General features: G+C 42.3%; 1 protein-coding gene across 1 annotated transcript; it reads right to left on the bottom strand.

Moving 5' to 3' along the window:
• Window positions 1–37,525: 37,525 nt before the first annotated feature.
• On the bottom strand, window positions 37,526–143,064 carry TBX15 (T-box transcription factor 15). The gene is made up of 8 exons (XM_004263252.3): window positions 142,359–143,064; window positions 80,112–80,325; window positions 74,804–74,905; window positions 73,077–73,248; window positions 71,795–71,962; window positions 62,873–62,937; window positions 49,350–49,447; window positions 37,526–40,028 (listed from the first exon to the last, which is right to left on the bottom strand). Exons 1-8 carry the CDS (start codon window positions 142,561–142,563, stop codon window positions 39,244–39,246), a joined length of 1,809 nt encoding a protein of 602 aa, XP_004263300.1. The 5' UTR covers window positions 142,564–143,064; the 3' UTR covers window positions 37,526–39,243.
• Between the last annotated feature and the right edge of the window lie 1,115 nt (window positions 143,065–144,179).

Genomic DNA, 144,179 nt, shown 5'->3' with positions numbered 1-144,179 from the left:
TAGCATCCTTTTAGGAATTTTAAATCAGTTCTTGAAATAAAAGTACACAATATATAGACAAGTATGGATTCCTCAATAGATGTTTGACCTTTCATTTCTCCAGTATCCCACCCGCATCAAATAAAGAAAAATACTTTTTAAAATTTACGAATATTTCATTGTTGTAAAGTTAAAGCCATAAAAATAATCAAATGGCCTACTATCATACCGTTAGAAGAAAAAAAGAAAGGTGTTCATGAGAGTTCCATATTAGAATACAAGTTTTCCTTAGGCACCTGTTTATGTATGCTATTCTGCTCTTTACAATAAATAATTAAATTTAAAAGACTTAATTCCTCACTTTTAAGACCTTATTAGTTTACAAATTACATATTGACCTACGCTAAATTTTATACCGACCCATGCTAATGAATTCAGTACAGAAAACAAAAAACACTGCACTCAAGCAAACTATATATATATATATATATATATATATATATATATAACTTATATGAGAATTGCTACTCCAGCTTTCTTTTGGTTTCCATTTGCATGAAATACCTTTTTCCATCCCCTTACTTTCAGTCTGTATGTGTCTCTAGGTCTGAAGTGGGTCTCTTGTAGACAGCAAATATATGGGTCTTGTTTTTGTATCCATTCAGCCAATCTGTGTCTTTTGGTGGGAGCATTTAGTCCATTTACATTTAAGGTAATTTTCGATATGTGTGTTCCCATTCCCATTTTCTTAATTGTTTGGGGTTTGTTATTGTAGGTCTTTTCCTTCTTTTGTGTTTCTTGCCTAGAGAAGTTCCTTTAGCAGTTGTTGTAGAGCTGGTTTGGTGGTGCTGAACTCTCTCAGCTTTTGCTTGTCTGTAAAGGTTTTAATTTCTCCATCAAATCTGAATGAGATCCTTGCTGGGTAGAGTAATCTTGGTTGCAGGTTTTTCTCCTTCAACACTTTGAATATGTCCTGCCACTCCCTTCTGGCTTGCAGAGTTTCTGCTGAAAGATCAGCTGTTAACCTTATGGGGATTCCCTTGTGTGTTATTTGTTGTTTTTCCCTTGCTGCTTTTAATATGTTTTCTTTGTATTTAATTTTTGACAGTTTGATTAATATGTGTCTTGGCATATTTCTCCTTGGATTTATCCTGTATGGGACTCTCTGTGCTTCCTGGACTTGATTAACTATTTCCTTTCCCATATTAGGGAAGTTTTCAACTATAATCTCTTCAAATATTTTCTCAGTCCCTTTCTTTTTCTCTTCTTCTTCTGGAACCCCTATAATTCGAATGTTGGTGCGTTTAATGTTGTCCCAGAGGTCTCTGAGACTGTCCTCAGTTCTTTTCATTCTTTTTTCTTTATTCTGCTCTGCAGTAGTTATTTCCACTATTTTATCTTCCAGGTCACTTATCCGTTCTTCTGCCTCAGTTATTCTGCTATTGATCCCATCTAGAGTACTTTTAATTTCATTTATTGTGTTGTTCATCGTTGCTTGTTTCATCTTTAGTTCTTCTAGGTCCTTGTTAACTGATTCTTGCATTTTGTCCATTCTATTGTCCATTCTATCTCCAAGATTTCGGATCAACCTTACTATCATTATTCTGAATTCTTTTTCAGGTAGACTGCCTATTTCCTCTTCATTTGTTAGGTCTGGTGGGTTTTTATCTTGCTCCTTCATCTGCTGTGTGTTTTTCTGTCTTTTCATTTTGCTTATCTTACTGTGTTTGTGGTCTCCTTTTTTGCAGGCTGAAGGTTCGTAGTTCCTGTTGTTTTTTGTGTCTGTCCCCAGTGGCTAAGGTTGGTTCAGTGGGTTGTGTCGGCTTCCTGGTGGAGGGGACTAGTGCCTGTGTTCTGGTGGATGAGGCTGGATCTTGTCTTTCTGGTGGGCAGGTCCACGTCTGGTGGTGTGTTTTGGGGTGTCTGTGGACTTATTATGATTTTGGGCAGCCTCTCTGCTAATGGGTGGGGTTGTGTTCCTGTCTTGCTAGTTGTTTGGCATAGGATGTCCAGCACTGTAGCTTGCTGGTCGTTGAGTGAAGCTGGGTGCTGGCGTTGAGATGGAGATCTCTCGGAGATTTTTGCTGTTTGATATTATGTGCAGCTGGGAGGCTTCTTGTGGACCAGTGTCCTGAAGTTGGCTCTCCCACCTCAGAGGCACAGCACTGACTCCTGGCTGCAGCACCAAGAGCCTTTCATCCACAGGGCTCCTTAATTTGGGATGATTCGTTGACTATTCAGGTATTCCACAGATGCAGGGTATATCAAGTTGATTGTGGAGCTTTAATCCGCTGCTTCTGAGGCTGCTGGGAGAGATTTCCCTTTCTCTTCTTTGTTCTCACAGCTCCCAGGGGCTCAGCTTTGGATTTGGCCCCGCCTGTGCGTGTAGGTCGCCGGAGGGCATCTGTTCTTTGCTCAGACAGGAAGCAGATTTCTGAAACTTATTCATCTTGCATAACTGACACTTGGGTAAATAAAATACATTACTGAAATTAATTTATCTTTTAAAAATTTTTATGAAGCTACTAAAATATTTAAATTTACATATGTGGCAGGGATAGATTGGGAGTTTGGGATTGACATGTACACACTGTTATATTTAAAATAGATGATCAATAAGGACCTACTGTAAAAAAAAAATAAAGAAAAGAAAGGAAAAAATTACATATGTGAATCCCATTATCTTTCTATTAGACAATGATTTTTCAGAGCATAGCTATGTTAGTTTCCTAGGGCTGCCATGACAGAGTATCACAATGTGGCTTAAAACAACAGAAATGTATTTTCTCACATTTCCGGAGGCCAGAGGTCTGAAAGCAATGTGACATGAAGCTTGTTTCCTTCTGGAGGGCTCCGAGGGAGAGCCTGTTCCATGACTCTCTTAGCTTTCAGTGGTTGTCAGCACCCTTTGCATTACTTGACTTGTGAATGCATGTCTCCAATCTCTGTCTCCACCGTCAAATGGCCTTCTTCCTAGTGTGTCTCTCTGTCTGTGTCTTTTCTTCTTATAAGGCCACTAGTTGTGTTTAGGACCTACCCTACCCCAGGATGGCTTTATCTTAACTTACTAATTACATTTGCAAGGGCTCTATTTCCAAACAAGGTCACATTCTAAGGTTCCGAGAAGGACATGAATTTTGGAAACTCTATTCAATCCAGTATAATGGCTAAACTCATTCTTTTAAGGAAACAGAAGCTCGTGCCTTCCCTTCATGGAGAACACACATTTTCTCATCACGGAGTAGTGAGGTATACCTGCCATGTCCATCCCCTTCTAAGCTCATGCCGTGGACCCCAAAAGAACTGCTATCTAATGAGAAGCTTGCTGAGATAAAACACACTTAGGACAGGAAATTAGGAGACCTGGGTTCTAGCCCTGGCCCTATCATTAACCATCACAGTGGTCATCAGCAGAAACGCTAAACCACTCTGAGCCTCAGAGTTTCCCCATTTCTGCAATGGAAATACAAGCCCCTACACTTCCAAATTCACAAGATAGCTGTGACGATCACATTGGAAAATTGTGAAAGTGCTTTTAAAAGTACTAGTAACCTACATGCAAATGTAAGCCTTTGTTACAGGCTGCCTACTGTGGTCCCTTCTCTATAACTTTGAGAGAAATAGGAGAATCATTCTGAATGCTGGGGTATCTGGGATATCTCAGCCTCAAGCACAGCTGGAGATGGACTCCTGCAAAATCTTCCCTGCAGAATTGTCCCTTTTGATCCAGTCTTCCTGCTGCAGCTAGAGAGTTACTCATTTTTAAAAATTTTTTTATCATGTTACTTACTCCCTGCTTAAAAGCTTTTACATATATATATATATATATATATATGGGCTCATTATATATATATAATGAACTTGCCTACTTCTGATGCAGAAAGAGAAGGAGTTTTGGATGGTCTTTTGCTAGTCTCTCTCCGATTGAGGCTCTAGGATTGGAGTCAGGCAAAATCAACAGAAGATCTCAGTTGATGAAAGATTTGAAAAATTGTCTGATGTAGGGAGGAGGAAATGGGCACCAAGCTACCTGGAATACACGCAGCCATTGAGACCCAGGATGACTAAGCCAACTGTAAACCAGGCCCAATCATCTGGGCAAAGAGCAGCAACTTCTGCAAGACCAGGTTCCAACGGCACATCAGAGAGAGGAGGCCCAGAGGAAGCCTGAATTAGAAACACTTGCTGTTTCTCATTAGGCCTAAGATAGTTATTTATTTTGTTTTTCCCAGACTGTTTTATTTGGCAGATACTGGGTGAAATGGCATCCTCTTTTCCCAGGGTCCTTGAAGCTGCTTGTTTGTTTTTGCAATTGGCCGTTTTACAAGTAGGGGTCACGGGCACTCACATGGAGACCCGATACCACTGGTGAGCCTGTTACGTTGCTGAAATACAGGGCTTGGGTAGGGTAGGCTGCACAGCAAAAAGGCCTGGTCCCAGGATGGCAACGCATTTCCCACCTACATTCCTGGTGGCTAGTGTTTGCAGCTCTGCCAAGCAGCCTTCCAAAATCGTCCTCCCCCACCGCGCACTGAAAATCTCTAAGTCAACTGTGAATTTGCTATTGATGCCTCCTGCATCTCCAGCAAGTCTCTATCAATACCACCCCCTTCTTAAAAATCCCAGTGCTCCAGAGCCATGCCAATCAGCCTGTTCTGTGAGAAGCTAAGCCTATGCCATCCAAGTAGGGTGACCAGATGTCCCCAGTTTACCTGGGACAGTTCTAGTTTATACTTGTTATGCAGATATAATAGTGCCCTAGCTTTTCTGTCTCAAAACTTTCAAGAGTATGTAGGTTCCCCAAAAAACTGAAAATAGAGCTACCATATGATCCGGCAATCCCACTCCTGGGCTATATCCAGAGAAAACCATGATTCGAAAAGATACATGCACCCCAATGTTCATTGCAGCGCTACTTACAACAGCCAAGACATGGAAGCAACCTAAATGTCCATCAACAGAGGAATGGATAAAGAAGATGTGGTACATATATACAATGGAATATTACTCAGCCATAAAAAAGAACAAAATAATGCCATTTGCAGCAACATGGATGGACCTAGAGATTATCATACTAAGTGAAGTAAGTTAGACAGAGAAAGACAAATATCATACGATATCACTCATATGTGGAATCTAATTTTTTAATGATACAAATGAACTTATTTATAAAACAGAAACAGACTTACAGATATCTAAACAAACTTATGGTTACCAAAGAGGAAACCTGTGGGGGGTGGGGAGGGATAAAGCAGGAGCTTGGGATTAACATACACACACTGCTATATATAAGATAGATAACCAGCAAGGACCTACTGTATAGCACAGGGATCTCTACTCAATATTCTACGATAACATATATGTATAACTGAATCACTTTGCTGTACACTTGAAACTAATACAACATTGTAAATCAACTATACTCAAATAAAATTTTTTAAAATACACAAAATTTTCAAGCATATATTTAATAATTTTTTGTGGAAACAAAAATAAAGATATACCTTTAAATATTGTCAAAAAAATTCAAAATTGTCCTGGTTTGGATGAAAAGTTATAGGGACTTTCCATTTCCAATGTATATTTTCTGAAGAGTGTTCTTTTGAATGATTGTGCCAGGAGATATCTAGAGCAATAAGTTTGGGAAACACCACATGCCTTCTTAGAGAGTCACAGTTTACGTTAGCAAATTAAGGGCTCTGAAAAGTCCCTGAGTAAAGATTTCTGTTTAATTTTGTTTAATCCAATGTTCCCTATACTTATTAAACCACAGCCCAGATTTTTAATAAACACCTATTAATAGTTTCTTGGAAAGCAGTTCGGAAAATGTCTTCTGAAGTGTTAGAGACTCAATGTGCTGCTCCTCTCAGGTACCAAATTTCAGAGCTCCCTCAGAGAGAATCACACAATCATCTGAAGGGTAGATGGCGTCCTTTGCAAATTATCTGTGTTGGTCATAACTATATTTTTTGCACCAAACATCAGACAATGTGATCTGACACATAGTCTAAAAATGAGACAAGAGATTTGAAATCAGCACAGACCTAAACAAACATGAGTCTTCTATATACAGGCCTCCCTCCATTCTCCCTCACAGTTGGCCTCAGGACAGATTTTCAGCTCCTCACCAGAAGCCTGCGGGGCTGGTACCACCAACAGGTCCCAGCTTACCTCTGAAATTCTCCCAGGGCAATAATGAGGCACCATTGCTCCCTCCCACAGTCTTGCCTCCTATACTTCACAGAAATGAGCCACACAGAAGCCAAGTGTGTAGGCGTATGGGATCTCACGGATGGGAGGCTCCCACCATGGGGTCATAACAGCCTCCTCCCTGATTCATGAGATAAAGATATAAATGACCAGAGCTAGCCCACCCGCTCTGTAATTGTTGCCGTGAAAACAAACCAAATTCTACTGTACTTCTGACAAATCTGGGTGTCTAAAAGGGCTAAGCCCTTATCCCATTGTGCAGTGCCCAGTACACAGAAGGCATCTGCAAACATTACAAACTAAAGACACTTAGAGACTAGAGAAGTCAACATCTTTGTTTTTTTAGACATAAATTTAGGATTTTTTTCTGTCGTAATTGTTTATTTCTCTACTCAAAAGATCTATGCTAACAAATTGTTTCTGGCTTTGAAATTTTTTTCCCATTTGTTACAAGCTTGGTCATAGTCCACAGATATCATCTGTAATGTTCCTCTGAAATCGTAAACAATGCCTAGGGGATGTGCCAGTGTCCACCTCTTATAAAATGACTTCTCCCTGACCCTCAGCAGAGAGAGAGACAAAATAGACTCTGAACAATTCTGGGTATAAGTAGTAGATGACATAAAAACTGTAATCCTGAGGTGAGCCTCTGACAATCCATAATCTATTATAATCTGCAGAATTATTTGGTGATATTGACTCTCTTTATCCTGGTTCCCAACACATAGATCCCCTTTGATCTTTGGGGGAATTTTTTCTTCTCACCCAAACTGGACACTAAATCATATACTACTCAGAAGAATTTTATAGAGCTGGACAGTCCTGGCCCTATCAAGTCATGCTGACTGCATCCTGGTCTCCTCAATATTGAGGATTCAACTGGAAGAATGAACCCTGTTATCGGTCAGTTTCCGCTGGAAATTTCCAGGAAGAATATTGGATATAGCTGAACAGTTGAAAAATAAGGCCTGCATGACTTTATTAAAAAAGTAAGGATTGTTTCTCTGTGGAAGGTGAAGGCTCAGGATGGTCTGCACTTGGTTATATAGAAATGATGTCTACATTTCCACTGAAGCCAAAATAAGAGAAAGTTGGAGTAAGAAACAATTTGGTTCTGTGGAAGGGCTCTGGGAGAGACCCTCTGGACATAGGATGCTTCATTCATTCACTTCTTGTTCATCAATCACTTAACAAAAATTTACTATGGGTTGGACACTGCAATCCCCAAGCTTATGGAGACCAGGAAGAACAATTCTGGTTCTTTAGATACACACCGACCAGTTGGGAAGACAGCATGCAAATGAATGATGACCATACGTGAGTTAGTACTAAGAGAGGGGAATGAAGAACCCAGAGGATGGAGCGAGTAATTAACGTTTTGAACAACATCCTAGAGGGGGTATTTCTTCTCATGGACAAAGTGGACCAGGGCATTCCTGTTAACAAGTGTTAAACAGTATAGCATTAGTTAGCACAAAGAACAATGAGGAAGGATGAGAGAGGAGGCTGGTGCTAGATTGCCCAAAGGCACAGGGGTGGATCACTGAGGTCCTCCACTATTCAGCAACTCTAAGATTCATGACTATTTTCCTCCAGGCTGTCACCAGCTTTTCTGCCATGAAATGATAGAGTAGCTCTTGTTAACCATGTCAAAAGCTCAAAGTAGAAGGTCAAACCAAAGACAGAATGAGGACAATGCTGATGGATTTCCCTGCCCAGTTTAAGAGGATCCGTATGCTCACTGGAAACTGCACCAAGGGCCAAGATCATGTGCATATATACCTCATATTGCCTTACAAAGAGGATCAGCTAGGTTTTTCCTGACGAATGGATGTTTGACCCAAGCAAAGATGCCCCCAGCCACAGGAGAAATCATATAGTGATTTGCCTGCTTTAAAGTTTCATAATCATACATTCTACACCCAGGCACCCTTCATGAGGCTGCTTGAATCTAAAGCCTCCACAGAATAATGGTGCCACCCATCTGGTTAAGCAAAGTGGGTGGGAATTTCTGCTAGCCCAAGGTTAGGATTTGCCCCATACTTGAAGAGAGCAGTACTACTCTCAAGAGAGCACGCTGCCCCCAGAATGGAGCCCAAAACTAATTGAGCACGTTTGGCTTTATAGCTCAATGGGGATGGCAGCAGCGCCTGTGATTTTCCATGAGCTAAGCCTTAGAGCAGAGGTCCCTGGGTATGTTCAGAAGAAACCTAGGCATCCAGCACCAGAAATATTGGAGCTGGTAGGGAATTGCTACAGACATCATGCCCACTGGCCCATGCTTTGTCATAACCATTATTGAATCCCTTTGGCCCAGAAGGCTCTCTTTTTGTTGCAAATATAGTGACTTCTCCTAAAGAAAGCCAGAGAGAAGTTCTATAGCATTGAGAGTCCCAGGAGCTGGAGCTTTACTTTCTACTCTACTTCTCTGAACAATTAGTTTTTGGACTTTTTCTTCTAGAAAATTTCCTACAAGCTCAATTCAATTGCCCCTGTCACCTGACAGGGTTAGCTTCATGGGTCCCACACTCAGGAGGGACCACACCTAGTTTAATGCTCTGTTGTGCCATCTTGAAATTATCAGATTTTTAACAAGGAGCCCCTCATTTTCATTTTGCACTGGACCCCGCCTATTATGTAGTGGTCTTGACTGCAACCAACAGAAATAATAATCTTTGGCTTTGGCTAACACCCTTTTACATTTTCAAAGTGTCTTCACATCTCTTATCTCATTTGATCCTCATAATTAAGCAGTCAGAAAAGAAGAGAAAGCGGTAGAGAAGATGTCACCTTGAAGACAGAAGAAATCTGAGTTCAAATCTAGGCTCTGCAGTCATCCTGGGCTAGTGATTTAATTGCTCTGATCCTCAGCTTCCTCTTCTGTAAAACAGCAGTACTACCTACCACATTAAAGCGGATGTGATAATTATGCAAAATATATGTGACAGTGCCTGGCGCATGGTAGACACTGAATAAGTCTCTCCCCTCTTCTCTTCGAACTCTTCTTTCTGTCCCCTGACTCTCCCAATCTGTAAAGTATAAAAATTAAAACTGAGAGGTTGAAATGCCCTGCCAAGTGTGTAATTCTTCATCCTCTGAAAAGTAAAGTCAAGCTAGGATTAAATGTACAATGATTTAATTAGGAGAATGCCTTTGTGAGTGAAATGGAGAAGGAGCCAGAAAAAAGATGGAAGAGCTGTCAGACCAGGAAGCAAGTTTGATTCTGAGTTAAAGGGAGAGCAAGAGAAAGTTGGGTGAAAATTTCCTAGACTCCCGTACCATTTAAGGAAGATGCGGCAAGGCCACTGGGGAGTCCTTGGGCTAGCTAGAGTCAGCTGTCAGCAGAATCCCACATCTCCCAGGAATGGTCTCACCTTAATATCCTGGCCATACCATCCTTGGCTGGAGCAGCTCATGCAAGGCACAACCTCAATACCAAACATACTGTGGATTTCAGGGTGCAGCATTTAGACCCTTGGTCAATTATTCTACCTCTGTCTGGAGGGGTGTGAGATGCATTTTCATGGCCACCACATCAAACTTCACAATGAGTTGATGCCCAAGCCAGATCCACTCTTGACTCTTACCTGCAAGGAATTCAACTACCCCAGCATCCTCCCGGAACGTGAAGGAAATTGTTTTTGAGCCATTGCTTTCTCAAAGAGCAGGACAGCTTTCTGTTAGAATCAGCAATTCTGCCTCTGCTCCTGGACAGAGAGGGTCTGTCTGCTGAGGATGCCTTTGTCCTGTCTCTCTGAGGAAGTGAAACATTACTACAGAACGTTTCTGTGGCCGCTCAACTCAACTATGAGTTTTTGGAGCCCAGGAGAGATTTATGCAGTCATGGAGACATAACTCCATTCAGGGTTATCCAGGGGAAATTGTTCAAAAATTATCTTTTGACTGCAATGGTCCATGAAATAATTTAAAGGAAAGGAATGGGAAAAAAGAAAAAAGAAAGAAGGAAGGAAACAGCAGTGAGGGAAAAGGAAAGCAACTTCTTTCTTACAAAGAACATTCACATATATCACAATGTTGACCCATCACTCTGAGAAGCAGGTGAAGATAGATCGAGTGATATTATTCTCATTTTAAAAATGTGGAAATTGAGATTCAGAAAGGTTAAACCACTGGCCCAAATTTCCATAGCTCGTAAAAGGCAGAGCTGGAACGCCAACCTCTGCCTTCTGCTCTCCTCTGGGAAGACTGGGTCTATACAACACCAATAAAGGCCTTCAAGTGAATCATAGAAAATGTTAGTCATTTCTAACCGTTATTCTAACTGCAAACCGTTATTCTGGCAGTTCAACACCATCCCCCAGTTCCATATACACCCTCTCAAGCTTTCTTAGGGCTCTAGAGCCCAGGACATACAGTCACTGCTACCATTTGTAGGAGGGAGAAGGGAAGACGACAAAAAGCAGAGTCAAAATGAATTAATCAAGAGTAAGCAGATGGTGGGCAGAGGAGAAGAGGAAGAAAGAGAGTAAGTGGTCTAGGCCTAAATAGGCATGAATCCAAATAAAGGAATGTTTTCAAAGTAAATTCACTTTTGCTTTGTTGTTTTCACCTAAGTGAAGTTTTAGTAGAAATTCTTCAAAGATTTGCTTTCAGGAACAAAAATTGTTTATAATATATGTTTCTTGCTCAGTCAACTGTCCCTAATTCAGAGTTTTTAATGCTGAGAACAGGGTCTGAAATTCAGTTTACTTCTCTAGTACACATTGAGAAAGATGATTTAAACTGATTAGTGGGGGGAAATGACAAGAATATGGGGATATTTGATATTAATCCATTTCAATGAAAAATAAAATTTTATTTACCCATTTAGAGCACTGATTTATTTACCAAAAAAGGAATGCACAGATTAAGTTAGGCTTGTTCACTAAAAACAGACATAAAAATAGGTAAGATTTAATCAGGTTGAAAATGATAGAATAAAACCAACTTCTTTTTAAAAATATTGTTGTATTCATTTTTTTTTTTTTTTTTTTTGCGGTACACGGGCCTCTCACTGTTGTGGCCTCTCCCGTTGTGGAGCACAGGCTCCGGTCGTGCAGGCTTAGTGGCCATGGCTCACTCACAGGGCCCAGCCACTCTGTGGCATGTGGGATCTTCCCAGACCGGGGCACAAACCCGTGTCCCCTGCATCGGCAGGCAGACTCTCAACCACTGCGCCACCAGGGAAGCCTGTGTTTTATCCATTCTTAATTCCTAATTCAGTCCAGCTTTCTTATATCCTACTTCCTCTTTACCAACACCACCACAGCTTCACACATACCCTGCTCAGTTAATCTAAATTAAAGAAAGTTTGTTGTGTTTGCATGGTATTGCATGTGTTTGCATGTGTTTCCATCCATGATGCCAACTGAGAAAGTGAAGGCCCATGGCGAAATCTAATACAGGCATTGTGCCTTTATTTCCCCCCGCAAAAATCATAGAACCAAAGCTTCTACCCAATTTGGGAGTCCCCATGACAATATCCTTCAAAAGTACTACTGTCTCCATAGGAACTCTCCAGGGATAAAGACTTCTTAGCAATGCCAGGAATCATGATTTTCTCAAATGAATGACTCCAACATCTAGAAAATCATTTCTTTTACTTTAAGTCAAATCAACTCTTCAATTATTGGAAGATATTTATCCCAGCACCCATTCATCAAGTTATACATAAATAGTTCTGTCAAACTCACATGACATCCATAAAGAGATTGGCCCCATTTCTTTGAAACATGAAACTTGTCCTTATTCTTGAGTGTAATACAGAGATCTGAACTGTTACACCACTGAATCTGTCTTTCGTTTCTTTAAAATGGGGTTACTAATAGTATCTACCACATAGACATGTGTTGAATAGGAAAAGACATGATCCAGACTGAAGTGCTTACCAGCATCTGTGTTCTGTTCATCCTCTTGGGCACACAGCTGGAATATCAGCTCCAGTTTCCCTGGCAGTTAGAGGAGGCATATAACTGAGTTCCAGGCAATGAAAGGTGAGCAGAAGCAACAAGTACCATGTTCAGATCTGTTCTGTTTCCTGCACCAAAATTTCTTGTGTGTGATTTTCCTTCTCTTTTTCCATCTGCTTGTTGAATGGAGAGGATTCCAGGAACCTAGAGGAGGATGGAACCACAAGATAGATAGAGCCTGAGTTTCTGCATGACTGCATCCCTTCACCCCCATCTCTCCCCTGACCCACAAAGGTGTGTCACATAAAGAATAAAATTTTATTATATTGTCACTGAGATGTTAGAGTTGTTTCAGCCATTAGCCTAATACTACTTCTATGTATATCAGACTAATTCATTCATGTAAAAACACAGTGCCAGGTACAGAAAAAGTACTTAATAAATATGAGCTACTATTACCACTAACAGCACCTTTATCACTACTACTGCTGCAGTTACCCCTACTACAGACGTAGTCTGACTGCAATCCAATCAATGTATTATTTCACTTGGTCCAATCACTTCCGCCTGAAATTGAATCTACTAGTTCAGGAGCCACAGCAGACTTTGACTTAAACTGAAATTTCAGTCAACAGCTCTAAGAAGAAAGATCCAGATCTGTTTTCACATGTGCTTCTTTCAACATAGTTCTCCCCCTTTCTGTATTTTCAAGAACTGAAAATTTTCAAATTTTAAAGTAAAAATAAATAGGCACCTTCGATAGTTTTGCTGATTTTCATTATCGGTCCATTTTGAAGATGGGCAATATATTTTTGAATCTTGATAATTTCATTCAGTGTATTATTTTCCTCTTTCAGTTTTTATATGTGCTCTGAGTTTTTCTGACTCATAATCTGTTTTCATCCAAATTGCTGATAAAGATGTCAATGAGGATAAGACCAAGTAGAGAACCCAGGACATAGTCTTACGGGTTCCCTCAAGAATCGAGAGGGGTCTACTCAACAGTACTATCATTCTTTCCAAGTCTCACCATTTTGTGCACAAAATATCTTGAAATCCTTGTCAAATGACACATCAATAGTGTGATTAGCTAATCCACAGCATTCACCTAATCAATTAGTTTAGTGATTTGAGATAAAAGTTAAAATGGGATTGGCTTGGGATGACTTTTTCCTAACAATCTTGGGCTGACTTCTAGTAATCATTGCTGTCTTTTCTAAACACTCTCAAACCATCTGATGATTAATATATTATAGAATTTTGCCTGGGTTTGACACCACGTCTATAGTATTGAAACTCTCTTCCAACTACTCTTTCAAAATAATGACACTTGCCCTTCTCTCCACTTTTTCTAGGACCTCTCTCAATATTTGTGATTTCTTAACCATGACCAACAACAGTTTCCTCATCTCGTCTATAAATTCTTCTGGTACCCAGGGTACGATTCATCTTGATCTAAAGAACTAAACTTACTGACACCTGAAACTCCATTCCCTTAGTCACAGAAAGCACTTGCAGCTACCAAATACTGTAACCACGACTACAAATAATCCCAGAGATAGGTCAGGAAACTCTATCTTACTTCTGGAGTACCTCCAGGATGAGAAACCCGTGTGTCTACTTAGTTATGTGCTCAGAGTCTGCTATGTGCCAGGCATTTAACACACATACTTCATTTGATCCCAACCATCAGAACTGAGGTTCAGAGAAGAAAGCTGACCAAGGTTACGCAACGAGAGTCAGGCTGAGTCAGGAGTCAAACCCAAATCTGTCCAACTCCAAAACGTATGTTTCGCCCACTGAGCCATGCCTACCTTCTCACTAGGACTCTAATTCTGTCTTCCCATCTATCTTGGCCTTCAATTTCCTTTTAATTATATCTGTTCTACACTTTACAGTTAAGATACTTCTCCTTGGTGAAGAAAATGAGGACGTCAGAAACTGAGGTGTTTTCTCCCCTTCACGTCTGCCGTACATTCTAAGTATTCTCCAAATGACTGAGCGTGTTCTAGCAAAAGGAGCTTTATCCTTCTTTTCACAAGCTTCTTATTCTGAACATTTATGTCAACCCCAACCTCACCCCCACCCCATTTTTCACCTAAAATCCCTTTGATTGTGTTGGTAAGACTTGGTTCCTCAGGACAAGCCTTCTGCTCCTTATCAGAAGTTAAAATTTCTTGTATCAGTCCTATTTTTTGAGTCCCATCCTCCCATTCCCTTCTTGCTATGCTGTCCTGATCTTCGACTGGAAAATTCATCTCAGTTTCTTCCCCACCCTCCTTCAAGTGCATTCTATACCCTCATGGACTTATAAGCGAAAAACATAGCCGTCAACTAACTATCCTCTGGTATCAGCCAATGAACACTCTAAGTCTCCCTTTACCTGGAGGCATTTCAGTTTTGGAAGGGACTGATGAAGTGAGGGACAATGATTCCAGGTACAACTTCTAGAGAGAGAATGTGCCTGGGTCCAAATCCTGACTTTACCATCTACTACCTCTGTGATCTTGGCAATTTACTTAACCTCTCTGAGCCTCAGTTTATTCATATGGAGAATGGAGATAATAATTCTGCTAGGATAAATGTTAGCTCTTACTTATCATCGAGTGTATCTTAATGTTGGCATTTTTGCCCTCTAGGTAAATGAAAGAATAAATATTTGAGAGTTGGGAGCCCTGAAGTTTGCCACTAAATTCATACTGTGTGAGTGGTTAGCTCATCTGCTTAGAAATAAGTAGGAACAGAATTTCTGAGTTGTAAATGTCATCACAACCAAACCAGAGGCCTGCAGTTACAGACTCAAATGCCAGTGAAGCAGACCAGAAGAAGACTGTCAAACTGGAGAGCTCATGACCCTTCTGAAGACGGCAGCCCTATCTGGCACCCACATGAAACTGTGGCCTCAGTAGTACCAAATCTTTGCTTTTTCCCCAAAAATACCAGAAATACAGACTCTTCCGTAAAACCTTCTAATTTTTAAATGTTGGCAAATTATTTTTTAAATATTTAGCATCTTACATGTTTACTGACAACATACCAGCAGTTTGAACCTCTGGCCTAAAGACTGAAGTTTGAAGCCCCACTCCCCTAGTTATAGCAAGCACTTGTAGCTATCACATGCTATAACCATGACTACAAATAATCCCAGAGATAGGTCAGGAAACTTTATCTTATTTATGGAGCACCTCCAGACTGGGAAACCTGCGTGTCCACTCAGCTATGTGCTAGAGTCACCCTTTTTTTGCCACAGATATTAATTTACCACAAGACTGCTCTTGTCAGATCCTCCAGAATCTCCAGGTCAAATTCCTGGCCCATCCCAAGATTCCAGGCACTCACCAGTGATCTTATCTATGGTGTCAATTTCTAATGGTGCTGAGATTAAGAACCTGGTGAAACAGTTGCCAGACAAGCTGTTGCTAAAATTGTCTATGTATGGTTAGAGGCAGGGAGAACCCCGCCCCTGTCCTGCGCATCTGTGGAAGAGAGGGGGAGGTTACTGGAGCCAGCACCTAATGTGCTCACAGTCAGGTCTGCTGAAGCCCACAAGATGACCCATTTGGGGAAACCAGGGCTGGTGGCAACTGCTGAGTAAGCCTTGCTCATTGGAGGATTATAAGAGAGCTGGAGAAGCCTTGATAAGTCACTATGAGTCAAGTCTATCTTTGGAATATTCAACAAATTTTCCAGCAGATTCAACCCATAAAGGCTAGAGCCTAAACTTATCCAACTTTTAATGCATACAAGTGGCCAAAATGTATATTTTTAAAAGCTTATTTCAGCATTGTCTGGATTCACAAATAAATAAAATAGAAGCAACCTAAATGTCTATCTGTAGAGAATAGATAAAAATATAGTAAATCATACTACGAAGTAATATAAAGGCAGCTATGGGATAAATGAAATTAATTTTAAAAAACTACCTATAGAATAATACATATGGTACTAACACTTTGGGGTTAAAAATATTAAAAAGAAAAGAAAGGAAGGAAATAAAAACCTATGAGAATATATGTGTAAGTGTGAGTAGATATGTGAGTATGTGGGCTGAAAAGACTTAGGAAAAGACTCTGGTAAGATACATACTAAAGAATCAACAATAGTATGCCAGGAAAAAAATATTTTTATTGAATATATGTTGGCATATTATTTTGTTAAAACAAACAAGAAGTAATTTTATAAATTAAAAAAGTGAATATGTAAAGAAAATATTTAATCCTTATCAGACCAAGTCAACTCATTATTAATTTAGTACCTATTGTGACTCTAACAGGTGCTGCATATCATCAAAAATATAAAAGAAAAACTCCTATCCTCAAGTGTTATAATCCACCAGGAGAATATATATATATATATTTAATACTACTCAAACCCAAATAACTGAGTCCTTCTCATTTCATCAATAAAAGAAAGTTAGTAAAGCTGTCACTGTTTGCAGATGACATGATACTATATATAGAGAATCCTAAAGATGCTACCAGAAAACTACTAGAGCTAATCAATGAATTTGGTAAAGTACCAGGATACAAAATTAATGCACAGAAATCTCTGGCATTCCTATACACTAATGATGAAAAATCTGAAAGTGAAATCAAGAAAACACTCCCATTTACCATTGCAACAAAAAGAATAAAATATCTAGGAATAAAACTACCTAAGGAGAAAAAAGACCTGTATGCAGAAAATTATAAGACACTGATGAAAGAAATTAAAGATGATACAAATAGATGGAGAGATATACCATGTTCTTGGATTGGAAGAATCAACATTGTGAAAATGACTCTACTACCCAAAGCAATCTACAGATTCAATGCAATCCCTATCAAACTACCACTTGGGGCTTCCCTGGTGGCGCAGTGGTTGAGAGTCTGCCTGCCAATGCAGGGGACATGGGTTCGTGCCCTGGTCTGGGAAGATCCCACATGCCACGGAGTGGCTAGGCCCGTGAGCCATGGCCGCTGAGCCTGTGCGTCTGGAGCCTGTGCTCCGCAATGGGAGAGGCCACAACAGTGAGAGGCCCAAGTACCGCCAAAAAACAAAACAAACAAGCATAGTAAAGATGATCCAAAATCTTGGAAACAGAATAGACAAAATGCAATAAACATTTAACACGGACCTAGAAGAACTAAAGATGAAACAAACAATGAACAACACAATAAATGAAACAAAAAATACTCTAGATGGGATCAATAGCAGAATAACTGAGCCAGAAGAACGGATAAGTGACGTGGAAGATAAAATAGTGGAAATAACTACTGCAGAGCAGAATAAAGAAAAAAGAATGAAAAGAAGTGAGGACAGTCTCAGAGACCTCTGGGACAACACTAAACGCACCAACATTCGAATTATAGGGGTTCCAGAAGAAGAAGAGAAAAAGAAAGGGACTGAGAAAATATTTGAAGAGATTATAGTTGAAAACTTCCCTAATATGAGAAAGGAAATAGTTAATCAAGTCCAGGAAGCACAGAGAGTCCCATACAGGATAAATCCAAGGAGAAATACGCCAAGACACATATTAATCAAACTGTCAAAAATTAAACACAAAGAAAACATATTAAAAGCAGCAAGGGAAAAACAACAAATAACACACAAGGGAATCCCCATAAGGTTAACAGCTGATCTTTCAGCAGAAACTCTGCAAGCCAGAAGGGAGTGGCATGACATATTCAAAGTGATGAAGGAGAAAAACCTGCAACCAAGATTACTCTACCTAGCAAGGATCTCATTCAGATTTGATGGAGAAATTAAAACCTTTACAGACAGGCAAAAGCTAAGAGAGTTCAGCACCACCAAACCAGCTCTACAACAACTGCTAAAGGAAGTTCTCTAGGCAAGAAACACAGAGAAGGAAAAGACCTACAATAACGAACCCAAAACAATTAAGAAAATGGGAATAGGAACATACATATCGATAATTACCTTAAATGTAAATGGACTAAATGCTCCCACCAAAAGACACAGATTGGCTGAATGGATACAAAAACAAGACCCATATATTTGATGTCTACAAGAGACCAACTTCAGACCTAGAGACACATACAGACTGAAATTAAGGGGATGGAAAAAAATATTTCACCCAAATGGAAACCAAAAGAAAGCTTGAGTAGCAATTCTCATATCAGACAAAATAGACTTTAAAATAAAGACTATTACAAGAGACAAAGAAGGACATTACATAATGATCAAGGGATCGATCCAAGAAGAAGATATAACAATTGTAAATATTTATGCACCCAACATAGGAGCACCTCAATACATAAGGCAAATACTAACAGCCATAAAAGGGGAAATTGACAGTAACACATTCATAGTAGGGGACTTTAACACCACACTTTCACCAATGGACAGATCATCCAAAATGAAAATAAATAAGGAAACACAAGCTTTAAGTGATACATTAAACAAGATGGACTTAATTGATATTTATAGGACATTCCATCCAAAAACAACAGAATACACATTTTTCTCTAGTGCTCATGGAACATTCTCAAGGATACATCATATTTTGGGTAACAAATCAAGTCTTGGTAAATTTAAGAAAATTGAAATCATATCAACTACCTTTCCTGACCACAAAGCTATGAGACTAGATATCAATTACAGGAAAAGATCTGTAAAAAATACAAACACATGTAGGTTAAACAATACACTACTTAATAACGAAGTGATCACTGAAGAAATCAAAGAGGAAATTAAAAAAATACCTAGAAACAAATAACAGTGGAGACACGACAACCCAAAATCTATGGGATGCAGCAAGCAGTTCTAAGAGGGAAGTTTATAGCAATACAATCCTACCTTAAGAAACAGGAAACATCTCAAATAAGCAATCTAAACTTGCACGTAAAGCAATTAGAGAAAGAAGAACAAAAAAACCCCAAAGTTAGCAGAAGGAAAGAAATCATAAAAATCAGATCAGAAATAAATGAAAAAGAAATGAAGGAAACAATAGCAAATATAAATAAAACTAAAAGCTGGTTATTTGAGAAGATAAACAAAATTGATAAACCATTAGCCAGACTCATCAAGAAAAAAAGGGAGAAGACTCAAATCAGTAGAATTAGAAATGAAAAAGGAGAAGTAACAACTGACACTGCAGAAATACAAAAGATCATGAGAGATTACTACAAGCAACTCTATGCCAATAAAATGGACAACCTGGAAGAAATGGACAAATTCTTAGAAATGCATAACCTGCCAAGACTGAATCAGGAAGAAATAGAAAATATAAACAGACCAATCACAAGCACTGAAATTGAAACTGTGATAAAAATCTTCCAACAAACAAAAGCCCAGGGCCAGATGGCTTCACAGGCGAATTCTATCAAACATTTAGAGAAGAGCTAACACCTATCCTTCTCAAACTCTTCCAACATATAGCAGAGGGAGGAACACTCCCAAACTCATTCTACGAGGCCACCATCACCCTGATACGAAAACCAGACAAGGATGTCACAAAGAAAGAAAACTACAGGCCAATATCACTGACGAACACAGATGCAAAAATCCTCAACAAAATACGAGCAAACAGAATCCAACAGCACATTAAATGGATCATACACCATGATCAAGTGAGGTTTATTCCAGGAATGCAAGGATTCTTCAATATACACAACTTAATCAACGTGATATACCATATTTACAAATTGAAGGAGAAAAACCATATGGTCATCTCAATAGATGCAGAGAAAGCTTTCGACAAAATTCAACACCCATTTATGATAAAAACCCTGCAGAAAGTAGGCATAGAGGGAACTTTCCTCAACATAATAAAGGCCATATATGACAAGCCCACAGCCAACATCATCCTCAATGGTGAAAAACTGAAAGCATTTCCACTAAGATCAGGAACAAGACAAGGTTGCCCACTCTCACCACTCTTATTCAACATAGCTATGGAAGTTTTAGCCACAGCAATCAGAGAAGAAAAGGAAATAAAAGGAATCCAATTCAGAAAAGAAGAAGTAAAGCTGTCACTGTTTGCAGATGACATGATACTCTACATAGAGAATCCTAAAGATGCTACCAGAAAACTAGTAGAGCTAATCAATGAATTTGGTAAAGTAGCAGGATACAAAATTAATATACAGAAATCTCTGGCATTCCTATACACTAGTGATGAAAAATCTGAAAGTGAAATCAAGAAAACACTCCCATTTACCATTGCAACAAAAAGAATAAAATCTCTAGGAATAAACCTACCTAAGGAGAAAAAAGACCTGTATGCAGAAAATTATAAGACTGATGAAAGAAATTAAAGATGATACAAATAGATGGAGAGATATACCGTGTTCTTGGACTGGAAGAATCAACATTGTGAAAATGACTGTACTACCCAAAGCAATCTACAGATTCAATGCAATCCCTATCAAACTACCACTGGCATTTTTCACAGAACTAGAACAAAAAATTTCACAATTTGTATGGAAACACAAAAGACCCCGAAGAGGCAAAGCAATCTTGAGAACGAAAAACGGAGCTGGAGGAATCAGGCTCCCTGACTTCAGACTACACTACAAAGCTACAGTAATCAAGACAGTATGGTAATGGCACAAAAACAGAAAGATCAATGGAACAGGATAGAAAGCCCAGAGATAAACCCACACACATATGGTCACCTTATCTTTGATAAAGGAGGCAGGAATGTACAGTGGAGAAAGGACAGCCTCTTTAATAAGTGGTGCTGGGAAAACTGGACAGGTACATGTAAAAGTATGAGATTAGATCTCTCCCTAACGCCATACACAAAAATAACCTCAAAATGGATTAAAGACCTAAATGTAAGGCCAGAAACTATCAAACTCTTAGAGGAAAACATAGGCAGGACACTCTATGACATAAATAACAGCAAGATCCTTTTTGACCCACCTCCTAGAGAAATGGAAATAAAAACAAAAATAAACAAATGGGACCTAATGAAACTTCAAAGCTTTTACACAGCAAAGGAAACCATAAACAAGATCAAAAGACAACCCTCAGAATGGGAGAAAATATTTGCAAATGAAGCAACCGACAAAGGATTAATCTCCAAAATTTATAAGAAGCTCACGCAGCTTAATAACAAAAAGCAAACAACCCAATCCAAAAATGGGCAGAAGACCTAAATAGACATTTCTCCAAAGAAGATATACAGACTGCCAACAAACACATGAAAGAATGCTCAACATCACTAATCATTAGGGAAATGCAAATCAAAACTACAGTGAGATATCATCTCACACCAGTCAGAATGGGCATCATCAAAAAATCTAGAAACAATAAATGCTGGAGAGGGTGTGGAGAAAAAGGAACCCTCTTGCACTGTTGGTGGGAATGTAAATTGATACAGCCACTGTGGAGAACAGTATGGAGGTTCCTTAAAAAACTACAAATAGAACTACCATATGACCCAGCAATCCCACTACTGGGCATATACCCTTAGAAAACCATAATTCAAAAAGAGTCATATACCAAAATGTTCATTGCAGCTCTATTTACAATAGCCCAGAGATGGAAACAACCTAAGTGCCCATCATCGGATGAATGGATAAAGAAGATGTGGCACATATATACAATGGAATATTGCTCAGCCATAAAAAGAAACAAAATTGAGCTATTTGTAATGAGGTGGATGGACCTAGAGTCTGTCATACAGAGTGAAGTAAGTCAGAAAGAAAAAGAGAAATACCGTATGCTAACACATATATATGGAATTTAAGAAAAAATAAATGTCTTGAAGAACCCCGGGGTAAGACAGGAATAAAGACACAGACCTACTAGAGAATGGACTTGAGGATATGGGGAGGCGAAGGGTAAGCTGTAACAAAGCGAGAGAGAGGCATGGATATATATACACTACCAAACGTAAGGTAGATAGCTAGTGGGAAACAGCTGCATAGTATAGGGAGATCAGCTCAGTGCTTTGCAACTGCCTGGAGGGGTGGGATAGGGAGGGTGGGAGGGAGGGAGATGCAAGAGGGAAGAGATATGGGAACATATGTATATATATAACTGATTCATTTTTTGTAAAGCAGAAACTAACACACCATTGTAAAGCAATTATAAGAAAAAAAAAAAGCAAACAAACTACCACTGGCATTTTTCACAGAACTAGAACAAAAAATTTCACAATTTGGGGCTTCCCTGGTGGCGCAGTGGTTGAGAGTCTGCCTGCCGATGCAGGGGACACGGGTTCGTGCCCCGGTCCGGGAAGATCTCACATGCCACGGAGCGGCTGGGCCCGTGAGCCATGGCCATTGAGCCTGCGCGTCCGGAGCCTGTGCTCCACCACGGGAGAGGCCACCACAGTGAAAGGCCCACATACCGAAAAAAAAAAAAAAAAAAAAAAAAATTTCACAATTTGTATGGAAACACAAAAGACCCCGAAGAGCCAAAGCAATCTTGAAAACGAAAAACGGAGCTGGAGGAATCAGGCTCCCTGACTTCAGACTACACTACAAAGCTACAGTAATTAACACAGTATGGTACTGGCACAAAAACAGAAATATAGATCACTGGAACAGGATAGAAAGCCCAGAGATAAACCCACGCACATATGGTCACCTTACCTTTGATAAAGGAGGCAGGAATGTACAGAAAGCACAGTCTCTTCAATAAGTGCTGCTGGGAAAACTGGACAGGTACATGTAAAAGTATGAGATTAGATCTCTCCCTAACACCATATACAAAAATAACCTCAAAATGGATTAAAGACCTAAATGTAAGGCCAGAAACTATCAAACTCTTAGAGGAAAACATAGGCAGAACACTCTATGACATAAATAACAGCAAGATCCTTTCTGACCCACCTCCTAGAGAAATGGAAATAAAAATAAACAAATAGGACCTAATGAAACTTCAAGCTTTTGCACAGCAAAGGAAACCATAAACAAGACCAAAAGACAACCCTCAGAATGGGAGAAAATATTTGCAAATGAAGCAACTGACAAAGGATTAATCTCCAAAATTTACAAGCAGCTCATGCAGCTCAATAACAAAAAAACAAACAACCCAATCCAAAAATGGGCAGAAGACCTAAATAGACATTTCTCCAAAGAAGATATACAGACTGCCAACAAACACATGAAGGAATGCTCAACATCATTAATCATTAGAGAAATGCAAATCAAAACTACAATGAGATATCTCACACCGGTCAGAATGGCCATCATCAAAATATCTAGAAACAATAAATGCTGGAGAGGGTGTGGAGAAAATGGAACACTCCTGCACTGCTGGTGGGAGTGTGAATTGGTACAGTCACTATGGAGAACAGTATGGAGGTTCCTTAAAAAACTACAAATAGAACTACCATATGACCCAGCAATCCCACTACTGGGCATATACCCTGAGAAAACCATAATTCAAAAAGAGTCATGTACCAAAATGTTCACTGCAGCTCTATTTACAATAGCCCAGAGATGGAAACAACCTAAGTGCCCATCATCGGATGAATGGATAAAGAAGATGTGGCACATATATACAATGGACTATTACTCAGCCATAAAAAGAAACAAAATTGAGCTATTTGTAATGAGGTGGATGGACCTAGAGTCTGTCATACAGAGTGAAGTAAGTCAGAAAGAGAAAGACAAATACCGTATGCTAACACATATATATGGAATCTACGAAAAAAAATGTCATCAAGAACCTAGGGGTAAGACAGGAATAAAGACACAGACCTACTAGAGAATGGACTTGAGGATATGGGGAGGGGGAAGGGTATGCTGTGATAAAGTGAGAGAGTGGCATGGACATATATACACCACCAAACGTAAAATAGATAGCTAGTGGGAAGCAGCCGCATAGTACAGGGAGATCCGGTAGGTGGTCTGTGACCACCTAGAGGGGTGGGATAGGGAGGGTGGGAGGGAGGGAGATGCAAGAGGGAAGAGATATGGGAACATATGTATATGTATAACTGATTCACTTTGTTATAAAGCAGAAACTAACACATCATTTTAAAGCAATTATACTCCAATAAAGATGTAAAAATAATAATAAAAAATAAAAGGAAGTTATCATTATTTCTATTTTATAGATGAAGGAAACTGAGGTTCAGAGAAGCTGAATGACAGCAAGTGAAGTAACTGGGTTCTGGTTCTAAACCCAGGCATCTTCACTACTGAATGTCTAAAGGTGAATGTCTTTGGGGTTTCCTATTTCTTGGAGTGTCGTGACTGTGAAGAAGAAAGGACATTGCAACAAATACTAATTAAGTAACATTTAGAAGGTGCTTGGGCAGAGATGAGATATCCAAGTTTTCCTTTCTGCTCAAGTGAGATTTTTCAGCTTATTGTTGATCTTTCTTTTCACTTATTTCCTTAAGTAGAATCTATTCCAAAGATTGACCAAAACATCATGGATGAGATCCAGCTATCTTCCATGGAGCAACAAAGATGGCAGACACCTTAGAAATCACCTCTGTGACATCTCTATTTTAAGGACAGGATACTAAGGCCCAGAAAGGCCTGAGGACTGTAATACAGCTAACTGGAGGCAGGCATGAACCTACTACCATTTTAGCCCATTCACTTCATGCTAGTCCCCGTGAATATCCCAGCTAGTAAGATATCAATTGGTGGGAGCACCTGCCTGGTAAACTGGGGTACTGAGGGATGCTACTTTGATGTCTCACTAGCTGGCAAGGTTCTCGCTGGTTCAAAGTAACCCAGATCAACTTTAATGGAACAGGCAGTCATGCCATTCTAATCATGTCTTTTTTGAAACAGTTTTTGCTAACACGTTATTTTCTATCAGAAAGACAGATGCACAAACACCAGTACAACTAGCATTTATCAAGTGCCTATGTTATGACCCTCACTGTGAGTAGGACTTTGTTTTGTTTTTGTTTTTGTTTTTGTTTTTAGCTGTATGCGGGCCTCTCACTGTTGTGGCCCCTCCCGTTGTGGAGCACAGGCTCCGGACGCACAGGCTCAGCGGCCATGGCTCACGGGCCCAGCCGCTCCGCGGCATGTGGGATCTTCCCGGACCGGGGCACGAACTCGTGTCCCCTGCATCGGCAGGTGGACTCTCAACCACTGCGCCACCAGGGAAGCCCATGAGTAGGACTTCTGATTGCACTGTGTTTTAATAATCTCAGAGGTAGATGATAATTTCCATTTTACAGAACCGAAGGCTCAAATCCAGGCCTTTTAAAAATACGTCTAGGGCATGTTTCCTGTGTGATGCCTTCCCTGGTGTAGCAGCAAAAGCACTGGATATGGCCCAAAGACTGTAGCTTCTCTAGAAGCAAAAGTGCTAATAAAAATCTCTGCTTCCAGGGGGGAGCCAATTGAAATCAAATAAGGGTAAATTTCATTCTGTCATCTCCTGACCTATAAAAGTGAGTTAGAAGAACAGACTCCTGGAGAGTTGCTGCCTCCGGGCTCTACAAGAGTCTCTACTCATTTCTTATTGTTCCAGATTTCTGGATCTTGTCTTCTGGCCAGCTTCCTGCTCTCCTGTAATCACAGCAGCACTCCATTCTGTGCTTGGACAGTTTGTAAAATCTGTACTCCCTGGGAACAGATGATAGGTCTCAGGCTTCAAAATTCAATAAATCTCATCCTGTGAGTTTCTGGAAGTGAGCATTCAGGAGAGCGGAAGCCAAAAATAGATGCTCTTCATTTAAGTCTAGGGGTTACTCTATCATCCTCCCACTTCCTTCTTAATGTTTCCTGGTTCTGATCAGGTCTACTGCTTAACTCAGTGGAAGAAGAAAGATGGTCTGGGTGCAGCAGGATGTCCCACTGGAGCTTGTGCTCCTGGAGTACAACTCTGCAAAGCAGCATTTTCCCTGAGATAATGAGCTGGAGTGAATTTACCCCCTACTACTGGTTCTTCTTTAATTATTTCTTGAAACAGAAAGGACAATGTCATTCAAAGTATAAAATGCACCTAAAAAAATATTCTTCAGTGAAGCCCAGTGGAATTAAGGTGTGACATCCCCAAGTCACAAAAGAGCTAGTCATGCTAAAGGCCAAGTTAAATAACTCATAATTTTGGATCTCTGGGTCCTGCTAGCACTCGAGTGTGGGCTTAGGAAATGCCTGAACTGAACAGGCAAGACGGCCCCTGTTGAATCTTGCTTGCCTTGGCCCTTGCATGGGTAACTCTTCCGTGATTTGGCTTTCCCCACACATCTCACACCTTCTCACAAGTGACATTTTCACCCAGTGCTTGGCTTTTTTGTGGTGGGTTAAGTGTCTGCATACATTTACGTCATCAATTTCCCAGTGTGAGGATGACGTGGCCATACATGCTGTTGCTCTCCAGACATGCGAGAGGAGTTGAAGTGCTGCTAGGGTTCCTGCAATCTTTCCTGGGATAAATATGGATGAAAAGGATATGGCGTAATGATGTATGCCTTATGTGTCTCTATGATGCTGCTTCCTGTAGCGCCTTCTGATGGCCAGCACTTTTTTTTTTAATCAAACTGAGTTTCCACGTGGTTCCAATGGCACCTGGTTCCTTGGAACTAAATCTTCGACCAAGTGTTGTTATTTCCTAATATTCCAGATTCACATCTGCTGATATGAGATTTCCCTGAATTCCACAGGTATACTGCATCGTGTAGCAGTGGGCTTCTGAACTTCTTTGGAGCATCAATACAGCCACCCTGATTACAATCACTGGTCCTCAGCTTATCCCATGTATGTGTGAAGCAGTCTTGCTTTAATCATCTATCATCACCTCCAGGAAGTCTTCTCTGAACTCTGGATTGAACCAACTACTTCTCTTCTGTGCTCCTGCAGCATCCACGTTTGTCTCTACCATAGCACTTCTACAATACACTACATTAATTGTTTCTGTTTATGGTCTGTCTCCATACTAGAATGTGAACTCCTAAATTGTAAGGACTATATATTACTGACATCTAGCACCATGTCCTGCACAAAATAGATTTTCAGTACATGTTGATGAGCCATTGTTGAAGGTTTAGTTGAATGAGTTTGGGTGAATATTATTTCCAGGCCTGTGAATTAATTCTACTCCAGAAATTCTTTTTTGCCAGTATTACTTTGTCAGGAAATGTTATATATGGCTTGTGTTGACACTCAAATAGAAGGACACACATCCAGCTAAAGTTGTTACCACAGAAAGACTAAGTAGTTTTAACACTCAAAGGGTAACTGTATTTAGCAGGTCTTGTGGAGGCCATGTGGAGGGAGATGACTGACTACCCCCCATGCTTTCACCTTGTTAAGAGACAAGGAATTAGCAGCCACTTTGGATTGGCCTTTAGTTTGGTCTATAACTCAGTATCTTCTGACCGCATCTTCCTTAAATCCTCCCAAAAGACTCTCCTGGGATTCATACACATTATGAAATCCAACTGTCTGATATGACATATGGATGCCTCACCCTCTATATCAGATTTCCATCCACACACCCCACAAGTGTGTTCGTGTTCCTATATTAGATACAGACTGGGAACCCCAGAGATAATCTTCTTTCCCAATTTCAACAACTTCAGCTTGCTTGAGGATAGTTCTGTTCAGCTACATAATAGAGAATGTCCTTGAGTGATTAAGTCTGGAGGAGTCTTGCATCCTGGTGGTTTGAGGGGGAAAAAAAAAAAAAAGTCTTTCCAACTCTGGATCCTCTGGTTTTTGCCCTGATATTTTACTAGGGCCTCAATATTCTCTAATTCTGAATGGTTAAGGAAGACCTTTCCAGGCCATGTTTCAGAAGAATTAACCCATGTTAGAGTAAGGCTTGGAGAGCTTTAAGGAAAAGATGTACGTAAGCCCGTATTACAAAGAAACAAAATCAGCATTTAGGAAAAAGGCTCTACTGATGAAGCATGAAACCCTGCTCAGGCCAACAGACTCTGCAAGTGGGAAATGGATCTTGTGGCAGTTTGCCTACATGTTTCTGGGAACCATTTCTGGATGAAGGGATTGTTGAACCAGTTCTCCTTGGAAAAGAAGACTAATTGGACCAAGACGGTGGTTGGCTTGTTCTACTGGGTGCCTCACTCTCTGAGCTTCCTCTCTGAGGCTCATCACCAGCAACACTCTGAGCCCAAAAGCCTGGGTGTTGTCTCAGGGTCAGGCAAAGCCTAGTTCCAGAAACCCAGCTTGGGAGTCATGGAGAAAGATTTTACTGGGTCTTTGGCTATTGCACAGAACGTTACATGACAAGGCTCTCTGTGCTCCTACTTAGGGGTAGGAAGGGTCATTCCCCAGGCCTGCAGAACTACAGGCTGCAGAGAAAGTGATCCTGATACTCTAGAGCTGGCTTCCATATCTGTGTCTGTTTTGAGATGGTCTCAGCCTATGAATAGTGATGTTACTGGCTAGGAATGCCTGGGGGCGCTCACCTGGGCCCTACTACTGTGACTAACCCCCACAGACTTTTCCCCAGCCAGAACCAATGTTGTGACTGGACCAGCCCTTGTGGTTCTTATTATGATTGCAAGATGCACCTCAGCAACAACCATCAGGAAACTTTGAAAAAAAACAAGTTTTCTTCACAGGTCCTGAAAGGTACACGGCAAGCCCAGGGCCACACAGCCAGGTCATGGAGAGAAAGAGAGAAAGAGAGAGCGTGGACCTGGGGTTCTGCCTTTGTTGGAATTGAGGGTGGGGTGCCTAGTGTTTTGTGGATTCACTAGTTACTGGTGAATTTAAAACATAAGAGCAGGAATTAAGGTACTGGAAGCGAGAAGCACGGTCAGTCAAGCCCTCAGTTATCTAGGTGACTGAGGACTTTCTAAAAAGAGAAATTTATGGATGGGGTGGCCTTTATCTGGTTGTGTAGGTGACAATGCGTTTATTGAAGATGGATGTCTTTGAAGTGGATCCCTTGGGAATCAAAAGCTTAATATCAGGCACTTACATTATAATCAAAAAAGCTAATCCTTATGTACTTACACTACAATGTCATATGTGGCCTCTTTCTGGGTGAAACCAAATAAGAGTCTATTCCTAGGTATCCCATGCTCTTGAATTGGAAGAATTAATATTGTTAAAATGGCCATACTACCCAAAGCAATCTACAGATTTACTGTTATCCCTATCAAATTACCCATGACATTTTTCACAGAACTAGAAGTAATCCTAAAATTTATATGAAACTGTAAAAGACCCAGAATTGCCAAAGAACTCCTGAGAAGAAAAAGCATAGTTGGAGGCATAACACCCCCACAAGACTTCAGACAATACTACAAAGCTATGGTAATCAAAACATCATGGTATTGGCACAAAAACAGACATATGGATTAACAGAACAGGACAGAGAGTCCAGAAATAAACCACACACCTATAGTCAATTAATATTCAACAAAGTAGGTAAGAATATACAATGGGAAAAAGACAGTCTCTTCGGCAAGTGGTGTTGGGAAAGCTGGACAGCTGCATGTAAACCAATGAAGTTAGAACACTCCCTCACACTATACACAAAAATAAACTCAAAATGGCTTAAAGACTTAAATATAAAACATGACACCATAAAATTTCTAGAAGAGAACATAGGCAAAACATTCTCTGACATAAATCATAGAAATGTTTTCTTAGGTCAGTCTCCCAAGGCAAAAGAAAATAAAAAATAAACAAATGGGACCTACTCAAACTTAAAAGCTTTTGCACAGCAAAGGAAATCATAAACAAGATGAAAAGACAACTTACAGAATGGGAGAAAATATTTGCAAATGATGCAACCAACAAGCACTTAATTTCCAAAATATATGAAAAGCTCATACAACTCAATAACTAAAAAACCAAAACCCAATCAAAAAATGGTCAGAAGACCTAAATAGACACTTCTCCAAAGAAAACATACAGATGGCCAATAGGCACATGAAAAGATTCTCAACATTGTTAATTATTAGAGAAATTCAAGTAAAAACTATAGTGAGGTATCTCTTAACACCATTCAGAATGGTCATCACCAAAAAGTCTACAAATAATAAATACTGGAGAGGGTGTGGAGAAAAGGGAACCCTCCTGCACTGTTGGTGGGAATGTACATTGGTGCAGCCATTATGGAGGACAGTAGGGAGGTTCCTTAAACTAAAAAGAGATCTACCATCTACCATATGATCCAGCAATCCCACTTCTGGACATGTATCCAGAAAAGATGAAAACTCTAATTCAAAAAGATACATGCACCCCAATGTTCATAGCAGACTATTTACAGTAGCCAAGACATGGAAGCAACCTAAATGAACGTCCTTCAACAGATGAATGGATAAAGAAGATGTGGGGTGTGTGTGTGTGTGTATATATATATATATACACACACACAGAGATATATGTATATGTATATATATGATGGAATATTATTCAGCCATAAAATGAATGAAATTCTGCCATTTGCAGCAACATGGATGGACCTAGAGATTACCATATTAAGTGAAGTAAGTCAGAAAGAGTGACAAATATCATATGATATCACTTACATGTGGAATCTAAAATATGACACAAATGACCTTATTTACAAAATAGAAACAGACTCGCGGACATAGAAAACAAACTTATGGTTACCAAAGGGGAAAGGCGGTGTTGGGGGGAATAAATGAGGAGTTTGGTATTAGTAGATACAAACTACTAATATGAAATAGATAAACAACAAGGTCCTACTGTATAGCACAGGGAACTGTATTCAATATCTTATAACAAACTATAATAGAAAAGAATCTGAAAAAGAATATATATATACATATATATATATATATACACACACACATATATATATGACTGAATCACTTTGCTGTACACCAGAAAATACATTTTAAATCAACCATACTTCAATTAAAAAAGAAAAAAGAGGCTATTCCTTCTATACTATAAGCTCTCTAGGGCAGAGAACATGACTTATCTATAGCATTCTCAGCATTTTGCTCAAGTAAATAAATATAAAAACAAAGAAATGAAAAAGCCTGCTGTAATTAAGTAACATATTAATTAATAGTGCAGGTTCTGAATGGGACAGCTGGAGTGTGCCCTTGGGCAAGATTCTTAGCTTCTCTGTATATTTTCTCTTACCTACATTATGGGAATAATAATAATAGTATCTATCATGTAAGATTATTGTTCAGAATTAAATAAGATGATGTATGTAAAGCACTTAGCTGGCATGTAATAAGCACTTGATAAATATTTCTTGCTTTATAGTTATTACCACTTAAGAAAATCTCATTCTGCATTTTGTAAATCCTCAAGATGTTTTAGGAGAATGGGAAGGCACTCCTATTGAAAGATATATCTTAATGATGAACTGAACCCTAATGGGGTAAAGTCAACTTCTCCGGGTTGTTTTGCAAAACATTTGAGTAGCTGGGACCAAAAGCTAGCCCTCCCTTTATCTGCTGGGTTTATAGGAAAAGTAGATCTTAGAAAATAAGCCTAGACTGGCTCAGGGGCTTGCAGAGACTCCTAAGTCATACCTAACAAATCTGTTTCCCTTCCTTCCTACGTACTCAACTAGACTATATTTCCCAGGTTCTCCTGCAGTTAGGCGTGGTTAGAGTTCTAACCAAAAAATGGGGAGGAAGTCATGTAACCAATTCCAAGCCAGGCATATAAATATTTCCCATGTTCAAGTTTCCATTCTTCCTCCATCTGCTACCTGAATGGAAAGGTATCAAGCTATGTGTTGAAGATAGTGGAATTTGGAAGGAGCCTGGTTCTCAGAATCACTGCTTGGAGAAGAGCCACCTAACCAGGAAGCCCATGCAGATTGTGAGATGAGTGAGAAATAAACATTAACTTGTTAATATTTGGGGGTTTATCTGTTACATCATCTAGAGACAGCTTAAGGGGGATTTTACCTGCCCATGGGTGAAAGAGGAATGTACAGTGTGGCAAGACAGGGAGCGCTCCAAGATTCCTCTTCATGGCCAGGAACTTCTCCTAGAACGAGAATTGCAGGAGGGTTGCCTTGGCCATCCTTTGGCAGCTCACTTTATCTGTTTTGGCTTTATTGAATAAAAGTACTAAAAAGGACTCAAAATCTCTTTGGTTTTCTGTGCCTATACTGGGCCTGCATTAAAGTTTAATAAAAGCAAAAAGTATGAGTAGGAAGCATCTGAAGTAGGAAATGCCATTAGGTTGACCCATAAAACATGAGTGCTAGGAGCAGTTGTAGGGATGGAAAATTTTCTCTTACCTTCTGGGTTCTTTAGCTGATTTAATAATTAAATTGACACAAGACAGATTAACAGAAGCAAAACAAATTTAATTCTGTCTGTACAGAAGCCCCCAGAGATATGAGACTAAAGGGCAAGTAGGGCAATTGAGGCTTACATGACTTCCTGAGCTAAAGAATGTACTAGGAGCCTGGAGCTTCAAAGGGGAGCAGGGCAAGAACAGCTGAAAGGTAAGAACAGCTGATGTCTGGTAGTTAGAAGTTTGCCCTGCCATGCAGGTAATCAGATAAAACAAGATGTCTCTGATAATGTTTTTGTTTTTTTTTCTTTCTGGTACAGGCCCCCTATTTAACTCATTTAGGTAATTAAGGGAGAGGTAAAAGTTTTTCCCAATCTGCTGGGTCTTGCTTGCCTTCAGCTGAAAATAATCCACACGCCAAAGTGCATGTTTTGGGTTGGCATATTCTGCTCCCCTTCACAGTAGAATAAGCTAAGAAGGAAGACATGATCTATGTTTTCTCAGCCTTAAGCAGCAAGTTTCACCTCTCTCCATCTCGTGTGGTACTGCTTTGCCTGGCCGAAGAAAGCAAAGGGCTCTGTGCAGAGCTGTATACAAGGAGCATGGCACCTGAACCTAACCCTGGGGACCTGGTGGGGTGGGGAGTGTTGGGGGGATGTAACTTGACTCCTCGATCACCCCCTAGTCCCCACTGGTCCTTTCCAGAGTGAAGGTTCCCACTGAGACACTGGATGGAATCCTGAACTGCCCAAGTTAGAGCGTTGGGCTGCACCCCACAGGCTTACAAGGCCTGTGCTTGCCCATCCTTAAGACCGAAGAAAGAGCCCGGAGTCAGCGACAGAGACATCAATGGTTTAACGGATGGGAGAGCTTACCTGTCTGAAGCAAGGTCCTGGCTTGACTGTGTGCGGTAGAGGGTCTGGCGAGTCATGGCGGCAGGCTTCGCTCCCCGGGGGAGGGGAGGGGTACTAGTTATAGGAGGAATTGATGTCAGGTGGGCTCATCGGTTACCAGGGAAACCAGCGGAGGAGCTCGCCCCTTAACAACCCTTTGATAAACATAGTGGAGGGTTCTGATCTAAAGCTAGAACAGTCCTTAGGTGGGGCCTGGGGCGAGTATGTAGGAGGTGTAGCAGGTACTGGTGAGGGGGTGGGGCAGGAGGAGGATGTTCAGAGAGCAAGAGAACAGCCATCTTGAGTGGCCTGACCACACACAGAGCTAGGACATCTCCTATCAGAAAAGGGAGTCCAGGAGTTTCCCTGGTGGCGCAGTGGTTGAGAGTTCGCCTGCCGATGCAGGGGACACGGATTCGTGCCCCGGTCCGGGAAGATCCCACATGCCGCGGAGCGGCTGGGCCCGTGAGCCATGGCCGCTGAGCCTGTGCGTCCGGAGCCTGTGCTCCGCAACGGGAGAGGCCACAGCAGTGAGAGGCCCGCGTACGGCCAAAAAAAAAAGGGGAATCCAGAGTCATCGTGCTAGGAGCAGCAGGGAGAACATACGACTTAAGATTTTTGAGATTTGACTTAAGAGAGCGAACATCCTCTCCCCCAATCCCACTACCATAACTCATTGTCCCATACAGAGAACACCTGTCTTTGCCATGCTACTTCCCACCCTCGCACCTGGATGCCCTCCTTTCTCCTCTGTTTATGCGGTTTCCATGAATTCTGAAAGGACAATTCAAATTCAACCTTCTCCATGAACACCTCTCTTTATTATTGACCTTATAAATCTCATTTTGGGAAAAACACAGTAGTGGAAAGGCGTTGGTTGCAGCTCTTTGTTGCATACAAGCTGTGTTAATTTTGTGCACCTTACTAAACCTCTATAAGTTTCAGTTTCCCTATCTATAAAATAGGGAATGAAATACAAATCCTAGAGGGTAGTTGCAAGGATTATAGGATAACCTTGCATAATATGGAACACGTAATAAAGACTCAATGAAAATTTGCTTCCTTCTAAAGTTCTGCCCCATATATGGTCTCTACCACCAATTTAATGCTTTTCTTATTCACTGTTTCATACACATATATCTTGACTCCTCGACCAGGCTGAAATCTTTTTGAAGGTAGAAATTTTTGCTATCTATTACACAGAATAGTTCTGAGAAAACTGTAGAATACGAAGCCATATTTAGTATTTTCTTATTATTATGAATATGATTATTAATTGGTTGCTTGATCACTTGTTGTAACCTTTTAATAAAGTCAGAGAGAAGGGATGACTCTCATCCTCTACCAAGTCATGAAAATAGAACTTCACTGGGACCATGTAGAAGACAGATTCAGATCTGAAGAGCCCCTAAATGGCCCTGGTCCCAGAAAGTCAGCAGCAGGGCTTTAGTAAATAAGTATCAGTGCTACAAAGCCTTTGGAAAGACAAAAATGCCTGGCTTCAGCTAATGCAAAACTAGCAGAGCACGTCTTCTAGTGAGGATATGGCTGCCCTTGTCATAAGCTGGAGTAAGCAAATTCTAAGATAAGGTCTTCCTTTGCACTAACTCAAATGTCACCCACTTAGAGTAGCCCTCTTAGAAAACCCTGTCTAGATGAGCCTCATTCCCCAATCACTATCATCCTATTATTTTTAATTTCCTCAAAATGATGTTTGCAGTTTGAAATTATATTCTTCATTTTTTTGCTATGTCACTCACACCAGACCATGAGCTCTTTGAAAGCAGGAGCAAGTTTAATTGTTCATTTCTATGTCTTCATGTCAAGGGAGGGCAGTGACTGATAGGCATTAAATAAGTATTTATTGAATTGAATGAATGAAGCCGGTCCCAGTCATGGCCCTCTCAGGAAATCAAATCTCCAGTTGACAATCATAAGCAGAAAAGCTTTGTGAAAATGTGTCTTTGTGACTGGTTTTCCTTGAGAGGACAACTCTCCTTTAGCTTATTGAATGCAAATTGGTACAGCAGAGCTTCTCTGAAATCCTAAGTACCTACCAATGAATCGAATATGTGTCATCAGACAAACAGCTCTGCCCTTCCATCTCAGCCCTCAAAACTTCCACTAATGATACAATATTTCATAGAAGAGGGTATTAGTCTGTAGGCTGCAAGAAGCTTCCGAGTACCTCCAATTTTATTAATTGCCAGGTTTCAATTGAGATGCTATCCTTTTCCCTCCAAAACTTATTTATTGTATCGACTTTTAAAATGTTATTTCATTCTTAACCCGTCATTCCTAACTTCCATAAAAATTCTGAGCATCCTTCAAATCTCAGTCAAGTTCTACCTCCCCAGTGAAAACACTCCCAACTTCACCTTCTTACACTGAATAACTTCTTTGAATTTTCAGAGCGTTTTATATCATTTGCCTCACATGCGCATGACTGCCTAAAAAGTGAACTCTTTTAAGGACAAAACTATGACATGTATTTTTTAAAAACCCCTATTATGTGTAATGGATGCTGCCAAGCTAGTTTCTAAAGTAAATTTTCATTAATCTGTCACAGAACGCTATGTGAAGAACAATAAATCTTTGATAATGTGGGTCCCATTAATTTGGACTGAATTCGGCCACGTAACCATTTTGCACTATCCTTGAAAAGTGGGTTTGGCCAACAAATTCAACAGTAAGAATGACTATGTATTAGGATTCATATTGGGGCCTTGAGGATCAAAGGGGAACAAGACAGCCTTTCCTCAAAAACATGAGCATCTTAACTCAAAGAAGAATAATCTTTCAATAGCCCTTCGTATGCGATCATTGTGCCAATTGAAATAAAATTTCACCATTTCATTAAAGATAATTGGGTAGAGTATATTCTTGACAATTCTTTATCCAGTTTGTGTTAAAATAAATATTTTTATTACTTTCTCAGTTGCAGGTAGAAATGTATGCTACAATTCAAATGTAACCAGCTTAGATTGTTCTAATTCATCCAAATTATAGAAATTACCTATACTTAAAACTCTTAAATGATTATTGCTCTTTAATAGGAAATAATAAATAAAACAAGAAATTATTATTCTTACTGTTAAATGAAAATATGGAGGTTCTGTGTTGAGTTTGCTGCTCAACGTATCATGCTTATCTATTACCTAAAACCTCAAACACTGGTAGACCAGTGAACAATATTTGGTATGCTGCTAAGTCAGTAAGAATAACAATAAGCTTCATATGTAGTTGGTCTCGGTCTACCGTTATGAAGCGAAGTGTTGAATGCAAGGTTTTCAAATAGCAGTGTCGTTTTAAGTTTTGCGATGTCGCCCAGCGAGTTTACAATCCATGAAGATACTCAATCAGCTACTGTCCCGGCTATTTTAGCAACAATCTGATGGCTAATGGAATTAACTGGCATGCCACTCTTTGAAGTTATTCATAAAACCAAAGCAATGACTAATTAAAGTTTTTGCTTTCCCAACCCAAGTATGGTGGTCCAGCAGCCTCACTCTCCCCAAATCAAGCCCTGGTGAAATGGGTCAGTGGGCTTCCAGTGTAACTGTCCACTGGGAAACAGTCTGAGGCAGGTGTAAGAGCAGGAGATTTTAAGTCCTGGCTCTGCTGCTTCCCAGCCACGTTTATGTATAGACAGGTCCCAGGTTTTATAACCCTAGTCTCCCATTTGCAAAACAATATGTCCTGCCTAACCACTGTGAAAATGCTTACAAATGGAATAGCCCTGGGCACTTTATTAGTCTCTTATATAAATCATCATTTGATGCATGACAACTCAAAATCACTCCTCCTGCGCTGGGTGGCACATTCAAGGGGGAGAGTATATGTTTATGATTAAACATCCTAATCTGAGGTCCTAACCCAGCCTCAGAGACACTTTTGCCCCAATCCCTTAGAATTCTTTCTTGATGGTCCGCGGGCGTCCTGAGACTGCTGGGGCTCCAGCAGAAAGGCATAATGTCAAATTACCAGCTCAATCACTTGCTACCTGAGGGCCTTGGTCCATTACTTTACCTTTTTAAAGTTGGTTTCCAAATCTATAAAAAATAAAAATAATACCTACCGCAGAATTGTGGGAGGATTCATGTAAGACACATGGTATGATATCTGGCACTTAGCGACGATGAGGATTGCTATTAGACTCACAGGTTTTTGCAGCTAACATGAAAGTGGGTATCCCACTGGAGTCACACCTGGTTTCAAGTCCTAGTTCCCTCTCTGACTGGCTGTGTGGACCTGGATAATTCACTCAGTCCCTCTGGAGCTTAGTAACTAATCATAACATGAGGACGATAATATATACTTCATGTGTTCTGAATAAAGATCATGTTACATAGTAGAGATGAGAGTGCTGTGCTTATTGTAAAGCACAATGTAAAGGCATCGGCTGCTGCTTGCTTTTTCCATATGAACGAACACACAGAAAACAATTGCAAAGATTTTATTTAGCGGCTTTCTGTGCTTGGCACTTAGAAACAGAGTTCCGTGCATAAGGGCAAATTTTTATACACCTTTTCTTCATACATATTTTACATACCCTTTTTATTGCCCCCTTTTTTAATATTCATAATACTGGATTCCCCACTAGGCACATAAATACATTTATCTACAACACCTCAAAACCAAAACTCTTAATAATATCTGTATTCTTTTACTTGGTATTATTTGCATTTCCACACCACTTAAAAAGTTTAGCTTGTACCAAACTTCACTTGTTTTCTTATCATTAAAGGATTTGAAGGGGAAGGGAAAGATGAAGGAAAAAAATCCAAAACTTCAAAATTGCAATGAACTATTTGATTAAAAAAAAAATGGCGATCTAAGGGCAGGTCGAAGGATGTAGAACACCCATCTGCAATTCTCTGGAACATGACAGGACTCCTCCTGCCACAGGGGTGATGGGCAGGTGATCCAGGTCAGGCGTCTGGACCTGGCATTCGGAAGGCCAGACATCCATTTGTCACCTCTGTTCTTGGTATCATCTGTCGGGATTATAAAACCCTTCCTTCCTCACACTCCTTCTACTTCCTTTCCCCTGCCAGGCTGCATGCTCTGGAATCGGCACTTCCTGTGTGGCGCCCCTCTCTTCTGGATCACAATGGTCAGAACTGTGGCATGAAGACGCATTCCTTGCCCCGGTGCTTCTCACCAGTGCTCTGACCATGCAGTGTCCCAGAGAGGTTTACTCCTCAATGACTTCATGGTTCCTTCCATAACCTGTGGGGGAGAGGGGGAGAAACAAACCCAAACCACATTTCCTCGGTGAATTAAAACTCTCATCGTTGCTCTCACTTCATCATTCAGTCTTGCTCTCCACCTCTCTCTTGGTCTCTGTTCGTTCTTCTTTCTCTCTCTCTCTCTTTCCTCTGCTCTTACTCCCCTTTTCACAGGCACCACTGGGAACATCAATGACCGCACACCAATTGAAGAGAGCCAATGTTCAAAAGCAATCTTTCTCAGGAAGCCCGGTCCAGTTGTAGTACTGATGTCTTTCCACCCTCACTGACCAGAAGGGGTTCCAGGATACACGGTTCATTCCAGAAACAGGGTAAGCTGCAGAGGAGCAACGCTGGCAGCTACTGCTGGCCCAGTCCATCTACTGTTGTACCTAGACACATTTTTGGTGAAAGCACCCATGCTGGGCTTCCCTTCACAGAGTTCACCCAGTTCCGAGTCCGTGTGCATGTATGTTTGTGTATGGATGAGTTTGTGTATGAATATATATGTATGTGTGTATGCATGCATGCACATATGATGTGTGTATGTATGTATGTATAGACCTGTATTCGTGTGTGGGTAATTTTCACGACTGCTACATGCTAGCATCTCCCTTAGCATTATTATAAAATGATTATTCAGTTTCTTCAAAGGCCACTCTGGGGAGACGATGCTTTATAAAACTAAGATTTGGGAAGGCAAGAGAATGGCCACTGAGTCAGAGATGATTCCACCACAAGTATCCTTCAGTGGCTTAAATGTCTCTTGTTCTTGGGTATGTGCTTTCCTCCTCCAGTAAAAAAATAATAATAATAATAATACACAGTTCCTGTTTTTCAAAGGCGTTGGGCTCCCAAAGAGGAGGATCTGCCCATGGAGACTCTGGGGCCTTGGCTGCTGTAGGCTCGGTGGTGCTAGGACTGGCCACTAAACCATGTGAACGGACATCTGGGAGGAGGAGCCTGGGACGGCCCCATACTGCCGGCCATCACAGGTGTTAGTCGCCTGCTGATTATTGGCTGAGGGGCTAATCATGTGCATGCCATGCTCCATCCCTGTAGGCAGGTACTGCCTCTCTCCAAAGGCCCCATTGGAAGGAGAAGAACAGAGTAAAGTGCTTTGAGAGGTGCTCAGTTTTTCTGGGCTTGCAGCTAGCCTTGGGGAAGTGGGGAAATTGTATCCATATAGATTATAAGGGTTGTGGAGAGAGAAGGCATTGTAGGAGCTCTGCTGCATGTGGCTGCCTCCAAACATGTGTGGTGATGAGGAGCTGGACGCTGCATTGCCTGCCTGCATGACATACTGAAACTGGGAAGTGGGGAAGGACCCCAGCTGGCCACCGTAGGCTTCCATCTTGCTGTTGCTAGGCAACGAGGAAGGAGTAGGTATTCCTGAGATCAGGGATGGAGTCCTCTGGGGCATGAAGGTTTCGGAGGGCTGAGGGGCTGAAGCAGTGCCACTCTGGAGCCTGTTGTAGCCACTGTCACTCAGCCCTGGGTAGCTCTGCAAGGCAGCCATGTTGCTTCGGGCACATGGTGGGTAATCAGAGAGGTTTAGGTTACACAGCTGGCTCTCTCGGCAGCCCACGTTGAAAGTGTTGGGGGCCAGATGAAATGTTGGAGGAGAACAGGATGGAGATAAAAGATGAGAAGAAGCTGAAGGGGATGGTGTCCCAGTGCTGGAGGTGGTTGGGGAAGTGCCTGTGCTGCCTCCTGAAAAATAAAACATAAATACCGTTGAGACATGAGAATCACCTGAAGGGCTTGTTAAAACACAGATCGCTGATTCTACCCCAGAGCTTCGAATTCTGTAGGTCTGGGACAGGGCCCGAGAATTTGCAACAAGTTCTCAGATGATACTGAGGCTGCTGGTCCAAGGACCACTCTTTGGCTAGAGGATGTCCAGGTCCCTTTTATCTCCTAAAATACCTGAATTTGTATTTGAGAGAGTTGTTCTTATAACCTGGGGATATTAAAACTGGGTTGGTGGCCGATGCACCAACAGACAAAGGGCCAGTTTAACCCAGTCTACTTCAAATGTGTTCTCAGGTAACTTAAGAAGGTCAAAAATGACCTTCCCAAGCCTCCCCTTTACTGGGCTGGGGAGCAGCAGTGCTGCACCCACTTCCTGTCTCATCTACTGGAAGGTGAAGGCAGTGGTGAGTGTCAGGGTTACTGGACCTTTCATGTGAATTCCAGAATGGGCAGCTACTTTGTCTTCCATAGGGAATCTCCCATGATGGAATTTCTCTATCAGGGCAAGCTCGGGACTTTCCCAGAATCGTTGAGCGCTGTGATTCTCAAGGAGCATCTTATCCTTTAGGTCACCCACAACTCATGCAGGGGGTCCTAGAACATGAGGTGCTATACAAGGGGAAAGGAACTTTTAAGTAGAAGGGAGCAGGAATAAGGTTTTTAACAGTGAGAAAAAATGTGAATAAAATCATCAGGATTCCAGAAATATAGGGATACAAAGAAACCATCCACAGTGTACCAGGGAGGAAGGTCCAGGTGTGCAAGCTGAGAGGCAGATACCTCAAAGAGAAACCCAAAGCTAATTTTTAGCACAGGAAAAAAAAAAAACAAAAAGCCTTAGCCTACCTCCACAGATATTGTAGCAGTTTTGGCTGTAGAAATACAAATTTAGCTCTTGTTAATGGTTTTTTTCAGAGTTAAAGTTTTCACAAAGCCCAACCAATATCATCTCTTGCTTGGTCAAAAGAATTTCCCCAATGAACTTCCAAGGTAGAACTGGATTTAGATATAAACAGCTCCTGATTTCAGAATCATTTCAGGAAATTCTCCTTCTCTGTTTCTTGTTTATATCTTAAATTCCCTTAAGAGAAGTAAAAAGATTTTTATTCCACAAATTGAGATATGGCCAACATTGTAAATACCATTGGAGAAGTAAGCCAGCACTGACCATGGAAGGAAGGGCATCAAGCCTGATTCTAGGTTCACTGGCCTCCAGCCAGCTCCTGACCACAGGCAAGGCAGGCTACGTCTTAAATCTCCTCATCTGTGAAACAAGGGCTCCAACTGATAGGATTCAGTTTCTGTCCTTCTCAGAGTTTATGTCTGAGGATTAATTTCCGCTAAAGTGTGAATGGCCAGTAACAAGTACTTTCCGAGGAATCATTTAAGCACCAGGAAGTTCTTGAAGGGGAAAGCTAAGAAGGATGATGGAAAACACACTTCTTGTTTTTGTACCACTGAACAGCCTAGCCTACGGTGACTTAACGCGAAGCTCAGGGGTTCATTTTCTGCCAGCGTGGGGCTCCTCTCTGAGGCGTCCTACACATTTTCTCCCTCTTCCACCCTAAATGCCAGGCACTTCAGTGAAATAAGTGCTACGGCACAAATAGAGAAACTCAACTCCAGCTGTAAAGAGATTTGTGTTTTATGGGATGTGTATCTAGTCTCCTCTCTTTGAAAGTCCGTCCTTGCCCTCCCAGATCTGATGTTTATGTGGTCCTGGAGGAGACCCCCTGTTCAGCACGCTGTACTGTCCCGTGATAGGTATGCTCCATCAGGCCCGAGCCCTAGCCCTGCAGCAGGAAGTGCAAGATGGAGCAGATGACTTTTTACAACCCTAAATGGTTTTCTCGGATGGCCCAAGATGGAACGAATGGTACTGATTTAAGGCCTCAATTGGTTTCACTAGAAAAAAATAAGACGGGAACTATTAACAAGTTACAGGGATTTCTGCTGAGCAGATGAGAGGCACATGTTAAAAAGTTTGTAGTCAGCTTGCTTTGGCTTTCAAATGACACTCACTGGAAATGAGACTTGGTAGCCTGCTGAGCTTCAGGGGGAGAGAGTGCCCATACGAGCTAGTGTTTGAAGAGGGAGAGCAAGCCTGCCCAGGAGAAGGTCACGTGGCTTCCATTCCCTTTGAAGAAGTGCTCTTGTGCACGTAAAATACTCAGTACAGATAACAGCCGTTTTTCAAAGTCCACACAGAGAGAGAAACTATGGCACTCGTTTATGCAGAGAAGCAAACCGAGATACTGAGAAGTCTTTACTCTCTTACGATCTAACAGCTTGTCAGCTGTTAAACAAGATTGGGCGTGCCGGCCAAGTGCTAAATAAGCAGAAGGAGGCAGGCTGCCCTCCCTGTGCATTTCAACACAGCTGCGTAGAGGCCTCTCGTCCTAGAAGAGCCAGGGCCGAGCGGGAGGCCAGGCCACTCTGATACAGAGGGGTCAGAGCTGCCTCTCAAAGGAAATCAGGCCTCCCTTTCCTGCGTGGCCTTCTCTTCTTTCCCTTATTCCGCTCTGTGCTCACTGGGTCCGGAAGGCTCTACGAGTCTGGATTTAAAGTTCATTAAATGGATGAATGTGGACTACAGAGTCAGACAAGCCCAGTTCTAATCCCAGCTGTCTTACTGATTACGGAAGCTTAGCAAGTGAGCCTCTCCATTTAAATGCAATTTTGAATATTGACCTTGTAAGTATGTATTGAGAATCAGATGAAATAATACAGATTACAAAGTGTACACGGGCATAAAAATGTGTTTCCTTTTCTTTTCTCTTCTATCAGTGAAGAAGAAGTGAAGGAAGGGGAAAGGCATCTTAGGGCATTTGGGTCCTAATGGGGATGGCTGTGGGGTGTTGGCCTCTGTCCACGGAGATGAGCATCTCAGCCTCTCCACACTCTGGGCAGCATCATGTCACAGCCAACTGCCTGGATGTAACAGGCTACAGGAGCCTTCAGAACTGTGAATGATGGAGAACTGGACACCCACCGGGCCCATATCCCCAAGGCTAATCCAACACTGTTTCCTCTCCAAACTATCGGCCCCTGCCCCCTCACTCCCCACCTGGGATGGAAATCAGATGCCCCATGTCTCCATCTCTTCTCAGATCAGATCAAGCAAAGTGAAACTGAACACAAACAGGTAGGTTGGTGTCTTCCCCACTCTCCTCAGAGGTCTTAATCCACATCTGAGAGGTGACTAAAATGTAATGCTCTAAGTAGCTGAAAACTCTCCAGCCTCTCAGGACCCATCCCCCACCACCACACTTCCCTGCATCCTATTTTACCCACGGCCCAAAGTGAGAAGGTACCCGAAATTCGTACTCAACATTAACTTGCTCCAATATCCAAAGCTAACAGTCAAAATGACCAAAAAGAATACGTGTTTAGCAGCGATTCCATACAAGGGCAATAACCTAGAATAGACTTGTGTACCATGAAGACAAATTAAATGTGACCATGAAAATCCTGAATACCAAACCTGCTGACTTTTGCATCTTTAGATTGATCACTTCCAGACTGTAACATGGAGGCTTTCACGTACAGTTCCCTTTTGGGTTTATGTTGTTGTGCTTTCCGCCCCCTCACCAAAAAAAAAAAAAAAAAAATCGAAACACAGTGAAACACAACCCCATCTGGGCTAGCGAAGAATAAATCTCCGTGTAATTGCTCGGTGCCACGAACCGCACTCTTCTGTCATAGAACTTGATGGCATCTGTCCCTGAGGAGTGCTGATTCACTGTGTGTCCTTGAGTAGCCTTCTTCAAGGCTTTCAAACAGGTAAGAGGTAATACGTCAGCACCCTATGGACCGATCCCAGGGAATAAACCCAGAGGCCATAAAGTTTAATGATCAGAACCCAGTTCATCCCAACTAAGGAATTCCCCTTCGTTGAAATAAGTGCCCTTCTCAAAATGCAAATGTGAAACCTTATAGTGCTAATGGGAATTGCGTGCTTTCAATCCTAGAAAGATTCCTAGTGCATCCTTCTCCGTAAAATTTAAAGATATGCATAGATCCAAACCTCTTCCCTTTAGAATAGCTTTTAATATATTCACCCATTCTCATTTTTCACATGGGTTCTCTGGGTTCTGAGTCTCTCTGCTTTTTCAATGGCCCTATTTCACACCTATCACATTCCCTAGGTGGAATACCCCCCACTTTTTCACTTTCCATTAACTTGCTTGTTTTCTCTGCTACTTGTTTTACTGCCTTCCCTGCTGCGGTTTACATCTGTTGTTATTGTCATTTAGAACTAATCTGCCTCTCTCCTGGCAACAGTACCATTTTCCCACTGAGAGACACCCCCTTTCCCACTCTTACCCCTTCACCTGTACCTCCAGGGAAGGCACGTGACGCACGCCTGGACAATCTAAGCATCCCCACACCCTGCCACAGTACTTAATTCAATGGTATCCCAATTAGAGTCAGTGAGGCTCAGTGAGATTGTGCTGGAAATCTTGAGAGAGAGGCACATGACCCTTGCCGTCCGATTTAAGCCTAAAAAGATGCAGGTGCCAGGGATGCTGGTAGCTATGTCACCACCCTGGGGAGCCCGAGAATGAAGTCAGGTGAGAGATGATAATGGCTTGGAGTGGGGTGGTAGCAAGGGAGACTAGAGACATGGGCAGAATCAAGAACCTGGTAAAGGTTGGATATGGTGCGTAAGGTGGGAGGCAACCGTCTAAGGTGATTAATGGATAGTGGCGTCCTTCCCCCAGGAGAGGGCGCCAAGTCTGTGAGGTAAATCATGGACTCCATTTTGGACGCATTGAGCATAAGGGACTTCGGGCCCAAATAGCATATGTAACCAATAACCATTTGCCTTAATAGACTGAATTGAGATACTCTCCCCTCCTTGTCAAGACCTCCTCACAGGCATTATTCCTTGTCTCAGGGATAAACGAGATCAGCATAAGTTGGCTACCTTTGAAACATTATAATGATCACACAGTAGTTCAAAGACTCCATTCCCAATCTTTTCACTACTATGAATTTGCTCAGTATTTGCTATCTTTCACTGACCAACCTCTAATTAACACAAATCAAACTGATGAAAATCCCAACACCAACAGAGACCTTCAGGATCCTAATTTTTAACTGCCTGACAAACATTAAAAGACGCAAAGGTGTTGAAATCTAGTGACGTCTACCACCAGTTGAGAAGGGAGGCCTTCTGTAAATGGCAGGTCTCCTTCTATCCACAGATGGAGACGTATGATCAGCTTTGGTGTTCTGGTCCAGGATGGCTCCTTTTCTCACAACAGTTGTCAGATCACTTGGAGATGCCACCCACAAAAACTCTCTCAGTTTTGGTTATGCAAATAGCTCCATTGTATGTATGTGTGTATATATATATATATGTGTATATATATATATATATATATATATCATCAGAACAACCTCACAGCAACATCAGGATATCATCAGAACAACAGAATTGAACTTGGCTCTTATTTCTTTTTACATCTTCGTCTGTGTCACCTCACTCCACTTCTGCCAACATAACTTACTTGTTTAGTTCATTTTGTCCTGCCACAAGGAGTGTTCAGGAAAAAGCCATTCCTGAAATATAATTCCTCTCTCCAGACTCTCCAACAGTATAAACTCCTTGCTGATTCTAAATGAAGATGTCTGAAAATAAAACCATACCCTTGACTTCATACAAATGAAATATGGACCTACTATTTAGAGTTCACAGTCAAGTTGCTGACACTAAGCCATCAATTGGATGAGTGAGCTAATTGTGTGTGTGTGTGTGTGTGTGTGTGTGTGTGTGTGTGTGAAGTAAAAAGGAAGAAGGTGTGGTGGAAAGGAAAGTGCCCAGTAAGGCAGGAGATCCACTTTGGAGTTCTCAACTTAGTTCTGTCACCACTTAACTGCAGATATGTTACTAGGCTGCTCTACGCCTCAGTTTACTTTTGTGTTAAAGGCAGAGGATAATGAATCCCACGCATTCTTCTCCATCAGAGAAAACAACTTTATAGAGCATCCATTCAATATGTTTTTGAAAATAGAAGGATTTGGACTTTTTTAAAACCATGGCTAATTCACCTAAGCACATTCCTTGAAAGTTTATCAACAGATGGGTCTCAATGAAAGAGAAATTACAATGACAGCAAGGGCAAGAGGGGAAAAGCACCCTGAACTTCACTCAAGCAGAATGGCTGATCCAGTGTCCAGTAGCAGTAACAGCACAAAACTGTCCCAAGGCCACGTGTTTGACATCCAGATATTCATGTGCTTGAAGCAATAAGGTAATGTGGACACCTGGGTGGGTTGGTCACTTTGGATCTTCGGTTTGGTGGCAACACTGCCAATACTCTCTTCACCAAAAGGGAGTTACTACAAAATCAGTCTGCCACTGAAGCTTCCACTAGACGCTCACCACTCTTTACGTCTTCTAAGACACAAAACAGTTCGACACAGATGGCTGTGTCTCTTTTCTTCATTTTATGACTGATACTGTCCAGAGGTACTGGAACACTCAGTTTTTAAAGGAAGAGGGAATGCGTATTGTTACTTTTACATCCTTTGCTAACGTCAAGAAACCAAGCCACATATTTTTTAATAATGAGAATCTGGATCAAGTTCAGTGTATAGTTCAAAAATGTATTCCAATTAAACTATTTAATAGAGTCTTGGCTTTTCCTCTAGCCCCATTTCACCACCATATATATCCAATAATTCCACACTCATTTCCCCCCATCAGCATAAAAAGGGACTCAGTGAATAAGAGTGACATTTTGGTCTGAAAGTTCAGTGTCTCTTAAACCATTGTTTCCCACATGTCAATAATAAGTCTTCAGATCAATAAATTTTCAATAGAAGCACCATGAAACCTGCTATGCTGTACACCTTAGCGACGCAGGCTCCCCTGCAGCTTCCCCATGCATGCACCTGCCCAGTGGGTCCACATGCTGGTGAAATGCAGGTAGCCATCCACAACTATCACTCCACATCTGTATCCACGCACATTTCAGGTGGCTGTGCTCCAAGATGTAATCAGATAGTGACCCTGCCTACCTGAGCCACAGTGCCACCAAGTGACCTCATTCATTGTTCATTAAGTACTTCCTGGGTTCCGGGCCCTGGAGTAGATTTTGGGGACACAGCAGTGAACACAATGTCGCCACCAATGCTTGCTCTCTGGAACTGGCAATATCCCTGCCCACCGTCTCGTACCAGCCTCTGTGATACAAACTCCTGCTTAGCTAGAGCTTGGAAAGTCACCACATAAAGCAAAGGCAGATGAGCAAGAAGCCACCTCAGAAATAAATAGGGTCAAGTAAGTGTCTTTGCATGACACGTTTTCATTTATAAAGCATGTTTATATATTAAATATATTAAATGCATTTACAAATGCATATATGGGGGCTTCCCTGGTGGCGCAGTGGTTGAGAGTCCGCCTGCCGATGCAGGGGACACAGGTTCGTGTCCCGGTCCGGGAGGATCCCACATGCCGCGGAGCAGCTGGGCCCGTGAGCCATGGCCGCTGAGCCTGAGCGTCCGGAGCCTGAGCTCCGCAGCGGGAGAGGCCACAACAGTGAGAGGCCCGCGTACCGCAAAAAACAATAATAATAATAAATGCATATATTAAATAAAGCATGTTATATATTAAATTCTTCAAAAAAAAGAATCATCCCTCTTTGGGGTGAGGAAATGGACTCAAGAGTAGAAGTAACTCGCCAAGGGTACATAGAGGGTTAGTGGCCATCAAAGACGAAGGCCCAGATTTCCTGACTTCCATAAACCTCTGCCCTCTTAAGGGCCACGAGGGCATCAAAGCCACAGTGACACCCTGAATACATATGGACCCTGCTTCTATGACAGCATTATGAGGAGCAAGTCGCTTCATACGAAGGGCTTCCATTTCTCCTCCACTTATTAAAAAAAGAGATGGAAATTCTGGATCACTTGCCTCCCCGGATCCCTGTGAAGATGTATGGTCTAATCATGTTTTGAATAATTATTCATCAGAACAGCAATAGTTCCTGTCCCTGGTGCATTTTCTTCTCAGTTACATAAGGGGAATGAAGACAGTGATGATGTTGATGATGACAATGACAGTCAGCATGTACTGAGGGCTTACTATGTTTTTAAATGCATTATCTCATTTAATCCTCACAAGAATTTTATTATATCCTCCCACTATACAGATGAGAAAACTGAATGTCAGAAAGGATGAGGGACTTGGCCAAGGTCACCAAGCTAGGCCAGAACAGTGATAAGAGCCTAACCCAAGTTGCCTCACTCCAGAGCCGCTGCTTTTAATCACCATCTCCATCTTAAAACCCTGAGGGAGTTCAGTAATTTAGGTTACAAAACCTAATTTAGTGTGCAAACTGCTAGAACTTCCCTGAGAAGGGAATATACTATAATGTGTTATCAAGTCCCAGAAGGGGCTCCTACATCACAAAGCCCCAAATTCAAAAACTAGGACTCTATTAATGGCAATCATTTGACAGAACAGAAGGAGCTCCATCTGTAATTTTGATCCCTGTCACTTTGGGGCAAGAGGAGGGTGGAGAGGAAAACTCACAAAGTGTCTGACATTTTGGGAAGCTTTCACCTGGGTACCCAGGTGTATGGGTGCTGCGCCTTGGGAGAGCCAGTGGTTAGACTGAGAAAGGGAGTTGAAATCCGCCCATGAGCCATCTGTACACACGGCCACAGGCTTCCCAACCTGAGCTGCGAGAGAAGGGAGATTAGAAACTGGATGAAAAGCACAAAGCGATGGAAGGAAAAAGTCCACCTCGCCCATGCCCTTGAGATGGGTGTGGCTCCACGTCAGCAAAAAAGGAGAGAGCACAAGTTACAAGATTCAGAGGGGCTTGCGGCAGCTCCCTCCCCACTGTCAGACCTGAGCGACTTATCCCCATTGTCGGGAGCTAAGTTGTTTCTCATCTACAAACTAGAATAAGAAAACCGATGAGGCTGCCATGAGTAATAAATGAAATTATTATGAAGATCTCCAAATCCCAAGGGCTACATGAACGCTTAGTGATAGAAATAATCATTTCACCACCATTACGTAACCTTGCTTTTGGGAAGGGAGAGAGAATTTGGGGTGCCAGGTGAAACACTGCCTCTGAAACCTGCTTATTTGCACAACTGGTGATGCCTTGGTTATTTACGGAGCTACCTAGTTCTCTTCATTCCAGGAGAGTCGGTGTAACTCGTGGCTTGGCTTGGGGCCAGATGTGCTATATTCAGTTCGGCTCCCATTCCCTCCCCAGCGCTGCCTCTAAGCAGAGGCCTTGCCCAGGGCTTTACCTTGCTGCTTCTGCATGGTGGTGAAATCTTCAAAGGTGAGCGTGCGCACAGGGGGTCTCCAGAATGCATAAGTCTCCATGATGGCTTCCAGTCCGGTTCTACACAGAGAAAAGCCAGCAAAGGAAGTTGTAAATAATCCCAAGAAATGCATGGACTTTTAAAAAAAAAATCCTTAAGTGGTTTGTCTGAGAAGCGGTATATGCATAGGCACTGAGAGATACCACCACCAGGGTAAATTAGTCTGGAAGAGCACAGGTACAGATGCCGCTGGATTGCAAGAAAAAGAAGAAATTAACCCAATTCAGATTATCTGCAAGCAAGTCAGAGCTATGATGGAATTTCACTTCAACCTTTCTTCAGAGAAGGTTTGGTCTGCTTGAAAAAAAAAGTTAAGTGTGTTAAAGGTCAAGGTCACTGGTAGCATGAATAGAGCTGAGTAGAGAGTAGCACTGACCATTTCTCTAGCACAGGATGATGTGATCATCATTACCACAACACACTGACACAGCCTGTCCCGGAGTCAACTCCACCACCGGGTATGTGGAGTCCATGAAACTGTCATATTGCTGCGCCTTGAAAGGCTTCTTAAATCCTCTTAAACAGAGACAAGCACCGTAATAGAAATAGGAGAGGTAAGCACTCAAATATACTTGAGTTTCTGCTGCAACAAGAAATACCTACCTGAGGGCACAAAGAGGGTTTGGTCCCAGAAACTAGACCTCAAACAAAAAGACCAATACATTTCTGTAAATGTTTATCTGTATTTCGTAATATAATAACCAAACTGGTCTTTGAGAGTCATGTACTTGGGACTTTAGGAAACATCCCGTATTTTACCCATGTATTACTTTAAGGCTTCTGTTTCATTGACACTAGAAATCCCATTAATTGAACTATGTGCACACTGCCTAATTTATCCTTCAATAAATTCTCTCTATCATATATATGTATATATATATATGAGATGTTGACGAACAGTGTTTTAACATAATTATCCAGGCTATCTGGATTATCTTAGACATATTCTTGCTGATACTCGGTATCCTCAAAACAGAATATTGGCTGGTGCCTTGTTTGAAGCTTTGAACACAGCTTCTGATTATTGCCTCCTCTTTAAAACTAACTGCTTCACTTCTAGCTAAGTGGAAAGAGGGGAAGTTAGGGTGGAGGAAGGTAGGAGAAGGAGGGTGGAGAAGAGTAGGTGGCATAAGTCCTTTCACTGTAAAGTTGCTGGAAAGTAACATGGTGTCCCTTCCTGGAAAAGACAAGCTTTCCCTCTTGAGATGAAACTTATGCTGCCTGTTCTTCTCCCTAGGTAATACATTTCCAGCATTCTCCTCAGTCTGGCACAGCAAGAATAAAGTGAGAAGCTTTACTTTAAGTGAGAACAAATAGCCCTTCCTTATAAATGACTATAAGGTCCCCTGAGGTTCTTCTGTGATGAGCTGCTGATACACTGATTGGCTCTTTGTGTTGGAAAATTTCCTCTCTGAACTGGCCTTACTTGCACAGTTAACTTTCTAAAGTCTCCCCTGGAATCTTGGAGGCTTTAAATACACCAATGTTGGCAAATTAAACTCTGTATTTTTAGAAGAGGTTGAGAGGAGAGGGTGTTGCATGGTGTTTATTAGCTGTTAATCTGTTAAAAGTAGGAATAGAAGACATTTCCACATAGTCACCCTGCATTAACGCTGAATGCAGTACATGAAACTACTTGTGGGAAGAAAGAGTCCAGGCAATTAGGGAGCTCAGAATAATAAGGGGATAGGCAGATAAAGCCATGCTGAGCCTTGATGGATATAAAAAATAGATAGGCCAGGCTTAGATCTTACTGCCCTGTTTTGGAATGTTGGGGGCTCACCAGAACATCTTAGGATTCCCTTTAATGGCACGGGAGGCTCACTGCAAATGGCAAGGTCTCTATTGTTCCACCTCCTATTCCATTCTTTCCAGCAACATGTACCAGTGATGAGGACAAAATATTAGCTCAAGGACAAAGAACAGTCCTTTCTCATTTCATAATAAAGTGATAGAAGACTGTGAGGTAGCTATAATACACCGATATACTTCCAATGTTATATTTATTAAGGGAATAAAAAATCAATGTTGATTTTATTTTCATAACAGGCAAAAAGACTATGGCAAAGGTATTAATAATTTTATTTAAGTAGTCAACGCTGTATAGGATAGCGACCGTTTATCCAAATCTAATGATACCATCTTAGATGGAGAGTTATCCAGCCTCTGTTTGAGTATTTCCCAAGGAAAATATTTTGTTTGGGGACAGATCTGTTAGAAAGTTTTCTTTGACCTTGTGCTGAAGTATCTGAGGTCTATTTCCCTCTGGTTCCATTACCAATGGGTAAATGGTAAGAGTGCCAAACACTTTCCACATCCTCATCAGGAAGACCTTCCTTAACTGTTAAGAACACAATGTGTGACACACCACATATGGACACACCCATGGTCCATCCAGTCCAGGTGTCTTCACAAGAAGGGTCTTTTTGGTGACGAAGTTGGGTGAGGGAGATGACTACCAAAATCTAATGGCTAAGTCCACACATTCCTTACCACACTTTACTAATCTGTTGTGGATCTATCTCTCATAGATTCATCCTGGACCTTACTGAATCTATTTATATATTCAGGGTGGATCTCTTTTTTAGGAAATTAATCCTATTTGTTTACTATATGCCACATCTTATTTGTCCTCAAACTCCATTAAGCTTCCTTGGATAGATCTAATTGTTCAGTAGTACTAATTCTATTTATCAGGATTTGGTGGAGTGCCACAGCAAGACAAGTATTAGCTAATTCACTCTCCACCAGGTTTTCCACCTCCCAGTACTTAGCACAATGCCTATTACCTGACAAGGCTTCAATTGATAGGCATTAAATTAATAAATAAAGGAATTATTTGTATTACTATTTTTATTTATTTAATATTTATTACTATTTTTATTACTGAGTCACAATTTCCTGAACTTTAACCAGCAATCATTTTTTCTAAGCCTAAATCTTAGGAAAACAACTTGATATCAAATCAAGAATCTGAAGACAGAGAGAGTCCTCTAAAACTGGTGACTTGGGAATTGCTTCTACGTATAGCTGTTTGTGCCTTTCTTGACTCAGGTCCCAGAGAGGTTTCAGTTTTCCTTTGGTTTCTTCTTTTCTGGTCATGGAATTTCTGACCTTCAACAGAGTCTGAGTTCCCTAGCAGAGGACAATCATTTATACTCTCATCTTCTCTTATAAGAATCCTTGCCAACCACCTGTTGACATCTTCAGCCACTTGGATGTCTATTCAAAGTTTATACTGAGCAACACGTTGTTTACTTATTCATCATCATTGTATCCCAGTTTTATAAAACTTTATCTCAAGGTTCTTAAAAGTGAATTCATTGTCTAACAGATAAAAAAAAGTGGTGTTAGGTAACCACATGTCATTAACATATTCCACATGGTGGGCCTCTCCGGGTCTGCTGAACACCAGAGACCTGATGTCATCTCTTAAGTTTCCAATCAAAGATGATCAAATTGGCAAGTGTCCCCCTCTTGCTTACTTTTCCCTGTTTGCTCCAGTGACAACAGAGACCATATCCAAACCCCCTTTGTTAAGTCATTTGGCTGTAATCACCTCTCTGATTTCCAGGTCTCTTCTCTTTAGACTTTTCAGTCTGCTCACTGGCCAAACCAACAGAATGTACTGAAGAGGAGAGAGAAAAGGAAGGAGAGGAAGCAAGCCAAAGAGGTCTTTTGCAAATTGATGATGCCTCGAGATCAACTGATTTGGAAAAATAGCCAAAGTGCAAAGAAATATTCTTCCAACCTTCTCATTCAAAAAAAAAAAAAAAAAGCTGGGACCATCCTTTTGAAGTTCAGCAAACATACGATAATTATAACAGTTACAACTACATTCATGAAGCTGTTAGGTAACACACCAATGCATAGTTTCTGCTTTTTATTTCTCTTGAGATAGAAAATTATTTGCTATGTTTCTTTCATTTATTTTCTTTGTAATTCTGACATCTGACTCTCTTTGCTGGTGATACCGTTAACAACAGGAACCTACGCTAGGGATTGATAAGATCACTGGTTATCTCTCAATAGAAGACAGTCAAGGACTAAAGGAAGTCTACTGAGATGGGGTCTTGAAGTCAAAAAGGGGTTATCCAATCAGGAAAACAATTATGTGCTAGGTTCAAGAGATATAAAGGCAAAAAAGACACAGGGTGTTTACGCTTAAGGAGAATCCTGCTCAACAAAAAGATAACAACATGTAAATGACTAATTTCTGAACTGTGTGATAGATGCTACACTGGAGATGTGTAGACAATGCCATGAGGCACTGAGCAAGATGTACTGAATATACCTGGAAAACTCAAGGGGGATTCCATAAAAGGCCAGTTGTTTAAGGTTAATGTTACAGGGCACTCAGCAGTTTTCCACACAGACAAGAGGCAGAAAGAGCTTTCTTAGGAGTTAATAGTATATGCAAAGACGTGGAGGTATGGAAGAGAAGCCATGTTCTAGGAACTGAAAATAGTTCAGGGTGACTGGAGCTCCAGGTGTGAGATGGGGGCCGGGGGTGGGGGGAGGCAGGCGGACACCATGGGTATTTATTCCATGTGAGGCACTTGGATTTTATCCCATGGGCGATACTATGCCCCTGAACTCCTTTTCTTTCTCCTCCTGTTCCAACATTTGAAAAGACACAAAACCAGAATATACTGTTCTTTCAAATCTAATCACCATGTGTCAACTTTCTAATCCTTTTCCTTAGACTGTCGTTGGTCCACTGAGGTTAGGTCAAACCTTCCACACATCCCTCTCCTTCACTGGATCTGGAATTCGCTCCTATCTTTAGATTCCTCAGGGTTTTTATTGTCCAGAGATATTCTTAAAGACCTCCCAGTGGAGGTCTGCAAACTGGCAAAAGAGCCATCAATTCAAAACTTGGCTTTAGATGTACAATAAATATATCTACCTGATGAACTGGATGTCACTATGTGCTTTACAATGGTTTGGACGAACACGTGTCCAATGGACAGATGACTGGAGTTGAGTTAAAATTGTTCCCTGCCCAGTGATTCCCAACTTGGGAACCCTGTCCCCACTTGGAGTCTGAATAGGTAGCGATGGTGGTCCATAAGGAGTTTTCGCTGCCTCAAGAAGTACGATAAAAATCCTTGATAACACAAAGCAGGCTGCCTAAAACATTAAGTTTCTTTGCATTTGACTGGCATGGTCTCACTTTAACTCAGTAATACTAAATCACACAAGGGGCAGATTAGCATAGTGGTTAAGAGCACAAGGTCAGGAGCCAGACTGCCTGGGTTCCAACTGCAACCCTGCCGCTTACTAGTGCAGTGTTGCCTAGTTGTATAACCCTTTCACGCCTAAAGTCTCCCTACCTGTAAAATGGGGATAATGATATTATCCCCTCCTAATTGTAACTTAATAAATACATATTGATTAAAGACAAAATATTTCAAAGCAAGAGAGAAAATACAATGAAAGCGTGAGGACCATTGGTCTAACTCAAGTAAAAGAAATCCCGCCATCTGCTCAGATTGTGATCTGTAACACGAGAAAACACTTTTCCTTCACTGGGATTCAAAGCTGTGTCAGCCCCCTGGCTCTGGATTGAATGTGGAAGGACCTCTACGTTACCTAATTTCATTTCTCATTCTCTCCTCTAAAAACAAAAAAACGTGTCCCTCAAGCCTCTTTAGGCCTCATTATCTTGCAGATATTTCAGATTCCAATATGTTAGCCATTAAACAGACGTCTATCTGTTAGATGACACCATCCCTGGGCAAGAGCCATAGATAATAAAACAACTGCCAACTTTCTCTGGCAAACCCACATGGCCAAGAGGACAATGGTGGAAAAGATTCATGACAGAGGAGGGAGAACAAATAACAAGGCAGAGAAAAATGTTAAATACTGGTTGAAAGACCGTAAGCCAGGGGACATGAAAAACAACTAATGCCTGGATGAATAGGAGGAGTCTGGCAGGATGCTGCTGCCGGAGTCCAGTATGGAGCCAGCTACCTTGAACTGCAGATGCAGCAAGGCCTGCAGGGGAGTCCAGCACTGATTACTTCCATAGATCTGCCGAATAGCACCCATGCCAGGGATAACAAGAGTATACACAGTCTACAGGGGCTAGTGAGACTGCCAGGAATGAGCAGGATGAGATTGGCTGGAAAAATACAGCCAATGGCTCTAGGGAGAACAAATGAAAATAGAGAAATTGAAAGTGAGAGAGATAGTTGGAAAGTTGTGCTGGTTGAAGGAAAGCGAGTGGTCAGCTCCTTGGCTCTAAGCTTGCCTTCGGGAGTGACAGGGAAATGGAGGTGGACAAGGGCAAGCTATGCCTATCAGAGGAGTGAGACCTCATTCTCTGGATGTTGTCACTGGCTGGCTTTGCAAATTCTAAGAGCTAATACCTCACTGTACTCAGTTTTACCGTCAGTAAATGGGAAACGCTTTACCGATACCAATCAACTCAGAGGTAAAAATAGAAAACTTGGACCACAGATACTAAATGAAATGATTCTTACTATTATTTGTATACATATGATTTGATGCCTAGAAATAAATTTACAAGGTTGAACTATATGAAATTGCTAATATCTTACTGTTTTTGACCTACAACTAAGGAAATTTTGTATGTTCAGCTTAATAGCTAGATAAGGGTGTAGACAAGATTTGAGACACTTAGTTATACTAGAGAAATCTACCAACAGATTGATACTAGAGACCCACCCTGTACCTTGACTCCCAGAGAAAAGCTGTTTCTTTTGGATCTAAGCAAGGATGATCTGGCCCTGGGGCTAATCTTTTTTCCTCTTCCCTCCTGTTAACTTTCAGCACTCTAATTCCTCATCTCACAGTCCTCTTTCTGTCTGCATACTTGTCTTTGTGGGGTGTTGTGAGGAGGGGCTGGACCTTGACAGGAGTTCCCATCGTGCCAAGGAGGTGGCTCTTCACTCTGTGAACATGGCCTTGGGACAGCAGCTGCTTAAGAGGAGGCATCACAAACAAATCTTTACTCCCAAATACTTTCCCCACAACCAGTAGAGAGTCCTTCCTTTGGGTTAAGTCTTAGCCTCGTTAAGCATCCTCTTCCAGCAAGTAAATACATCCATTCCTGTGAGGCACCGAATGGCTCCATTTTTAGGTCACCATCCCCCGACACATGTAAGGGACACTAGGCACTGGAAAGACTGTCACCAGCCACATTCCCAGCAAACAGCAGTGCTTGCTGGAAACACTCTGAGAATTAGCTCAGACTCAGTGCCTCCTACACTTCAAGCTGCAGGCCCTATTGTTTTTTTAGTGAGGGGCAACCTATTAAAACTACTTTCCCATGTAAACCAACCTCCCCATAATACAGGGCCTGCCACTGGCCCTTTCTGACAGTCCCTGCCTTGAGGAACTTGAGTGTCCTTGTTCAAGCCTCCAGGGGAGAACTCCACAGAGACAAAGACACCCTCCAAAAAAGCTGTAGCAACTCCCTGGACTACAGAAGGGCCACTCCAAGGGGGAACTGTCATGCAGCCATAGCAGTGGCTCCTGGAGCACCAGGCCAGTAAGGAGCATCTGGAGGAAACCATGTCACCTGGGACAATCCCCCTTGCAGTTGTTCTAGATACTATGGAAGCTGGAAGTACAGGTAAATCCCAAGGTCAAGACAGGATGAAGGTTGCTGACAGAGGAGAACCCAGGGTCACAGAGTCCACGGCACCTCTAAAACAAGTTCATAGAACCTTCACTCCACTTGACAGGTCATAACTTTAATCCTCCCCTCTTTATGTATGTGTTTGCTTCGGAGGAAGTCGCTGGGAATTATATAAAAGTTCCCAAGCTTACTCGGGCTTTCGGTAAAATCTCGGCAGCCGCTCCTCACAGGGACAAAGTTTTCACTTTAGATGTGGGCTGAGACCCACAGAGTCTTTCCTTATGCTCATCTGTCTATCCCCTTTCAAGTGCAAGGTCTCTGCAGCGGCAATTCTCCCTCTAGCTGAGCACAGTGGGCTCCCCAGGCACGTGGACAGATAGACATCCCGAGGCTGCTTCTCAACCGTGAGACTCAGTGCAGAGACGACTGCTTCTCTTCAGCCTCATGCCCTTCGTCTTCTCTTTGTAAAGAACTGAACCATTGGGGTGGCCATCACCAAAGATGTCATTTGACCTCTCAGTTTGCTACTGAGTGACCTTTCTCAACCAAACCTCACTCTGCTTGGGCTCATCCTCTGCGAGCCCTTCTTTCCTGAGGCTCATGCCTCTGGAACTTGCTGGGTGTCTTCCTTCTCCAGGGAGCCAGGCAGCACAGACATGCACCCACTGTGCAGAGCCAGCTCAGATGGCCTGAAGGGTGTGCATGTCTAATCTACAGTTAAGCTAAATCAGTGTCTTCCAGCAGCAGTCCGTCTCAGATTTGAATCAAAATTGCCCTTAATCTTTCAAACAAAGACTATTTATAGATTCACTCTTTCTTCCTTTCTCGGTTAGTATCTAAAACTAGCTCCCCACTCTTTCTCTACCTGACTCACCCTTAGTTGGGGTAAGGCTTTCTCACTCCCGAGGTCCTGGTTTTTAACTTCTCTGCCACTCGTCAACTCTGTTCAATGTTTTGTAACTAAATGTATGATTATTATTTTACTTTATATACCTGGCACTACAGGAAAAGAAATCTAAGAACAGGAAGCTGAAAAAGGTAGAGTTCTTTCTTCAAAGGTCTTCATTCTAGCAGGGGCCAGACAGAACCCAGGAACACAGAGCACATGACAAAACTTATTGTCAGGCCGAGGGAATCTATTTTCCCCCAGGAACAAGAAGGTGTTACTGTCTCCTCCTTATAGGAGGAATCTCCCACAGGTAATGCTGGATATCGCACCATGGGGCTAGGCCTGTTAAAGGTAAATATATATTGACCCTTTCACCCAAAACTATATTTGGGCCACATAATTTCTGAGAAGTCTAGAAGGAAGAACAATTTAGACATAAACAATTTCCCTCCCATTACAGAGACAATGCCTGGAAGCAAAATCTGTCAGTGTTTCCACTCCAAAAGAACCATATGTCTACTACTCTTCTCCATAACATGAACATACACACACACACACACACACACACACACACACACACACACACTTTGGTGGAGACTTCTAATGAGGGACACAATTACATGGGAATGAAAAGTAGCAGCTCCGTAAGTAAAGGCTGAAGGGTGGTGACCTTCTCACACTGCAGCGTGAGAATGACATTTCTTAAAGAATCAGGAGGAACTATGATGGGCTCCAATGACGGTGATAATCACAGAGCTGACACAGTGAACTCACTAGGACTCCTGTTGGGGTTCTGCATGGCCCAATGGATATCATCCCTTGTCCTCATTTGAACTCAGAATAAATTTCCAAGAAAGACCTAGGAGACTGATGTAGTAGAGACCAAAATACCAGTTTTATTATTGATAAAAAGTGTCTGGAGACTATAACATAGGTGTGAAGGCTGAAGGAGTGAGCTAGAACTCCCTGAAATAAACTGACTTCCCAGAGCTGCAGGCCTCCTCTGCTGGGCTTACCACACAGTGGGAAGAGCCCAGATGGTACACTTTCTGCAGACAAGCGGGTCCTAAAGAGTTCCAGACTCAGCAGTCACATCAGTCACCTTGGTTCCCACTGAGGGGAAGGAGAAAGTGATGGGGCTAGAAGCCAGGAATACTTCTCATGGATATCTCTTTTCATTCAAATAAGAATGGGGACTAAGTGTCCTGGCCACAGCTGCCTCAAGTTCTTCTGGACGCTCAGAGAGCACTGTTGTGAACCCAGCCAGCTTCTGATTGCACTGCAGTGAGAGGCGTGCAGGATGAGAGAGACTCATGAGAGGCATTTCAAGAGAGTGCCGTGGGCGGCTGTGTCCTCCCCAGCTTTCCTCTCACACTCCCTTCTGGAGCCTCAGGATCGCACTGGCATGGATTGAGATCGACAAACCTGAACGTGTTTTGGTTTGAGGTTTGGCAATTTCTGTAACTCCAAAGTATTCCACAAATGTTTTGTGTTCTACAAAACCAAAAAATATTGGCCAAGCACTTTCCCCCCTAATTTTTAAGCTCATGTGTTTTTCAAGGAAATGTAATCCGTATGTTTGGGGTACATTTCTATGCAACTCATCAAACCATGCTCGTCTGTACGAGTCATTTGATGTCTAAAATGCATGGGGAAAATCACAGATTGATGAGAAGCACTGTGTTAGCACAAGCAGGGCCAGCGATGGGGCACTGGTGGGCACTGCTGGGAAGGTGGTGAACTAACTGGATTCTGGTTTTGGCACAGGCCACCTCTTCCCAAAGATTTATAAATAATCCCCTATATCCTCAGCCATCAATTTTCGCATCTGCAAAATGGCATTAATAATTCTTGCCCTCATCCTTCAGGCAGCTAGTGAGAGTTAAAGTGTGATTATCAGGTAATTTTGAGCTTTTTAAAGAGAAAATATAAGGGCTTCAATACTTGTCCCAACAAGTTGATTTTAGTCTAGCTTCCCAGAGTGCTGGAGGATGAAATGGCTTCTACCTTCCCTAATTCATCCTTGTCCCTTCATGACACAGGTGACTTCAGTCTCCTCATATCACAGTTTCACCTGCTAGGGACGTTCAGCCTGACTTCCTGTCCTTGACTATGGAACCCTTTTTTGGGATTTAGGAAGTAAATGACACAGTCATGGGGAAGAGTCTACACACACAGAGAATATAGGTTGATTTACGTGGAAAAGAGAAGGTTCTGGCTACTTGAGTAGGATCTTTAAGTGGATGAAGGGGGGTTAGAGAAAGAGCTCTATTCTCGGTATCTGTTGAAGATAAAATAAGTCAAGTTTAAACTGTTAGCATGATAAAGCACAAAGTGCACAGACTTTGACATCAGATGGACTTGGGTTTTCATCCCTTCTTCAATTTACTGTGTGACACTAGGAAAGCTGCTTAAACTCTCGGAGCCTGTTTCCTCATTTGTAAAATACAGGTTGCTTTAAAGATCAGAAAGAATGTAAGTAAAAGGTCTGGAACACAGTAAGTGTTCAATCACAAATAACTTCTATAATTACTGATATTACTTAAAACAGCCTGCAGATTTAATAGGACATAATGAAGAATTTCCATGCGATCAGAAATAAATAAATAAGGCACTGACATGGGCTAATGAAGATGCATAGTTTTGCTTTCCTGGAGTTCTTACAAAGAAGAGCAGCCCACCAGGCAGGACAGGCAAGTAACTGTCTGTCCTGAGCAGTAAGATATTCACCAGCCTTAAGGCAGACACAGGCCAGGGCCAAATGATGTGTCAAGGTCCTTTCTAGCCCAGTGAGAGGACAGAAGAACCTTGGGACTTTAACTGAGCTGTCATCACAATTTCCTAACCAGAGACAAATGCTTCAAGACACAAGGTCTTAATCTCAAGATTAAAGCGTGGCTCCAATTCCCAGCGCAAGCTCTAATACTGGTCAATACAGCCACTCTATTCCAATTTTCTGTTCTAAGTCATGCCTCTGAAAAACAAGGAATCCAATGGGATGACAAAGCAAAGAAAAAAGAGACAAAAAGAAAGCAGTCTTTGGAGTGCCAAGAATAAAATAAACAAATACTAAATGCCACTGGAGATGCAGAAGGAAAGAAAAAGAAAGTAGTTGGATAACTAAAGTCAGTAGGGTTGGTCTCTGGAGACAGATGGTGATGTCTAGAGTGGAAATTCTTAACTTTTGGTCATAGACATTTTTGAAAATTTGAAGAAAGCTGTAAACCTCTCCCCAGAAAAATGCACACGGCTCATCCACACACACGTTTCCTTTCAATATCTGGGAACTCACAGAACTCCTGAAATGCATGCGTGGACCCCAAGCTAAAGATCTTAAACACCCTAGAGGCTTCTTTATGAAAGGCCAGCTTCTATTTGAGCTCCTTATCACTAACAAGTTCCTCAATAAGCCCAGAAGGCAGAGCCCTGAAAAGGAGGCAACAGGAAATGGCTCACAGGCATGTTTTGTGACCTGGACATGGAATAGAAACTAATTGGGAGGAAGAGGACTGTCTATCTGAAATGGAAGGAATAAGTATTGGCTTCTTCATTGGCTAAATTTTGAAAACAAAGGCCTCTTATTTTAAACAAAGAGTCATTAACTGGAAAGCATTCAGCCTGGAGTCCATATGCCTGAGGCTATACAACTAACCAGTTGCTTGACCTAGAAAATATTACTCAATTTTGTCATCTTCAAACCAGAAGTTCAAGTGAATTTTACTTAATAGATGTGACCTTAACAAATTCTGAGGAAAATAAAATTTTAAAGAAATCTAAGTGTATTTTAAATATGATAAAAGTTTCATAAAAAGTGCTTTCATATTCATTTTGTAAAGAAAATGATCACTACACACATCTGATTTTTAGCATAAACTAGGTTCTAATATAATGTGCTACACAGTTCACGAGGTGATTCTAAATATAATTTTAGATAGTTTATCTGAAAACTCTTGAAGAGAAAATAGCAAAGATAAATCCTGACAAACTGTGTCATTCAGATGTAAAAAAAAAAGGCCCCCAAATTAGGAAAATGTCTGAACATTAAAGTAAATAGTTATTGCAAGGTCTACACACTTATAGGACACATGTGTCATATTTGCTGTTTCAGTATAGTTCATATGAAATGAAATTTTCTGATTGAATAATCTTCGATGTATCTGCTTTCCCTGCCAATTTCAGCTCTCTCCTAACTCTCTGTGAATAACAGATTTTAATTTTATATACGAAGAATGAGACAGGAAGGAGTTAGACAGAAGCAGAGTTAGCCAGAAAAATACCACAGGCCCTAAGGCTCTTTACAACAGGCACAAATAGTCCTACAAATGTCACCAATTCCTAAGAGTTCCACAGTATAACAACCTAATCATAATGATGATGCTGGGTCATCAAGAAAGAGTGTTCTATAAACTCTCTTTACTAAAGCAGAAAACATCTAGTAGAGTTTGGAAATATTTCCTAGGAGAAAAATGGTCAATTTTTAAACGAAGTTTTAGCTCTTATAGGGAATACTTTTCTGAAAAATTTTATTTGTCCACAATTCCTTTTTTCCTGATAATGAAAAATAAAGGAGATATTACTATAGTTGCTGTAGCCACCTATAGACACTTATCAGAAAAAGTTGCAATCTTTTAATGACAATAAATCACTGTCAAATTTGTTTTAAGTGACTAAATTACCAAGTATGATGCAGGGAGAAAAACACCATGAAGGATTCAATTGATGATTTACAGTGTGTTAACAAAGAATTTGGAGAGTTCAACCTTTGGGGGGCAGCTTTTTGATTCTTGGATCAACTACCCATTTCTCTTTGCCTGCGGCAGCACAGTTGCCTAGCTTGCAAATGTTCTCCAAAAAACCAGAGCCAGAAGCCACCAATGGGGCTTGGAAAGAAAGAATGTCATATAGAAAAGAAAGGTCAGTGAGTCTCTTGCCCAGTTTGCTCACCTGTTTCTTCCAGAATCTCTGAATCCTTTAGCAAAAGGGTTTCTGTCAATTTTTAATCTGGTGATCTGGAAACAAACAAAAAAAGCATGAATTGTATTTATATTAACTGACTTCTTTTTTGGTTGCTCCTAGAACGTTAATAAAAATCACTCTGTTAACAACAGCTGTTGTTTTTATTTCGTTTCCTCTTAGTGTGAGATTTAGATTGAAGTTGATACAGGACTTGGTCCTGGCACACAGACGTCTGACCCATCTGACCCACATCTCCCTAAAAACCAAGGTTTTCCCAGTATGCGACTCTGTAAGCTCTCTTCTGCTCACCATCCTTGCCCCAAAATGGTGATAAATCACTTGCCCAGACAAACAAAGGTATCAAAATGGAAAATTGGACAGTGGTCAGATCCATAGTGCCTGACACACAGGAGACAGTTGAAACATGCTTGTTGAATGAATGAGTAAATGAATGAGTGAGCAAGTGAGTGAAGAACGAATGAATGGGTTCAGTCAATCCAATCAGTGCAATCAGGTCACCAGACAACATGCCTCAGCCTGAAAGAACCAAATAGTTGACTGCATTTCCCATTTCACTTAAGTTGTGCCTTTCTTGCCGCTAGGGGTTGTTCATTTGATGACCTAAAATGGTCTTGTAAAAGACACAAAAAAGTAGCTGGACTTTTGTCAAGGTTGCATCCAAGGAAAAATCTACAAATGTGGGACGGGATGGGGCAGGACACAGTGCAACTCACCCAGTCTCCAAGTCCCACAAGCCAATCAGAAGAAACAAAGAAGCAGCTTCATAAGGCTAAGCAAATCCAGTGCAAACAGTTGTATGACCTGGGTTGGATGGGTCCTTAGTAGACATCTGGTTCGACCTCCACTCCGTGCAAGAGTCCCTCTCTATTGCATCCTATCTTAGTCCCCTCCCACTCTGCAACCGTATATATTACCCTCTCGCCTCCAGACTAGAATGGCCTGACCAACGAATTCCATCTGCGCTCTTGTGTTTCCGCCTTTAGCCTTTGTCATGGAAGGCATTTGGATACCTTCTGTCTGAACCTGATGTTAATGACTCGCTACATTCAAGCGACAGAGACTTAGAGGTGGGGGTTAAGGAGCTCAGGAAAGGAGGAAAGTCCCTCTCAATAGAAGGTAATTCTGAAAAGAAGGGGATCTCATTTTCAAGACCCTCTTCCCATTTCTGATCACTGTAGAATTTATCACTAGGATGGCCGAAGTTGTTTCTTGGGTTGCAAATCTTTCCTAGTCCCTCTTCTGTCTCACTTCGTCAGAGTGGAATTTCCTAAAGCCACATTCTAAAGGTCTTTAAAACGCAATGTGAGATTCTGACAGACTCTGACTTGAAAGTACCAAAGTTTTCTTTTCCCCCTAAACGTCCTTTGCCTCTAGAGTGGCACACTAATAATGTAGTACTCATAATGAAGCAAAAGCAATTTTACATCTATTTTATAGACCAGAGCAGGAGCCTGAAGTGTTGGCTTTCTGAAGTCTAGCGTCTGCCCTGTGAATATTGTATTGAGTTTAAAGATTGTCACTGCTTTTCTGTTGTTGACTTAAAATCAGTTCTTTCTTCCTCCATAATCCACAGCAATAAACCACACACCATATTTTCTTTTCAAGTTGGGGTTACAATGTTTTATTTTCTCCTTCAAGTTGGCTTATCCTGTCTGACTCATCTATGATAGGGGTTTCTGATATATGATTGTGCTGCTATGTTTTGGGGGCACAGACCCCTGTAAATATAACGACCTTCTATTTCACGGTCCTGGGAGAAATGGTTGAAAACCAGTTCCCCAGAGCTCCCTGTATCACAGGCCAAGGAGTCTGCATGGAGATTTAATAGACAAATGACACCAAATGTTAGGAAACACAACACCTCTCTACTTGTTTCAAAGCTTTTATTGTGGGATTTGGACCGCTTTATGAAGAGTGTGATCGTGCTACTCATTATTCATTTATTATCAAGTGCCTTTTGTGTGCAAAGCAATGTGACAGGTAGCACAGGTGACAGCGTGGCAGACAGTCAGTATACGGCTGTGTATCATCCCCCCCAAGAAATTTATAATTGAGGAGAAAAAAGAAGACATACATATTAATAATTACAATGTAAAACAGAAAGTGATAAGGTTTGAAATAAAGGGAAAGTGCCCCCAAGAGCTTAGAGGAAGCAGTAATTGCTCCGAGCTGAAAGGCTCTGGGGTTTCACTTTAGTGGAAGCACGTGAGCCACGCTGGGAAGGATGCATAGGATTTTCATGAAAACTGCAAAAAGGAGAGAAAGGAACAAGGGAAGCATTTCAGAAAAAAGGTCCTATGTAAGCCATAGAATTGAAGTGGGAAGGAATGAAGCATTTTTGAGAAACACTGAAGATTCCAATTTGACCAGAGCACAGGGTACAGGAAGAGAAGTAGTGAGAAAGAAAGCTGAGATGCTGGCCTGAGGCCACATCATGAAAAGCCTTTACTACCCTGCAGACATTTAGATACCTTATAGGTAGAAGAGAGTAATTCTAGCTATCCAAACCAAATTCTGATCCCAGTTAATACTTGTGCTGACAACTTTAGGTTGTATCTACAAATAGCAAGGGTAACAATGAGAGTATTTTGGAGGAATAAATCAATGTATTCACAACCTCAATAATCCTTAGTTTCTAATAGTCCCATGGTTTCCATATCAAGAAACTCCTGGTAGACTCAGTATAGAAAGGGATGCAAATGACAGCTTGCTGTCCTACAGGAGACAAGGATGTTGCATAAGGTGAATTCTCATCAGGTAGAAAAAGAAGTAAAAATCCTCCCCTTCCACTCCAGTGGAACATGAGAAGAGAGGAGAGAGACAGAAGAGAAGCAATCAGTTAGACTTACATGTGCCTTAGCTTTCTACTCAAACCAAAATCCAAGGGCGGTGGGGGAGACTCAGAGGAACACGGGCAGGGTCACCTCCATACACACAAGGGGGTGGCTGCACCAGTATAAGTGCTGTATGAAGAGGCCTGAGTTAGGATCCCCAAGCCTTCCATGGCCCTTCGGCAGTGGGTCAGGGACTCAGAGGTCCTCACATGCCATGACAGGGAAGGCAGGGTGACCCCGACACAGAGGTGCTACAGTCCAGACAGGAGTCAAACAGAGGCCCTGGATGAGAACTGAGGTGAGGCTGAGTCATTCAGGGAGGCCCAGGAGGTCCAACTGAGGCAAGAACACAAAAGCACAAGGTCAGCAGTCTCCTGCCAGTAAAACAAATCAACACAAGGAACCCCAGGACCAGCCCAGACCTGACCCCACCCCAGCAGAGGCCAGTGAGGCCCAGAGAACAGCACAGGGGTCCACAAGCAACCACAGTGAGGGCTCAGAAACCTCACCGCCTCCACCCCTGCCCATGCACCGTACATCTAGAGGCCGTCTGGAGGAGGAGGCGAGGCTCATTTGAATAGTTAATTTTCAACCCTCCCCTCAATTATATTTATCAACTAGGCTCAAATATGGCGGTCGATCTCCACCTCGTCACCTTAGACCAGGTCAGTGTCGTATTTTGACTAAACTACTCTAAATACTCTTCAAACTGATCTCCCTTCTTCCACTCTTTTCCCTGTCCAGTCTCTTCATTCAGCAACCAAAGCGATCTTGGTTAACGCACCATAGTTGGACGATGTCATTCCTTCAGTGCCTACCACTATGCTCAGAATTCAATCCAAACTCCTTGCCTGGCCTTGCGGGGCCAGCATGCCCTGACCCCTGCCTATCTCTCCATCCCCACCCACCCTCCCCTGACTCTGGTCCCCAGGCTCCAGGCAACCTGAGCTGCTCTCAGTGCTGGCATGTGCCAAGCTCTTTTCCTGCTCGGATTCCTCACGTGCACTCTACCTCCAGACTGAAATGCTCTCTTCTGTACTCTTCATATAGCTGACTCCTCATTCTAAGTCTGAATCTAAATGTTATCTCCTGAGAGGCATCTTCCTTGACCCATCCCTCCAAAATAGGATATTTCTGCCACTCTCTTTAACTACACCCTCTTTAATTCCATCTTTACTCTTAACCCAGTTGGTAATTATACATTTATTTTGTTGTTTACATATTTACTATGTGTCTCTCCCCCTAGACTACAACTAGGAACCCTGTCTATTTGATATACCATTTTATGAAACAGAACCGAATATGACATGCTATTCATGCTCAATGAATATTTGTTCAGTGAATGCATGGAGTGAGGGAGTAAATGAATGAATGAGGATGCGGGAAACAGAAATCACCAGTCCCAAAGCCATCACAAGCCTTAGAGGATACAAATCAAACAACTCCCCCAATCCCATTTGCTTTCACTGTAGGCATTACAGACAAAAGTCTTGAATGTCTTTCCAGTCAGAAAAAGGTCTATTAGTAACTTCCATCGTAGCTAAAGCTATGCCACAGCAGTCATGCTCAAACTTGGTCTGATGATAATGAGGCAACATGGAAAATACAGAGGCTGTGGAAGCATTTTTCTTCCCTGATTTTCTTTCCATAACCTTATACTGATGTGTATAGTCTGAGTTATTGAAGACTATGGGATATAAGGGGGTAATTACTGGCTTGCCACCATTCATTTCAATCATTTTCCCTCACTATTTTGCCTAGTAACATAGAGGCAGTTAATAAATGAGGTATACCTCACCATGCACAGTGCAGACAGAAATAGCACAACCTACAAAGAAAATGAAACCTGAATATTCTCAGTATAATTTTACAGGACCAAGGCTCAAAGAGACTTCCCTTATTAACACTCTTATTCTTATTTTTTTTTTACCATATTGCTTGAAAAGCATTCCATCAGGATAAAAAAAATTTTAAGCCAACATAAAAAAAAATTCTGCACTAATTTGATTGGAAAGTTAGAGCAAAACTGGCTCAATAGTTCAGGATCTAATGAGTGGCTCAGAAATCCTATTGAATTTGCTTATACAACCCTGGCTGTGGTTTCAGACTTCCTATGTAGTTCATGTAGCCAATTCTCATCAAGAAATAAGACTGTATTACCTGAGGAGAACATGGCTGTGTCATTTTGAAATCTAGTTTCCTGTTTGGAAAAAAGAAAAACAAATCAAGGTTCAGCAGTCTTTTTCCCTTAGAAAAGACAAAGACTCTGCAATGGAAATTTCCTGCTAATTCCATGAGGACATATTGGCGTCAGCTTCTTCCAAGGAAAAGCATTAAGTGTAGGATCACCTTTATTCCCACTTCTACCACCTCGTTCTCCATGATGAGAGTCTGGGCATGGTGTACTTTCCTCTCTGCGATAAGCCTGCCAAGTTGGCACTCCAAGAGCAAATAATAGTAATAATAACTTCAGTATGCTAGCGGCCCTGGGAGTCTATGCATCAGTCAGCAAGGGTGAGAAGGAATGGGAAGGGGGGAAAGAAAAGCATAATCTATTTCATGAAAATAGAAACTCTTTCTTCACACTTCACTCCTACTTATATCCAAGGAAGCAGAACCACGGATACATAAGGAAACTGGTAGTAGAGGTATGCTGGCTAATTATTCAGTCATTTTCCAAGCATGTAGTCAGTACTATGCATAGACTATAACTATCTTAGAATTATGGAAATGGAAGGGTCCTTCCTCCTAATTAGTGGTTTTTGGGCTTCAAAATGTCATAGGCCAATTCTAATCCCCTCCCCTTCCAACATGTGAAGGATCAACAATGGCATTACAATTTTTTATTCTACCAGATAAAGAGAATTAACAGCTCTCTATTATCTCCTGCCATCATTATTCCATAAAATAAATGAGATTTTAGTAACAAACTGAAGCCCAGACAGAGAAAATAGCTTGCTCAGAGTGACACAGGTAGCTAGTGGAGAATTTAGGACCAAAACCCAGGTCTCCAAATGCCTAACCCATTGCTATCTGTGGAACAGGACACTGCCTTTCCTTAGGAAGGCTAGGCAACAGCTCATTTCAGTTCCGTTCCCTCCATTGTCCTTCCTGACTTGTGCTCCTCCGAACAAGTCCCTGAGAGCAATGAGGATCTATCGCTGACTCTTCTCTCTTTCCTTTCTCATAGCTTTCCTAACCCTTCCCTTTAAAAAAAAAATGAAGTAAACAACTTTGCTTTAAAATATTATTTGTTCTCAATCTAGAAGGTTGAAGGAAATAAAAACACAGTAATCACTGAATATAGCTCACAAAAGAGAACAGTTTATGCTACCCAGCCTCTTCATGACAAGTCTGAAAATTATTGTTGGGTAACAGATCTGACTTACAGGATGCAGACCTCAAGATTCCTGGGGGAGAGACCTGAGGTTAGTTTGCTTTATTAGAAGGCACTGTATCCTATTAAATCATATCTACGCAGCTAAAGGGAATGTTAAACAATCACACTTGATTTACCCAGGGACTGGAGGCTTGTTAAACAGGCAAAAGCTGTTATCTAGATTTTAAAATGGGCAGAATTGAGAATGACTCATCTATTTTGAATGTCAGCACATCATGAATTCACTAACGTGACATGAGAACAGAGAGATCAAGGTAGTTACCTATTGAATATAATACCTTCAAGAGCCCACGTAGCTCCTCCAATTCCCAAGAATCTACTTTCTTCTTAATGAGCACTTTATTCTTTAAAATTGCCTCTATTCCCCACTAGCCTTCATGCCTGTGCAGGTGCAGGTATTTAGCAATGTAGGCTGACTACTGACAATTTGATGCCAGGTTTGTGTCAGTGACTTAATGCAGGTTCCCTCGTCTAGTCCTTATCATTCTATGAGGCCAGGACATTTTCAGACCAGGAAACACAAGTTGAAAGGGGTTAAGAAACTTGCTCAAGGTCACACTATTCACCAGTGAAAAGGCCAGAAACCAAACTAGATATGCCTACTACCAAGTCCCATGATCTTAGTCATGGCATCCTACCCCCACCAAACCACCACTGCCCCACTCAAGTCCAAATATAGACAAAATATTTATATGAATAGAATGTACTCAGGTGCAGGAACACTGTGAAATAATGCAGAGGAAGTGAAAGGGATTTCAGGTACCCATGTTTGGTCTTCACAGTGAGCTGTAGGTTTTTAGTTTTAGCTTGGGTTATACTGACCCTTCTTGGCCTCTAGAACCGATCTCAGTGAGGCAGTAGAATGGTCATTTATCAGTGTTCTAGTTTGCTCTACCAACTACGTTCTAGAGTCATATTTATTGCCACATCTGTCTGTCTTCATGAGAAAGTAATGATAAAAATGGCGGCTGGGGTAGTTTTGGAAAAAATCCAAACAATTTTCCGAAGAACTTAGACTTTTATTCCCCCTTTCCTGTAACACAGTTAATCCCAGAGTTCCAGTTGCTCAAAAGCCATGTCTATATTGCTGCTCTGTCTAGCATCAGAGCTTAAGACATCTTGATTATTAAAGTTTTCTGTAAGGACTCTCCACAGTCTCTGCAATTTTACTATCTGAAGAGTTCGAGAGAGCTTAATAATTTTAAAATAGCGTCCATGGCAAACTAAAGCTCTTCTTCTACTTTAGATCAAATGCGGCATCTAAAAGGAAAGTCCAAAGTTGGGAACACTTTACAGCTGCTGAGAAAGCCCAGCAACCGTAGAGCACTTAACATTTATTGGACTAAAGGGTTGTTGTATATCAAATTCCCCTGAAGGTAAAAAGCATCTAAGGAATTTTATCAGGACGTGCCATGAAAGATAGAAAAATTCTTTCTACTGTATATGAACTAAAGATTGTATCACTCACCTTCATCTGCCTGTTACATACTAAGCCCTTGATAAATATTTAGTAAATCAATGTTTTTCCTCATTGCTTTCTTTGTCAGAGCACAGTATCCATTATAAAAGGTATTAAGTACGATAGTATACGTCCACTTTGCTCCAAGCAGGCCCAAAATAAAAGTAAGCAGACTTTCAAACTAAATAAACAAGCAAAAACTCTGTTTTAGAAAAGAATTCACTGCAGGATCCTACGAATTAGACAATTTACCAAAATAGGAAATACAATCTAACTTACAAAAATGAGATTCACATACAACTTTCAGAGAACTGCATAAAGTGAGATCACTTGTGAATCCAACCAGTCACCCTCCTCAGAAAAAGAACATTGTTTAGAAATGCCCACAGTAATTCCAGACTTGGCCTCTCTCTTCCCCTCACCCACTCACTGTCTAAGTAGTGTCTCAATGTCAGAAAAAGCATCAGTTCTTCCACAAAAACTTCCCTCATTCCCCAAACCAAAACAAAAAAACAAACAAAAAACTGTGTCCACATCTCTGTTGTTAAGTTATTCCACTGTATTATCATTATGTATTTATGTGTCTTTCACTCAACTAAAACTCTTCTTTTCTTAGGGAGAAATGCCTTAATCTGCTAAGCTTAGAATATCGTAAATTCTCAATAAACATTAATGGAATGAATGAATATATTACTAACAAAAACATACACATCTTAGGGTGTGGCTGGCGAGCACATGGAGGCCAATTTAGTCTGAAAGTGTAAATGGAAGCAGTGGGTCTGACATAGAGTTTGAGAGCCTTGATGACTTTGATGTAGCCTGATGGACGGCTCCACGGAGAGGATAAGAGGGAAGGAATGAATCAAACCTCAGGAATTTCAAGTGATGAGGAACATTTGCCAGGATGTAGTAGAGATCATGAAACATGGGTACAAGTACAGAGAGACATGAAAATGACTTAGGAGGTTTGGTCCTCCTGGTCAAAGATCTTGCCTCTGATCTAAATCTAGACTCTGACAGCTGCTACTAGGCATTACCCCCTTGTCATCACCAGTGCCGCGTGTGCGCCGCCAGCCTGGTGTCTCTCATTCCAGCATTTCAGTGCCATGCAGAAGGACTAAGCACTTCTTACAAAAGGATGAGTAAACTCCTTTAAAAGCGGCTGCAGCAGGAGACTCTCCAAGGCAGCCTCTTACCTGCTGGTTCTGATAGGCTGTGACTGTGGTAAACACGGTCTCAGGAAAGTTGAATGTTTTCACTCCATCCCCAACAGGAACGGCTTTGGTGGGTGAAAGGTCGCTGCTGAAATCCTTGCGAATCACATGAACCCGAGGCTGGTATTTGTGCATAGAGTGAAGAATGATCTGAAATGAGAAGGGGAAACATTACTCCAGCGTTGTCTCTAAGGTCCCTACATCTTTTCCAGCTCTCATGCAAACAAAATTACAGGATAAAAGCGTTACAGGAAGAGCACAGTTTAGAGGTGGGATGTATGGGAAACTGGAAATCAGTGTACTTTCCCATGGCTGGAAGGACTAAGTGATCGGATAGCATCACATCACATGAAACCATGTAGCAAATATCCCAATAGGTGGCGAGTGCAATATGTTTGCTTTAATTGGATAAATACTGAATGAATTGGTTCCAGTACCAGCAGACATCACTCCACTAAAAGGTCTCAGAACCTCTGCCATGTGACAGTTGTTCCCTCCTGCTTCAAATTTTCAGCACGAGTTCATCTGTCTTTAAATTCTACAAGCTATTATTTGCACTTTGTTATTGATTTTACGGACATTCTCTCATGTCATGTCAGAGTTAAGGGTATATGCGTCTTCTCTCTTCCTTGGAAAATTATCATTTCCCTAAAGATAGGAGCCATGGTTTTAGCTTCTTTCATCTCCCCATATCATCCAGTATGGATCCTGGCATTCAGGGAAAATTCAGTATGTGTTTTACTGCCAAAAATAAATTAATAACATCAGTTGCACCAATTATACCTGGCAAGCCTTACAACCTATTCTTCTCTTATAAATTCATGAATTTCTTGACCAATCAGCCAGAACTGTCCCCCAACAGTTTCCCTGAGTTTACTGCCCTGTGAGTTATTCTATTAAATACTGTGATTTATTCACCATTTTAAAATGTGTCCTCTGTTTCTGTCGCTGAATTCTCCTGACTTGACCGTGAGTTCCTGGAGCACAAGAGCTCTGTCTGATAAACACAACCTGACTTACAGCAGATGTTTGCTAAATGTTAGATTTGGAATAAACGTAATTTCACAAAAGGAAAAAAAAACTTTTATGCTTACTTACTTAAAATGACTCAAAGATTCATTTGAGATTCTCAAAATCTCAAATGAATTTAAGAATCTCAAAAATATTCTTATTTTACATGTTTGAAAAAAGCCTGGGGCTAGTCATTTCTAGAGCAAAAGAGGGGGAAGAGGGAGGAAGAGGAAGATGGGATTATTTGACTCACATGTCCTTGATCATCCAATTCATTGTTGGTCAGCTTGAGTTTGTCGAAACTGACCACCTGTCTCATCCAAGTATCTCCAGAAGCTAGAGAATCAGGGTGTATATAAACTCTTGGGGGCACAGGGGAATCAGCATTGCCAGCCACCATCCACTTGGAGCTGTGATACACATATCTGAGACAGAGAGGGAGAGAGGAGAACTCAGACACAGATGCAGAGAGGGAATAGAGGCCCAGGAAACAATTAGGGACAGGAGGGAGGAGACACAAAGAGATGAGAAGAATGGAGTAGGATGGATTAAACAGAGAATACAGAGGAGAAAGGGAGAAGGGTGGATAACCAGGGAATATGAAATAGAGATGGAAATGGAAAACAAGATGGGTGGGGGAGGGCAGGAAAGTGTTGTAGTTAATGATCAAAGCTGCAGCTCTCACAAGGAAAACATTCTCACAGTCCTTTTTCTTTCTTCTTCCTCTCCTTGCCTTGCACCCCTGTGTGCACACAGGCATCCTGAACCCACGTGTTTAGCTATGGAAAAGGTATTTTACTGCAACCTTTCACCTTTCAAATGCAAACCATATAATCCATTGGCCACTTGTTCAGGATTTGGTTCCTTATTAAAAACATCTTCCATATTGTCCTATAAAACACAGCCATGTGCAGACACCCTCCAAGCCTCTCACTTGTTAACCATTTCCTAGCTAAGAGTCTGAATTTAGAAGCATTTCAATGAAAACCTAGTTTTGAACATCATCATCTTCCACATTATTTTCCCACAAAGTCACTGGAAATGAGACTAGGTTAATCAAAGCCTTCCCACTAAGTGGGAAGACTTAGCAGTGTTTCTGGGAATGGCTGCACTAAGGCAGAGACCTCCATTTTCATTGAAATGGAGGATGTTTTTAAAGAAAGGAGCATCTCCCCTCCTAAGTCCTACATCAAGACCACTTCTTTCTTAGCCAGCTCGCCCTCTAAAATACAAGTAATGGTCTTCTCTATTCACCTCTCACCTCCAAATTCATGGGCTCAGGGCCAAGTTCTGAAATATCTCAAAAATGAGCCATGACTCACTGATTTGACTGAGAGCTCAGGAGATCAATTAAGCCACAACTTGTTTCAGACAAGAACTATGTGTAAGGCACATGGAGACTATGTTGGCTTTTAATGGCTTTGAAGGAAAGTTATTTAACAAACTTGTTCACAACCCATTTTAATGAACAAAAATTCCCCTTAACTAGATGTTCTTCTTGAGGTCTTACCCAATTCTCCCATTCTTCCCCTCCATCATCCACAGGATAATCCCTCAGATATATGATTGAAGGTACTGTACTAATCCACTTCTCCCATTTTCCAAAATAAATCATCTCAACTCACTTAGTATTTCATAAACCAAATCATTCAATATGTTAATCACTTTCAGTGTTAAGTGAGTTCGTTTTAGACTTAAGATCCATTTGACTTTTGCTGCTCTGGCAGACCTTATACAATCCCACTCTTTAGAGAGATGTAAGGAGGATTCCAAACCAAACCATTACTGGTCTAACTTCCTACCTCTAGTGACTACTTCCTGTCTGGTGTTCTGCCACAGGCCATTGGTATGTCCTCCATCCTTGTTCCTTATCCAGTACATTGTACAGTGCACTGTTAAAATGCTTCATCTAATGAGTTTATAGAACCATCCTGGGATACTGGTGATGCCCACAGTTCCACATCTCAGAGTCATCCTTACCTGTATCTTTTATTGTCCACAGGTACAATGTCCATTGCTATGTAGTACTGCTGGTGTGGATCCAGGCCAGTGATCTTCACTCTCATGGCAGGAAACATCCTCCTGTGGATGGGAATAATGTAGGAAGCTCAGCAGTCAGAGGGGGAGAAGTAGCAAGAGTAAAAGCTTGATGAGTCTCTTAATAGGAAAGCTAAGCACACAAAGTCCCATATCCTCTAATTCTCAAAGTTGGCTGTTTTTTTTCACTTTGGAAATTATCACTGTCAAATATGCTGAGGATTTACATTGCTGAAATATCACCTCTTCTTAACTTAAATTGAACTGTTTCATTATTCATACACTCAAAGACCTCATACTGTAACTTGTTTTATAGTATTAGTTAATCTTTAATGTGAGATAGATGGATAGACAAGAGAGAGATACATAGATAGATAGAATGTGTGTATATACATTTCCTATTAGACTATAACATTCTTAAATATACTTATACTCTTATACTTAATATACTTGAATAACTTATATTCTTCTTATTCCCCAAGTAGCTTGTCACAATTGATTGTAGTAATCATGAAATATTTTCTGATTGAGTCTATTTGAAAATGACCACTCTAAAAATAATATCTCAAGAAAAGAAGAAAAAAAGGAATGTGCTACCAGTTCCCAAATGAAGGACCACCAAAGTCTTTTTATTTTTATGCATAAAACTGTAGAAAAATTTCTGCAAGTTCTCAGGCTGTCAACGTGTCTGTCAGAGGAAGGACACCGCAGAATAGGGAGCAAATACCAAATGAATTCTAGTGGCCTCTGGGCAATACCTTGTTTCTACCACAATGGCTTGTTAAACTTGCCAAAGCAAGCGAGGTCAGGATATGACACTTTACAACTACTCTCATAATTGAAGAGGAGAAGAGGGAGCAGCCCCACAGAGGTATTGAGTTTCAAGGAGACTAAAACAAAATTCACCATTCTTCTTTAACCGTAAGAAAGAAGAAAAACATCAAACTCTTTTGCATGTCGTGAATTTAGGAACCAGACATAAGAAGTGCTTGGTTCAAAAATTTGGATTGCCCTGAATGTGCTCTAGAGTACTTGTACACAAAATGCTGCATTAAGCTTAACCATCTGGGGCCAGTTAGTTGAGCTGGGCAGAGCACGGTGCTAATGAGGTCAAGGTCACAGGCTTGATTCACATATGGCCTAATTGGCTTTGCTCCATTTCACGGCCATAGACCATACCCTGACCCCAGACAGCCATCTTGCAAGTGTGCACTGGTTGTTTACATGACAGGCTTTCTGTGCTAGTCACACACTCTACTACTCAACAGAAACAACTCAAAAAGCAAATATCCTCTGGCAATAGGTTGGTGACATCATAATCATATTTGGGGGGAAAGCACAGAGGGACCACAGACCTTCAACAGGGATGATGGCTAATTCTTAAATATTTGCAAAGAGTAATATATTACCAATCCTTTCCCACTTTATAACTTTTCAGAAGCTTCTATTGGTATATCATTTTAGATTTTCTTTCTCTACCCTCACAAGCTTAATTAGAAAGCCTTATATTTTATTTTAAGTGTATTTATTTATTTATTTTTGGCTGCGTTGGGTCTTTGTTGCTGGGCACGGGCTTTCTCTAGTTGGTGCGAGTGGGGGCTACGCCTCATTTGCGGTGCGCAAGCTTCTCATTGCAGTGTCTTCTCTTGCTGCAGTTGCAGAGCATGGGCTCTAGGGCATGCAGGCTTCAGTAGTTGCAGCACATGGGCTCAGTAGCTGTGGCTCACCAGCTCCAGAGCACAGGCTCAGTAGTTGTGGCGCACGGGCTTAGTTGCTCTGACGCATGTGGGATCTTCCTGGACCAGGGATTGAACCTGTGTCCCCTGCATTGGCAGGCGGATTCTTAACCACTGTGCCACCAGGGAAGTCCCAAAAGCCTTATATTTTAGTCTTATGGTTGGCTAATGAAATTTGATGGTGGGTTGCTCATAATGACTAAATCTAACATTCACTATAGGTGAGGCACTTTGACTCACATTAACTCTTTCCAAAAACTTAGGAACCTTGGTCTATACATGTATATATAGATCATTAATTCCCGACTTAATAACAATGATTTATGATTGCCCTGTATATATAAATATTTGGAGAGCATCTTGCGCGGGATGGAAAGTCCTCTCCCTTGCTATCTGAGATACGAAAACGCGGTTCCTCTCAGCCATCTAAAGAGGCTGCATTACATTGAAAGAGATAAATTTATTTTCTTGATGACCTTAAAAAAAGGGGTTAAGATGTTTTTAAAGTCAATACCTGTTTTGTCTGAAACACTTATATGACCTTGAGTAGAGAAGCTACCTGTCTCTTTTCAGAACTCAGGTTCTAAAATGAATGAGCTGTGTGGCTCTGGATAAGCCATTTAACCTCACCATCTATAAAACAGAGGAAAGGAACTAAATAATCCTTAAAGTGACCTTTTGCTTTAACATTCTCTGACAATTCTTAAAATCTGACCAAAGTTGCTCTTTCTTTTTGTCAGTATTTTAGCACAGAATATCAGGTAATGTCATAACATCCTAGAGAAAAATTAATCTTTCATATTCATAAAAAGAGATGTGTTTGGTTTTAATTTTATGCCTAAATTTAGGCCAATTCTTTTGACTTCCAAACCCGTTTATCACTACAAACACCTCTGTCCATGGTGCTGATCATGCAGGTTTTGTTGGTGCATTCAAAGATTGAGGGCTCTGTAGACTACAGTAGTTCTGAATCAATGGGATTATACTTTGGGATGTGAGAAGAAGTAGGTGGTGACTAAGATCTTCTGAGAGGGAAAAAGAACAGAGAGTCATACATAACTAACAGTAACTAAGAAAATGGAAATTGGGGCTTCCCTGGTGGCGCAGTGGTTGAGAGTCCGCCTGCCGATGCAGGGGACATGGGTTCGTGCCCCGGTCCGGGAAGATCCCACATGCCATGGAGCGGCTGGGCCCGTGAGCCATGGCCGCTGAGCCTGCGCGTCCGGAGCCTGTGCTCCGCAACGGGAGAGGCCACAACAGTGAAAGGCCCGCGTACCACAAAAAAAAAAAAGAAAGAAAGAAAGAAAATGGAAATTGGAGTTAAAACTGAAAAAGACACTATGTAGGAAGAAAAATGAAGTGAAAAGGAAAGAATCAACTTGGAGGATGGGGAGGGAATGAAAAAAATTCACAGAAGAGGAAGTCTTCTTTGCATGTTTCTGAGTGGTTCTGGAATTACTTGAGCAGAGTTACTGGTAGCAACAGCAACAGCTGAGGCACTCCAATATGGAAGCAATGAATGTAGTTTCTAAACCTAAATAAAGGGATATGATTAAAGAACAAACTGTATGTCTGTGCTGGGAATCTCTGGATATATTCAGGTATCAACATGAATTTGTGAAGGCAGAGGTATGGAAAAGTAAACATTGCAGAAAATCATGAAATGAGGTCACAGGAGAATTGTCAAGGAGGTGCTCAGGTAAACTGAATTCACTGAAGTGCAGGGAACAAGGGAATGATATCAGGAACAAAAGTGACCAAAATACACAGACATAATAGTAGTAAGTAAAGACCCAAAATAAAAACTGGAAAATCTTACAGACAAAAAAAGTAATATTTCCCCTCTCACCAAACCAATGCCCTTGCCAAAAACTAAGAAAAAGAGTAAACACTTTTCCCTTGAATTGCTGTTTCTTTCCAAGTCATATCTCAAAATGTAGACTCAAGATGTAGACTGAAACACAAGCAACAAAAAAGAGATGGTTTTTGAAAGTGATTCTGGATAAACAACACGGTCCTACTGTATAGCACAGGGAACTATACTCACTATCCTGTGATAAACCATAATGAAAAAGAATATAAAAAATAATGTGTATATGTGTGTGTGTGTGTGTGTGTGTGTATAACTGAATTACTTTGCTGTACAGCAGAAATTAACACAACATTGTAAATCAACTATACTTCAATTTTAAAAACAAGAAATTCCGAAAAGTAATTTTGAAAGTAATGCTCCTTCAAAATTGCTCCTCCTAAGAAGCTTTTTAATGGTTTTATTCTCTACTAAAACTTAAAGAAGGAAGAGGGTTTACCGAGGAGGATGAAAATGAATAAGACTTCAGGTTCATTTTAAGCTCACCTTTTTGTGATATATTATTGTATTGAGAGGTTTCTCTATATGCATTCAAGTGAACTAGACCCAACCAAACTATGCTTTGACTTTAAACGTCTATGTGCATGAAGACAGCTTATGATCAATGAGGTGAGTCTTTTTGGTCTCTGTGATGTGAGACAGTGGGTTGACTTTGTAAATATGGAAGCACTATAATTATTTTAATTTCAGTGAACTATTCCTATATAAACTAATAAACTCAGTCCAAATTTATTTTGATTTAAATCATTTTCATTTTAAATCCAAGGGGCGAAAGCTATAACCATTTCTTAATAGTGCAGACTTACAAACAGTTGAGACAATTGTTTTGGAGCCAAACAGATTTGTGTAGAATTCTGGAGCTGCCCTTTACTACCTGTGTGGCCTTAGTCAAGTTAATTAACCTCTTCCAGCTTTTGCATCCTCATCCATATACGGAATTATCACATCCTACCTCACAGGATTCCTGTGAAGTTTAAATAATGAAATACATGTTGAATATCCAGCACAAAACAGATACCTAACCATGAAAAATTTAAAGATACCCGTAAAGGAGTAGCTTAATTAACAGTGTTTATTTCAAGAGACGCTGTGTTTTTAAAACTTTTATCATCCTACATAAATCATTTTGCAAGAGTTTCCACCAGGTCCCATTAAAGTAATCACATTTCAAGCCAACTATAAAACACAATGGATCAATCCGCAGGGCTCCAAAAATGCACCAAGCCCAAATTTTACCAAAAACAAAATTCTTACAAAAATACCTGGCTGATTTAAATGCCTTAGAAGATGCAAGCTTTTCCTCTTGAAAACATTGGTTGGTGAAGTAACACTTGCTTTGGAAATCTATTGTTTGACTGTTATGCACCATGGATCTCCAGTATTAGCTGGAATACATTTGCAGGCAGAAAATGTTTGTGAGGGAAGAGGCGATTTAGGTTTGAGTGGTCCTTGGAGGAAAATAGCAAAATCACAGTAAACACAAGAAAAGCACTTTATCAAGACATCCAGATGCTGAAAAGTGAGTGTGAGTTGCTTTGGCTGCACCAACGCTACTACCACAAATAAGTGAAAAGAAAAATGTAACAGCTCCTACATTTGTTTTCCTGTTCTTCGAATGTGGCTCTGCAAAGGAACTTGTCCTTACCTGCCTGCTTTGGTGATGATCATCTCGGTTCCAATGTCATGGAACCTCTTCCAGAGGTCAGCACACTGCAGCTCCACCTGAATCTCCTCCATGGAAGACATGGCAGCAGGCACAGGGCCTGCAGCACCAGGGCCCAGGTCAGCGTGAGTGTCAAAGGAGCAGGAAGACCGCTCAGTGATCACCTCAGAGTCTGAACCAGTGCTCTGCTCGGAATCTGCAAAATAAACAGTCAAGACTTAGGTGAGAAACTGCTGAGCTCCCACCACACCCCTGGCCCTAAAAGATGGAGGCAGGGTAGGGAGCACGATGGGGTGGGGAGAGGGGTGAACAAAAGGAGACTTAAAGCTGGGAAGCTCCAGAGCACAGCACTCAGCGTATTTTATTATTTTTTCTTTATGGTTTGTTTTTGTGATTTATGACCTTCTTGCAGGTTTCGTGTTTCCAACATGACATCTGGCATTTTAGTAAGTTTTAGCAACAGCTGAAGAAAATTGGTCCACAATAGGCAACATAAAGAGTACTAATGTCACCATGTTGAAGGGAATGAAGCCAAACTGGAGCAACAAAATAGACAAATGCCAAATTTTAAAAATAATCATCATCACAGACTATAGCTGCAAATCTAGATTAGACCATTTAACTTGGGGTAAAAGATTCAATGCTAACAACAATGTGTTCTTTAATTCCATACCACTCAGCATCACTATCCTTCAGTCAGTTATTTTTAAACACAGTGAGTTTTCCTCCATTTATATATCCTGGTCATCAAAAGTAATGAAAAGTTATTTGGGATCTTCAGAAACACTTTGTTGTATACTTGAGTAAATGGCTTTTCCTAAGTCTAATCAGGCCATTTTGGATGAAAAAAAAAAAGTCTGTTGTGAGGCAAGGATGTAAGCATATGGAAAAGTTACCCAAGAAGGTGGTTGAAACAAAGGGAATAAATGAGTTTAGGAGACACCTTGATTGGTTTCTGAAGTATGGGCAGAGGGGAGGGTTGATCCAAACAGGAAGGTAGGATTGAGAGCAACCAAATAAAAAGCTGGCATGCTGGGCCAGATGGTCCTTTCCTCTTTCGTCTTCTGTTCTCATGAAGAGGGGGCTGGTGGGGGGGGGGAGGCAGGGGGGATGTAGACCGATGGAGAAACCTAGAGTCAGATCTACTAGAGAATTTTCTGTAATTTTTCAGATTTTTTACTTTTAGAGTCCCTATGCCAAGAACTTTATCTCCTAATATTTTCCAAACTTGGATGAGTTAGTACAGTTTCCTTATGTCACACGATACTGCAAGCCAAGCCTAAGAACCTATTTCTCTAACTCACCCTTAACATCTAGGATTCCGATTGCTTCCCCCATAATTAAATACATACATAAAGAAAGGTTGAAAACAATGATGTCTTACTCTGACAACTGGCTTTTCAATGCTGTCAAAGGTCAGGACCTCTTGGGTACCAGTCCTTGACACTAGCAGGATGGAAGGAGGCTGGGACAGAAAGCCATATCATCTTGCTGCCATCCTCACTAACTGGAGCAGGTTTCTAGGCCTGTGAACAACCCCTCTCATGACACCTTTAATTTTCTTTTCTTCTAGCCCTAGTGTGCTCCTCTCTCAAACCCAGGCAGCATCACTGCTGAAGACATTCAGTACACTGCAGAAGTGAACCAAGCTCCTAAATAACACGGAAGTCTCTGCCCCAAATCTTTAGTTTATCCACGATCACTGGTCCAGTCACCATCTTCATCAAAAACATTAAAAAGTTATATGACTAGATACTACCTGTCTAAGCAGATCATTTTATATCTTGGACTAAACAGGAGCTACTATTTGTCTCCTTCAAGTACAGAAAAGTGGAGCTGCTTTTCTAAGGTGAGAGCTGTTGAGTGACAATCAGGCTCTATCCCAGCCTGATGCTATCTGCTTTTCGGTAGCAGAGCCATGATATCCTCACACATTCTCCAAACACAGTAATCTGATCCCTTGAGACATGGATTCCCAAATCCCATTTTGTTTCTGCGATATGCCAAGAGCTCCTCACTTATCACTAAAATTGTGAATTTTTCAAGAACTTCTTGAAGCAAGATTTTTAAAAAATAGTCTTGTCCTACCTTTGGAAGCAAAGCGTTATGAAATCTCCTTACCATAAAGTGCTACGGTTATGAAACAGTTGTAAATAGGCAGGGCCCAGCAAAAATTCTGGACATATAATTTCTCCAATGTGTGTTTAGGAAGGGGGAAAGGAAAGATATCACTGCACGAAGTGATAATATTTTTAAGGTAGACAACTTGAGGTTAGGATTGGAATGGGAACTGTGGCTGGAGATTTAGGAAGTAAGGGACTGCTCTTAACTCTCTATGTCATCTGGAATAAAACAGGTACTCAGGGCTTCCCTGGTGGCGCTGTGGTTGAGAGTCCGCCTGCCGATTTTGCCGGGTTTGTGCCCCGGTCCGGGAAGATCCCACATGCCGCGGAGCGGCTGGGCCCGTGAGCCATGGCCGCTGAGCCTGCGCGTCCGGAGCCTGTGCTCTGCAACGGGAGCGGCCACAGCAGTGAGAGGTCTGCGTACCGCAAACAAACAAACAAACAAACAGGTACTCAAAATGTAACATTAAATGGATTGATGAATAACCTTGGACAAGTCACTTAGCCACAATGGACCTATTTCTTCATAGTACAATTAAAAGGATTGAACTGAAATCTCTTATAATCTCTTCCACCTCCAATGGCTTAAAGAATGTAAGACTCCTTCCTAATGCAAGTTTCAGTGATAACCCAGGTGACCTCAATTAGAAGCATCAAAATTTTTTTTCTTCTACTTAAAAACTTTTATTTAGGAAAAAGTCCAAAATACATGTAAATAAGTCAAAAGAGATAATCCTTTTCAAAGATCATTATACAAATTGCTTAATTGGGACTTTAGTTCTACGTAACTCAATGGCCAATCATTTGTAATATAGATTGTTAGCTGTTCATGTTTTTTTTTAGGTAAAACACCAAAACCATGATTTGTGAAAGAAGAAATTGATAAGTTGGAGTTTAAAAAACTGTAGAAGCATCAAACTTAAAACTGTCTGGGAAAGACAAGTTAAATGAGAAAAAAGACTGAGAGCTCAAATTCACATTATCGTAGGAGTTAAAGAATTGAGTTAGTATTCTGTTTACAGTTTCAATCAAACCCATCAATAAGCACCTATCAGCATGTGGCCCTATATGAGATACCATTCAGATAATTTGAAACAGAATCCAGACCTTGGGAAATTTCCCAGTTAGTGTTGATTAATTATGCATCTACTGAGTGCTTACTATGTGCCCAGCACTGTGCTAGATTCTGGGAAATATCAAAGCACACAATGGGGCTCCTCTTAAAGGTATCTACAGTACAAGTGGAAACTGGGAGCATTCACGAATAATCAGAGACCAAGACAAACACTACCATGCAGTTTTCCACACCATGACATACTTTCCTGTATGTCTCATAGGAATTCAGAAAACAGAGGGATCTGAGAGGGCTGGAACATTCCTGGGGAACCCATGGTTACTAATAAAGAAGTGGACAAGATGTGGAGGCATAGGCAGTATTTTCCCATGAAGAGGATTTTCAGAGACAGTGATTTGTTTCCCTGGAAATACTCTGTGCTCCTCTACTCTCACTCCCTCACAAAATAGAGTCCAAGTGACTTTTATATACAGAATGCAGGCACCAGCCCTCATTTTCAGTCACATGAATGTATCATGTAATTTTCCATTCTTGATTGTTTCTTAACTTCCATAGGTTGGAAACAAAATTAGTATTATATTTTATATAGTTTGTTTTGAACCCCTAGAGTAATGAGGGTTACCTGTGATATAAACTACTCTACAATACCCTTCAAATAGTAATCTCAGAGTCCACGTCAACAGCCTAGGTAAAAATAAAGTTTAATTCTTTGTAAAATATATTTCTAAATCATAGTTATATAAAATATTTCGGCTAACCAGATCAATTATTTCAGCTATTAATCAGAATGTATAATCAAGTTACCTAAGTCATAAATGTAAGAAATGCATACAGAGCGGGTGGGTTATTTCAATCAGATCAGGTCATCCATTCAGAAATATAATCAGTCTTTTGAAGATCAGAAAACACCTCTGTGTTTTCAAGGTTTTTTCATTCTTGGCAATTTGTGACTTCCTGCCTTCAAAAAATAACCACTAGGAACTCATTTGAATGATCTGGAAAGATTTCTTGGCCATCAGACGTCTCTTGTGAGTAGTATTTTAACAAGGAACGTTTTAGTAAGTCAGAACATAAATGATAAAGTTATACATAACTAAGGAAGTTAAAGAAGAAAACTTTGGGAACCTGCGCTAAGCCAGTTACAAGTCACTGGAGAATATCATGTGACTGACTCATAGGGTCAAACTAACATATCTATTACCATCCAAAAAAAAAATCTCTAAGAAAGAGAATCTAACCATCCATTCGTTGTGTCACTCATTTTCTATCTCTGACCTATTTCATATTGAGAAAATGGATATGGTTAACGCTAAGTTCCCAGAGAAAGTTGAGTTTAGCTTAGAGAGAATTTCAGTTCTCAACTCATACAAAATAGTAGCAATAATAAAATAGTTTCTTAATTTATATTTTACATATTATCTAATATATCCTTCCATTGGATGAGCTAGACATGGCCTATATTTTTATGTCCATTTTGTGGATGAGGAAACTGAGACTAAGAAAAATTGAAAACCACATGGCCTACAAAGTAGGTCTTCTGCCTCCTGAATCAACAATCAGGGCTCCCCAAGATCCTACTACATTCATCCCTGGCCAAAGCAGTCAGCAATTCTGTAAGACCCTTCAACTGTTTGGGCCATCCTTACAACTGAAATAGCTTAACATGTTTGATCTTAGCCAAGTCACATAACTATTCTGGTCCCTATTTTCCTTGATCTTTATAGCACGGCACACGCACATTTAATTAGGGCCGCTATAAAGTCTCTTTTAGGTTTAATGTTTAATGGATGGATTCGTAGTACAGCTTAAAGACCACCAAGTCTAACAGCAGGAACCCAACCACGATAAGCTGATTTGGTTGACATGTATAGAAAAAGCCTGAGTTATGTGTTCTCTGACTTCATTTCCACATTAGGGGACTTCCCTGGTGGTCCAGTGGGTAGGACTCCACGCTCCCAATGCAGGGGGCCTGGGTTCGATCCCTATTCAGGGAACTAGATCCCCCATGCATGCCTCACCTAAGAGTCCGCATGCTACAACTAAAAGATCCCACATGCCGCCACTAAAGGATCCCGCCTGCTGCAACTAAGACCCGGCGCACCAAAATAAATAATTTTTTTTTAAATTAGATGTTATTAGAACATATTTCACAGTCTGCCAGGTGATTTTCATCTCCACTTAACTAATAATTTTAAGGAATCATTTTTTACTACAGGTAACAAGGCACATTTACTTTTAGGGCTCTGCTACCCACCAAGAGTGGGGTCTTGGAAAGTCACCTCATTTCACCAAGCCTCAGTTTCCTTATCTTTAGTATTTCCTTATTTTACTATTAGGGTCAAGGAAAAGATACCTTCCTTCTCAAAAATTACATTTATATCTGTATGATAAAGACAGAATCTAATGGTTCTGCTGATAACAATGTTAGTGACTTTGGACAGTGAGACGACTATAAGCTCACAACAACTATCCCAACCAAACAGTTAAGTGCTCACCTATTGAGCACTTACTGGCACTCTGCTAAGACCTTACATACATACCATCATTTAATAGAACAACTCTAAGAGTTATTATTATTATCTCCATTTCAAATATTATTTACAGCCAAATCCTAATTGCATCAGTTCTACCTCCTAAGGATTGCAGGCATATGAAATTATATTTAATTCCTTTTTTTTAAGAAGATGTTGGGGGTAGGAGTTTATTAATTAATTTATTTATCTTTGCTGTGTTGGGTCTTCGTTTCTGTGCCAGGGCTTTCTCCAGTTGCGGCGAGCGGGGGCCACTCTTCATCGCGGTGCGCGGGCCTCTCACTATCGCGGCCTCCCTTGTTGCGGAGCACAGGCTACAGACGCGCAGGCTCAGCAGTTGTGGCTCACAGGCCCAGTTGCTCCGCGGCATGTGGGATCCTCCCAGACCAGGGCTCGAACCCATGTCCCCTGCATTAGCAGGCAGATTCTCAAGCACTGCGCCACCAGGGAAGCCCTTTAATTCCATTTTTATTCCACCAAACATTTCTGCTTTGTATAGACCAGGTTGTGTATTCATGTAGGAAGACAGACAAAACAGGTTCTTGCTCTGAAGGAGCTCACAATCTGGTAGGAAGGATACAGAAACTGTTAAAGAAGATGGACTGTGATAGGTGCTCCGGCAGATGTATAGGAGCAAAGCGCTACCAGGAGCTTTGAAGAGCAAACAAGCCAATGGACAAGAGGATCGAGAAGACGTCATGAGGTGACATTTGAGAGTGGGCTTGAAATCTATATGCGCTTTATATGAGTTTAATATGAGCAAGCAAAGAAACTATGGGGACAGAATCTCAGGTACTGGGAATAGCATAAGTAAGAACTTGTCATTCTTAGAAAATTACAAGCACACAGATATGGCCAGAGCTTAAAATACATAAGGGAAGAGGGGAGGGGAGATAAGAGATAAGTTGGAAAATCAGGTTCAACGCAATTATACAACAACTTATTTAACATTTAGTATGTGCCAATCACTTTTCTAGATTCTTGAGACATCATCAGGGAGAAAACAAAAATCCCTGGCCACGTGGAGTTTATATTTTAGGAGAAATGTGTGTGTCATAATATGGAGTTTAGACTTTATTTTCTTTATACCAAAGTTTTCTTTTAAATGTAGGTGATGATGGTTCGGTCTTCCCTTCTAGACTATGAATTCCATAAACTGAGTTTCATGCTTTGCCACATCTCCTGAACGAATGATACACGATAGCCTGGTTTCAATGTGGAAGATGGGTGGTAGAAGACTACTGCAGAGTCAGATAAGAGACGTTGAATTTTCTGAGATTAGATGCACAAGCCACTTCCATGAGACTGGACCTCAGCTGTCATATTTTACCCAAGGGAGAAGATAGCTTGAAACAATTAAAAGAGAAAGACCCAAACCAGATGATAATCAAACAATCGTTCTTGTTTTTGTTTCTGCCAATAACTGGGACATGACTACATTGAGTGGTGCCCCCTAACTGATACTAGCAGGGCAACCACTCCTTGGCCTACTTCTTAAGTCCCAAAGTCTCTAAAACCAAGACCCACCCACAGTCATCTCAGGGCTCCCATTCACACCATAGGAGACACCAGAAGCTATAACCCAGGTAGCACTCTCTGTACCACGCTCAAGTAAATTCTTATTCCCAGAGGACCTCTGCAGTGGAAATTGGTTCTGGGACATCAGATTTTATCAGATAGCTTAGCAAAATCTGGTGATGAAACTTTTCATAGAGTAATTCTAAATACAGCAGAAGCAGAGCATTTGGCACTGACCTGAGTACGCACTGAGCCCACATTTGATACCCAGTCCAGAGCTTCAAGGGAATGAACTATAACCCAGGTTGGATTAAACTAAAATTATGATGATAGCAAACACTCAAATGAGCCTGTTAGATGACTTTAGTAATGGAATGAAGTCTCTGAGCCCTCCATGCCCTCCAAGTTCTATTTGGGAAAAAGGGGGGTGGTAACCTGAAGCCTGCAATTCCCATGCCAATAATCCAATTAGGGAGACTGAGAGCACATATCCTTCAGCTGCCTAAAGCACTCTCCACCTGACAACCAGCACCTCTCTCACTGACATACAGACCACAGGCAAGGACCCAACGTCACCCCTGAGATCTAAGCCTTTTGAAGGGGCTTTGCAAAGAAGTGGCGGCAGTCATTTCTACATCTATTTCTTGTTGATCAAACCAAGGCTCAATGTCATTAAAGGTTCAGCCTCTAGTGCTCCAGCTTGCTTTGAAGGTGGAAGCAAACAAAAGAAGAGAAATAACAGGCACTACACTAAATAGTCTACATACATTTATATTTAAGCCTCATGCAATTTTCACAGAAAACCCTATGAAGTAGGCATTATTGCTGCCCCTTTATAAGTGAGAAAGCTGAGGTCTGGCCGATGAAAAAGCTTTTCTCACATTATATAACTAGGAGGTGTCAGAGTGCGATTTGACTTAGTCTGACACTAGAGGTGATGCTCTTTCCACCATCAACTGTTGCCCAGGTTTTAGAACTAGACCTGCACAGTTCTGTGCTTCCCACTCTGAACTTGGAAATGCAGAGCTCACGTTCAGGCTGTTCGGTCAGAAGATAGCTCTATGGAAACTAAAACATTATCAGTTATTTGGGGAAAACAGAAAATTCAAAGCCAGGTCAGATGGGAATTTACTTTTGCAGTAGCAGAGCAGTTATGTTCAGGAATATTTTAGGTCTCTTCACTAACTTAACATTATTTAACAAGTAAGAACAAATGTAAAAGGCCCTCTTTTGTTGTATTTCACTTCCTGTTCCCAGCACCCCCCATGTAAAAGATACAAATGTGACAGAGAGATCACTGAAGATCACTGTCAGCATCAAATCACTCTTTTGCTTTAGCCTAGAGCATAAGAAAAATAATGTTAGAAAGTACTTGGAAGATGTCTGGACTTTGAGAAGTGTGTAATGACAGCATTGAGAGACAACAAAAGGCAGCTGAAGTAGTTCCTACTTGTACATAATTTGGTTTACACAGGCTTAAGGCAGAGTTCAGGGCACAGAAGTGTTTGATAGTATTAAATATATATCTGTACTTGAGGAGAAATCAACTGATAATTATATATATGAAAGCACTTTATAAACAGTAAAGTGCTAAATTAACAGATAAGATTATATGCCAATGATCAAGGTAGTCGGGAAGGCCAAGAAAAAATAAGGACAAATATGGGTCCTGGATTTTCTAGAACAATCCTAATTTCAAATATTTTATTTCATCCTCCCCATAAAATTAAAAGTTTTGAGACCAACTTTTGGTTCAGAAAACATTCTTGATGAAAGCACAGAAAATGCATAAATGGAATAGCCAAAAATTGGTCAGAAGCCACGTGGCAATATTCAAATCTAAATACCTCTTGCCCCAGAGGTCCTCCAAAAGTTGATCCTGATGGACTGGGTGGTCTTCAAGATTTACCAGGCAATTTTAGGCCAGTAGCTGTCAACACAAGCCCCTTCACAAGGCTCTTGGCATTTTTTCTGAGTGAATTGACACATTAGCTCATTCCTGAGCCAGTGCTTATTTGCTCTTTGCAACCACAGCTACTCCCAACCTCCCACCCCCACCCCCATCATCACAGCAGCTACTACCATTAACACCGTCAGATGTTTGCCACAGTGGTCTTTTAATTTCCATGATGTGAAAAGGAGGCCTTCCCCCAAAGGCCCTGGAAGAACTTGCCTTATATCGTGTTAGGATATTCTCACTGAGCACCAATAAATAAATAAACCCACGCTAATATGCTAAAGGGGAAGAACTAAGGAGCCAGTTTCCAAGCAACAAGTGTAATTTAACTATGACTTCAGGAGACAGTGCCCTTGGAGGTGGCAATGTCAAACATGTAAGTAGGATAGACATTCGAGTACAGCCAGGAACATGCAATACCCTTCAAATTATGCTTAGGATACCACCAGCTACACTGAGTTTAAAATCTCCCCAACCACTTTGTTATAAAGCAGAAACTAACACACCATTGTAAAGCAATTACACTCCAATAAAAACGTTAAAAATAAATAAATAAAATAAAATCTCCCCTACCTATCAAGCCAAACATAAAGAACCATCTGTTTGATGAATAAAAGAGCTAAATGGCTGGCAAATATAACAACTTCTCCAGTAATTTTCGGAATTCATCCATTCAATCAATTATTTATTTTTTCAACAAATACTAGTTGATTATCTAGCCTGAGCCTGGCAATGTGTTAGGTAATGTGAGGGGCACAAAATTAAATAAGATACGTTCCTACATCCTCAGGAACTTACAAAATCACTTAGGAGACAGGACAGGTTAATAAATGATCTAATAAAAGTAGAAGAGTCAAAATCCAGCATGGCATAGAGCATGCTGAGGGACTGTAATTCAAAAGACCACGTTCTAAAGTTCATCTCTTCTTTTTCCAACTGTCTAATCTTGAACAAGTCACTTAACCTCTTTGAGCCTTAGTTTTATCATTTGCAAAATGAGGATATCATTAGTACCTACTTTGTGAAATTTTTATGAATCACTAACAAAGTGTGTGTCTGTGTGTTTACGTAAATACTTTATCAGTAGTGAAAGGGATATATGAATGCTAATTTTCATGTATTATCTAAAAGGAGTATCAACAAAATGCTATGGGGGGTGTAGAGGTGAGAAGAACTTCTTCCCGCCCAGTGGTCTTTTCTGGACCTAATGGAGAGATGTGTGCAAGATGAAAAGGAAGAGATGGGGAAGGAGGAGAAAGATCTTCCAGGAAAAGGGAATTTTATGGCAGAGGCACAGGAGTAAAGTCTACCAAGCAGGTCTAGAGAACAGCAAGTAATTGAGACCACATCTGTGTGATTCCTCTTGTAACCTCAGCACCTGGGACAGTGTCTGGCACCTATCATGCACTCAATAAAATGTTGGTTTTGTTGAATCAATGAATGAATGAATGAATAAAACGCTGTATGTTTAGCAAAGCAAGAGAAGACACGTGGCCAGAGAAGAAGGCTGGAGCCACATCAAGAATCTTGAATGCTATTCTTCTGATCCTCTTCAGGAGACCACTATATCCCTAGTAATGAGGTGTTCTAATTGAACGCCATGTTCCCAACAAAATCCCAACAGGGTCACCTCTACACATAATCTAAGCTATTGGAATCCCACTAGCTTTTCCTTCCATGACCGTGAGTTGGCAAGGTCTAACCCGAAATCTTTCAGGGGCATCAAATGAATTCAGTGACTTCGGTCACTTCTGTGAGTAGCAGTCACAGTCTATCATCTAGAAAATTCTCAATACTAACTCTCCTTCACATGAACCTAAGAAGAAAAGGTGCCTGTGATCACAAGGGTAAAATGAGGAAAGGAGCAAGTCCTTCTACAAGTGCTGGAGCTGGTGATGCGTGTGTGTGTGTGTGTGTGTGTGTGTGTGTGACCTGGCAGGGGATGGGGTGCAGAGATGCCTTCTCCTTCAGGAACAGGATGACTCCTGCACACAGAGCTTCTGCACCCTCTAGACCCCCACACAGCAAGCGTCCCTGCTATCTGCAATGAAGTGGGGTTTCCAGAGAAGCTGCCAGGAGGGGGAAAGAGCACGGTCCTTCTTTAGAATCATACAGACCCAGCTTTATGACTTTGGGCAAGTGATTTAACCTGCCTGAGCCAATTTCCTCAATAAAACAGATATGCCCATGGCTCTCAGTAAAGCCCCGGGCACACAGTAGGAGTATATTAAATGTTAGTTCTGTCCATAATTTGGAAAGGGAGGTGGCCACAGGGTTAGATCTTTTCCCAATCACTTGCCAATCCACATTTGAGAGGGAGAAAGAAGGTTTGTGTTCTTTCAAAAGGAGAAAAGCAAATCCTAACAAAGAAAATGTTAAATGTAGAATGGGAAAATATCACATAATGAAGAAAATAATTCAGGGCCTGAAGCAAAATTATCAGAATTGAATATGTTAGAAGGAGAAATTGTGGAAAGGCAGAAGGAGGGAAAAGCAAAGGAGTAGTAAAAATGCCGGCTAAGAAAGCCTGTTTTTGTGTAGGTCTACTCCAGGTTCATGATGGCTGCCATACTAGTTGAGAAGGAAAATGACTAGAATCTGAAAGAAGAGAAGACAGGTTAGACCACTGAGAAAAGATGTAGGCTGGATCTTCAGTTAGGAAATGGGGCCCCGAGAGCAAATTCTAGCCTTCAACAGAGAAGCAGAGAGATCAACCTTGGCTGAAGAAGCAGCCCAAGGGCATTGCTCCACAAGAGGTGGGAAAGACAGAAAAGAGCTGGGGGGCTGCAGGGTCCCCTGATTCCAAATTGACAACCTTGTCAAGAGCTCTCACCCTCTGGCTCAGGCTAAGGAAAATATACATTGAGGAGACAGAAAAGATCTAGTGCCTAAGGGAGTCTCCCAAGAGCCTCAAGGTGAGACCTGAGAGCTGTGCATTATAACCTATTTGACAGGTGAGATTACTGAGACTTAGTCAAGGTAACACGCCCAGTGCCAGTCACCCAGAAGCATCAGAGAGAAGAAAAGGATCCAGGTCTTTCTTACCCCAAAGCTTGAATTAACCACCATCCACTCCACCTTCAGAAACCCTAAAATAAAATGCTTTAACAACAGAAATGAATCTACTTTTGGGGCAGGGGGCAAGCATTAAGAGTTAAACAAACACTCTGGATTAATTGTATTCATAGCAGTGTCTGTGTACTTACAATACACCATCCCCTGCTTAAGATGCTTGCCAACCTCAGAAGCTTACTCTCATATCCCAAGTCCCCAGACTCCTCCAGGAAAAGTCCACCTGCCAGGTGTCTCTCCTGCCTTCTTTTTTTCCTACAAAGCTCTCCCCGGAGGAGAGTGAGTTGTCAAAGGAGTCTAACCTGATGGGAATGTTGGTGATAGCCAAGAGAGTGGAGCAGGGTAAAACATAGCCTAACACTGTCTTCTATGTAAAAGCCGATTTGGGAATCCCGGAGTCCATATTCCTACCTCCATTCCTGACTCCTCGAACCGTCTTGACCAGGTCACTTAATTCCATTCATTCCTCAGCCAACACCTTGGCCATAGCATGCCTCTGTTTCTCCCCAGGCCTACCTACCTTGAACGGTCCCAATGACCTTTGAAGAAAGAGTGTCCTCCAAGTGTGCTAGCAATTCAGAAACGGACAGCTTCTAAAATAGCTGGTATGTTGTTGGGTGTTGGTTGCCTTCTGAAGGAGTGGTGGTGTCGCAGAGGCAGCAGGATTTCCTTGCCAAAGTTGCTCCCACCCTGCTCCCCGTGAGGCTCTGCACTGCCTCTCCCAATCCCAGCCCATGAAGAGTTCAAGCCCAGGGGCCGCAGCATTTAAGCACTGTCAGAGTTCCCACTCCAGTCCTCATACTGGTGCCAGTTCAGCATCTGTCATCATGACCCAGCCTGAACCGTATTTAGAAGTTCTGGACACGGCACCATGTCCTGGCCCATCTCAGAGTGACAGGAGATTTCCTGAGCACCTGGGCCTGTGATTCAAGGGCTCCTCCTCCCAGGGAATGGGGGTCAGAAGGACTTTCCTAACGGTCTGTTTCCTCCTCGGGAGGGGACCCATCTGTTGGAGGCATCTCTTAGAGAGTCGATCTCCATCAATATTATTATACAATGTTATTTTTTTAAAAATACATACTTTTTATAAAGCCTGTAAGACATGGCAGAGGAAAAAGAGAAAAGCAGTCAGAAAATGGGTTTAGTGCTCTGTTCACGGACTACTCTTACAAAGATAAATTTCCCTGGAATTACATCCTGGGAGTGCTCAGAATCTAGCAGATACTGCCAGTGAATAGAAAGGGCTAGCCTAGGACTCGGCCTCTAGGGACAGTGCATAATAATTCACATCATCTTCTTGACAGGCTCTATGCCAGTCCTGAAAGTAGCCTACTGGAGTCCAAAAAAATTTATAAGTGATCCCTGGTTAGCGGTTAACAAAATAAAATTTAATTTATTTACAGTTTAACATAATCTCCGCCAGGCAGGAAGACTGATAATTAAATAACACTAATCGGGTGGGCTTTGAGGGTTACTACACACAGAGTGGGTGTGGGTCCTCAACTCTGCTAGACCACAGGAGAGAGAAAGGCTTTTTCCCAATTGACCCTCAACTCTCTGCCCCAGTGTCCCTGACCAGAGTCCCATGGAGATACCCTGTCATTTAAAAGGCATCAGTGTTTGTGGCCTCTCCTCATTTCTGGGCAAGGACCCAACATTCAGAGAATGTGGTTTTAGGATCAGGGCATCTAATCCATTCAAGGATTATTTTTCCCCCCTACTGCTCAAATGGGTGTGTTAATCATCACCTCCCTTTGTTCTGTAATAAATTCAGCCCTGGCTAATTCCAAGTCTCTATGCATCACTAAAGTTTAAAGATGGAGTTTTGACAGGTCAGATATTTAGAATCAATAGACCACCAACCAGTCAAAAATCTTAAGTAGTTTTAGGAACATGTGGAAGTAATTTTTTCCAAGAATTCACAAGTTTGGAGGATGAGATCTTATTGATGGTGTGTGGGCTGTTGTAGATATTAAAGTATTACTTTATATACCATATTCTACATGTAATCAAAATTGATTTACAGTGAAGGCAGATTTTCCTTATTATACCAAATATTACACATTATCAGATATAAATTACAATGGAATGCACGCTATATAGCATCTTTAAAAGAAACCAATAAAAGACTGAGATAAAATTATAAGTGAATGTGCAATGATTATACATGTAAAATACAAATGTCATAGGCTAGGGAATTTCATAGAAATCAGAATATTTTGTGTGACACTGGCTATAGACCTACATTTTAATTACAATCATCTCAATTGCATGCAGTGAATCTGTTTGTAAAGGAAAAGTTATTTCATAAAGTGTTAATTTCTAATTTTTTTACTTTTTAAGAGAAATATTGATTTTAATTCAACATAAGGTAAGTTCTAGTCATCTGTCATCTTTCAGCCTAAAAATTAGCAAAATTGTTGAAACAAGGCACAATTTTCCCCATACTTGCTACATGGCTCCAGTTATGAAATATATATATATATGAACATTTTAAAACAAAAATAGAAGTCTGAGGGTTTTTTTAAGTGTATAAAACTCCCACAAAACCTATCAGCACTGTTTCTTATTCTACAAAGTAGCACCAGTAAGAAGAGTAAAGGGTGTTAAAAACGATTATGACAGCATTTCTGAAATTAGGGATACATTTCTAATTTTTTAAATGAAGAGGTTATTAACCTGAAGTCAATGGATGGGTTTTGGGGGTTTATAGGTGACCTAAAATTATAAGTTAAATTTGTAGAAGCTTTCATTTTTCTGGGAAGAGGATGTATGGTATTCATGGAATTCTCAAAGGAATCTATGACTTTAAAAGGACAAGGACCACTGGTTTAATAGGATTCCTTCAAGTGGGAAAATTGTCTATGTTCCAAGCTCTCTTCTGCTGTAATGTAAAGCATTTCCCCTTAGCTGGATATTTCCAATGGGAGAAATATTCAAAAGAATATGACACGGAATACTAGTGGCGCATCCTAATAGAAATATATTCTTTGTCTCCCTTACGAAGACAAAGCGGTTTCATTTTCTGGGACTGTTAAATGGTCATATGGGACCGCCCCAACTTTCTCTGTATGGGCCCTTAGTTCCTATCTGTCTTTATTTTAGCCACATACACATGCATGTGTAATTTTTTTACTGTAATTCCTAACACCTCATTTTGGGAAGTAGGGAGATTAGAAATTATCTTTAAGTGAACGAAAATGGGGCTCTTCCTTTAGCCTGGCTACTTCTATTCTTTCGTACTCTCTCAGTGTCCTTCTCCCCGCCCCTCAGAAAAACCTCAGTGGCGCAAGAATTCTGGGGTCCCCAGGCTGTTTCTCCTGCTGTGTGCCAAAACCAAGCAAGCTTGCTGCTGTGGGACCCACGGTCCAGTCCCCACACCAGGGGCGTGCTCTCAATCCATGGTCTCCAAACCTCAGAAGAAATCTTCCTCTCCCTCCACATCCCCCACCCCTGCCCTGTGTCCTCTAGGGCAGCACCTGCTTCTGGCCCTGGAGCCAAGAGGCAGCTCCTCAGGGAAAGCTGGACGAGGTGAGTAGCTGACGCTGTCCTCAGCAGGACTGCCAAGGCTTTCCTAAAGGCCACGGCAACCAAGCCTGCCTGCGAGAACATTTTGATGAGCTCAGTTTGTTTGCTACCGCGAACCTCCTTGCCCTCACAGTCTATTTTTACCATGTTGTGACGCTGAAGACTCTGCTGTCATTAAAGCGAATGATAAATAGAGTAAACTGTCCATTATCTATTGTTCTATGGTGAAAGAAACCCCGGATTCAGAATCAGAAGGCAGGAGCTTGAGTCCTGGTTCTGACCTTGACGTGGCCTTGAGGACGCCACTGAACCCTGCTGGGTCTCAGTTGAAGCATCCGTGGAAAGTGGTTACGGAATCCTACGGCTTACCCAACTCTGTGAGTCCTCAGCAGGATAAAATAATGCAGATGAAAGCACTTTGTAAACTACAAAGTGACTTAGAAATGGAAGTGATCAGTACTACATTTAATCAATCATCTCATTCACAGAGATTTCTCCCTGTGCGCTAAACACATGCTCAATCCTCACTTATCTTATAGAGCCCATTAAAGACAGGAAACAGACTCAGAAGCAGAGCAGTGACATGAGAAGACCTGGATTCCCTCCTCTCATTCATCTACACCTCCCCCGTGTTGCACCCTTAATGTACTCTTACTGAGCAACTACTGCCTTGTCTTTAACATGTAGATGATAATCCCTAGCTCCTGTGAGGCAAAGATGTAGACAAAATGACCTCCCAGCAGCTCATTCCATGACCTATGATTCCGCTAGATGTGACCAAAGTCAAAGGGTGCCTAGTGGTAGAGTGGGAACGAGCACCCAGGTCTGCTGACCCATGGGCCCCATCATATCCTTGCTGCCATGTCCTCTGAACCATAGCACCTGCTCATCTCCCAAGTGATGACCCTGCAATATGACAAGATCCCGAATTATCAACGAGAAATCACAGTACAGTTAGATGCTAAGTACATCTTACTATAGTCTGATCCCCTGTTAATCAAAGTATGTTGCATCTTTTCACCGATCAAGCAAAATAGCCCACCCTCTAGTGAGGCAAGCAGATTCCTTCTTTAAATGATCATTTATACTCCATTCCAGGAGATCAGCTCTATCACATACCCCTTTATATGGAGGTCATGAGGCTGTAGGATAGTGATTATAGCCATACTGCTTTAATCATTACCAGTGACAGGAGGTTTTGTTCAATCCAATGGCGAAATGTCTTGTGCATAGGCCCATGGAATTCCCAGACCTGCATCAAAGCTGGCCTTCTGCTCCCTTCGTGTGAAATGAAGGCCAGTCCCAATGAAACCTCAGGTTTTCCATAAAGTTACTCAGCTTCTCCAGGGTCCATCATTCCTGTCTCTTTTCTCTCCAAGCCTCAGAGTAGCTCTTCTCTCAAAGCCTGCCTCACTTAGTCACTGTTGTGGCAGGACTCAACAATGTCTACAACCTTCTTTAAACTCTGCAAGGAAATGCTTAATGAAGGATCCTGTCTTGATTCTCATTTCTTTTTTCTTTTTCTTTTTTTTTTTCTGCGGTATGCGGGCCTCTCACTGTTGTGGCCTCTCCCGTTGCGGAGCACAGGCTCCGGACCCGCAGGCTCAGCGGCCATGGCTCGTGGGCCCAGCCACTCCACAACATGTGGGATCTTCCCGGACCGGGGCACGAACCCGTGTCCCCTGCATCGGCAGGCGGACTCTCAACCACTGCGCCACCAGGGAAGCCCGATTCTCATTTCTTAAAAGGACCTTGTTCAGAGGAACTGACTTCCTTCCCCTCCAGAAAGATCCTACTGTGGTTTGGGTTAGGATTGCACATCTGGATTCAGTTCGCACAAAACTGTTTATCTCTGGCGTTAGATGTTCTGCTAACTTAGTCTTTGGAAGAAAGAATATGACATGTTTCTTGTCAGCACCTAAACTAAACTACCTGTGAAAGACTTCCTTCTTGTCATTATTTACAATTTAATGATGAGCCAAGATGGTCCATGATAAAATACATCCCCTTAGACAAAGCGGACAAATGAGTTTTAACTAACCTATGTCAACTCTGGTCATTTGATGGGAGATCACAAAATTGAGGAGTATGAGGCCCAATCCAAGCTTAGAAGAAGAGATCGATTAGTGATGTCTGCCATGGGCACAGGAGTAGAGAACAGCAGCCCACATGTTACATATTCACTATCATATTCTTTCCAAGGTTTCTATTGAAATGCTGCCATGCATGAATTGCAATGCTGTCCCTCTTATCTGTTTTAAGGGAATAAAGGCTATTGTATCATTGTTCGTATTTTGTGTCATTCTTTCCAAGTGGACCAGGTTTTCCAGAGGCAGCAGATAGGCCACTAATCTTTCTCCTTTACCAACAAGGTCATCATGTTAGCAAACGTCCTCTGCTCTGACACAGTTTTGGTTTTAATGGCGAACTAATGTCTTCATCAGTATCTGTGCTATTTCACACTTCATTTCTGTCCCTAACTCTTGGATGCAAACCATCCAGTCCTGGTGATTTACTTTGCGAGAGTTTCTTTCAAGTTAGTTTCCTTCTCTAGGGATGCCACGCAAGCATTTTCAGGGCTCCAGCTGGGGAGCACCCAGCCTTGAAACATCAGCATGTGATCAAGTCATTCAAGAAAGCCAAAGGCCTTGGCAGGGATCTGACAGTGAGGCCCTTAGCTGAGGCCTTCGAGTCTGAGGGTAACAGAAGCAGCTGCTAGTTGTTCTGCTTCTCAGTCAGCACAGTGGCTCAAGGTGGTCCAGATCATCAGAACCAGAGAACTGTGAGCAGATGGAAAGAACACAGATGCTTTGAAATTGTGATCCACAATTCAAGCTGTTTCCAGAGCTCTCAATGCGTTTCACAAAATCTCCAAACACTCTCAAGGTAAGAATGGTCTTAAACTTCTTTTCTATGTCCTATAGTTGCTGCAATCATCCAACCCAGACTTCTCTAAAATAGTCCTAATTTCAGATAGTTCATTCTGTGGTCCTTGAAATACATTTGCATTTAAAATGTAAAGATAGGAGATAATATCCTAATATCTTGCTTGAACAACCATCCCTTAGCATAAGTACACAATAAATACTTTACCTTTGATTTAGTACATTCTGGCCACAAGGCACAGCTGGGAGGACTGAATAGGGAGGGTGAAGAAAGAAGTGTCCCGATTTCAAAAAGTCTGTAAAGGATGGCTCTTATGGAACAGAAACAGAAAGTATCCCTCTACGGTAAGAGTCACACAGCCCTGGGGGCTGTGCACACGTGGCTTGTGGAGAAGAGGTTTCTCTGCTGAGGTCTGAAGCTTCATCGGGGCAGGGCCACGTCTGACTTTTCTCTACAGGGAGGGAACACGAGGGGCTGAGGATGAAAGACCCAGGATGAAGCTGGCTAATGCCAAGACCCAGTGGCATAAAGAGGACCTCTCTCTTCACGCGTCCTTGGGGCAGAAGCCCTCATGATGTGGTCTCATTTGGGGCCATAAAGATAGATTAAATGAGGACCACCGAAGTACCTGTCAGTAGCAGCAGAAGTAAATATATAAGCACCTTCCTTCAGAGCACACTCCAAATAGAAGGCAGAGCTGAGGCCTTCCAGACAAGCCTGAGCTGCGTGACCTCTGATGTGGCTTTGCTGTTACTGTTTTGTTTTTGTAAATGAATATCCAATACTTATACCTTGATAACTGTGAGACTACCCCTCACCATTCTACCAAAGGTAAGCTTTAATCAGAGCACCCGACAGAGCTCAAACAGCATTACCAAGAAAAATAAGAAAAGACAGCTTCAGTTTCTCAAAGCTTGCTGGTATGAAAGCACAATGTGCTTCATGTTTCTCAGTGGAGGAGCAGGTGGGTCAGTCTCAACATCAGCCTGTGACCTTGGTTCTTTGCCAGATGAGGCAGTGAAGATGGACAGGAAGGCTGCGCGTGTCGCTCTGAATAGGTGCCGCTGTTTATGACCCCAGAAAGCAGCACACACGAGCAATTTTGATATGCAACAAATTTAAACTTTTAAGAACAGATAGACTCATGAATTCAGATGTCATCCAGCTATATGCAGTAAGGGCAGATTACTCCAGAAAACAAATGACTAGAAGTAAATTTCGTCAGTAATGTCACAAAACATTGGAATAAATTTCCTTGACAGCAAAGGTTCTCCTTAACCAGAGACTAACAATGTCCAAGTTGCAGCTGTCAGAGGATAACAAAATAATGAGGAAAAAGTTCATCTCCCAGCAGTAGGAGATACTGGCTCCAGTTGGCTTGGTATCCTAAGTTCTTAGCAGAATCCCACATTGAGTTCTGTGGAGTTCCACACACAGGCTACTGCTAATGTGAAATTCCCCAGAATAAGAAGCAGGACGTCTCTCTGCTAAGGAATAGGAGTAGCCTGTGTCCTCCTACTTCTCCCAGCTGGAGAAGGGCCACTGGAGGAGTTTTGGGGTAACTGTAACAACAGTCATTGGCCCTGAGCCTGGGGCAGCAGATCTGTGGAATCCCAGGCCCTGGTCCTCCCCTTCTGGCTGGCAGGGTCTCCAAATGGCTCTTGAGCTCTCCTTGGCAGTCATTACAGTTCACCTGCTGCAACCGCAGGTGCCATTTTCTGCTCGGCCTCATGGACGTTGTTGCAACACCCCATTGTCCCTGATCCCGTGTGCTGAAAACTGAAGGTCACCACTGACCTCAGCCAAAATTGCTTCCTGCTCCCACCCCTGCCAATCTGTACCACACATTCCAAAGGTCACCAGCCCGATGTCAGTGCCCCCTGTCCCAACATGGGCCTTGCTGCTTCTCCAGACTTACAGCCCCTACAAGGTCCTCTCTCTTCCCTGTGCCACCCCTGCTGCTGCAAGTGTGAGAAGGCCCTGTCCTCGCCAGTGTTAGAAATCTGAATGTGACTCTTCAGCAATGCATTCAGCTGGCAGGAACGTAGGGCTGGGGTGTAAGATGATACAAGTCTAAACAAGGAGTGCAATTTTTTTTAAGCGATATTACATGCTTAAAACCAACCATGCCTTCAAAACAAAACAAAAACAAAAACAAAAAACAAACAAAGGGGGTTTTCCTGGTGGCGCAGTTGTTGAGAGTCCGCCTGCCGATGCAGGGGACACAGGTTCGTGCCCCGGTCCGGGAAGATCCCACAAGCCGCGGAGTGGCTGGGCCTGTGAGCCATGGCCGCTGAGCCTGCACGTCCAGAGCCTGTGCTCTGCAATGGGACAGGCCACAGCAGTGAGACGCCCATGTACCGCAAAAAACCAAAACCAAAACCAAAACAAAAACTAACCATGCCTTCACAGACTGAAACCAAAACTCAATTCTCAATTATTTTATGTGCAAGTTCCACTCTCACCCAGGGCTCTGAGAGGCAACAGTCTTAGGCCCACTGTTTTTAAAAGACCTTTTACAACCCTGGAGCCAACCATCAGTTCCAGGTGTTTAATCCCTCTGTCTCCTGGTAAGCCTGCCCTAACATAGGCTTAAACACCCACAAATGCCCAGACTGGGCACCCACATGAAGTATGGCTGAATTTCGCAAGTAGACTAGCCCTAGGAAGCTCAGCAAACAGAATCACAGCTACACTTTGGCTCCCGGAAAGCTGACAAGGACTTTTTCCTTGGCTAAGAACCTGCACTAGAGCCCACAAAAGACAGAAATTGAGTACTTCTTTTACTTGAAATTCTGTCTCAGAAAACCAAGAGCAGGAAACCACCAGGAAAAGGCTGTTAGCACTTGAAGCAACGGTACATCTCATATTTAGATCTACCCTCAGCTCAGGCCTCTGAGCAGTATGAAATAGAGAAAGCAGCCACAAAAGAAGGCTGGAGAAAAGGGGGGCATTTCATTTAAAAAAAATATAGACCCAATACTGACATTTTTTCCATATTACAAAGGACTGGGTTCTGGCCTGTGGACAGCTGAGATAATACTCTTTAAAAGTGGATTTTATAAAAAAAATGAATTAAAGCCACTGATTCTAATTATAAAACACATTTTAAAATTCAGTTTCATTATTTCACAGTTCACACCAGAAGATTTCAGATGGGAATGGATGACACACGAGAAATGCCGAGTGCTTATAATATGTATGATGTTACACATATGGGAATTATCTGAAACCAATGTCTTCCTAACCCAGCACTAATGTTTTACACACAGGGTTGTTTCAGTTTTCTTTTCCTCCCTCCCTTCCTCTCTCCCTCCCTCCCTTCCTCCCTTCCTTTTTAAGTTTACTGACCTTCACACTCAAGAAAGTCAACAATTCTCCTCTTTCCTAAATGAAAACTTTTAATGAATTTTGGTGAATACTTTCTTGCCCCATACAAAGGTAGACATTATTTCAGCAGATCTGAATTTATTCTAAATAAACACTCTAAAATTAACGGGCCAAGCAGTTATCTTTATTTGCAGTGGGAGTGGACTTAACATGAATATTGTAAGCTGTCCATAGTGGCCCTTGCCTACCTTCCTAGGTTCTCATAACCAGGAAGACCAAATAAACCCCGATGTCCTATTCCTCAAGAATTGTCCCATGACCGCCAGGTGATGGCTGGGAGGAATGCTAATCCTCACATGGACGCTTGGAAAAGCATCAGTCTGAGCAGCTACTTCCCAGTAGACTGTCAAAGCTTTTTTTTCTCCTACCAGCCATCAAATCAATCTGTAATTTGAAGACTAAATGTCACAAATTCTCAAAGTCAGATGAATTTTGGGGGACCAAGGAAAGCTAAGGAGTTCCCCTACGTGGCTTGCCAAAGCAAGGATCAAAGGAAGCTTGGAGTGGGTGCAATATCACAGCCCTGGAACGGAGGTCAGGTATTTGGCCTTTCCCCGGCTTCCAATGATATTGAATACAACAGATAAATTAAGATCAAGGCACACGGCAGTTCTAAAAGCACCAGCCTGTCCCCAGGAGATCCCAAGGGAGAGTCGTCATCTACCACAGGCCAGGTCTTTTCCTCCCTTGGAAGAATGCCTGTTAACATGGGGACGGATTACATACAATAACGTGTAATCCAAAGCCCTACAACATGATCACAGAAGGCGGCAAACTCATCAAGAGCGTTCCCTTGACCAAGGAAGAGATTCTAACGCAGCGCAGGACACAACCAACAAAATTCACTCTGCTCCGACTCCTGATGAAGCATATGTGTATGGAGGTGACTACCCGAAATAGCAAGGGAGCTCAAGGGCTTACAGGAAAATCTGACCCTTTAACTTAAGGCAAGCATAGCCTACCACCAAATCTCAAAGACAGGAAATATTTCTGGGCTTAATAACTCAAGCCGATATTCATTTCAAGTTGGGGGATTTCCTTAATCCAACTGTTGGTTTCCACAATTGATATACGCAGACATCCTAGCTGGGAGCGCTGCATGATTTAATAGGTTCTTACTCAGCACAGCCTTCAGGTTCCACCAGACCTACCCATACCAGTAAGACAGCAGAATCCTAAGCACCTCCTAGGTTGGAGGAATTACAGGATACCAAGCTTCAGGCTTCATCAGGCTCAAGAGTAAGGCCCAAGAAGGGAGTATGAAGAATGTACGCCATCTTTCCAGAAGCCATCTTCACAGGCAATGTAGAAGTCACCTACATTTTAGGGTTGCCAGGAAGGCCTCTCTTGCTCTAAGTTTGCCTATAGCTCAATACTGGAGATCATCTAGGCCATGGTTTTATTTTTATTTAAAAGAAATTTTTCAGTATATAGGAGCCTCCTTCTTTTAAAAGGCCAGCTGCATTTTAAATAAGGAAGAATATGTTAAAATATATATATGTATGTATATAAAAATATATATATACACATATATCTATATATAGATATATGTGTATGTGTGTGTGTATATATATATATATGTATATATATATATATATATATATACACATATATTTTTTCCTTAGGAAAAGTGAGGTCTGGAACTGCTATGGTGATTTTGCTTCTGCAAGGGAAAATTTAGAGCCACTCCAGGGCCACAATGTTAAGCTAACACAGCAAAGGCTTTATATTTACAAGAGTCAACAAATTTCATCATTCTGTCTCCTATCACACATATCCCAAAGCAATCAGGGTTTTTCAGAAAACCAATCAATCAATGAATAATTCATGCAATGGGGGCACAGGCAATGGGGGATGCCAAAAAGTATAATGCAGGGCCCTGCCCCCAAAGCATTTACAGCCAGAGTGTAGACAGTATAGAAATATAAAATTGTTGGGTCAGAAAAAAAACCCTGTCATGCTTTTCTGCTAGGTAATATTCTTTCTGCGAGCGTCTGGAAACACAGCTCACAGAACAAGTTCACAGAAAGGAAGAGCTTCCTGCTCTAGGACAATCATGGAGTGATAAAAAGGCAGAGAATCACATAGGTCATGCTCTCCTGCTTCAACTCCATGATCCTGTTCTAGGCTCCAAGGAATGCTTGTGTATGGAAATTTAGTGAGCCCCGAGGCTTAGTGACAGCATCCCACTCTTCCCCATGTATGTCCTATTGAGATTTATAACCCCTGTGTAAAAGGTCACCTATAAAAGAGCTCATCTTTCCAGGCAAGGTAAATGTGCAGAGTCCATCCTAGGTCTGTAAAGACCTCCTGTCCTGATGGCTGTGAGCTGTAGAATCTTGTCTGCCTTCTCCATCCTCATCCATAACCTCCTCTCAGAATTGGTACAGACTTACTGTTGGTACCCGTATAACACAGTGCTGATTTATATACCTTAATGCAGTACTGGCCATGGCTTAGTATATGCTCTTCTTGTCCACCCTTTAAGAATATAAACTTCTTGGGAGGAGGAACCATGTTTTATGCTCTACAGAATCTATAAGGACTAGCAAAGAACCAACCACCACTAGACAAAAGCATATTAGTTAACTGAGGGGTTTATTGCAGTTCTCAACAAATATTCAAATAAATCAATTACCTAAACAAAAATTATACATCAATGCACCTGTGTGAATCACACCCAGGCTTGAAATGGTGAACCAAAGCAGATTCAAAGAAGACTAACTGATGACACCTTCTCACAGGAAATACTGATGACGTCACATAAAGAATATGCTGCATAGCACAGTGAACACAACAAATAACATCAAGTTGACTTTCCACATGGAATCAAAACTCCATCCTCAGTTAGAATAACCTCCTCAAAAATGAAAATAGTTAATGAACTAAAATTCAATCATATTATTCTAGGGCTTGGGCAGAAAACGTACAAGTCAAGCCCAGAACATCTTGTTTCATCAGAAAGTAAGAAAGTGCTCAAAGAATACTGGGAACATGTCAAAGCACACAGGAGCTAATTGGAAAGGACTTCCTCTGGCCAAGCCAGGAGTGATTGGAGTATCAAAGTGAATAATAATAACAGATTATAATCCATTAAATAAAATAGGAACTAAAGAGCCCAGAAGTTCATTTAAATCAAGTTAATTAATTAACCAACTAACTAATATAAAAGAAAAGCTCTTCCTTAGAGTAAAAGGTCAACTAATAAATATAGAAGGAATGATGGAGACAAAAACGTCATTATCAATAGACTTCCAGTTCCCATGCCAGCATGTAAGGAACTTAGAAGTCATCACTCCACTTTAACAACAAGTAAAAACCTGAACAAACTGAAAAATCAACTACTCTTCTTAGATATGTCAGAGAAATGAGGTCACAAGGCAAGTCCCTCTCCCAAATCAAAGAGACAGAGAGGGAGATACTTAGAATCACAACTTACCATAGCAGAAACCCATGAGCACAAACCTCTGCAGGAACTGGTGCCAGGTAGGAAAACCTAAACCGTAATTGACCAACTGCTGGAGGCAACTCCAGGGAGACCCAGTTATAGGGGGAATCCCACACTTTTGTGAGTTTTACCTCTAGGAGCTCTTTTTAGTGAATATCAGAGAAAAATACCTTCATACTTCCATCATGGAGAGGGAAAAGGGAACCATTTTGAAATACACCAGAGCATTCTCTTCTCAACAAGGCCTCCCCTAAGAAACTATTTGCCAGAGCATAACATACCTGGGGAAAGGAAATTACCCAACTTTAGCACCCCTCTATCCATCCTGTACCACTCAAGGGGAAGGAAGGAGGAAACTGAGAATCACTGGTGAAGTTTACAGTCCAGGACACAGGCTCACCTGTGCACTAATTATAGAACTATAGACCACTGTCTCTCCCTTCCACACCTTACCACCACACCACTAAAAGCCTATTTACTACAGTTCCTTTCACACAGTACAACATGTCCAGATTTCAACCAAAAATTACAAGGCATACTAAAAGGCAAAAAATACAGATTGAAGAGACTGAACAGCAGCAGAATCAGAGTCAGATGGCAGGGATGTTGGAATTATCAGACCAGGAATTTAAAACAACTATGATTACTAATGGAATTTAAAACAACTATGATTAGCAATGGCTCTAATGGAAAAAGTAGACAACATGCAATAATAGATGGATAATGTAAGCAGAGAGATGGAAATTCTAAGAAAGAGTCAAAAAGAAATGCTACAGATTAAAAATACTATAACAAAAATGGAAAATGGTTGTAATGAGCTCATTGGTATACTGGAGAAGGGTGGGGAAAGAATCTCTGAGATTGGAGATATAAAAATAGTAACTTCCAAAACTAAAAATTAAAGAGAAAAAGACTGAAAAAAACCAGAACAGAATATCCAAGAACTCTGGGACAACTATAAAAGGTGTAACATACACATAATGAGAATACCAAAAAAAAAAAAAAAAGGTGATAGGAATGGAAGCAATATATGAAGCAATAATAACTCAGAATTTCCCCAAATTAATGTCAGACACCAAGCTACAGATCCAGGAAGCTGAGAAAACACCAAAGAAGATAAATAAAAGAACAAAACAAACAAACAAAAAACTACCTGGGCACATCATATTCCAACTTCAGAAAATCAAAGATAAAGAAAAAAATCTTGAAAGAAGCCAGAGGGGAAAAAACACATTACCTAAAGAGGAACAAAAATAAGAATTACTTCTGACCTTTTCTCAGAAACCATGCAAGAAAGTGGAGAGTGGAGTGAAATATTTAAAGAGTTGAGAGAAAAAAACAACCAACCCAGAAGTTTGAACCCTCCAAAATTCTCCTTCAAAAGTGAAGGAAAGATAAAGACTTTCTCAGGTAAAAGTTGAGGAAACTTACTGCCAGTAGACCTGCCTTGTAAGAAATGTTGAAAAAAGTTCTTCACAGAGAAGAAAAATGATACAGGTCAGAAATCCGAGTCTACATAAAGGAAGGAAGAGCATCAAAGAATAAGTGAAGGTAAAATAAAAACTTTTTTTTTCTTATTAGTTGATGTAACAGAATAATGCTTATATATTTCTTTATGCTTATGTGTGTATATACATATTTACATGTATATGCTTATTTATGTATGCTTATGTGTATATACATATGTGCAAAAGCATATATATATATATATATGCAGACATACAAATAATATACTTATGTATAAGTGAAATGAATGACAGCAATGATTCAAGAATGGGAGGGAATAACCTATATGGGAAAAGAATCTGAAAAAGAATATATATATTCATATATATATTCATATATATATTCATATATATATTATATATTCATATATATATTCATATATATATATATATGAATCACTGTGCTGTACACCTGAAACTAAAATGACATTGTAAATCAACAGTACTTCAATTAAAAAATGAAGAATGGAAGGGAAGAATTAGGAATATTTGGTTATTATAGGAAATTATAAGGGAATTCCCTGGTGGTCCAGTGGTTAGGAATCAGCACTTTCACTGCAGGGGCCCAGGTTCAATCCCTGGCTGGGGAACTAAGATCCCACATGCCACGCAGTGTGGTCAAATTTAAAAAAAAAAAAAGAAAGAAATTATTACTCACACTACCCATGAAAATACACTTGGATTAGTTGTAAATGTATATTACAAACTCTAGAGCAACCACTAAAAAAAGTATTAAAAAAAAAGTATAATTGATATTCTAAGAAAAGAGAGAAAGTGGAATCATTTAAATGATTAAAATCACAAAAGGCAGAAAAGTCAAAAGAAAGCAGAAGTAGCTATTAAGTTCAAACACAGCAGATTTCAGAGCAGGAAAATTATCAGCGATAAAGAGGGTAATTACATAATAATAAAGGGGTCAATACTCCAAGAAATCATAACACTATTTCATGTGCATGTGCCTAACAACAGAGCATCAAATGACATGAGACAAAAACTGACAGAACTACAAGGAGAAATAGGTGAATCTACTGTTACAGTTGGAGACTTCAAATACCACTCTGTCAGAAACAGACAGATCCAGCAGGTAGAAAAATCAGTAAGGACATAGTTGAACTCAACGACACCATCAATCAACTTGATATAATTGACATCTATAGACTACTTCAGCTAACAACAGCAGAATACACATTTTTCTCAAGTTCACATGGAACAGTCACCAAGATAGACCGCATTCTGGGCCATAAAACACACCTTGATGAGTTTAAAAGAACAGAAATAATACAATGTCTGCTTTCAGACCACAGTGGAACTAAACTAGAAATCAATAACAGAATGATAGCTAGAAAATCCCATAATACTTGGAGATTAAGCAACACACTTACAAATAATGCATAGGTCAAAGAAGAAACATCAAGAGAAATTTTAAAATATTTTGAACGAAATAAAATGGAACAAAATCATCAATGTATCTAAAACAAGTGGGTGAAAGTTTGATTAGGAACAAGATACATAGTCTCAAAATATCTCTTCATAAATTATTTATTGATTTCAAAGTAGAACAAACTAACTTTACAGTGGAGAGAAATGGTTGACACCATCTTAACCAAGTGATCAGAGTTAACATCACCAAGATGGACTTATTGTGGTAATCATTTCACATTAAACGCATATATCAAATCATCAGATTGTACACCTTAAACTTATACAATGTTATACATTGATTATATCTTAATAATACTGGTCACAAAAAGACTGGGGGGACATGCAGTTAGGTGATGTCTTCTTTAAAAAAAAGTTAACATCACTAAAATTGGGAGAAACCAATATCATGTGCTCTTGATACGGTGGTGTACTTAGGACACACTTCTGTGGTATTCCTGCCAAAAAAATGTATAACCTGAATCTAAACATGAGGAAACATCAGACAAGCCCAAAATAGCTGGCCTATAAAATAACTGGCCTGTGCATTTCAAAAAATAATAAGGTCAAGAAAGATAGAGAAAGGCTGAGGAAACTGCTGCAGATTAAATGAGATTAAAGGAATTGGACAGTCAAATGCAATGCATGATCTTGGATTAGATCTTGAGTTGGCAAAAAAGAATATCTGTAATGAAGATTAGGACAAATAACGAAAATTAAAAGACTTGATTATATAACAGATTGTATCAGTGAACGAGGTCTCCAATTTATTAACAAATGGTTCAGAAAACAATTATATAAATGTGTGTGTATGTATACACACACAGACAGAAGCAAATGAAACAAAGTATACAATTAGTGAAACTGAATAAAAAGTATACAGACAGAAGTTCCTTGCACAGTTCCTATAACTTTTCTGTAAATTTAATATTATATCAAAACAAAAAGTTTAGAAGATGGCGGAAGAGTAAGACGCGGAGATCACCTTCCTCCCCACAGATACACCAGAAATACATCTACGCGTGGAACAACTCCTACGGAGCACCTACTGAACGCTGGCAGAAGACCTCAGACCTCCCAAAAGGCAAGGAACCCCCCACGTACCTGGTTAGGGCAAAAGAAAAAACTAAACAGAGACAAAAGGATAGGGACGGGTCCTGCACCAGCGGGAGAGAGCTGTGAAGGAGGAAAAGTGTCCACACACTAGGAAGCCCCTTCGCGGGTGGAGACTTCGGGAGGCGGAGTGGGGGAGCTTGGGAGCCGCGGAGGAGAGCACAGCAACAGGGGTGCGGAGGGCAAAGCGGACAGATTCCAGCGCAGAGGATCGGGCCGACCGGAACTCACCAGCCGAGAGGCTTTTCTGCTCGCCCGCCGGGGCGGGCGGGACTGGGAGCTGAGGCTCCGGCTTTTGTCGGAGCGCCGGGAGAGGACTGGGGTTGGCGGCGTGAACACAGCCTGCAGGGCGTTAGTGCACCGCGGCTAGCCGGGAGAGAGTCCGGGGAAAAGTCTGGACCTGCCGAAGAGGCAAGAGACTTTTACGTCCCTCTTTGTTTCCTGGTGCACGAGGAGAGGGGATTAAGAACGCTGCTTGAGAGAGCTCCAGGGACGGGCGCGAGCCGCGGCTGAAAGTGCGGAGCCCAGAGACGGACATGAGACGCTAAGGCCGCTGCTGCCGCCACCAGGAGGCCTGTGTGCGAACACAGGTCACTAGCCACACGCCCTTCCGGGGAGCCTGTGCAGCCCGCCACTGCCAGGGTCCCGGGATCCAGGGACAACTCGCCCGGGAGATCGCACGGCGCGCCTCAGGCTGCAACGTCACGCCGGCCTCTGCCGCTGCAGGCCCGCCCCACACTCCGTGACCCTCCCTACCCCCCGGCCTGAGTGAGCCAGAGCCTCCGAATCAGCGGCTCCTTTAACCCCGTCCTGTCTGAGCAAAGAACAGACGCCCTCCGGTGACCTACACGCCCAGGCGGGGCCAAATCCAAAGCTGAGCCCCTGGGAGCTGTGAGAACAAAGAAGAGAAAGGGAAATCTCTCCCAGCAGCCTCAGAAGCAGCGGATTAAAGCTCCACAATCAACTTGATATACCCTGCATCTGTGGAATACCTGAATAGTCAACGAATCATCCCAAATTAAGGAGCCCTGTGGATGAAAGGCTCTTGGTGCTGCAGCCAGGAGTCAGTGCTGTGCCTCTGAGGTGGGAGAGCCAACTTCAGGACACTGGTCCACAAGAGGCCTCCCAGCTGCACATAATATCAAACAGCAAAAATCTCCGAGAGATCTCCATCTCAACGCCAGCACCCAGCTTCACTCAACGACCAGCAAGCTACAGTGCTGGACATCCTATGCCAAACAACTAGCAAGACAGGAACACAACCCCACCCATTAGCAGAGAGGCTGCCCAAAATCATAATAAGTCTACAGACACCCCAAAACACACCACCAGACGTGGACCTGCCCACCAGAAAGACAAGATCCAGCCTCATCCACCAGAACACAGGCACTAGTACCCTCCACCAGGAAGCCGACACAACCCACTGAACCAACCTTAGCCACTGGGGACAGACACAAAAAACAACAGGAACTACGAACCTTCAGCCTGCAAAAAAGGAGACCCCAAACACAGTAAGATAAGCAAAATGAAAAGACAGAAAAACACACAGCAGATGAAGGAGCAAGATAAAAACCCACCAGACCTAACAAATGAAGAGGAAATAGGCAGTCTACCGGAAAAAGAATTCAGAATAATGATAGTAAGGTTGATCCGAAATCTTGGAGATAGAATGGACAATAGAATGGACAAAATGCAAGAATCAGTTAACAAGGACCTAGAAGAACTAAAGATGAAACAGGCAACGATGAACAACACAATAAATGAAATTAAAAGTACTCTAGATGGGATCAATAGCAGAATAACTGAGGCAGAAGAACGGATAAGTGACCTGAAAGATAAAATAGTGGAAATAACTACTGCAGAGCAGAATAAAGAAAAAAGAATGAAAAGAACTGAGGACAGTCTCAGAGACCTCTGGGACAACATTAAACGCACCAACATTCGAATTATAGGGGTTCCAGAAGAAGAAGAGAAAAAGAAAGGGACTGAGAAAATATTTGAAGAGAGTATAGTTGAAAACTTCCCTAATATGGGAAAGGAAATAGTTAATCAAGTCCAGGAAGCACAGAGAGTCCCATACAGGATAAATCCAAGGAGAAATACGCCAAGACACATATTAATCAAACTGTCAAAAATTAAATACAAAGAAAACATATTAAAAGCAGCAAGGGAAAAACAACAAATAACACACAAGGGAATCCCCATAAGGTTAACAGCTGATCTTTCAGCAGAAACTCTGCAAGCCAGAAGGGAGTGGCAGGACATATTGAAAGTGTTGAAGGAGAAAAACCTGCAACCAAGATTACTCTACCCAGCAAGGATCTCATTCAGATTTGATGGAGAAATTAAAACCTTTACAGACAAGCAAAAGCTGAGAGTTCAGCACCACCAAACCAGCTCTACAACAACTGCTAAAGGAACTTCTCTAGGCAAGAAACACAAAAGAAGGAAAAGACCTACAATAACAAACCCCAAACAATTAAGAAAATGGGAATGGGAACACACATATCGATAATTACCTTAAATGTAAATGGACTAAATGCTCCCACCAAAAGACACAGATTGGCTGAATGGATACAAAAACAAGACCCATATATTTGCTGTCTACAAGAGACCCACTTCAGACCTAGAGACACATACAGACTGAAAGTAAGGGGATGGAAAAAGGTATTTCATGCAAATGGAAACCAAAAGAAAGCTGGAGTAGCAATTCTCATATAAGTTATATATATATATATATATATATATATATATATATGTAGTTTGCTTGAGTGCAGTGTTTTTTGTTTTCTGTACTGAATTCATTAGCATGGGTCGGTATAAAATTTAGCATAGGTCAATATGTAATTTGTAAACTAATAAGGTCTTAAAAGTGAGGAATTAAGTCTTTTAAATTTAATTATTTATTGCAAAGAGCAGAATAGCATACATAAACAGGTGCCTAAGGAAAACTTGTATTCTAATATGGAACTCTCATGAACACCTTTTTTTTTCTTCTAACGGTATGATAGTAGGCCATTTGATTATTTTTATGGCTTTAACTTTACAACAATGAAATATTCGTAAATTTTAAAAAGTATTTTTCTTTATTTGATGCGGGTGGGATACTGGAGAAATGAAAGGTCAAACATCTATTGAGGAATCCATACTTGTCTATATATTGTGTACTTTTATTTCAAGAACTGATTTAAAATTCCTAAAAGGATGCTATAATAAGTTATTATGCCATTTTACAGACTGAATTAAGTGAATTTCAGGGAGGTATGAAACTTGCCTAAGGCTATCCAGCTACCAAGCGGTAGAAGTGAGAATTAAATCCAGGTATACCTATAAAAAAAAAAAAAAAAAAGAAGGCGAGGGCAGCACCAGGGTATGGGGTTGTTAGTTTTATAGGGGTGAGTAATTTCATATGCTGATGAGTGGGAGGAGTATTCCAGCTATTTTGGGGAAGGGGTGGGGATTTCTAGGAATTGAGCCACCGCCCACTTTTTGACCTTTATGGTCATCCTTGGAACTGTCGTGGCACCTGTGGGTGTGTCGCTTAGCTTGCTGATGTGTTACAATGAGTGTATACTGAGGCTCAAGGTCTAGTGGAAGTAGACTCGTCTGCCATCTTGGACCTATTTTGTTCTAATCAGTTTATGTTGTGTCCTCGGGCTATGTAATTCTTTTAAAGGTTGTGCCCTGCCCCCTTTCCTCCTGTTTCATATTGAATATATAATATTTACCAGAGTATGTTTTAATAATTAATACATGATATATTGTATAATTAATTTATATATCATATATATAATGATATCTATAGGTATTTGTTCTAATAAGTCATTAAAAATAAATGAATATTCTTTTTCTTTCATAAAAAAAAAAAGTTTAAAAAATGCTTAATTTTAGGAAAATTTCAAAAATTTTTTGAAAAAAGTCACCATAATATCAGATAGCTGAAGAGACATTTGTAGTCTTTAAAATTAGCTTAAATCTGCTGACACACCAAAATTGCAGAAGTCACCACAAAAGTTTGCCTAACAAAGCTGAACATTCAGAATGGGTTCTCTGGTTCCTGCCTACCTCCATTTATAGGAGAAATGTAAAAATTAGACTTGATTATGGAATACTATATTTAATTAATTGCAGTGTTGGATGAAATGCAAAGTACTGTGAAACAATGAAAATAATTAAATGTTGAAAATGCAACCATACACTTGACAATAATCAAGGAAGAAATAGGAAATGAAGAATTTGGTCAGCATTGGACAATCCAATGAGTGATCAGACCCTGACCCTTTGGCTCAGGGTGATGCCTTGGCCCAATGCCCCCACCCCAGAACCAAGAGTAGGGGTTTCCCTAAGGCAGGGCCAGGATTGAAAATTTTAAGGAAGCACCAAAAAATTCAGCTATCAAGATAAACGATATTTTAATGCAATTTTTTATGGGGACCATTTTTAAAGTCTTTATAGAATTTGTTACAATATTGTAACAAATATCTTTTATGTTTTGGTTTTTTGGCCACAAGGCATATGGGATCTTAGCTCCCCAACCAGGGATTGGACCTGTACCCCCTGCATTGGAAGGTCAAGTCTTAACCACTGGAAAACCAGGGAATGAACAAAATATCAAAATATTAACTAGAGACAGTGGTATGAACTGAATGTTTGTGTCCCTGCCAAAATTCGTATGTTAAAGCTCTAACCCCAATGTGATGGTATTTGGAAATGAGGTCTTTGGGAGGTAATTAGGGTTACATGAGGTCATGAGAATGGGGCCCTCATAATGGGATTAGTGCCCTTATAAGAAGAGATGCTAGACCTCTCTCTCTCTCTCTCTCTTCCACGTGAAAACACAGTGAGAAGGCAGTCATCTGTAAGCCAGGAAAAGAGCCCTCACCAGAAACCAAACCTGCTGGACCTTGATCTGGCACTTCTCAGCCTCCAGAACTGTGAGAAATAAATTTCTGTCATTTAAGCCAGCAGTCCCCAACCTTTTAGCACCAGGGACTGGTTTTGTGGAAGACAATTTTTCCATGGACGGGGCGGGGGTGGTGGTAGTTCAGGCAGTAATGCGAGCGATGGGGAGCGGCAGATGAAGCTTTGCTCACTCGCCTGCCACTCACCTCCTGCTGTGGGACCTGGTTCCTAACAGGCAGTGGACCAGTACTGGTCTGCAGCCTGGGGTTTGGGGACCCCTGATTTAACCACCCAGTCTATGATATTTTGTTATAGCAGCCCAAGCAAACTAATGCAAATAAGATCAGTACTACCAACTTTTCCTTTTGCCTCAGGCTCCAATATCACTCAAATATTTTGATATTTAGTTCACTATGGATTTTTTTCACCTTAACTTTGATTTTTTAAATATTGCACTAAAGTATTATCTTGATTAGTGTAGTAAGCTTTTTCTCTCCCTAGTCCTAGCCCCACGATTGGAAACACAGTCTAGGACTTAACTCTGCTCCCACAATATCCTCATATATCGCCACCAGCCCACCCTCCCACAGCAAAGTAGCCAAATACCCATGGTTCCAGCCCATATTTTATCAATATCTTGCCTTCTTAGGCAATGTTGAGGTGCTCATCAATTCCCTAACAACTCCACTTGGCCAGCCCTGCCTCTTCTGTTTTCCAATGACCTAGCTCCAAACAAGGAAAATATTAAACAGATGTCTCACCCTAGGAAAGGCAAAGACAGAGATTAGGACAGTAAGTGAGATGTCAAAGGATCAGTAGAAGACCATGTTTAGTGTTCCAGTATTATAAATACTATTTAACAGAGAATCAAACTCAGAGAAAAGAAGCGTTACCAATCGTCAAAGAGTATAACATCTTTCATTATGTGTATACATATAATGGGAAATTAAATGCAAGTTCTGGTAACTTTCCTTGAGGGAGAAGGTAGGAAGAAAGCAGAAAAGGGAGGTGGAATAGAGGAAGGAACGTCAACAATTAAGTGCCTAGAGAAAGGCGAATACCATATAATATCACTTACATGTGGAATCTAAAATATGACACAAATGAACATATCTATGAAACAGAAACAGACGCAGGGACATAGAGAACAGACTTGTGGTTGCCAAGGGGGTTTGGGGTGGGGGAGTGAAGTATTGGAAGTTTGCGATTAGCAGGTGCAAACTATTACATATTGGGTGGATAAACAATAAGGTCCTACTGTAGGCACAGGGAACTATATTCAATATCCTGTGATAAACCACAATGGAAAAGAATATGAAAAAGAATATATATATGTATAAATGAGTCACTCTGCTGTACAGCAGAAATTAACACAACATTGTAAATCAACTATACTTTAATAAAATAAAATTTAAAAACCATTAAGTGCCTGATCTGCACTAGGGTCTGTGCTAGGTGCTTCCCGATTACCTCACTGAATCCTCCCAATTCTGAAGGCTGGGCTGTGAGGGATACACTCTGCCCCTATGCCAGAAAGCTTTCAGGCAAGTAAGAGTATGTATTTATAGACATCTGCGAAAGAGACCATCATCTCTCCCTGCTGGAAGGCAGAAAGCTGTGGTCTGCCAGGTGTGCAAGGCTTCTGTATCTGAATGTTAAATGTATGAGGTGTCTCGGGCTGGTGCCTGAGCCATGATGGTCCTGGTTATTGCCAGTACCTGACCTCTGTCAGCACTGCAGGGGCTCCAGTCTGTGGAGCACAGTCTGCCAAGCTGTGCTGAGCCCTCCCTGGAGTTACCGCTGCTACAGCACCTGTTTCATCACTATTATCTTTTACCCATCTCCCCAAATCACCTTAACACTCTGAGCAGTAGCAAAATATAGAGATTTGTTCTTCAGTGCCAGTCCTACTTCAGTCTCCTAATTCATTACTACCAAATAGAGAGCTACCCACAGACCAAATGAGAAAGAGATGAAATCTGACTTCCAAACCAGAGTACGCATAAATACCTGCCATAAATTCAACACATCCAAAAACACTCTGATGAAAACTTGAGTTAGGGGCTTCCCTGGTGGTGCAGTGGTTGAGAGTCCGCCTGCCGATGCAGGGGCCACGAGTTCGTGCCCCGGTCCGGGAAGATCCCACATGCCGCGGAGCGGCTGGGCCCATGAGCCATGGCCGCTGAGCCTGTGCGTCCGGAGCCTGTGCTCCGCAACGGGAGAGGCCACAACAGTGAGAGGCCCGCGTACCACACACACACACACAAAAACACTTGAGTTAGGAGTCAATTTCTCCTCCTTGTTCAGACACCTGGAATATATTGCCTTTGGCTAAGCAGAGAGGCATGTTTCCTATGGCTTCCCAGAGAGGAAGCCCTTGGGGAAGACCAGATTCTCTGTATCCCTCCTGCACACCAAGAAAAGACCCAGCAACTCAGAGACTGGCAAGACAACCATAGCCCTGTAGGCTAGCTGAAGAGACCCTGAAGCAAGTCAAAACTTGAAGAGACAAAGAAAAACCAAGAAGAAGGCAAAGCGAGGGAGAGGAATGTCTGGCAGGAGCTGGTGGGTTTGAATGAGGCAAGATGGGGACCCCTGAGCTATTTTTGCCTCTGCTTTTGGCGGCTTCTCCTGCTTGCTGTGTTTATGGGCCTGACGTGACTTTCCACCCAAGCACACTTGCTAGGCTTGCATTGGAAAACTTGCCACCTTCCACACAGCTCAGGTTTCATCTGATTCATACCAGCAAGCTCTAGTTTCAAAAGCCCGATGCGTGTTTTTGCAACTGGATGGAAACAGTGATGCAAATCAGACCCAGAGAACACCTGCAGCTCTTCACCACACTGGTAACTTCGTCCTTGCCACCAGCTCCCCCATCTTCGGGGTAACTGACTCGGTGGCCCGATTCAATGCCCAACCTTCTCAAGGCATTGGTGTCCACAGCTGCCAACTTCCCAGGACCCCAGAAGAAGGAGCCGGTCCCCCTAAGCACCAAGGTTTACACAACAAGGTAGGGTGACCAGGAGGCCAGATTGGAGGTTGAAAGGAAGGGCTTCTGGCATACATGCCAGGGCCGGAGGCACAGGGCTGTAATTTATAGGACATGACACAGCCTCCCGAGCAGACTAGTGTGTGAACCGGCAGAGTTTCCCTCAGGATCAGGCCTTCGTGTTCCAAAGCTGAGCCGGTGTGAGGAAGTAGGGACAAGGGGCCACTCTGACTCAGTCATACCAAATTTTAGCTACTCATTGCTTGGAAGGGAGGAGGGAAGGCAGAAACCAAGACCTGGTCAACACAGAAGTGGCTGAGGTGCAATTTCATCATCCTGGGCTTGGCCCAACCCATCCTCTTGGGGTGAGGGAGGAAAGATTTGTTACTGCTGCTGTCATGGACACTGGGCAGCCACAGCCAGAGACCGGCAGGAAGCAGTAGGAGGAGAGGCTGAGAACAGACGAAGGGGAGTGGCTGTGGCACTGGACTATGGGTTCAGCAGGAGAGGGGTGACCACACAGGAACTGGGAATTCATGCAAGGTCTTCCTTCATCCAGGCCCTGCTTCTGGGAAACCTGGTGGGAACCAGGAAACTAAAAATTGCTTCCTGGCTCCTTCCCAACCCAGGCTAGGTCAGGCATTCCTGCTCTGTGCTCTGTACACAGCACATAGCCTGTCAGAGCGCTCATCGCCCTGCATTACATTTGTCTGTTTACATATCTGTCTCTTGGGAGCAGGGACGGTATGTATCCATCTTTCTGCCTTCCAGCACCTAGTAGCCTATCTGCCTAGGTTAATGCTTGGTGAACGAGTGAATGAACTACTGCCGTGATTAAAGTGTGACGCGTTCCCTGTACTGAAACGGCGGGGGTGCTGCTGTGTTGCAGAGCCGTCTCTACGTGTCCAGGGCACTAGCTGGGATAAGGCAGCCGTCTCGGCCAGGGCAAAGGAGCATCACTTGGGGCTTTCTCGTCACTGTCATGTGACCTCACCTATCCTGACTAAATTCTGACCTCCCCATTCTTATCTCTCCCCATTCCACACTTTATCATCTCATTTCCTACTATCACACAGCTCTTCCTAAGGCATAGCCCTGATGACAAAACATCTGCTGACATTAACTGATCACTAACTAGGGATGCCTTTATGTAATTCTTATAACAGCCCTAAACAGATAAGGAAATTGACGTCAAGAGGAATTAAGTAAGCTTGACTTGAGCAGTCAAGTTTTCAGAGCCAGTAAGGGACAAAACTCACAGTTCAAACCCACCTGAAACTTATAACCGCTATCCTCAAAATCTTGCAGGGGCTCTAATTAACTTACTCATTTATCCTTTTTGTCTAGATTTTAAAGTCCTTAGGGCAGAGACTATTCCTCACTCATCAACATGCTGTAAGTGTTCAATAAATAGTTGTTGAATTTAATTGAATGCACCATTTGTCTTAGGCCTCTTGTAAAAACAACCTGAAGAGCTTGTGCATGGGTCAAAGAGGCAGAAGCACTGGGACTGAACAAGCAGCATGGATCATAACGGCTCACAGCCATTCTTTGGAGAAAGGTGGGAATAGTCATGTAGGAAGCATCCTCTGGGTCCCCCTCCAGGCTTTTGCAGTGGTTCCAACTCTTTCTGCTACAGGAAGAGATAAACACCCTTCATGTATTTCCTCTCACCCCCAACTGCAAGGAAAACAGTAACACTAATTAGTTGTAACAGGGTGTTCATTTCACACAGTTCTCAGCAGGTTGCCCTGCTGTTCTTTGAAATGGTCTGGAAACAGCCTTGATTTTAAACATCTGAAGATAATTGAACCAAAGTTGCACCCAGAAACCCTGAGTGACAGGCCTTTTATTCTCTCCCTCACTAACAAGAAATGTTTGCTGCCGTTTCTTATTGACTCAACACTTCGAAAGCCTCCGGCACTGATGGCTTGCACCCCAGGATCCTAAAAGAATAAGTTAAAGTAACAATTGGTAATAAATGGAGGAGCAGGGACGCCTGAGCGATTAAACAAAACCCTATGCCTGTTTAAAGGGAAGAAGGAATTGCCCTACAGCCCCATAAACTTAAGGTCTGTACCTTGAAAAACTAGGGAAGTTGCAGGGAGAGCTGAAAAGAATTTATGACAAGATCAATTTGCAAACATTTTTCAAAGACAAGGATATTAGTTAGCAAATATGGAAACATTTTCTAATACATTGTTGGCAAGTGGGTGGGAAAATAGGCTGTCATGTCTTGTGGGTGGAAGTGTAAATTGCACAAACGTTTTTGGAACATCTATCAAAATTTTAAATGAGATAACTTCAACTATACAACTCTACTTCTAGAATTTATTCTATAAATGCTATCACAAGAGTGCCCCCAAAGTAATCAAGGAGCTTTATTTATAGAAGCAAAAAACTGAAAACAACCTAAAGGTCCATTAAAATAGTTTGGATAAAAATTATGATAGATCCACACAATGGAGTACTATGGGACTTTTAAAACAGTGGGAAGGGGGGGAACCTGTAAGTATGTCTATTTAACAATCTCCAGTATAACAGTTTGAAACTAACTTCATAAAGTCCAAAGTACTGTGTGTATTATGCCACATTCTATGTTTTAATTTTAAAGGTTTGTATATATACACAATTAAATATGTACATATAATGATTCATATACATCATACCTATATGATGCAAAACAAAGTAGTAACAGTGACTGATCCTGGAATGATAACGTAGGAGACTAGGGATGGGAGATTAATTTTCACTTTATGCTTTTCAGTGATTACTTTCTATCCTATCTGAATTTTTTTAATATGTGTACAAATTATTTGGGTTTTTTAAATTTGTAAGCAAAAGAGAAGAATAAGTAACAACTGTCACAGCCTATTAAGGAACAGAATCTTGCAGGACAAGTATGATCATCTAAGACACAGAGGTGGGCCTGGTACTTTAAGAGGAAAGGTACAAAACCTACCTTGTGATTTTGAGGCCTTGATTCAGTCTGTCAAGGAAAACCTACAAACGTACTTGCCAAGCAGACATTGATTGAACAGGTATACAGGTAACCAGAGGCCCATCCCCAGAAGGAGGTACCTAATGATCACTGTCACTCAGCAGGAATTTAACAAATAGTACAGAGCAGGTGCTCCTGGGCCTACTGGGCAGCAGCTGAGGAAACGTACAGGTAGACATTCTGGCCCAGAAACCCTGGCTCCTCAAGAAGAGTGAAGGAAACCGTCTACATCGCTACCACGTGCCTACAAGCCCAGCCCACGGACAGACCCCCGCAGAACCAGAGGAAAACCCACTGCACATTCAAAGGCCCTCAGACAGTAAAACAGTATTCTACCTGCCTCCAGCTCATCTTCCAACCCCCCACCCCATTTCCCAGGGTAAGGGAAGTGGGGGTACTGAGTCTGAGGGGAGGCTGTTAATGGGAAACCAACGGCTCCGTCCCAGGGCTCTGCTCATACCTGGCTGTGATCTTGGGCAATTTGTCTTCATTCGTTTCCTCACCTCCAAAATAAGATGACTAGTAGCTCCCTTTTGTGTGGTTTTGAGAGAATCAAATGAGATTATCATGATTTTCCTGCTCTGAGAAAACAAACTACCATACAACTATAAAATATTAGCAATATTACCCTGGTGATCGGTTGTGTGAGAAGCCAGCAACTTGACTGAATTGTCTAGCCATTTGGTTTAGTCAAAACAGTCAATCAGACAAACAAAACCCAAAGTTAAGATCAGTTCATTAATTGCCACGCAGATATATTATTTTATTATTATTATATCATTATGTATTAGTGCAAGGCAGGGGTGGTGTGAGGACTGGAGACACAGAGATAAAGACAGATTCCTGACGTACAGGAAAGGCCAGGTCTAGTCAGGGGATATGTGAACAAATAACTGTACTCCAATATTGTCACTACCCTATTCTGTTAGAGGTACAGGAGAGGGGCCACTGGAGAAAAACAAAAGGATTGACCCTGTGATACTTACAGAATCAACCTCCAAATACTGACTCACCAAATACCAAGGTATACAGACCAGTAACAATTGCTCACCAAATTACACATTTATTTGTGAAGGAATCTGCAAGTGATTCGGAGTAATTTTTGGTATCAGAATGTTAACCAACATATTTGTTTAATATTGTTTGGATTTAGTCAAGCCTCTCATTGAATAATTTCAAAACTAAAGGACAAAAAAAAAATGACCCCATAATTGGTAGCCATTTCAGATTTCACAGTGGTAGGAACACTGGGTAAAAATTAAAGAAATGACCTGTAAGTAGCAGCACTATTAGGCAATATTTCAATCAAGATAACTTCAAATAATATCTTTACCACCATCGCGCTCAGGACTATGTTCTCCAGATGCCTGACAGACATAGCTGTATTCCATCAAAACAGCAGTTCACCCACCAATTCAGTGGATCCCGTCCATCAGTTAAGTGAAGGAGAGGGACAAGTAGAAGATAAAATAGACAAAGCAGTTGTTTAAAGTCATGTAGACAAAAGAAACGGTTAACCAAATGTTTCACTTTCCAACATGTGTTATATTCAACTTGATGTTTCATTCAGGTCTAAATATCATTCTAAGAGTTGCAACTGTTGGGCAGAGCTCCCTGAGTTAACCTGCATAAAATTAAATTTAATTCTAATTTAATTCACTTCCAGAATGGTATTCTGTTGCCAATGTTAAAACCCTGAAGGAGTCTCCTTTTCCATGACCTCTATAAAATAACAAGTCGTAGTTGCCACAACCAGAAAAACATCCTGAGCCTCATTTGCCTAGGGAGCCTGTAATCAGATCTTACTTACTGCCCCACGTTATTTCAAGAGCCACAAGTTATTCCTATTAAAACAAAAAGTAATTTTCTGTCCTTGCTACAGTAATGAATGTTCTCGGTTATGACATTTATTTGGGTGCCGGCAGAACTAGTACAATTGCTTTTAAAATACAGGGTCCAGAGCACTCATTTAAGATGTCAAACATGCACTAACCAGTCCCTTGTCTCCTAGGCATTACCAATGAAAAGATAGTGGCAGAGAACACTAGTTTCCATACCTGTTGCCCATCAAAATCATCTGAGGACTTTCCTAAAACACAGACTTCACCCCCTCATCCCCATCCAGATCTTCTGAAAGGAGTATTTGGATTGGGGCCCTAGAATCTATCCCAGTAAAGTACCCTTCAGGTACATTGGACAGTCAGCCCTAGTGCAGAACCTTGTTTAGTGTGTGGTGTCATGAAAAGAACCAAGTAGGCGGGCTTCCCTGGTGGCGCAGTGGTTGAGAGTCTGCCTGCCGATGCAGGGGACACGGGTTTGTGCCCCGGTCCGGGAGGATCCCACATGCCGTGGAGCGGCTGGGCCTGTGAGCCATGGCTGCTGAGCCTGCACGTCCGGAGCCTGTGCTCCGCAACGGGAGAGGCCACAACAGTGAGAGGCCCACGTACCGCAAAAAAAAAAGAAAGAAATTCCCTGAAAAGAGACACTTTTATTTTCAGTTAGAAATACATTGGGGCTTCCCTGGTGGCACAGTGGTTAAGAATCTACCTCCCAGTGCAGGGGACGTGGGTTCGATCCCTGGTCAGGGAACTAGACCCCACATGCATGCTGCAACTAGGAGTTTGCATACCACAACTAAGGAGTCTGCCAGCTGCAACTAAGGAGCACACGTGCTGCAACTAAGGAGCCAGTGAGCCACAACTAAGGAGCTCGCCTGCCGCAACTAAGACTCAGCACAACCAAAAATAAATAAATAAAATTTTAAAAAATAAGAAAGCAGTACTGCATGTTTAAAAAAAAATCATGAAAAAAAACCAAAAAGAAATACACTGAATCTGTGAGCTTTGCAATGCAGAAGGTAAAATCCAAGTCATCAAGTATACAAAATGGGTCTATTTTCTTTTTTTTTTTTTTTTTTTTTTGCGGTACGTGGGCCTCTCACTGCTGTGGCCTGTCCCGTTGCGGAGCACAGGCTCTGGACGCGCAGGCTCAGCGGTCATGGCTCACGGGCCCAGCCGCTCCACGGCATGTGGGATCCTCCCGGACCGGTGCGTGAACCCGTGTCCCCTGCATCGGCAGGCGGACTCTCTCAACCACTGCGCCACCAGGGAAGCCCTGGGTCTATTTTCAAGGCCAAACAAAAAGTACAGAATCTGTTACAGGAAGATATGACTTACTTTTAGCAAATTTGGAATATGAAAATCTGGCATTACCAAAGTGATAGGAATCTGTCTTCATTTTATCAATGGATTTTTTTTTTGCCTTCATAGCATTTCACTCTCTATCACCAAAAATAACAAACATTCTTTGCACATTGAAAAGCAAGTTTATCATCCAAAGATTCTATGTACACATTTGGTGAAAAGTGAGGTATAGCAGGACCTAGCAATAAGTCCCACTGGGTAAAATTAAACATAAATTTATTTACAGAGACTATTCAGATATTAGAAAAGTTGGTGCTGATAATATTTTGCACCTCAGCATCTGAAGACCCCAGCTGTCCTTCAGAGACAGGATACTTCATGACCGACAACTAGATCTTGGTGAGCTGTCATGTGCACCCCTCCTAAGTTTGAGTTCCTGGATCACATTCTCTTTCCAAAGAGGACTCAGAGTAAGCCTTAAGTTGGAATGGTGGACTCCCAAAAGACACCAGGACATTCAACACGTCCTATAATCTGTTGGCTATTAACATTTAGGGACCCACAAGCTCATCTTGAAGTATCCTCACAATTCAGGATCAAAGATATTCAATGAGAGAAAGACAGACTCAGAGTCATCCTGCTGTTTACATATAAACTGTGGAGAAGCTCTCTTTTCCCACAACTTGGAGCTCAAGGCATCAACTCATCCCAGGTCTGTCAGCCTTCATGTAATTTTGTCTCCCTTCTGCTGTGTTTAGGATTGAGCGATGGCTTGAAAGCCACCAGTCCTGTGGAACCCACAGTGATACTGGGCTGGTCCCAGCAGTCAGCCACCATCGTGGGCATGGTAACCAAGAACCCAAACAAAGACAAGCTTGAAGAGCCTTTAGCTCTAAAGTAAGTTCCAGCTACACACAGCAGTAAGGCAGAGCATAAAGAACGAAAGGAAATAGCAAAGTAAGGCTGTTTTTCTTCTTGACAATCTGAATCAGACCACAGATTTTATATGTAATTTGACAGGTACCAAAAAGTACCTGGCACTTTGTATCTCAGTCCCTGACTCTTCTTTTATGACTGTGCTGGTTCTGAAAAGCATTCTCAGAGCTGCCACACATTCCTCAGCCCTCCATCTTCCTCAAAGATTACCTTGTGTTTCAGAGGGTTTTCTCTTTTTTCCTCCTGACAGCTCACCTTCTTTCACATCATGGGGCTGAGCCCTGAGCTGGGACCTCCTGCCAGTTCACTCACATATTCCTACGGCTCATAGGAAGAAACAGCCAGAAGAATTTCTATCATTCTGCTTCAGCTTAACACAACTCTACTTTCTCAGGCAAACTTGTGCAATCTGTCTTTCATTTGGAGATATTTTTGTACTTCTGTTTGACACTGGGGATTTTCAGATTGCCTTTTATTCTCTTTCATTTTCTCCCTTGCTGGGCAGAAAACAGAGGCTGCCATGGACATAAGGCCTGAAACAAACAGGGTAAGATGAGGCAGAGTTATTCCCACAAACTAATTGTGCTTCCAAATGCTAGTGCCTGGTCAGGAGAGAGCTCTGAAATAGACTCCATGCAGACAGCATTCGGCAAATCCCAGCTACAAAAACTTCTTGTTAATGGGGCAATTAGAGATTCTTTCCTTCTTAAAATCCAGTGGTCTTATCTCCATTACAGATAGAGACTTCAGAGTATAGAGATATCAACTCACACGTGCAAGATCACATCTAGAGGCAACTGGCAAACACCTCATGCTGGGCCTCCAGGACCATCTGGAAGCCAAATCATTTGTAAAGTGGCTGTAGTGGTTACCATACCCCTCACTAAAGTTGGACAACTACCGATTCAGTTTAGCAAATGTTCATGAAGAGTTAACAGGGATTCGAAGAGGAGAGAGTCACAGTGCTCTGCCAGTCTTACAAAACAAATATGCCCTCCAAAAAGCTAACACTCAAGGCAAAATGTGTTAAGTGTCATAAGAAAGGTACAAAGGATTGACTTTTACAGGCTTCTATTTTGTTCCTTCTTCTGTGACCAATTTTAAAGCATAGAGAAGATCGATCAAAAGCACTGTGAGAGCGTACGTGTGTGCACGTGCACAGAGATGGCCACAGAACCAAGAGAGACAGCCAAAGTCACTGCCTCCTTGGCTACAGACATCAATTGCCCGAGAGTCTACAGGTTAATCCAGTCTAATAGGACAACAAGAGGATAACACGTGTATATGCTGTCAAGAAAAGAAAGAACTAAATGCAAATTACTCTCCTGCTGGCAATGCAAAGTCTGTAGGGATTCTATGAAGCCAGAGGCAGGGCAGGAACCTTGCTCATAAATGGTCTAATCAGATTACTCAGTGAAGACCTCCCCTCCTCAAGAGGAGCTTTATGGTGATGATGGCCAGTGGGGAACCTCTGTATTCTTACCATCTTGGCTTCACATTTGATAGTTGCAGTTTACCTAGCTGAGACTCCCTGATTACTATAAAGTCACAGATGCACACTGGCACCATTTTGAGAGGAAATTACAGAGAGGCCCCTAAAAGGGAGTTCCCAAGTGGGAAGCAGCCACATAGCACAGAGAGATCAGCTCGGTGCTTTGTGACCATCTAGAGGGATGGGATAGGGAGGGTGGGAGGGAGATGCAAGAGGGAGGAGATATGGGGATATATGTATATGTATAGCTGATTCACTTTATTATAAAGCAGAAAGTAACATACCATTGTAAAGCAATTATACTCCAATAAAGATGTTAAAAAAATAAAATAACATGAACACAGAACCCAAGAAAAAGAGGAGTTCCCTATAGCGGACTCCAAGTGAAGAAAATGTTGGTGACGTCTGAGAACTTTCTTCCCTAAGGCAATATCCAAATTGGACTTGAGCTCTGCATGGATATATGTGGTTTTCTTCTGAGGTCATCCTATGTTTGAATGTGTACATCATGCCAATGAACGTTTATATCAAATTATTCTTTTTCATCTTGGAATAATTCTCTTATATTAGGTGCTTAAGATGAGTCTTGAAAGTAGGATAAACTTTCTTCAAAAGAAATTTTAGGGAAGGAGAAGGAGAAAAGTACTCGAGACAGGAAGAGCAGGAGCAACTGCATGGAGGACAATAAAAGTTAGCCTCTGGGGGCTTCCCTGGTGGCGCAGTGATTGAGAGTCCGCCTGCCGATGCAGGGGACACGGGTTCGTGCCCCGGTCTGGGAAGATCCCACAAGCCGCGGAGCGGCTGGGCCCGTGAGCCATGGCCGCGGAGCCTGTGCTCCGCAACGGGGGAGGCCACAACAGTGAGAGGCCCGCGTACCGCAAAAAAAAAAAAAAAAAAAAAAAAAGTTAGCCTCTGTCCAAAGGAAATGCAGTATCCCAAAAAGAGATCTGCACTCCATGTTTGTTGCAGTATTATTCACAACAGCTAAGATATAAACACACTACGTGCACAGGGAACTATATTCAATATCCTGTGATAAACCATAATGGAAAAGAACATGAAAAAGAATGTACATATATGTATAATTAAATCACTTTGCTGTATAGTAGAAATTAACACATTGTAAATCAACTATACTTCAATAAAATAAATTATAAAATAAAAAATAAAATAAAGTGACCATCCATGGGTGGATAAAGAAATGGATATATAAATATAAATATATATACATACATATATGTGTATATATATAAGTGTGTGTATGTGTGTGTGTGAATATTATTCAGCCAGGGGAAAGAAAGAAATCCTACCATTTGCCACAATGTGAACGGACCTTGCGGGCATTATGCTGAGAGAAATAAGTCAGAGAAAGACAAATACTGTATAATCTTACCTATATGTTGTATTTCTAAAAGTTGAACTCATAGGACAGAGTAGAATGGTAGTTACTAGGGTGTGAGGTGGGGGAATTAAAGAGATGTTAGTCAAAGGGTACAAACTTGCAGTTAGAAGATAATTGAGTTCTGGAGATCTAAAGCACAGCACTGTGATTATAGTCAACAAACTGTACTATATACCTTCAAGTTGCTGAGACCACAAAAGGTGGTAATCATATTTCAGTATATTAATGTATCAAATCAACACACTGTATACCTTAAACTTACACAATATGTATGTCAATTTTTTTTTTTAAGTCAGCCTGTGTAAAGGGAATTGGACAAGCAGTGGAGATAAGCTAAGAAGGGTAGGTTGGGACAACCCTATCTGACACTCACCAAAAGGTTTCTCATAAGAACACTGAAGTGTTTCTGAGTTCCAAAATTTACCAAAAATATCATTATAAGCATGGTAATACGGAGCACTTTCCATGGGCCTGGCACTGTGTCAAGCACTTTGCATTTGTTATCTCACTTAATTCTCACAACAACTCTGCAGCAGGTATTCTTACCCTCATTTTACACGGATGCACCGGAGGCACAGAAGTCAGTCACTTGCCCAAGGTCACACAGCCAGAACCATGTGCAGGGGTCTGGTCTCCCCGACCCGCCCTCCATGCTCTTCACTGTTGCTCAAGGCTGCCTCTTTGGCCTCCACCTGTTGTCTTAGTTTCCCACACCAGCCAGTTTCTTCTGCTTCTAGGATATGAAGGACCGTCTGCTTTCTTTAGAATTTCATACTCATTCCCCAACAGAGGCCATCCAAGGCAACACAGGGTTGGTACCCAGCTGGCAAGATGATGGACCAAAAATTATCCTCAAAATTTAGGAAAGACGCTGGATGAGAACGCCTCAAAATCTACCTATACACATGCCCCCAAGTTGCCCTTGCGTTAAAGCCAGATCTGTCATTCTCAACACTCACCAGCGATGAGCCACGCAGCTGTGGAGGCCTAACAGACAGGCAGGAAAACAGGCAAAGAAAGAGAAGAATGTAGTCAAGCCCCAAAGAAAAAATGTTAACATCCGGAACAAACTCACCCACACAGGCTGGGGAACCGTTACACTGAGCTCTCCGTAACATCCCCCAGGCACCATCCCGCCCAGCCCTCCCTACACACACGCGCGCACTCACACACGGATACACACACACTCTCCAGGGCTTGGTTTACTATTTGCTCACCCGCACAGCAGTCAGGTTGTCCTGTGTCTGTAGGAGGTGCCTTCTGCCGTACCTACCACCCAGTCAGGATATCAGAGATGCCTTAAATCTCTGTGATGTCACAGTCTAATCTGGGTAACGCACAGTTGCAGCAGATGGGATCTAATGTTCCCAGGACTAATGCTGGTCATACAACCAGTGCTCTGAACACTAAAGGAACATTGAACTGGCCAAGGCCTGGCTGGTTTCATATCTTGCAGCGGTTCTAAATAGACAGATCTCATGGATGAGATCCAGTAAATCACCTAAGACTGCAGCATTCATCTCATCCTCTGTCACACTCTACACTTCAAGGGTTTGGCTCCACATGGGTTCCTCGAGCAAGGAAACGGGCCCAGAGATTCAAATGTTTCTGTTGCTGCAAGAACATATCAAATCCCATCAGTCGCTGCCTGCCCCGAGGGAGGTGGGCAATAGGAGAAAGTAAAGCTTTAAAACAGAGATTGACTTTACATCTTTCTCTTTTTAGCTTCTAAAAGCCATTTTTCTATCACTGTGTACAACAGACAAGAATATGATAGACCTTACAGTTAAACAGCAAAGAAATACAGTAATATTAAAGTCCACACACTGAAAGCGGGGGTCGAGGTGGGGGTAGCTTTTCTACAAATCCCTGTTGGAGGCATGAGACTTCCTAAGTGGGAAAGGTTACTCAGAGTAGAGGAGAGGGTGGGAAATGATGGAAAGACAGTGAACAGGTCCACCAAAAACTTGAAACCCATTGTTAATTTCCCTGAAACTCACTGCTGAGATCACAACCACTTAAAGCGGGTCAGAGGAGTAAAGGAGCTCAGAGTGTAAGTGTTTATCGGAATGCGAGATTTCTGCAAATCACTGATCCCATACGGAACTAGGCTGCTCTAATAGAGCTGTTACAAAATAAATGAATCAGAGCAGTCACTCAGAGGTTAAAGTTAAAGCCATGACTCTGAGAGTGAGTGTACTTGCTGTGGGTCCTCAAGGCAGTTTCCTAATCCTTAGGCATTAGAAAGAAGCCACTGTGGAAATCAGAATCTCCTCCTTTGTAAATTCAATCCACGGCAAAGGGATTTCAGCTGAGATTGCTGAGTTCGAAAAAATCAGCAGTACTTAGAAGTGCACGAATTGCTGTCACTGCAACTGATACGTTCCTAAGCCGTTCCATTTTGAATCAATTACCAGTGAGATGCCATCCATCCCGTTGTGAATGGAGAAGGGAATGGGTGAAACAGAGCAGTTAACGTTTCCCCTTCATTTCACTGCATGAGGGGATTTAGGATGAGGAGGCTTTAGATCGAAATCAATATTTCAGACACTAAGATTTCTGTGCATTAAACTCAAAGAAAAGCAAGTCACATTGGGAAGGCTGCACTCGCCCCGTTCCAAAAACCAGGGTGTAGAAACTCAACCCTGTGATCACTGTCACAGCGGCTTCTACCAGCAGGTATGAAGAAGGCACCTTAGGGCTAGAGGGACTAACAACCATAGGAAAGAAAGAGACCCAGAAACTATAAATGAGCTCTCTCTCATTTATGATTTAAGAATTGGTTTGGGGGGACAGCATGGAGAGCAAGCATAAATTTCCGTCTACGAAAGTTCAAAGTTCTCTCCATAGCACTGAAGAGTCATCCGCCGCGGGGAGCAGTACAGTCTAGTGGTTAAGACATTGACTCTGGAGCCCCATGGAGCTGGGTTTAAATTCTGGCCACACCAGCTAAAGTGAACTGGAGGTGTGTGTCTGTGGGCAAGTTATTTGAGTCTCAATATTCTCATGTGTAAATGGGGAAACAATTACCTCCCTTGAAGGACTATGGGGTGCATACAATGAAAGAATGTGAGACCATCAGCACAGTGCCTGGTACCCTCTAGCCATGAAAGCTTTTATGGTTAGCAGCTGTGGGGACACTGAGATAATATGATGCTTGTAAGATTGGAAGTATGGAAACATCTGATAAAATGTGGAGCAGAGAGTCTATTTTGAAGACTGAGACCTGCCTTCCAGCCAGGACAAAGCAGCTCCCTCCTCTGAATGGCCAGGCAGGACCTGAGTGCTACTGGTGAAGGGCCCTGGGCTCCTTGAAGGAGGGAGGGCTTGGGAGAGATCCTTTCTCTGTTCCTCTTCCCTGGGAATGCACCTTCTCCCTCTGTGGTGGAGAATCAATATAAACAAAGTCTGGGGTGTGACTATTTAAAAAAAAAAAAAAAAGTAAATGATCAAATCCAGCCTTCCGTTTTCTGGAAGGAAGAAAACGGTGCAAAACTGTGCAGCCAGATGTGAGTTCTAACAGAATGGCTGGAGCTTCTGCTGTTTCCCTGGAAAAAGACTTCCCAGTGTCTTCTTCCTGAACAGTCAGCTTGGTTATAGGTTTTCCTTTCATTTAGTCCCTTCCCCTCCACCTCCATTTCTTTGAACTCAACCAAGGGCACCTAAAACTCCTTCACTGCAGCCTCAGCTAATCGGTGCAACTGGCTCATTTTGCCCAGAATCCTGGCGGGGGGGGGGGGGGGTCCATCAGAATACAGGCTTTACAAACAAAGCCTTAGGAAAATGAATGTTCTTTATTTCCTATACGATAAAACCTGAATTTGGGGGGATTTCTAGGCTCCAAAAACTAACCAAAGAGAAACACGCTCATGTTATTCCACTTTCCTGCATCCAGAAAGGCCCCTCTGTCTGCTGCCAGAGCTGAGCTCCTGAAGAGCCGGTAAAGCTGAGGCTCCGTAGCTCCACCCTCTGCCCACCCCCCCTTCCTACCGTACGCCAGGGGGCTGACCCCCACCCTTGGAAGCCCTCTCCCCCTCCCGTCAGTGCTCACTCAGGTGCTGGCTTTTTGCCTCAGTGGGACCCTAAATAGCAATGGCTCTCAAAGTTTAATTTGATTTGATTAAGCCATGCCTGCTTCAAAGCCTGTACTCTGTTTCCAGCCACACGCTATACACCAAGTACGGATCCCACTCCAAGTCCCAAACATCCCATTTAAAGCAAAAAACTGGGGGAGAGGGGCGGTGGCTACAATAGATTACGATTTGCAACAATTTCTTATTTAAACTGGTCACTAAGGTAAGCAATCACTGTCAATTCAATTGATAGGAATAACAGGCACCGTGCTAAATCCTTTGTTCCTTCAACACGCGCTATCTCATTTAATCCTCACAAACACCTGTTGATGAATACATTTATTATTACCAATGCAGAAACTGGGGTTGACAGAGATTAAGTAACTTGCCCAAGGTCATACAACTAGCAAGTGTTGGAAGTAGGGCTCAGACACAAGCTGTTTAACCCCAGAAACCTGAGTTTTTAACCATTCTACAATCCATTCATTGTAACAAATAGTAATGATAATAGGAGTAATTATCTCATTAGAGTGTTCTGGGAAATCATACATATATATACAATTGTTATATATTATTATTTGGAATATATATATAATTGTTACATATTACATTTGGAATCTATGTATATATATAAAACTTAGCACAGTGGCTGGTACATAGTGTTCAATAAATTTGTTTTCATTGTTCTTGTTGTGTTATCATTATCATTATACTTTTATCATTTACTAAGTATTTCCTCTGTGTCAGCCACTTGTGTCAGGCTCTAAAGATACAAAAGCAATGAAGACAACATCCCTGCCCCACAGCAGTTTATAGGGCAGTAGTGAGAGAGGATGACCAGTAAATCTACAAGCTCCATGATGACAGAGGTCTGCACAGGGGCTGGGGCTGCAGAGAATGGTGCATCAACTGAGGGTGGGGAACTGTCACCGGGCTTTGAAGCCCAGCTGTACCAGTCTGTAAGGAAATAAGGTCCCACAAGACAGAAACATGAGAAACCCTCTTAGGTGTGTCCTGGGCCCAGTTTTTTGTCTGACCCTGCCCTCAAGTTCAGCAGCTATGAATAGAGAGGTCTTGAACGCTAAGCTGTCTTCTGATCTATCTTGTTGACAAGCGTTTTGCCTGTTACTAAGTCATCCTTTTAGCATTCTCACAACTCTGCCAGATGAAGATCTCGGCTTAGCAGACTGGACATGGAAAATAGTTACTAGTGCTTTCCATTAGGCTCAAATAGAAATGAGGGGCAACTGATTTTGGGCGGATGGAGGCAGGTGGGAAGGGCGGTCCACCAATTCAGTTTACCAGTGATGAAGTTTTTCTCATTCTTCATTTTTCAAATCCATAGAGTTTTTCCAGCTATTTCTGAGAATGGCACAAAAAAATGTTCAAAGCATAAATAACTTATATTTCCTTTAAATTCACTAATGCCATAGAACTCTTTTAGTAGGAGGGTCCTGGGCATTCACACAAACAATAGATTACATCAGACACAAAAGACTAGAAATCACTGATCCAGGACTTCTGAACATGTGATATTAATCTAAAAACTTTTCAAGAGCTTTATGGAAGCTCTTAATTCTAGCTGTAAAAATCTTTTTTTTTTTTTTTTTGGCCTTGTGTTGCTATTACTGTTACTTTCTACAACTGCAGTAAAACTTCCCTCATTCAAACAAAGTAAGGGATGAGTCAAGTGATAGCCACAGTGCATCAGGAGAAAAAAAATTTTTTTTTTTTACGATAACAAGATCACAGAATCTTATAGCTAATGGGCTTCAGGTGTTATTTAAGCCTCTCTTGCATCTCACAAGCCAGGAACTATGGCCTCATCAGTTACTATAAAACAACTTTAAAACATTTTTTTCAACATTTATATGTCCTCCTTTAAAACAAATATCCCTGGTTCCAACATTAATGACAAAACTAGCACTACATTCTAGGTCTAATTTAAGCGAGTATAGCCCTCTTCCTACTTTAATACATGGATATAATCTAGAATACGAGGGCCTGTGTTGAAAGCTCTGTAGTATAGTGAAGACTCATAGATATCCACATAAGCAATTAAGGCTTCTGAAACGTTTTACAATTCAGTATTCCTCTGCAAGCTTGCATATACGATTAATTTTCTAAGCCCTTTTTTTCCTATATAGCACATAGGTATATAGATATATATACACCTAGCCCCTCCCCAGCTTTGCTGCAAACAAATAAAGAAATCAAAGTATTAGACTTCTGAATTAAGGAAGATTTGTCACATCCAGGGAAAGCATTGCTGCGTTCACAATCATTTATTGGCCCAAATGCTTGCCTCTCCCCACTGTGAAAAGCAAGTATTTATTTTTCGGAAGCAAAAACATAAGGCCTGAACCACCCAAGTCACCTAACCCTTGGTTAAAATTCTGGGCCCTTGGGGCCTGGTGTGATTGATGCTTTGGAGCCAGGATGCCTCGAGGCGGGACTTCCCTCTCAGCTAACGCTGAGCTCTTGAAGGGAAGCCGTCTGGCCGGCTTCTTACAGAATACAGTCATTTCTCAATCTGCTTGGTAAAGATGGGTGGTTTCTTTGTTTTTTTTTTAAGAAAAGAATTACTTCATTGTTTTAAATCTCCAAGAACAATGCAAAGAACAATTGCCTGCTGTCCCTTTGTCTCGGTGGGCAATGCCGGGTTTCTGGGAGGGGGACATCTCTGCGGTTATGAGCCCTACACCCTCGGGGATCATGTGTGTCTCGAACCGACAAAATGACCTTCCTTTTTAATGGACTGCCTGTGATATTGACTGACCCTAGAATTGCCCATTTGGAAATGGTTAGAGATTAAAAATCCTACAAGCCGAGGGATTCTTGGTTTCTAATTGCTAATGTTTGAAGTGAGTTTGATTCCTCAAAAATTTGTTCAGTCTGATAAAAGCAAAAGCTCAAACTCCCCTCAGGGCGCGAAGTGTAAGATCCTTGGGTGCTGTCTGATTTGAGGTTGGTTTGGAGTTTTCTTCCCCTGATTTTTTTTGTGGGAGGGGGGACGGCAATCTTTCACCAAAGCCTTCCTAATTAGCCCCATAGTCCCCGCATTTCTCCAAGATGTAAACAGAGCTGAGAAAAGCACCCACCATCCCTCAGGATGCCGGCACTGGTTTCAAAGGCCCCGCGCTAACCCTGGACCCACGCACGCGGCCCTGCGGATCGGCCAGGCGGAGCCCCGAGCGCCGGAGCAGGAACGCGGGCCGCGCTCCCCGAGGCCCGGCCGCCGCTCCCGCCCGGCGAGGCGGCCGAGACCCGAGCGAGGGACGGAAAGCGGGCAGCCCCAGCCGCGGCCCAATTCGCCGACTCGTGAAGGTCACCCGGGATGGTTTCACGAAAAGAGATGCAATCCCAATGCCTTCCTCGGTGAAACGTCATCTGAAAATTTTTTAAGGGGGTGAAAAAATGAGCTACCAACGTGTGTGTAGGAGATTGGAGGAGGGGACCAGGTCGGGGTGAGGGGAAGTGAGGAGGGAGGGGAAATACAGGGGGGCGAACTGCACTCCGAGCCCTTGTCTGGGGCTTTGACATCACGTTCTGGGCTGCGGGACAGTAAAGAAAGGCAGGGAGTGTTCGGGGTCAGAATTTCTGTTCACCCGGTGGAGAACTAGGCGTTAAAACTCTAAGGATCCGTCTAGGTGTGTAATGACCTCCAGTGTTCCTTGTAAAGGGAACTCTACTGTTATCTGTAGCATTTTGGTTTTTAAACGAAGGCTATATTAGGAGATTAGTTCTGCAATCCACAATTAGGGGTTGGTGTTTTGTTTGCTGTAATCCTCTAAAGTGTGTGGCAATTTGGAAACAGCTAATTTGAACCTCAGCAACTATATTGTAGAAAATATAAGAGGACAAATAGGGACAAGATGTTGAATATATTTCCTATCTTCTTAAATTATTTCCCCCAAATCACACTGTTTCTCTCACTCTTTCTATTAACCATTATTATTATCCAGATTCCTCTTAGTTGTTCCGTTAGCTCTCTTCATGGAAGAACATGAAATTACTCTTCAGAATACAAGGCAGCTTCTGTCCATCCAAAATGAAGATGGCATTATTCACAAAATTAAAAGCCAAATTTAGAAAAATTTCCACTCTCCTCGTTCTTTTAAATTGCATCTGCACAGTCTCATTTTCTGCTGTTTTCTCTTAGGCTTTAGTCAAAATCATCAATTTGAGAGTTAAATAAAAACACCAATAGCTAGAAGTTTCAGGTCTGGGGATACTCTTGAATTGTCAAAGGATACCTAGAGATGACAAAGTTTCTTGCCCCCCAGATTTTAGGTGTTCCCAATTTGTTAAACTGGCTCCACACACACACACACACAAAAGCAGTTTATTTTCTCTGCAACTTCATCTATGTCTCATTCAGAACTTAAAGGTCACACATAAATTTGTGTATAAAACACATACACTTGTGTAAATACTTTTTAAATATCCTGTATATACTTATGTATAAAGGGCAGAACTAGACATTGGCTGATTTTAAAAGTACAGAATAAAAAGTAGTGATTACAAGGCCTATTTTCACCTCCGGTATCAAAAGCTCATCATCAGTTTGTAGTCAGCAAAAAACGTCCTGCCCTGCCTCAAAGTGAAGCCATTAATGGCAGGGAATAAATGTTGATTTGTCGTCACCAGTTGCTTTAATTCCCCACCTCTTCCCATTTCACCTCCGGTCCTCCCTACTGAGTCTCATTTTCCACCCTGACACTTAGAGTGAGGGCCTCACTTAAATTAACTAATAATTATCCTTGCCCAAAGAAGTGTAAACAGACCTTAATTTCAAAATTTGCTAATTGCTGTTCCCAGTACAGACCCCTGAGTATCTCTGTCATGCACATATAAAATTCAAAGCTCACTAGAAACCAGAAAAGGCAAAGCAAAAATAAACCATAGGGATGAGAGAAAGAAGGGGGAAAGATTCCATGTTCCACCAGCTCCCTACTTTCCGCTGTGGAAAAATATCCCAAAAGGTTAAAACTAGAAAACCACTTAAATATTCTCCCCATGCTTAACTACTTTATCTTTTGGGAGTAGGAAAGCACTAACCAGCTACACCCCTGGAATAATCATTGGACAGATTTCTGCGTTTCCAAAAAGGAAAGTGAAATGCCAATCTGCTCTTTATCCCTGTGGAATTTGCACAGTTCAGCCTGGCTTTTTTTTTTTTTTTTAATCTACAGTCACCTAGAGAAGAAACTCCCAGATTTAAGAAGTAATCGTTTTTCTCCCAGGTGTGAGAAATAAACTCCTACTAGAGTCCATAATAAGAATCTTAAAAAAAGTGCTCTCATCTTATTAATATTATAATTTTGGCAATAGAGAAAAGGATTGTCACAGACCTGGAATATTTCACTCCTTAATACTAGCAATGCCCTTGGAGAGGTTTAGACGAACAAAATAGTTGTCTTCTGAGCCAAAATGTATTTGTCCCTCCCTCTTTGTGGCCCAACATGAAGGATTAATGATGAGGGACTTGCTTCCATTAAACTCTCATCCACACAAGGAAATTATACAAATAAACGGGGGAACACAAACCACCAATACCCAATCATTTTAGTACTGGCTCCCAGGTCAGGCATTTCCTACCATTCTTCACTTACTCCTCACGTGCCGAGTATATGAACTAAATATGTTAAACAAATTTTCTTTAATAATTAAAAGATGTTCATGATACCATTTGAAGTAATGGGGTGGAGGTGCACAGGAAAACGGCAGCGGGTATGCGTCAATATAATTTCAATCCGAGCCCCACCATAAGAAATTTAATTCCCCCTTCCCCCTGCATGAACGTCACCTCGTAAACTTTTCTTTCTGGAAGTTTTATCTATAAAATCAGGAAACCTAAAGTGGCTAGCTCTGAAACCAAATAAAGTATTCAATAAGAAAGAGCGTTGGGTGGGCCGTAGAAGACGCGAATTCAGAATCGCTGCGCACCGAGGCTGGAAGCTGATCTGTCCAGGAAAGCCTTCGCCGCCCTTTAGGCTTGTGCTCTTCGGAACGGTCTCCGAGGGGTAGGGGTGGCTGTGAAGCCAGCCGGGCAAAGGGGCAGCCCTGCACCGAGTAGCGAAGAAACGAGAGCAACCCGTCCCACCCGCGCGCACGCCTTCCACACGCTTCACGTGGGTTTCTGAACCCCCCGGGGGAGGTGGAGGGGGGTATGGGAGCGACCTGCAGAGGTGCAAACCACAGCCCACTCCATTTCTTCCAACACAGTCCAAACTCTGGGCACCAGTGTTTTCCGCATTCCCTGTCCTCCCCACTGCCCTCGAGCAGTTTGCTCCATCTATGGGACAGAATGGGTTGGAATTATCTCCTTTTTCCGAGTGGCTTCTATCGTGCCACCACTCCAGGACCGGAGCTTTATGCAGAATGTCTCCATAACCCTCCCCACCGCGCGGGGGACATTGTGGCGCACTCTCCCAGCCCCGTACATCCAGAAGGCACTAATTTAGCCACTGTCGGAGCAGAGCGCGAAAAAGGCATTTGGCAGTCATGCCGCAGCAAACCACCATCCTTAACCGGCCTACAAGGCATTCAGATCTTGCCTACCCCTTCACTCCCTTTCAGAATCGTGACACAAGGTCACTGACCAAAGAGGCAGCCACCGCGGAAGGCCGTTTTGACCTGGCAACCGGGAGGTTTGGGCACGTTCATCAGGTCCTACACTTGGCTTATTCGCAGGGCGCAGACCCGGCACTTCGAGGCCTGCATCGGTGCCGGGACGCACGCACCGCCGAGGAGCCGGAGTTCTACCCGAGAAAGACCCTTGGCGTCTTGCCCAGAGCGCCGCATACCCATACACGGCGGTCCACGCCCCAGCCTGCGCCCTGGCTGGTGCTTGCCTCGCACAAGTACGTTCTCCCCACTGGCTTCAAACTCATCGCCTTTTCTCCATTACTTAAACATCAGTGAAGAGTCACTTCTTCCGTTTTGACCCTAACGTTCCCGTATTGGGGGGTTGGGAGTGGGTAGAGGGGTGATGTCAGGATTAAAATCTTGGAGTTCTACTCTGAGCAAACAAGCCGTAAACCGGCAGATTAATTCCTGTGACCGGTTGGTCTCGCTAACTCGAAGGAAGCAAGTGCCTGGGGCACTGCGAGGAATTTTCTTGTCTCATGTCACTAGGGGTTGCGCAGCCGGGTGCCTGGGAGAAGGCGAGCGCCTGACGTGTGTGCACGTGTGCGCGGAGTGCGTGACTCCCTCGCGTTATTGTGTGTGCCTGCTCTGTGTGCCCACCCGCGTGCGTCGCCACCTCCTTAGGCCGCCGAGCGCCTTGGCTGCGAAGCTCAGGCCCGCGGGCTCCGGAGGGGGAAAATCCCATCGCAGAAGGTTTAAATCATTTTTCTCCGCGGGGGATCGGGCCTCGGCCGCACTCGGCTGTGGGTTTGGGCGGGAAAGACCCAAACCCGAGCTGGGGAAGCCGGGTGGAGCCGGGGCTGCGGTCCGAGCGCAGATGGCGCCGCCGCGTGCCTGAAATATACTTCCAAGGCCGCAGCCGGAGCAGCTGTTCCCGGCGATCCTGGCTCGAAAGTTTCCTCCGTTGCTGCTGTGTGAGAGGCGGGGGCAAGCCGACCCGAGAGCCAGGCTTTTCAGAGACCGGTTTTGAGACCCTCCGCAGCCCGCAGAGGCTGAGTGCTGGCGGCTTCTCCAAAAGACTGGAGCGCTGGCCCGGGTGTAAAAATGACGGTACCTTACAGGCCCTTCTCAGGGCCTTCTCCAAGGCCCGGAGGGCCTCAGGGTTTTTTGGGCCCACCAGGCTCGGTGGAAATCTTTGAAATACATACTGTGTGTCCTCTGACGTGTGAGGGCCTACAGCGAGCAGGCCAGGCTGGTCCCCCCGCTTATGCAGGTTGGAGCCCCAGGCTGCAGGCGCTCGGCGCCAACTAAAGCCAGCTCTGTCCAGACGTCGAAAGGAAAACGGGCTGTGAAAAAGCAAAAAGCCACGTCTTTGAAAAAACCTTAAGCATTAAAATCGGACCCTTCGGTTGTCTGAGGATCCCGGAATTTTGAGGGAGGGCTGAAAACGATGGTACCAGTCAGGGAGGGTATGGTGAGAATGATAAATACGGCTGCTCTAAGGCGGGTGGCCTGTGTATGTGTGTGTTTGTTTAATCCTTCCCCAGCCCCTTGGCAATATTTTTCTTGTCGCTGTGGGTTTTTTTCTGTTCCTGACTTCTTTTCGGCCTAGGGCCGGCGAGCCACGCAGTGGGTCCAGCCCCCTCTTCTCCTAATCGGGAGAAGAAAGTTTAATGATAATTCTGAGGCCCAGCCGGCTAGAGACTCGGCCCTGGGCATAATGGAGTCGCCCGCACCCCCTTTCCCGCCTCCAACACCATGCACACACCATTAAATGTGGCTCTGCCTTTGTATTTGTTAGGGCGCTGTATTAAAGACAAAAAGAAAGGCCTATAGGGAACTCCAAGCCCTGGCGTGCCTTCTACTACCCCGCTCAAAGCCCAAAGCTCTGTCTGCTCCACTCTCCTGACTGCCAAGTCTCCACATCAGAGCACGCTTTTTCTGAAAGATATTTTTTCATCCTACATCCTGTTCGTCCTGTTCAAAAGAAAGTCTTGGCCACTACGGGAACTCCAACTTGGAGATCCCCTCGGCCCACAACGGGACGGCCCAGCTGCACGCAGCCTGGCTCCGCAGAGGGCCCGCGAGTGCTTTTGACTTCCGGCTTCTTCCTCCTACCAGACCTTTGCCCCACAAACATATTTCGTTTTCTCTAACCCAAACGCCCATCTTTTTCTTTAAAAAAAAAAAAAGTGACAAAGGTAATGAGAACTGGTCAACTGACCTCTCTATTATGTAAAGTTCTATGTTAGGTCCTCACCCCCTACCCCCATCCCGCGGGAGCCAGGAAAGAGCATTCTGGATGCCAGGTTCTCGTGTTCACATCCCTGGACTGGTCTCTCCTTGTCCCCAATCCTCGTTTTTTTCTCCCCATTATTTTCTGAGAAGGACGGCGGAAAGAAAACTGCCAGTTGAGTCTCATTATGATCCCACATGTTGGTCCTTTTGAACATAAGACCCTACACGGGCTCCCTACGACCTGTACCCCCCTCCCAGAGAAAAGTACCCGTGGACAGGACAGGGCGTCTGCCATACTCAGTTAGATAACTTCTGCCTTTTCCACCATCGGGAAAATAAAGTAAACTACATCGCCAATCGTGAGTTGTCATAAGGCCTGAGAAAACTTCCACTAAACTGTGTGAAGGCCCAAACGAGATTCTGACAACAAATAAGTACGGTGAGGAAATAGGGTCTGGCCAGAGATGGGAAACACACATTAGCCATGCGTTCCTTTCTGGATTGCCCACACAGGGGTCCGCGTGGACAGGCACCCACATCCAAATACAACGAAAGGCTTGAGCAGACGAAATAAATCTCCTTTTAATTTTCTTTTCATCGACTAATAAAAATAATTCCCCAGCACGAAACCCAAATACCGTAACCGGCCGCAAGAACACGGAGAATTCATCAAACTCTGTCTCTGCAGGTCACCCGCTAATCGCGTTATTATTAGCCTCAGGAGCATGGAAATTGAACTGTCACTGCCGAAAGAGAAAATGTAAGCGACAGCTGTCTCTCCTTGGGTCGGCCAGCTTTCCAGCCCCCAAGCTCCTGGGCCCCAAGCTGGGTCCCCAAGCTCCTGGGCCTGCGGCCAGCCCCATCCCTTTGCGGGCAGCCCTTCCCTTCCGACTTGCCGGCGCTCTGACCCAAATCTACTCTCCAGCCCTAGCTGGTCAGCAGGAGCACCTCCAGAAAAGTTTTAGAAATCCTGTACGGAAACTTTCTGAAGCGCTAAACCAAGCCGCTGCGAGCGTTGAGTGTGTGCGCGCTCGCGCTCGCGCGCGCGCGCGGGCAAAATTCTTCCGACAACAGCTGTTCCCCCTGTGTTTTGCACAGTTGAAATCTTGGCACTTAATACAAAACGTTGTTTTCCCCCCTTCCTAGGGTTCTGTTAAAGTACTGATGTAGACACCCGCCCGCTGTTTTACGTGTTGTGTGTATATAACGTGCATAGAAGGCGCACAGATCCGAGACACGTTGCTGCACTGATCCCCACAAATACGCAGAGATGTGGGCCCTGAAGAGTGGCCCAGGGCGCAGGGTAAGCGGGCTAAAATCCATTCCTCTTTCCACAAATGCCAACTAAGTAGAAATATAATTATGCTCCCTCGTCACGGGCATTAGGAGAAACACAACTTGAGTCCCAGAAAAGTTGGTGTGGAAAGGGAAAGGACCGAGGTTGAAGGCTAAATGGGGCAAACTGGGCAATTCCCACAGGGGTGTCGGACCGAGAACTCCGTGCCAGTCCTCGGACCTCTCAGAAGTGAGTCCCAGCTCCTCTCCGCTCCCGCCACTGCCTTGCATCGGCGCCCCTCTTAACCCCAGGGGCCTGCAGCCCCAGCAGCTGCGGGCACCGTGAACACTGCATTCTGCTCCCAGAAGGAGAAGGGGATGCGAGCAAGAAGGCCTCCCGGCTTGAGGTTGGCGACGAAACTGCAAGGCTCAGGCCAGTTTCCCCAAATTGGTTCCGGCGAATTTGGGGAAGGCTCAAGGCATTTGCGCAAAGAAAAAGAAACCCGGGTTGGAGCAAGACGTCGTCACCGCCAGGGCCTTCCTCTTCGCCACTCTCCCCGCCCGCTGGCCGCCCGGCGTCCCTTCTCCGCCCGCCTCCCGTGTTCTGGCCCTACGCACTCACCCGGGTGAGGCTCCAGGCCGTGCGCGGCCGCGTCCTCCGTGTCTCCGAGTGGGCCCGCGGGGCTCAGCGCCTCCATGGACAGGTCCAGCCCCTTCTCCTCCCAGTCTCGCAGCTTCCGCTTTTTATTTGAGCCGATCAAGGCTTCAACGGAGAAGGCATGTGCTCGCGAGCTCAGGGCGACTGCAGATCTTCTCCTTTCACTCATCTTAGCCGCCCGCACCCCGGCCCCCGCTCGCCCCCGCTACAGAGGGAGCAGCCCGAGCCCTCACGCTCCGAGCGCCCGCCGGGCCGGGCCCGGGAGAGGCGGCGGCGAGGCGGCCGAGACTGAGGCGGCGGCTTTGCGGGTCCTCGGCACCCTCCTCCTGCGCCCTCCGCCGCCGGCTCGGACCGACGTCCCTGGCTGCCCCAGCCCCTAGGAAAGAGCGCCCCGAGCGCTACCCGCTCGCTGCATGAGCGCCCGAGTCCTGCTTCCCACCCACCCGGGCAGGCGCTCACAGGCTGTGCAGACTGGACTTCATCTTTTTTTTATTCTCTCTCCCTCCTCCCTCTCCCTTTCTCTCCTCCCTCTCCCTCTTCCTCCCGTGGTCTTCCCGTCCTTCCTCTGATCCAAACTTCTGGGAAACCTTTTTTTCTAAATTCCTCCCTTCTCGAGGAGCTGGGGGCAGGCGGTGCGCTCCTGTCCGAGGGGCGAGGGAGAGGGAGGGGGGAGGAAGAGAAAGACTGAGGGGAAAAAAAAAAGCCCCCGACCAATGGCGAAGAGGGAACAGGAGAAACCCTGAGAGCGCCGGCCAATGAGAGGAGGGGAGAGACTGAGGCTCGGGCCAAGGCTCCGCGCGGATTGTCCCCGGGATGTTCCTGGGCCGACTTTAACTCCTGGCTTCCCAGTCCCCCACGGATCCTCGTGGGGCGGGGGGGTGGGGGGAAGGGAGGGGAGCTGAAAGTCGAGGTCTGATCTGTGCCGTTACAAACTCCTGCAAGTCCCACATCCATACCTTTTCCTCCCAAATCTGCTAGGTCTCACAGACGCTGCAAGCGCAGTCATTTAAATTACGGATCTGGAATTGGGAGGCTCTGACAAAAGGTCAACCTGTCCAAATAACGCCAGAAAAAGATTCCGACAATCTCGCGCTTGCCCCCCAGATGCTATTAGATCTGCTAGTTCCGCCGGGGTTTCGCTACACAGGTTCTTATTTTCCTGTTGAACGATTTCTAAGCGACTCTGGTTAAGGCAAAACGAAAGAAACAACAAGAAAGCCTCGTTACTATCCGAGGTCTTGTAATTGAAAATACAAAAATCGCTTCGTCCTTCCAGCTCTACCTGGTAGAGAAGGAGACTAGGCGCCCTCAAAGCGAGAGGGCTGCGGTGGGACACCCGGCTTACCGCGCGCTCCTCAGGCGGATCCCGACTGGGCCCGCACGCAGCAAATGCTCTCCTGCTGTTCGGCGTGGATGCTAAGCCGGGCTTCGCCTGCTTGGGGCGCTTGCTCTGGAGAACCCGCCGAGAGGGGCTGGGAGAGGGCAGCCAGGAACTTTGACAGTGGAGAAGGAGCTTTTTCAAAATTCCCTTTAAATCCGATCACCTCGGGAGCCCGGCTCTCCCCGCCCCACTGATCCTCCCTCCACCCTTCAAAAAAAAAAAAAAATCTTTCAGGACAGTGTGGTCGTCAGGGATTTCTAAGGAACTTAAACCCAACACTTCTGGCCATTCTGATTCCCCACACCCGCTACCGGTTTCGGGCCGCTGGAGACCCCGAGCTTAGCCCAGCACAGAGCAAGTTCAGAGGGGCCAAGAAGTTGATCCTGCCAAGCTGGAAAAAGGTC

Source organism: Orcinus orca, chromosome 1, assembly GCF_937001465.1.
Source record: "Orcinus orca chromosome 1, mOrcOrc1.1, whole genome shotgun sequence".
Classification (NCBI taxonomy): Eukaryota; Metazoa; Chordata; class Mammalia; order Artiodactyla; family Delphinidae; genus Orcinus; species Orcinus orca.
This window is presented reverse-complemented; position numbering and strand designations above follow the sequence as displayed.

Bases quoted from the DNA above. Each gene is read 5' to 3' on its own strand.
- TBX15 (XM_004263252.3), bottom strand. From the start codon at position 142,563: ATGAGTGAAAGGAGAAGATCTGCAGTCGCCCTGAGCTCGCGAGCACAT. The intron at 73,249-74,803 runs GTAAGGATGACT...TCTCTGTCTCAG, and splicing joins GTGGACAATAAAAGATACAG to ATATGTGTATCACAGCTCCA. The intron at 62,938-71,794 runs GTAAGAGGCTGC...GTTTGTTTCCAG, and splicing joins CAGCCTATCAGAACCAGCAG to ATCACCAGATTAAAAATTGA.